Source organism: Dermacentor andersoni, chromosome 2 (assembly GCF_023375885.2).
Source record: "Dermacentor andersoni chromosome 2, qqDerAnde1_hic_scaffold, whole genome shotgun sequence".
NCBI classification, from domain to species: Eukaryota; Metazoa; Arthropoda; class Arachnida; order Ixodida; family Ixodidae; genus Dermacentor; species Dermacentor andersoni.
In genome coordinates, this window is record NC_092815.1 from 158668691 (window position 1) to 158812869 (window position 144179).

A 144179-nucleotide genomic window follows, 5' to 3' on the forward strand; every position below is an offset into this window, starting at 1 on the left:
TCAACAATCGTGCTATTCACAGTCATCGCTCACTGTCCCCACGACATCATCCTCGGCTTAGACTTCCTCTCTGCACATTCTGCTCTCATCGATTGCTCCGCCAGTACTCTCCGCCTCGACCTGCCTGTTCTGGATCCCGCTGAACAACACCCTACTCGCCTCAGTTCCGTCGACTTCGTTCGCTAGCCACCTTCGGCACTGACTTATGTTGACTTCTTGTCATCCCCGCCAGTCCCTGACGGTCACTACATCGCGGCTCCTATACAAGACGTCCTCCTTACACACGGGATCACAGTACCTCATACAGTTTTATCTATTACGGCGAATTGCGTCTGCCTGCCAGTGGTCAATTTTGGCTTGACGACACAAGTGCTGCCACGCGGGATGTCTCTGGCCCAACTTTGCTCATTCGAGGATCACTCTGTAGCATCGATTTCAGTAGACGACAATTCAGCCGATCCTCCTCTACCGTCGCAGTCGGCCACTTGTACCATCGCCAACTTGCAGAAAATGATTGCACCCGACATGCCTTCCGAGCACGCTCGTGCGCTCTACCGCATTCTGATTTCCTACCAAGATATTTTTGACTTTAACCTTCGTCCTTTGGCCCAAACAACAGCTGTTAAACATCGCATTAATAGCGGTGATGCCCCTCCTATTCATTGCCACCCGTATCGAGTATCACCGGCTGAGCGTGAAGTTATTCACACCGAAGTTCGCAAAATGCTTACCAAGAACATTATTGAACCTTCATGTAGTCCATGGGCGTCACCTGTTGTGCTGGTAAAAAAAGAAGGATGGCTCATGGCGCTTTTGCGTGGATTATTGGCACCTTAACAGGGTTACCAAAAAGGACGTGTATCCCCTACCTCGGATTGATGACGCCCTTGACTGCCTCCACGGTGCTCGCTATTTCTCCTCTATTGACCTTCGCTCCGGCTATTGACAGATTGCCGTGGACGATCTCGACCGCGAGAAGACTGCCTTTGCAACACCCGACGGTCTTTATCAATTCAAAGTGATGCCGTTCGGTCTATGTAACGCTCCTGCCACTTTTGAACGCATGATGGACTCGCTTCTTCACGGTTTCAAATGGTCCGCGTGCCTGTGCTACTTGGACGATGTTATAGTATTCTCCCCAACACTCGCTACGCACCTCGAGCGCCTCTCAGCAGTCCTGGACGTTTTTCGGCGAGCCGGTCTGCAACTCAACGCATCGAAGTGCCAATTCGGCCGTCGCCAGATTACCGTCCTTGGACATCTCGTTGACGCGAACGGAGTGAAACCGGACCCAGGCAAGATCCATGCTGTTACTCACTTCCCTGTTCCAAAGTGTGTCAAGGATGTGCGCAGCTTCATCGGCCTTTGCTCGTACTTCCGCCGTTTCGTGAAAAATTTCGCGGCCATAGCACGACCACTAACCGAGCTTTTAAAGAAAGACGCCCCTTTCCAGTGGGGCGATGACGAGGCCTCTGCATTCTCGCTTCTAATCGACCTTCTCACAACGCCTCCCGTTCTGGCCCATTTCGATCCTTCTGCGCCTACCGAAGTCCGTACTGATGCCAGCGGTCACGGAACTGGCGCAGTACTGGCACAACGCCAGCGTGGCCACGACCGTGTTATCGCTTACGCCAGCAGGCTCCTCTCACCCGCGGAGCGCAACTATTCCATCACTGAGCGTGAGTGTCTGGTCCTAGTTTGGGCGGTTGCGAAGTTCCGCCCATACTTATATGGCCGACCATTTTCCGTTGTCACAGACCACCACGCGCTTTGCTGGTTATGCTCATTGAAAGACCCTACAGGAAGACTTGGTCGCTGGGCCTTACGCCTCCAAGAATATTCGTTCTCTGTCAACTACAAATCTGGCCGACTACCCAAGGACGCTGACTGCCTGTCTCGCTACCTGGTAGACGAGCCTGACGACGCCGACAGTAGTACCGCCGACGGCATTTTCTCTGTGTCTGCCTTCGCTAACATCGCCGATGAGCAGTACCGAGACCTTTCGCTGCGAGTACTCATGGAGCGTCTGCGCTCTACACCTACCGACGCATCCGTTCGCCGATATGTCCTCCAGGGCGACATTCTGTACCGAAGGAACTTCCTCCCTGATGGCCCTGATCTTCTTCTTGTCGTGCCAAAACATCTACGACAGACTGTGCTCTTTGAGATGCATGACGCACCCACTGCAGGACATCTTGGGGTAACCCGCACGTACGACCGCGTCCGCCGCCGCTTCTATTGGCCTGGTCTCGCTCGCTCAGTCCGACGCTATGTTGCTGCCTGTGATCCCTGCCAGCGTCGGAAAACACCTCAGGTGCTACCTTCCGGTGATCTCCAGCCGATCACCGTCCCTGTGGAACCGTTCTTTCGTGTTGGATTAAACCTCCTCGGTCCCTTTCCCCACGTCATCCTCTGGGAACAAATGGGCAGCCGTCGCAACTGATTACGCCACCCGATACGCTATCACGCGGGCTCTCCCTACCAGTTGCGCCACTGACGTCGCGGACTTTCTCTTGCGTGACATTATCTTAGTGCATGGCGCCCCGCGACAGCTGCTTACTGACCGTGGTCGTAACTTCCTCTCGAAAGTTATCGCCGACATTGTGCGTTCCTGCTCTATTCAACACAAGCTGACTATACCTCATACCATCCTCAAACCAATGGCCTGACAGAGCGGTTAAACCGTACTCTTACCGACATGCTGTCCAAGTACGTTTCGAAGGACCACCACGACTGGGACGTTGCCCTTCCTTACGTCACATTTGCTTATAATTCTTCCCGGCACGACACCACCGAATTTTCTCCATTTTATCTAATCTACGGTCGCGAACCGACCTTGCCCCTTGACAATATCACTAAAAATATAAAGGAGATTTTGTAAGGAGTCTGGCTATATTATTTATAAATGAGCCAGGATCAACACACCATTGGAGATACCAAAAGTAATTAATAACAAGGTGATTATTTACCTAATTACTTGATTATTTAGTTAATATGAATAATGCACATCAGCAGTACACTTAGCTATAATATGTCTGTCAAATAATTGAAAATTTAGTTATTAGACCTTTGCTTGTGTATTTATTTGATTACTCAATTAACAAAAATAAATTCGTTACGACATGACTAAATTATTTATTAATCATTTATTTATCAATGACTAACTGTAAGTGCCAATTACGCCAATTATTTAAGAGTTGGATAATTAAAAGTAATTCAATACTTCATATTGTATGGAGATCTTTATTTTGCGGCGACAACCGGTGCGTGTAATTAAAACTGGAATACCTCAGGAAAAAGCAAGCCTTTATTTTAAACGAACGCGTCGTGTGAACTACGTAAACTAAAAAGAAAGTATCGCTATCAACACAAAGTTCGACGCACACGCTGCCGGCGCGCAACCAGGACAACTGACAACAGCAGGAATGAGCGACGTGAAACCCTACGCCACGGATGTTAGCGGTGGCGCTGCTGTCGCATGGGGTGGCATCCAGGTATAGGACCTTTACACACTTTCACGTCAATGCATGGCGCGTGTCGCCCCTGAACACACTACCCCCATCTAGTACACTGCAGAGCGGTGAAAGGATCGGGTTAGTGCGCATCTTCCAGTAACGGCTTAGTGCGGTCGCGTGCGTCCTCTCTTAGAGGCAATCATATCCGGCTTTTCTGGACACGTGCGCCCCAAGCGGCTGCGGCGCGAAGCTAGAACGTTTTCAAAGGAACGAACGGGGCTTTCGCAAATAATCAAAAGCACAGGTCGACTACTGAAAAAGGCAGGCGACAGAGAGGTTCAGAATACAAGCCGCACGAGACAAATGCAGTGATTGTGCTGTGGAAGTCCAGAATTTTGTTCTCAGACCGGTGGAAGGTTCAGCAAAGGAAGCCTACAGAAGCGACGAAAATTTGTACTCAAGTTTCGAGTGGATAACGGTCACCGTGATGTAACTACGCCGGCTATCGTTATAGCCGGTTCATTGTATGTAGTCCGAAGACTCAGCTTTCGAATGGTGCCTATCTTGGCTCTCTGCACGTGGCGTGACACTGTTCCTAAAAGCTGCAGGAGAAGATGGAATAACAGTCGATTTAATCAAAGATGGAGGAGAAATCATGCTTGAAAAGCTTGCGGATCTTTATTCGAAATGTCTCACGACTTCAAGGGTCCCAATGAACTGGAAGAATGCCAGCTTTATGCTAATCCACAAAAAGGGAGACGTTAAAGAATTGAAAACATATAGACCGATTAGCTTACTTCGAGTATTGTATAAGATATTCACCAAGATAACCACCAATAGAATAAGGGAAACACCGGACTTCAGTCAACCAAGGGAATAGGAAGGTTTCACGAAGGGATACTCTACAATGGATAACATCCATGTCATTAATCAGGTAATCGAGAAATCCGGAGAGTACAATCAGCCTCTATATATGGCTTTCATAGGTTACCAAAATGCATTTGATTCCGTAGAGATACCAGCAGTCATAGAGGCATTAAGGCAAGAGGCAAGGAGTCCAGGCCGCTTACGTAAATATCTTGGAAAATATCTAGAGATTCTACAGGTACCTTAATTATCCACGAGAAAAGTAGGGAGATACCGATAAAGAAAGGGGTCAGACAAGGAGACACAATCTCTCCAATGCTCTTCACTACGTGCTTAGAAGAAGTATTCAAGCTGTTAAACTGGGAAGCTTTAGGAGTAAGGATCAACGGCAAATATCTCAGGAACCTTCGGTTTGCAGATGACATTATCCTGTTCAGCAACACTGGGGATAAGTTGCAACAAATGATTGAGGACTTTAACAGAGAGAATGTAACAGTAGGGTTGAATATTATATGCAGAAGACAAAGATAATGATGAATAGCCTGTCAAGAGGACGTGAGTTCAGGATGGCCAGTCAGCCTCTACAGTCTGCGAAGGAATACGTTTACCTAGGCTAATTAGTAACATGGCACCCTGATCATGAGAAGGAAATTAACAGAATAATAAAAATGATAAGAGCGCATACGGTAGACATTATCAGATCGTGACTGGAAGGTCACCATGATCAGTAAAAAGAAAGGTGTACAATCAGTGCATTCTACCGGTGCTAACATATGCGGCAGACACTTGGAGGCTGGCAAAGAAGCTTGAGAACAAAGGACGCACAAAGAAGGATGAAACGGAGAGTTTCAGACGTAACGATCAGGAAGGGAGTGGCGTGAATCAGAGAGCAAATGGTTATAGCCGATATTCTAATTGACATTAAAAGAAACAAGTGGAGCTGGGCAGATCATGCAATGCGTAGGTTAGGGGCCGTATAACGTAAAACTATTCCAATATGTTTTTATTCCAATCTCCTGACGTCAAATTTGCGTAACCGTGACGCAAGCATCGGGAGGTCACCCGCAGAGTTGTCAGAACAAACCAATCAAATACTCCCCTCGTTCATAGAAGGTCACTTTTGTTTGCTTGAAAAACGAATAACATCACCTGCACTGAGCGGCTTGTCTTATCTAATTGGCTCACAAGAGGCGAGGAGCATGCTCAAGTGGAGAAGAATTCGATGGGGCCGAGCCATGGCACTGAATATCGATAAATGGATGAAAAGGGTGGTGTCGGCGTCTGCGATTTGTCCGCTTTCTCTTATTTAGCTTGCGGTTTCTCGTCGACAATCGCGGCGGCATGCAACGGAAGCTTAAGAATGCCGCTAAAACGGATACTCAGCAAAGAAGAGGTGGCAGAACGAGGTCGTAAACGTGCCGAAAGTTCTCGAAAACGTTGCAAGGCCAGGCAAAAAGCTTTATTACACGCAAATAAACTCATGCTCTCCGGCAGGGCCGAGTAGCCAGTGCCGGAGCGATCCGCGGCAGCCATCTTTTATTCGTTTCGGAACGGGGCAGCCTGGGGCTATTCAGAAGAAAATTCAGTTTTGTTTGTCATATTAATGCATCTTTAACGGGTACGCGTCACTTTGACGCGGTAAGTTTGTGCGGTTTTGTGACCTCGCGTGAGAGGCAGTTAAGTGGGTGCAACCCGAAAGCTTTTGACCAATAGCCGAGGGCTAATGGCAAAAAGGCGTCGAATCAGAAATAGCTAATTTTGTTTTGTTCGGTCAAATTATGCATAATCAGTGTGTACGCATTATACCAGATGGCGAGCTATCGCGGTTTTCGTGACGTCGCGTGACAGACACGTCAAGTGGGGGTGGTACAAAAAAGTTGTTGACCGGTCGCGGTGGGCTGATGGCAGAATTGGAATAGAAAAGTTTGGAATAGTTTTTTTACGTTATGGCGCCCTAGATAACTGGGGATGCGTTAGAGTCACAGATTGGGTGCCAAGAGAAGGGAAGCGCAGTGGAGGACGTCGGAAGACTAGGTGGGATGATGAAATTAGGAAATTCGCACGCGCCCGTTGGGATCGGTTGGCGCAAGACAGGGGTAATTGAAGATCGCGGGGAGAGGCCTTCGTCCTGCAGTGGATATGGAATAGGCTGATTATGATGATCACAATTGCAGAATTAAAAAAAATTTTTCATACAACTGATAAAAAAGCCGGCAGATCCCATGTCCTGTGGGAATCGATGTTATGCGTAGCAGTGTGCGGGGAGGCTATCAAGTTAACGAAACGACCATGGGATCATCAAGACGTAGGCGGCTTTCTCATGACCTACATAACATACATGTGATGACACTCATGTTATCACCTATCATTTACGTTTGTCATACAGTTGTGTCATACTGTGCCAATTTTGGTACATACCAAGACGTACGCGGCTGTTTCATGACCTACATGACACGCATGTCATGACATTTATGTTATGACCTATACTTTATCTTCGTCATACACTCATGTCATACTGTACCAATTTTGGTACATACGAGGACGTAGGCGGCTGTTTCATTACCTACATGACATTCATATCATGACGTTCATGTCATGACCTATCATTTATGTTCGTCATATACTCTTGTTATACTATCAGAATTGTGGTACATACCAAGTGAACTAAACGACCATGAGAGCACCAAGACGTAGGCAGCTAGATAGATAGATAGATAGATAGATAGATAGATAGATAGATAGATAGATAGATAGATAGATAGATAGATAGATTGACAGTTAGATAGATAGATAGATAGATAGATAGATAGATAGATAGATAGATAGATAGATAGATAGATAGATAGATAGATAGATAGATAGATAGATAGATAGATAGATAGATACTGTCAAAGTGGCAACTGTTCGATAAGAAATGCTTCGCATTTAAAAACGGCACCGAAATTTTTGTTTTAATCCTGCAAGGTTGTTCAACAAGCGTCTTTTCCTTTCTTTGCTGCGCATTGCAAGCCGCGGAATAAAAGGCACGCCTCGAGCTGAGCACGTGTAGATAACGACGGTGGTTCACCAAGCGCTTCAGACTGGGAAAACATCACTGGCTCCTTAATCTGCGACTTTGCGCTGTGCTTGCGTGGGATGGGCTTCGAGCTCAATTTGGGAAATGCTGTTCTAGTCCACTGGCCGTGTTACACGAAGCGTTTTCTTTTTTTTTGTTAAAGCGCAGCGCTTGGGATCCCGTTCCTAGGGCGAGCATCGGCGTTGCCGACGTAACCGAGCGATCGAGCACAGCGAAAGAAGAGAGTGAATGCGGCGGGTAGTGGGGGATAAGATAAACAGTGAGAAAGAAGAGGTGCGCGTAAGAAAGCGAAGAGGAGGGCGCAGGCAAAAATTTCTCACAAGGCAAAAATTTCTTTTCATATCATGGACTGCGACTGCGAAATTTTGGCCATAGATTTATGTCTCCCAGGATACTATCTATTTTCAATTATAGATGCTTATTTCCCCACCGGTGTGCAAAGTACACGTCAACTTGATAGGGCTGTGGCTGCCTGTAGAAAATAAATTTTGTTTGTAGGGGATTTTAATTCGCATCTCGTATCGTGGGGGCTAAAAACAGATTTTTGTGGTAAGCGACTATGGGAGTGGGCTATTGATAGCCACCTTTCATGTCAGAACACAGGACAAGTAACATTTGCTAGAGGACCCTTTCGTTCAGTGTTAGATTTAACATTTTGTAGCGCTGGCATCAAGGTTTTGTCGTGGGTAGCGGTTGACTCAGCAACCAACAATGATCATCTTCCTGTGTCATTTGAAATCAATTGTCCAATAACATCTTTGAATACCAGGCATGCACATTTGTGGACCATACGAAATTTAAGACTTTCTTGCGTTCTGCCGTTTCGAAACTTGCCAATGCCAATGATAAGAAAATCGCTTCAACCAGTTGCTCAATTCTAGAGGATTCCCGGAAGCATGCTGAATTTGTCCTCCCTTCGGCTAAAGGCACCGCGTGTCGTTGGTGGAATAATGAGTGTACGCGGGACTATAGAAAAAGAAGGGCCGCTTGGAAAATGCTTCTGCATAATCAGTGCCCGACAAATTGGAAAAATGATCAGTTTCACGCTGGTGTACTTAAGCGCAATATTAATCGAGCCAAAGAGGAATACGATATTAGACATTACGATTATCTATCTAATTCAAAAAATAAGCGTGCTTCGTTTGCATTCCTTTGTGCTAGGAAGGTGCTACCAACACCCTTAACATTAGACTCAATTGTTTTGACCCCGCAGGAACTGAGCGCCTCCCTAGAAGAGATTGCCGAAGGCTTGGAAAATTGATTTACGGCCAGGCTTCCGGCTATTCAATCTACATTAGATCCTTGGGATGGCTCTACTCCAATTTCGTTAGCTGAACTAAATGAGACTGCACTATGTTTACCGAATTCAGCCCCTGGCCCTGATGGTGTCACAAATGCAATGTTAAAAATATTGTTACAGGAATCGCCTAACGTTCTTTTAGACCTCTGAATTATTCAATTAAATATGTTTGTATTCCGTTGCACTGGAAGCTCGCCAAAGTAATAATGATATGCTTAAGAAACAAGAAGGAATGTATGTACTGGAGAACATTGCGCCCATTGCACTCACATCAAACGCAGTAAAATTCATTGAGAGGCTTCTTACATAAGCATCCGGGAACTTTCCTTCATCCCATTGTCAGCAAGGCTTCCGTAGGGAAGCCGAAACATCTTTTAGATTTATTCCTTTTTTAGTACTTCTTTCGGTCGCTGTCCGTCGCTTTATTGCTTCATATAGTTTACTTGCTCCTTTTTTCATGCATTATGTCCTTTTTCCTATGTTGAATTCAAGTATCGGCATGATTGCTTGTAGTGTATGTTTGTAGGAGCGTAATTGTATGCTGTAATTGTAAATAAATAATAAATAAAAATTTTTATTTCGTACAGTTTTTCCTGTAGCTTGTACATAAAGTGCCACTTAGCTGTCGCTGTGTGGCAAATCTATATATAGAGGTTACGTGCCACTCGTCGAGGGCAGAAGGGCAAAAGCAACTTTCCATAGTTCACAACCACGGTCACCATATCGCCATCGCTATTTCTTCAATAGATGGTGCGCACGCGGGCACGCAGCACTCCGTTCACGCGATGTCTAGAACGTTTGCGTTGAAGATCGTCCTTTCAGAGTCGACACTACGATATTAACAGCAGAGCCTCTAGTAGCAGCGAACGCAGGTGGGGTTTATGACACCACGGAGAGAGCACGGTAGAGGCGCGCCGTTGCCAGCGCCGGAGGACCACCGTGTGCGGCGACCTGACCACGCAGCGTTCGTGGGCGCCGTGGGTCTGATCGCGGCTGCCGTGTGCGTCGCCGTGCCGATCGGGTTGCGCCTGAGCCTGGTACGCTGCAAGGGCAGCGAGTGCCTGTCGCTAGAGCGGGACATGAAGCGCGCCATGGATCCCGGTGCAGACCCGTGCAGCAACTTCTACCAGCACGTCTGTGGCCGATGGGTCAGTGGAAAGACGGACTTCGCATATGTCACCTACAAGTACAGGAACTCCCGGGACAAGGATCTGATGCACGAACTGGTGACGGGCGTCTCGCTGACTCCGAATCGCCATCAGACCACCCGTGATAAGCTGGCCCTACTGTACCTCAGGTGAGGCGCGTCTGACGGGGCAACGGCCTTTCTCCTCTTGGCGCAAACAAGCTACCAGTCGGTTTGAGAATGTTCTCTCAATGTACAACTAACTGTAGACATTATTGGTTCCCTGTCACTAGAGAAGCTCGAGATTATCAAAGCTGGTAAATTGGGACCGCATTGTAGATGTGTGGTAGATTGCCATGTTTTATAGCGATAGTATATAGACAGACTCTCGAGGCACGTTTTCGCCATCGCTGTAGTCGCCACGGTGCTGTAATCTCGATGCGCGGCTTACGTATGACTGGCTCAACCACAAGGAAAAAATTTTCAACGAATTTTCGGCGTTGGCGCTATGATGTAGTATGGCAGAGGTACGTGTTGAGTGAGCGTTGGCCTCAACGTCGTATTATTCATGACGGCCGAAAGTCCATCGCCAAATTGTTCCTTGTGGTTAGTGCTTTAGGTTCCAGAAAGCGGACAGACGCGCAGTGCGTTTGGCTTCAAAAACGACGATGCCAATGAGAAGCATCGTTCCGTTCTGCTCTAGCGGCAGTGCAGTTGAGTAACGGCAGCGTTCCGCCTTCTGCTGCTTCGACAAATGTTGTGGGCACAAACACAAGCGTTCGTGCTGTGCACCTGTCCGCACTGATCCGTCTCAGCGGTGTAGACTGTAAAGTTTAAGCAGGGTCCTTCGTTCAAGCTGCAAGTAGTGACTGCTTTTTTTTCTGTCTATACTTACGGACAACTATGTGGGGCAGTGAATGAAAAGCTACGGAGGCAAAGCGCGCACAAGTCAGAGCGCTTCTGAAATTATTCCGGCGTTTTAACCTCCGTTAGTTTAGGCTGTGGAAGACAAAATATAAACACCTTTTATTAACAATTGAATAAGACAGAACACACGTCCTAGTGAAATAATTTAATTATTTTGGGGCTTTTCCCTTCCGCGTCTGTGCAAACGCGATACCGTTGCACGTGGTAGCTGCGTCGATCCAGAGTCTGTTACGAGCAACTAAAAGCACTGTCAACGCTGCCGGACTACTTGCCGCCGTAACACATGTGCAGCAGCCACGCGTCCTTAGCTTTCCGTTCATTCCCACAGAAAGTTTTCCACGAGTATAGTCTTGCAACATGTTCACCACCAAGATGGGACGCCTGCGACGCCGCTGGCGGCACTTCTGGTTATGCCAGCGTTGAGACGACTGATTTAGCTCGCACGCTGCGTCACGGGAAGATGTCGCCACGGCGTATTGTTAGAGCACCGTTAAAAGCGGTTCAGAGCAACGCCTAACCTGGCCATCACTTTTATTGCGTCGCCTTTAATGTGAAACTCGCCATATTTTTTTGCTTAGGAGGTGAGTGAAAAATAGGATAGGGCATTTCCGTTATCCTTGTGAATTTCTCATTCATGTTCTATCGAGTAAACCGCAAGCAATAAAACGCTGATTTTTATGTAATGTGAAATCTCCAAAGTATCACCCCGACACTCAAATCTAGTGCATTGAACGAGCTCTCGAAACATCCGTCTCGAAATTTCGCGGTGGGAATTCGTCATTGAAGTCAACCGTAAATTTGTTCGGTTCGTTAAGAGTATTGGGGCAGTATTGAGATCTCAACCAGCGTGGCCTGTAGTGCACTTAACTGCAAAGTGTTTCCGCAAATTAGACGCCAAGAACTGTGTTATGTGCCTGCATAATTGCTGCTGCAATGCGTTTCATGCATGGATGGTACGTGCCATCTCGAAGTAGTGCTGTCACGCAGAGGCTGTCGCCAAGACAGCGTCTGTGGGAAGTTGAAGAGCGTAATTCTTCTCCCTAAAATAACAATTGCGAAACTCTGCGAGCGAAACCTGCAAAATGCTAGAGAGCGCAGAAACAATGCCAAACTAGGCGTGGACAATAACGAGGCTGTTAAGCTTGCCAGTATATGGGTCAACCGACAGCGCGGAACAGCTGCTGAATTCTTTAAAACTGGAGGTCGCGCTAAAAAGGACGAACACACGGTGAAAAGACGACACAACGACGAGGAAACGCTACTGACACCTGGTTTATTTTTTGAAAAGGGTTCAGTATTTAAGAGAATCACAACACATGCGCACAACCGAACTGCGCCAGCCTTCTTTATCGCAATATCGCAAACAGTTACGGGAAGTGAAGATAGAACACCTAAGCAGCAAGAAGTGAGCACATGACCAATTGAAGAAAAACCATATGTTACGATTTTTCAAATCTCTCCAGAAGTGTGCGCTCAGCCGAGTACAAATTTATTGAATCATCGCTGATGCACAGACCCGCCTTTTTTTGTATGTGGAAAGCTTCCAGCAAAACTCTAGCTTTCGCGCTTGCACTTCTGCCCAGAACCTTTGCTTCTTTGAACCGGGGCACGCACTTGCAAACCATCACATGCGAAACTGAATTCGCAAGTTTGTCTTGCTTTGTTAAGTTTTGAGAGTGTTCCCTTAAGCGGTCATTGAGGCAATGCCCCGTCTGCCCTTTCTTAAGGAGGGCACTTTCCACAGGACAGGGGAATAAAGTGAACCACTCCTAGGGCACACCTGACGAAGACATCTTCATGCTGCTTTTTGCAACAGCGCTGACCTTCACCGCAGATGCGGGGGCACAGCTTCGCCGACTTGTTTGGCGCAGAAAAAACAAGTGGCATGCTGGCCACTTTTTTGAGGTTGTGTGAAACCTTGTGAATGTAAGGCGTCACCTCAGGTTTGGTCTTCACGCGTTCAGGTGCAGCCTTCATTCGTCGGGGACCAAATTTCTTGAGGAGGGTTTCAGCGACTGCTACAAGGACCGAGCAAGAGAAGCCTACGGCCAAAAGCCTGCGAAACTGATTGTCAAATCTAAAAAGCATTTCGTGCGGGCACGACTTTTGAAGCGCCGATTCCATGCAGAGCGATGCAATTGCTCTTTTCACGGTCTTTGAATGAGACGCTTCATAGGGCAAACGCTCTTTCTTTGCACGTGGGAAATACGCCCAACAGGTGCGTCCCTTAGTTATCCTCAGCCTGAGGTCTTGAAAACGTATCTCGCCATTTTGCGGCAGTTCATGGGTAAAAGCTAGGCCTTTACGATGGTCGTTAAAGTACTTAAGACCTGTCGTACAGAGTCTTCAAAAGAAATGTCATTACTAGCTTTTAAAAAGATAAAAAAATCGTCGACATATCTAAAAACCTTTAAAACCGGGCCTCCAATAAAATATCGATCCAAAAGGCGATCAACATGAGCTAAAACGATTTCGCACAAGATAGATGCAACACAGGACCCTATACAAATGCCATGGCGCTGCAGAAAAGGCTGCCTGTCAAAAAGAATAAAAGTGAAACTCAGATAAAATTCTAAAAGCTTTAAAAAATCATCAAGAGACACTCCTGCTGTAGCCTGAAAAGAGAGTTCGCCTGAATTTTCGACAGACTCCTTCACAGTAACTAAAAGTTGAGGTTCAGGGACGGAATAAAATAAATCCTCCACATCCACACAGAAAGCATAACCGACACGGCGGTTATTCTGGAGAAAGATTGTAAGTTCTTGAGATTTTTTTGTTATGAAAGAATCGTTCACTTTTATCGACTTAATCTTACATAGTAGAAAGCGACTGACACATTGCTGCCAGGTTCCATTCTCACTAATAATGGTGCTAAAAGGGATGTCAGGTTTGTGAGTTTTAGCTTTGAAGAAAGCATTCATGGAGTTACCTCTGCAATTGGAGATATCATTGGCTAATTTTGTCAGGTCCAACTCTTTACAGAAGTTCATGAACCTCGTTTTTACACGCACATCGCTTTTCTTCACTCGCACAAAGTTCTTCTCAACTGCTTGCAAGGCTTTTTCCTTGTAAATGCCCGCATGCATGACGACGAAGCCTCCCTGTTTGTCCGCTTGTAAAAGAGATAGCTTGTGTTCCTTGAAATACGCGACAATGCCGTCTAACACACGTCTCGAGGTACGACGGGCCGTGTTGGGAACAATCTTAGCGATGCTCTCTACTCCCTCAAGAAGGCACCTCTCACCGTCTTCTTCTTTGACCTTCTGGACAATGTTTCCATTGGTGGCGAGCAGATCGTGAGCTGGCACAAATGTATCAACAGCGTGTTTTGGCCCCTTTTGCAAAACTTGCTGGACCTTCTCAGGGATCGTGACATCCCCTACAACCACAACTGCCTTCTTCGGTGCCCGCTCATTCTTTGCAACATCACTGAGAAGGTGCTTAAGTAAGAAGGATCAAGTTACCTCTGTGATTTTAGCAGCCTGGGACTTGAAGGTGCGATACATCCGTGCAGCGAGCCACTCTGGGTATTGGGTATTGCAGGCCAGGTGTAGCCAGTCCTGGAAGAGCCTTACTTGGCACCAGATCTCTCCTCTGAGAATCTTGCACAGTCTTTTAACATGGCCCCAGGAAGGCTTGACAGGGCGGAAGAGCGCGACAACTTCATCTCGAATCCAGCCTTTCCTAAGGCAGAAGGCTAGGCGTCGAGCGCGGCAAGTGGCATTGACGATGTGACACAGAAGAAGGTTGATGAACGAGGGTGACTTCACGTGAGACGCCGAAGGAGAAAACACACAAAAAGATGGGCCCACTGTACTAGAAATATGCTTCAATAAAACTTGGTGCTGGGCTAGTTGGTGATGCCTTCTTCAAAAATTGAAGTTCGGTGATTGTTCAGTTGTTCAGTTCAATTGTTCAGTTTAAAACTGAACAATTCAGATTTAAAGAATGCATCACTAACTAGCCCAGCACCAAGTTTTATTGAAGCTGCTGAATGGAAGCTACATCCTTCCTTACACCACAGAAGACTCACTTAGCTTGGTGCAGCACTTCTCGGAAAGTCTTCGGATCGTTGTTGAGTAGTACATAGTTTTTTAAGGGAACGACGGATTCGTCTCAAAATAACATGGAAGCGTAAGCTCATCGATGAGTCGGGGTTTTCCAACTGCTGTTTGCCATAAGTGAGTCAAACAAAATAGTCCGTGTGCGCCCTTTGATTGGAGTTGCCACGTACTCGAATTCACGTGCTATCAGTGCATGCGTACTTGGTTTTCCCCAGGAGCCTTTTCTAAAAAATATATTCTGGAGTGCAAATGATGCCCTGAAATTGAAGGCACACCGCCGCCATCCAAGGAGGGGCACAATAAAAGTCCAACCTGTAGTGAAGTAGCCGTAGCGCTCTCCTCACACTCCCCACGAGATAAAGAAGCCTAATTTTGACGTAGAAATTCTGGTAGTTGTGTATCTTAGTGTTACTTGTTTAAGGATTGAGCCTGGACGTCCTTGCAAGTTTTATTTGAGATTGGTCCCTCAACACTCAGCCCAGCATAATACTTTCGAAGAACGGCAGATTGGGCGAATTGGTGGTTTTCCATAATGTTTAAAAACGGCACAAGGAGTTACACCGGACAAGAGAATAGAGGATGGGACACACACGGCGCTGTCTTACAACTGCGCTCATAGGAAAAAACCACGATGGCCTTTTGAAGCCTTACTTCAAGCGAGCGCGCATGCTCCATGTGAATTAAAACACTGGTCATTCGCAAAACATTGCCTCGTGGAAGCGGGGGAGATTAACACCGTTGTTCAACCCTGTTTAGCAAGCCCATTACCTTTTCTCATTATGTGGTACGCTTCCACCACTTCCCTTGTAACGCTGTCACAACGCTTTTACGGCATGTATTCTTTCTTATTCCTTCTCTCTTTCTTCGGACAGCTGCTCCCACCTTACCAACTTTATTAGGAGCTGAAACCAAACTTTGACACCATATCGGGCACCTACTTTTTTAAACCTGTGTGAGAGAGAATGAACGTATGGCATTACCGTTACTTTTTTACTCCTTTCAACCGGGCTTCTACGCTGCTCCAAGTCGCGTTTGGAGGAATTTAACTTCCTGAGGATTTTGCCTGCACATGAAAGAAGGACCCAGTCCTTGAAACCGGCCTCCCTGCATCGATGTACCTTTGCCTCGAGACTACTGCTCCACTTATTATGACAAGACTTCTTGACTGCCATACCCTTACGGCCGGCTACTATCCCACTTTTTACAAGTTTTGAGTGGCATGACCTGTAGTTCAACAGGAGCTCTTCGCTTCTAGGGGAGTACTGCCAACACAGGTGATCTTGTTGGAAGGTTAGCTTTAAATATAAGTAATGCAGTATGCTATGTTTGGGACTTCATGCGTGAATTTGAGTCCAGAATCGTTTTGTTTAAAAACATCAAGAACACCTGGCACACTTTCAGGTTCGAGGGATTCGACAAGCACAAAAAGATCATCTACGTACCTAAAATACGTATAAAATCATTGGCCGAATGTTTCTCCACTTTTTCCTCAACACGGTTAAGAGAAATATTACTTATGCCTGAGGCTACTTAGGCAACTATACACACACACCAGACTTTTGCATATATGCTTGGCATTCCCAAACAACGTACGTATTGTTGAGGTAGAGAGACAGGAGTTCTAGAAAGGATTCAGTCTCATTCCTCATTCACTTAGAAATACGCGCTCATAATTTCCCTCCTCAATGTATTCCTGGACGTGCTGCAGGAGCGTGTTATGTGGACGGAAAAAAACAAATCTTCTGCGTCCACGCTTAAACGGGAAAATGATCTTGGGTTATTCTTCATTAGGAACTTTACGATCTCTTCTGAATGAGGAACCAGGAACGGGTCTGCCACAGTAAGCGTCGACAAATGTTTAAGCACGTAGAAACAACTATCTGCCAGGTGTGGTGTTAGGACACAATTGCCCTGAAAGGGACTTCGGGTTTTTGCGTATTCGCCGCAAAGAAAATTTCAAGAACGGGTAGCTCAGCGTTGTTCACCTTCTTTGCTCACGCTTCTAGATTGAACAATAACAGCAAAGCTACTGCATTCTGTTTGCAACGAGTCGGGTTGTTTTTAACATGCCGAAAATTCTCGGCAACTGTGTTGCGGGCCTTTTTCACAAGTGCTTTTATTCACATCGAGCATGCGCGCACGTTTGACGTAAGGCTTCAAATAACCACCGTGTTATTTACAATAAACGCACTTCTAAGTCAACGCCGGGTGTGTCCCATTCTCTGTTCTCTTGTGCGATGCACGCCTTTTCGCTGTTTTTAAACGTAATACTTTCATTGGAAAAAAATCTAGGATAAATTTTTTTAATCAGCCTCGAACTAAGCTACTTGACGTGTGAGCCCATTCAAGTAGCCAAGGCTCCATTTCAGAGGTGAAGTAGGCCACGCGCTGGCTTCATCTCGGCTGTTGAGAAGCTGCGGGAACTTCGACTCCAGGTTGCAGCATGGTGAGATCGATCTCGAAAATGTGCGCGCGTTTAGGCAATATGAATGATCGTGAAAGACAGGCGGTTAGTCACCGCAATCTCTCTAGCAGGGCGAGCGAGTCACCACAGGCTTGAGGTTGCCTCAAGTAAAGTACGTTGAAAAAGGCAAGTTCACAACATGTTTTGTTGATAAGAAGTGTTGAAACGTATTCCTCATAATCTCGTTTTTGGAATCCGCCGTTGAAGTGAATAGTGATTTGTGTTTTATGCACTCGGCGAAAATGTCCGTGTAAAAACGAGTATGTGCGATTGACTTTATTTTCGAGCGAATGAGAATACGGCCAACACTGTTCTGTGCACTGAAAGTGGGTTTATTAACCTTGAACGGCAGGCGGAAGGACCGCACGAAGGGCACAGCAAAGAAACTCTCAGCCGGCGTCAGCAGTTCGCGATGTGCATTCGCACCTACTGCCCAGACAGTGTCCCACTGCTGCACGCGTTCATTCATCCGCACTACAATACCATTTTTCTCCCATGTAAGGCGAGCTTAAAACCTATATTGTTACGGTGCATTTCTACAGGACTGTGGGCGCAACAGAGACGAAGAGGAAGTGGTAAATTGTAGCTTGGAGCTGTGACCTTTGTACCAGCCTGCGCGATTACCACTAACTTTTTCCCTATGTAGACAGTTTTATATTCATTTGTGCATCGACCAGGCACCTACCCAGGATTTTTTTTCGGGGGGCGGGAGCAACCCAGGGTAACATTTCTATGCAAATGAGGGGGGGTACCTTTATTAGTACATATGTGACTAACGTCCACCATTCGCCATAAATACGCGTAAACCGACAAAAGATAAATGAAATAAGGTGTATTTTACAGGTACGCCTGTGCGATACACCTCTCCTTTACTTGGCAAACAAAGAACAACGTCAAATGGACTCGCGCAGGAAATAAGCGCAGAGAGAACACTGCGAAGGACAAGTAAAGAAGCGAAAGTGCAAAATAAATATTACTTTAGTAGAATAGAACTTAAAAAAAATACAGCAGTTGGCAACAAAGGAAAGCTTACCGCGCGGAGTTAGGCTACTCCATCAGCCAATCACAGAAGCATACAAAATCGTCGTCATGCGGCCTTTTCAAAATGGCGTCGTACTTGATACCTTCGGAGCATCTGCTGTTCTTGAAGAGTCTTTTCATCGGAGGAAGGAATGAGCTGTGCAATAGACATGGACAAAATGTATGGAGTCTTCAAAAGTCTGCGGTGCAGTTCATTTCACTGCTGCAACCATTTTAGTCATGAAACCTCACTGCCCAACTGAAGTGAAACTTCACAACAAATAGTTGTAACAAAGCAAGGATGTTATTTCAGTTCAATAAGGAATTAGGCATTCCCCATTCCACTATAATAGGCGAGAGAAAAGGCATAAAATTATGAGCTAATAATTTTATTTTTGTAGTTACCGCCTTATTTGGGTAACAGAAAAAGTTTGAAGCACGAATTATTTGAAGTCTCGCGGAGGAACAGTGGCTGGCGGTTATGAGGGCGTGGGCAGGGCTTCATTGCAGACTTGTTGTATACGACTATAGTAGTGCATTTTTGAATTAGTTCTGGAAGAATTATACAGAAATATATATTTGCGGAACAATCTCAGTTCTTTTGGATCTCTCGTTTACCGCTCTACCAAGTTCAGTGCCACAACCGACTCGTATTGCTTTTCCTTCCTATTTGGCTGTTGCCTTCGCTCTCTCCCTTAGTCGATCGCTTAATTTCTCAAATCCTTGCGACTCTAGTTTCCAGTTGGCAATTTTGCACGAAAAGAGCTGTACAATTAGGGAAAAACCTGAAAAGTTACGGGTGACAGTCATAGTGCCTATGACTTTAAGGGTTATTGCAGGGTGTGACGATGGACGCTGTCTCGCAATATTTTACACCTTATCTAACCCATATCACGGGTATATCACGGGTTCCGAGGAACTGTCAGCGTCGCGGCGCGCAGTCACTCGAGGAAATAATGAAACAAAAAGAAAAGTTAAACGCAAACGGCATTTTCTCTGGCCGCAACTCGTTCCACGTGCACACAGACCAGCTGACCACTCACTGAATCCCTTTCCTGGTCTCTGGATCAGTTTAAACGAAGAAGTTTGAACTAACGGAGCAACAACGATGTGTGCGACCGTTGAATAGACGATGACAACTGAATGCATCTCGAGTTAATCGCGCGGGCACCGAATTGATGAGGAAACCGGCCTTCACATCCCAGGAGACGCCGATAACTACCTCCATCCAAAAGGAGGGAAAAAAGCGCAAAATGTTGACCGCGGAATAGCTGTCAAATCTCAACATTGATTTGGCGGCGCTTTAGGAATGTGTGTGTGAAGTGGTGGCGTGGGCGGGGAGGGGGTGGGGGTATGCGTCTTAATTTTGTTTTCGGGGGGGGGGGGGGCGAGCCCCCCTTGTGTACGTGCCTGGCATTAATCGTCCTCTTCGTGACATTTGGAGGTGCGGTGTAACGACTCAACGGAGTTTCGCAGTGGCAGTCGCTTCAGCTATTTACCGATGTCGTAGGAGACGGTGCTCAATTCGGCAACGCTTGCGTCGACTGTGTCGACTGCCGTACTCACGCATCCGCGTGATCCAGGAGCCTTCCGCGGTACTGATGGCGCCGACTTCAACGACTGTCTGGAGATGTATGAGTGGTTGAGCAGCCACAAAATTTGGGATCCCACAGTTATGCTGACGAACCTAATTTTTCACTTCGCGGGAAATGCGCAAGTGTGGTTTAAAAACCCCGAACACCGTGACTGCGATACTTGCAAGCAGAAGGTGCGAAATCTTTTCGGAAAACAAGTGGGTCAGGAGGTCGTCACCAAGAAAGAGTTGGCATCTCTAATTCAGACGTCCACCGAAGGCTACGTCACCTATATACAAGACTTGCTGGTACTCTGTTGCAAGGGCGACGCGGAAATGCCGGAATATGAAATACTAGGGCATGTCTTAAAAGGTATAGAAGATGACGCCTTCAGTTTACTCATTTGTAAGAACTGTACTTCGGTTATTGACATCATCACGGAGTGCAAGCGTTTCGAACAGGTGAACAGCCGTCGTATCTGTCAATCATTTGCGCGGCTTCCCAATACGGTTGCAACGTCGTCTTGCGAAGACCGACAGGACTCTCCTTCGCGGCAGAGCAGCTTCAGAGCAGCTGACGAAGATTGATCGCCATGAGCTGGAAGCCATGTGTCCCGCGGCTGTGTACCCAGTTTTCAATAATACATGCGCCCCGGTTCCCCTTGTTCGGGCTATTGTGCGCCAAGAACTCGCCAATGTCGGCTTGCGGTCAGTTTGCACCGCGGTCAGTTCCCGGCCAACCGAACTTACTTCGCTCGTGCTTACTCAAAATCAATGAGTCCATCGAGGTTCTCGCAACATGACAGAGTGGCGAACACCGGATGACCGACCTATATGCTTCAGCTGTCGCCGCGTTGGTCACGTCGCCCGACGCTGTCGCAACTGCTGGTCCTCGATGCCGTTCTCGAACAGACGACGGTTTTCGCCATATCCAGCCCCAAGCCCAGCCGAAGCTGCACGCACAGCTGATCCCACCGCATGGTGCCATCAATCACTGTCCGATCACCGTGTGCATGCGTTTCTGCATCGGGCTTCCTCTTTGTAACAATATTTATATCGCGAGAAGCCACAATAGCGATTGAGCTTGTTACTGTGACAAACAAACTTTTGAGATACTGCACAACATGATAAAATAAATACTGTGCATATTGTACGGAATTTGACTGGCTTGAATATTTACACTCTGTTTGATACTTACGCAAGTTTAATAAATATACTCATAGTCGCGCCCTAAACCTTCGGTAAAATTTACTCTTCGTCATGTAGTTTTATGGACTGCGAAAAAAAGTATTTTTTTATTTTGTAATGCACAGATCTGTCGTGTGATTTTCAAACAACTACTTTCAATTTTAGTTAGCTTCGTGACGTTTGTGTGTCCTTATGCTGACATGTTTTTATAATGAAAATATGCAAGTTAGCTCCAGGGCAACTTTACTTTTCCCTTAACTACCGGTTGACCCCAAACTTTGCAAATAATAAGACCAGATTGCGGCGAATCAGACCCAGTTTCTCATTACTACCTCACGTGTCAGCTTTGCCTAAGTTGACGGTTGTATTTGAAACCCGCTATTTAAAGAAAAATCGTATTTCTGAACCGTTTCCTGCGCAGCTGCCACGCAGAAGTTAACAACGAGGAGTCCATTGGCGATTTCCTACGTGTCCTTGGACTCACCTGGCCGAAGCGCTCTCACTCAAGTGCCTTCGAGGTATGACGAACGATTAGTCAGCGCTGCGCATGTCTGCCTCTTTGTCACTTACTCGCGCGATCATCCGGGAAATATAGGAAAGACTTCTGGTGTCGGAATTGCGACCATGGCACATGAAGGCTTTCGTGGACTCATCAAACTGTACATCCATGCCGGCGATGTACATTGGAATAGTGTTTGTGACACTCGAGAGCTCGACTCACTATGATAAATAGATAATAAATTCACTATGGATCATTATGATACGACATGGGTTCGAAGAATGCCTTCCAGGTAAAAATTAAAGAGCAGCGAAGCTAAAACGCGTGGTCCTGATGTTTATCACTGGGTAATTCCCAACAGTTCATTAAAAGACGGCTGGGTAGGCTGCCGGTTCATCGGTACGCAGTTGCTGCTCGTACCGGCTGCACTAGCCTGTTCTTTGCCCGGGCTGCAGCATCGGCACGGCGTCGACGAGCCCGTTCCCGGTTCTGCTAGGGGCGTTGCTGTTGGAAAGCTGCCTTCTGTTCAGGAGTACGCATGACACTTGGCGTATACACATTTCGGAACCGGAGAGAAACTACTACTCGCGTGCTCCGCTGCTACGGAGACCAACAGCGTCACTACTTGCGCAGCCAGTCGCGCGCCGTTCTCTCTCTCTTTTTTTTTTTGCGCGCATGTACACGGGTTTGCGTCGGAGGAGTTTTCGGCGTGCAGGCGACAGATGGACGGACGAATCGCGTAGACAAATACAGCTTCGCTGCAAAAAAAAAAAAAAAAAAAAAAGCGCTGTTTCGAAGTACTGGTTTTGCTTTCTCCATTTACAGCGGAGTGTTTATTGCGACTACATGCTGCCGGGCGCGATGCTTTGTTGTGTAAGACTTTTCGCTTCGGGCCATGAGGTTGCGGGTTCGATACCCGGGCTCGGCTGTCCCGTTCTTATGGAGACTGAGTAATTCCCTACGAAAGGGGCCTGTTGAGGTTCGACGTCACAAAGCAATACGGGGACCGAGTTTGTCGCTCAGCTATCTTTTCTCTTCTTCCTGCGACACTCGGGTGACAGCTGGATCTTAGAGATTGCATAACACTTCTGGCTTACACGTAACCAAAATACGTGCTCTAACGCAAGTTTAATATATGCCCCCGTAGGAATGTTATGTTTTGATACTTACCATACCTTCCTGCACAAATGCCCTGACTGATCGCAGTTTAGTAGAACTGTCAACGGCGGATGCATACCACTTAAGAACACCTCAGACGTGAACAGTTTACGAGTTGTGTCATGTGAACATCAAAATAAACATGCACAGGTAACTGTGAGCAAAAACAAATCGTCGACGGGCTCACCGAAAAAAAAAAATTGAATCTAGTCTTGATTCGGACACACAAACTGTAATTGCCGTGCATCGCAAAGCTCGCAGTGCCGAGTTTGGACTGCAGTCCTCAATTTAAAGTTACATTCGTGAAATGAAAAAAAAAAGTTCATCCACCCGATTGCGACATGGAGTTACAAAGGAAAGCTGGACCAGGACTAATTTTTCCTTAACTGCGAAGTATTCTTGCTGAGAAGCCCAAAGTGCTTTCCTTTGTAGCTTCGTACTGCATTAGGGTCGATGACCATTTCTCCCTTTCACGATGCTTCCACTAGCTTGTGCGATTCAACAGCCCTAGAGTGCCAGCCAGGTCCGAATACTTTTTCTCCGGGGCATGCGTAAGCCTGTAAGAGGCAATAAAAAAGATATGTTACTGCACATGCCCTTCTACGGTGATTCTTGCGCCGAGTGAATCGCTAAATGTTCGCAAAGCCACAAGCAACGCTTACACAGGAGGCAGGTGTAATGCAATAACGCTCGTCATACACTCAGTTGACCTTTATGAAGTCGAAGGAGTTCAAAATCATGCAGAGGACTCCATTTCGTCGTCGCTAATATCCTATACGTATGATTATACAGTTAAAGCTGAACGTTGAATAAAGTTTAGGTGAAGTTAGTAGGTCAAGCTGAATAGAGCAGTGATCGAGCGCACAGGTTGGATCCGGATGCCAGATTAATCTCAACAATAAGTGACGCTGGATAATTACAACAAAATGTGTCATATCTTACAAGCCCTGTCCACCGTGGGGACTTGGTAAATGTGGTCCCCCGCACAGGCGGCGTTCCGAAGGGATGGGGTGGAATGCATGAAAAACCTCGAGTACACTCTTTGGGTACAGCCTGAAGATCTCCCGTGGTGGAAATAATCCGCAGCCCACAAATAGGACGCCCCGCATAGCCACGTACTCGCAGCCCACCCGGCCTTTGCTTGGCGTAGACGCCGCCACCACCATCGTCCTGCCGAACAGCTAGAACACAGAACAGCACTCGCATAACATGTCAGCTTATGCGTTGGCACATCTGTACTATGTGTTTGGGTAGCCGGATCTGTTCTCTACGGCATTAGTCAATGAAGCAACAACTGTTACTTAAATATTCTGACTGCAACAAACACAGACATTGAAGCGCTTAGCTCCCTTGTTAAGTGACGCCTTTTAGGCCTCCGTTCGCGTGGTTTGGCTAGTATGCCGGTTTCTCGCCTCTTAAAGTGGGCCGATCCAACAGACAGCGAAATAATGAAATGAGCCAACCCCGGAGACAATGTCATAGTAATATAGGGAGATCCTCAAGACAGTGTAATGAACGTTCGCGTGAGTCAAGTGAGGAGGATTCCCGCGTCTTCCCGTCTTGTCGGCAGGCACAATCGCTAGGCTTCGAAACGACGTGCAGAATATGACCAGTTGTATAGCGTTTATTTCACCCCTCCAGGAAAACTTTTGGCCTTATATATTCAAGGATGGCAGGTGGATACGCACGTTTTTTCCAGTGCCGGATTCGGCTCCACAGATTATTTCAAATATTTGAGCTGTGGTGAACGGTCCGCGCGAGCGTCCTCATCGATGGGAATTTTTGGTCTCTACTTCAGGTTCTGGACATTATGGCGGTGGCGTCTCTGGATTACGGCTTCTCGCTTGTCTGGACATTCGCGATAGGCCGACACCCACGCAGGCGCCGACAGAGCGTGATTTATGTGATGCACGACTCAGGCTTGTTCGTATGGAACGCGATAACCTCTGATCTGGCGAACGAAGACAAGCTTCCGGACTTTCTGCGCCTCTGTGCTGAACGCGTCGGTGCCACCGGGCAGTCCTACGACTCTATGATCCACGACGTCGTCAGCACGCACGAGTAAGCTTGTGTAGCTCCGTATTTCTTCTTCTCATATGGTAGATTTAAAAAACCATTGAGTGTTCCTCAGGCAGGACCTTCCAAACGGTGTAGAATATGCCCAGTTATAGGGGCTCAATTAGCAACTCTATTCGATGCTGTCACCACCAGCTGCGCGTACATGCCGAAAAAATTTTGTGAAATACAGGCGCACATCGCAGTTTTACGTCCTGGTAATCGTTTTTATCTTTATTCGTTGCGCGACCAGCTGACAACCTCGGCACAAGTTCCTTCAGCAAGCATTCAGCTTTAGCAATATTCAGCTTGCTGAAGGTACCTTCGCGGGAACGAAAAATCCCGCTGAGGGTCTTCCTTTGCAGTAAAATAATTTGCACCCTTAAAAGATAATGAGGGTGTCAATTTGTCTAACTGACACCCATATAGCCTTTTCGATGTATGGTGTGAGATCAAGATCGATTTACAATCGTTTTCACACTTACTACAGAAACAGTACTTGCATGAGGCTGTTGACTTCCTGCTGGTGGTTCTAGCATCACTAGGCGCTAACCAGAGGGGCTTGATTTTGCTAAGCCCATGCCCTTTCACCCGGCATGAAAATCATGCTGTGCACCTGTAACGCACTATGTATCGGGAAGACGAAACACGCAGCTCTAGTTCATAACTTAAGCGCGCGCCATAGGGGCGGTTTAATGGGCTTGCGAGGCCAACAGTTATGAGCTAAGACTGTGCTAAGACTAAGCTAAGTCTGTTTGGCGCTTTAGTACTTCAGTAACATGCACCAACTAGCCCAACAAAAAGTTCTGCTGGAATGAGCTTAGAAAGTTTCTGGAACTTGCATTTCCATCTAGTTGCAACGATCTCTTATTGAGCTTAACCTCTGCAGTGGATACAGATCAGCAACAGAAAGTTTAGCTGACTGCTTCTGACTGCCCCGAAGCTCAGCATACTAGGTTGAACGCCTCCATCAGCTCAGCATTGTTCTTTGTTGCATCTTATCTGCATCAAACGGCACGCTGTGCTATGAAGACTCAAGCAAAGCAAAGCCATTGAAGTAATCTTAAACTGCGAACAGCCGTGTCGACGTATCTTTCAGTTAGTCTGCAACAGTTCGACGTGGCTCATGACATCGGCTCCGCGCGCGGTTAGGATTCTTAGCAGTGCATTCCAGAAGCACCCGGTTTGCGTATTCTCCAACCAGTCATAAAAATCAACTTCGGTATAGCCTCGAAACAAATATGTCACAAAAATGACAATAACACTGCAGTAATGATGTGTCATTATTAATCGGTCTGCAGCCACTCGACTTCCCAGTCACCTTAGCAGGAAAGTTCTGCGTCAGGCCCAATAGTGAAGCACCGGAAAAAACGCATGTGCTGTACAACCCAAAAAAGAATTTGACAGTACTCCTCCTAAATCTACTACGCATATTGCTCCTCCCGCTGCAGAGGCACATGTGTAGTAGCCTTAGTGGGAGTCATCTCGTTGTATTCTTCATCTTTATCTCTCCGAACCCACTTATCTGCTATTCCTTTTCAGGGAGGTTGCCTGTACAGTACTGTTGAGGCCTTCTCTCTGCACTATGCTTAACTTGTGGCTGGCATAAGAAAACTGAGTGCTCCTCCAGTATTTACCTTACTGGGAACCACTCCGTTCCCTCTTTTCCAGTGTAATTGGGCCCAACAAACCCCTAAAACATAATCCTTATTCTCATCTTGGGGGCGTGTGAGTCAATAGGATCGCGCTGCGAGCACTTGGGCTGGTTCCACTTGTATTTCGGTTGAATCCATGGATACACTGCCAAAATTTGCTATAACTCTGCATGCGAACTTTTTCTGTTCAAACACTTTATAACAGTTATTAACGTTTCCCTTGTTTTGTCCATGCTGGACATGCGCTGAAGGTACAACACGAATAGACTACTACAATTACTCACCTAAGACTGACTTTCAAACATTGCTTTTACTTCTAACTACTTCAATGCGCTTACCTCAGGAAAAGGAGAACGTTGCCGCAATTAACTTCATACGGTTTGCGAAGTAACGTTTTGATTTTTCTAGTCTTTTCTGAACACGCCTTAAAAGTCAACTCCTACGATTTTGCGAGGTCAGGGGATATAAATGAAATTTCCTTAGAGTATTCTTCTGCATGCTCCCGTCATTTCTTTAGAATATCAGGTTTGAGGGTTGCGCAGATTTTTAAAAATGAATTTCTTTCATTCCCTCTCCGACCTTGCCTGCTACTCAGCTATACTGGCCACATTGCGTTATGTCGTAAAAGGAGGTACACGCAGAGCATGCTGGGAATGAATGGCAGCTGACAGGGCTGATGAGTGAGCTTGTGATAGTGAAGTAGTGTTTGCAGTGATAAGCTACCGTTGCGAAAACTTGCATGGTCCAGGCGACACTTCAGTGTCGTCTGGACCATGCAAGTTTCTGTGCCCGCCGCGGCAGCTTTGCGGCTATGGCATTGCTAGCGGCCACGGATTTGATCTCAACCGCGGCAGCCGCATTTTGACGTGGGCGAAATAAATGGACGTGAACTTGGATTTTGGGACACGTTAAGGAACATCTTGGTGACAAAATTATACCGAAGTCTACCCCTACGGCGTGCCTCCTAATCCGATTGTGCTTTTGGCACGTACAGCCCCATTTTCACATACAATACTTCTGCCACGGTGGGATGTGCCATGTGAAGTAATGACAATTGCCCACCTTCTCAGAGGTTGTGAAATATGGCGATCAACAACGCCTCAAGCAAACATTCTCCCTGTGTGTTCTGTGTACTACGCAGACAAACAGCAGTGATGCACGCAATGTAACGTTTAACATGGACTCGCCCCTCTCGTGTTAGACTAAATGTTGAAAAAATTAAGCTGTAGTCGTCAACATCACCCCTAATTATCGTCAATCAAAGCATCCAGCGCGGAAAGCTTTGCTTACATCGATTCCAAGAGTGCGTGGGATCTGCATAATTTTATCTGCGGTTATCGACGATCTACCTTGCTCTTGTGACACCATCAAACACACGGTAACGACAGCATACCCCCCCCCCCCTCCCCCTTGTCGGAACGGCCTCAATGAATGCCTGAAACGAACTTACAGATATGCTCTCGATGTATGTCTAAGATCTTCGTGACTTGGACGCCGCCCTACCATTTGTGACGTGCGCGTACAACTCTTGACGTCACGATACCGCTCTTTACTCCCACTTCTATCTCCTTTTTGGATGTGACCCGACATTGCCTTTCGTCCCGCTTCTGCCAAATGGTCTCGCGACGCCATAGCTACATCCGCCAAGGCACGCCGGATTGTCTACGGTCGCCGTTCTGAGTCGCAGGCAATAAAGAAGTTTATGACAACCGTCATCGTGGTGTCCAGTTGTCTGCCGGCGACGTCGTCCTTCTTTGGGTTCCCTCACGGCGTGTAGACCTCTCGGAACACTGCTGTTCCAGTACTCTGGCCTTTACTGTGTCGTCTACAACTCAGTGTTGTCACCTATGAAATAGCTCCAGCGGATACTTCCATGTCGTCCACGTCATGGGAGCTCGTCCACGTGGGTCGTCTCAAGCCCTACCATGGGGTCACTAGATAGCAGGCTCCGGGTCTGCGCTTTGTCCGCCGGCGATTATGTCACGGTGCCACGAGAGCGACAAAGAAGACGATCACCAACAACACGAGGAAAACGACGTAGTGGGACTAGCCTAAGGTTCCGCCTTGCTGGTTGCACTGGCCATACCTTCTGCAGAGCAAACACGGTCCCATTTAACCTTATATCTCTGCCCGCTTCAATGTGTACCGTAATTTCGCTCCAACGTTATCTTTGCTTTGGCGCAGTTGACGTTTTGAAATATTCAAGAAGTATTCGCATTTAAGAATAATGACTATTGTGTTAGAAGACCGAATCGAATTAGATACTGTTCGGTTTGTTATTCGAGAGTTTCCAATATTTTCACGCCCCTAGTTAGGTCCCTGGGACACAGGAAATGATTGGCAAGCATAAAACATATTGCACAGGGACATGTACTACCGGCGAGCGCTTTGGTATCATGTGCAGAAAGCATTTGATGAGCTCTTCCAGATAGCCATAGTGGTTCTTCTAAAATACCACAAAGAATTTGTTATCTCAAGCGCTGCAAAGCAGTGTCTGCCTATTTGGCTGCTGCCGTGCACTTTAGTCTGACGCTTGCGCTTCCTTGTAGGGAATTAACATATTTTCCACTACGGTGACCGTTTAAGTACCGCCTGAACACTCCTGGAGATTTTTTTTTCTTCCAGTAGAACCAACAAATGGCTGCAAGTGTCGTTCTCCACATTATATTTCCAGGACATGAACTCTCAAATGAAGGTAGTAGAAACACCAACACATCTATCGTGTAATTTCAGCGGTCCACAACTAATTCGTTACAAGGGTACAAATTGAAATGTAGGTCCCGAGGACTCTGATACAAGCACCAAACAAGCAGGTTGCAGTGATCGCAGGCACTGCGGTGGTCTAACATGTATGGGCAAGTTTTACGTAAAACAGCTCTCAGGCTATTTGTTTCGTGAAAACTTTACGAAATGTGGAGTGTAGCATGTTATGGTTAGAAACCTATTGCTAGTACCATTCTAGTATGTTTGCAGTGCGTAGCACCAAATGCAGAGAAAGAAATGTTCCGACATTTATTAGGGGCATCAATTATATTTCTCGCACAGTCAATCGAACGACCGGTCGTCAAATGAGTTATTGCAGGGGCGAAAGGGGGCCATATGCGAAACATTATGCCATATGGCAAGTATAATCAAGCGAGGTTTTTAACCTTCGTACGTGTCAAACGTCACTTTCTCCTCCTCCACTTTGAAGTTATGCTCACCTTCGAGGTGCTGCCACAAGTTGAGAAGTGTTGCAAAAAGCTTGGGACACAAATCACTTGCGAGAGTTCTTTTTTTACTGGGTATATTTGCCTCCTCCTGTACTGCATTCTGCAAAGCTGCTTCTACGTGTAGATTTCTTATGTGCTTTCTTTTTTAATTAATAACATTACAAAAAGTCTTTTCACAAAATTTTCAACAATGGGTCCCGACGCCCGAAGTAGACAAAGCGATGTTAGGCGTAGCGCTTTCACAGTGGTCCACACACCCAAAAAGTTTGCCCCCCCCCCCCCCTTTCTTTTTGGGGCTTATATCTTGCCCCAAAACGATTATCGTCATCCAATTTGCCCGATTCTTTTCTTGAACAGTGCGAGACCAGAACTTCTAGATCACAAACGCCATGCGCGTTATTGTCGTGACACAGCATTCTCGACAGGAAAGTAGCGAGCGCACATTTTTCAAGAAAGGAAACGCAAGCAAGCCAGATGACCATATCGTTGTGGGACAAGACAAGCCCCAAAGTGTGTAAACTTTTTTAAAGAATGCATTTGCGTGCACATGGCAAGAGCGAGTCGGCGGCGCAAGTGGGCGACAGCATGCGAAGCTCCAGGTACAGCGTACCTTAGGGCAGCTTCATTTTCCCGGTTCCTTGAAGCGTAGAATTAAAATGGCGTTCTGGGGATGCTTTCAACCGACTCCGGGCTATATAAGCTGGACATGTGCTCTGAGATTCCATGCGTGGTCAAATCTCAGCAGCCATCCATTATGAATGCTTGCTTGCTTCTTTGCTCATTAGATGGCACCACAACATTTCACGACGGTGCACGGGGCGCATTTGTTCCTATTTGCCGGCGCTCGTGGTTTGCTTCGGAAACATTGGAAACCATGCAGCGCTGATATGAAATACCGATGAAATACTACAATACATAGATATTGCACATAAAATCAGCGTCGCGTCACACAGATACTGTGTATGAGTCGCAGTGCTTCGCAAACTGCTCTGACTGCTGATTTTAGTAGCAGGTTCATGCTTGCAGTGTTCCTCGCCACTTCCCGCCTCTTATGTGCTGACTGCATGCAGTCAGAGTGGTCCTATGAACACTAGTGAGGTACACTGAACTGGGGAAACCGAAATCAGCCTCCTGTCGGCATAGCTTGACCGGGCCGTTAGCTCAGGCCGGCAGGTATTGGAAGTATGTGCACGAACCCCTGGGCTGCACGTATGATCTCCGCTGAACAAAACCGGCAGCGGCTCTAGCTCGACCAAGGACTGACGATTATGCATGTTTCGATTAATTCTGAGAGCGATTAAGTGCATATAACTCCACAGCTGCTGCGGAAATCGCGTTGTCATTGCGATGTTTTCGCTCTGCGGCCGACTTCACGAAGAGTGAATGAGCGACAGTCTGCAGGCAGGTTTTGTCTGTGACGACGTCACGAAATCCTGTCACACTGCGACTACTCGTTGTCGTCTGTCGCGTCGGCGGCGTTGTCGGCCTTATGTGACAGAGTGTCTCTTAATGCTCCATAGTCGACCAATTATCGACGTCATTATCATGTCGTTCTCTTCTCGTCGTCGGTGTCGAGTCGGCATAGTGTAAATGCGCCTTTAGGTCTCTTGGCTATGGAGACGTCAGGCTCAAATACTTAGACCTCACATCTCCAGGCCAACATCCTGTGCCCAGATCGATGCCGCGGCACGCTCTTTGCAATATTAGAGTTTACTTGCGATGCGAGCATCGATCTTGGCATGTGATGCTCTATCCTATAAGCACGTGTTTCCCTAGTTCAGCAGAAAATCCGTCTACTCTTACCAAATCAGAAAACTTAATCTATTGGTGATACACTCGCTGCAGAAAATCCAGTGTGTGGGTGCAGCCGCACGGTCGGTACGAGACCTCCTTCTTTGCTGAAGAAGAGCTACTCCACATGAGACGTACTGTCATGTATCTCCTCTGAAGATAGCTTGTGTGTTTGAGTCGTATGCGGGCCACTAACGTACCGCATCCGATGAATTCTAGAGCTCACTGAACGACATTATCTCCGCCAGGAAGACAGTATATCGTAGTCCTCAAATATAACTGCAGCCCCATCTTCTCTTATTGCAGGGCAATAATGCACATTATGAGGAACGAATACGCGGTCACCTACATACCCGAGTACATGAACTACAGCAACGCAGACCTGAGAAGGGCCGTAAATCGCCACCTGCCTGACCGATCACAGGAATGGTCACCGGACATTTTGGTGTGCCTGCAGCTCGAGCAGTTCTCCCACTTCCTCGACGAGCTACGCAGTCCGGAGAAAGCCGCTAGCTTAAAGCTTTACCTAGGCGCGTACCTGGTCTTTAAGATGATGACCTTTGCGTCGCGACGCTTAACGCACGCTATGATGAAAGAAAAAGGCAAGCTTTCCCAAATGGACCGGTACGTGAGGGCGCAGTGCACGGACCTGATCGACACTGCCTTGCCCCTGTCTGCCCGGAAGTTCCAGCAGGACAAGATTGACAGCGCATCGCGACTTGCCATCTTCAACATCTACGCCCACGTGCTCCGAGCGCTCGTGGACGTCGTCGCCGGCCACGACACCGATATCGCCTCCAGTATAGACGAATATGCGCACACGCTATCCCTCGGTGCCTTCAACTTGACCATCAGGCAAGAGCAGCTAGAGGCGCTCTACGCGTTCGTACCTCAGCTAAAAATCGAAAAACTGCGGTCATTTCTGGACCTGTACACCACGGCGATGGACTCTACACTAACGGTGCTTAAGGATTCCACGAACGTCCACAGGGGGAACCTCGCGCATGTTCCACACTTGGCAACCAATCCCGTCTACCGCCTTCTAGTGGCACGCGAGATAGCGATCCCGCCGTATGCGTTATTGTGGCCTGTGTTCCACCGCGAATATCCCGCAGCAGTGAACATGGGGTTGCTTGGAACTTTCATCGCTCGAGGTCTGGTGGACATGGTGTTTTACATGTTCTTCCAGGTGAGTAAATTGCCTTGTATTTCGTTTTAACTAGACAACTTAGCAACACCTGAAATGTACGCGCTCGGTGTACGGACGTTAAAGGGGCCCTGAACCACCCCTCGGGCTCGGTGAAATAACACAGCCCGCCAGTCGCATACGATGCTGTGAACTCAGCCAACTGTTGCTGTCGTACGCGGTGCGTGGAACTTGCGAGCGGAGCCAGAAGTCACCTTTCTCTCAAACGCTCTCTTTTCAGGGAGCAGCTTGCTCCTCACTCTCTTCTGGACGCTTCATTTCGTAATAAAGCAGATTCCCATACGCGGCTGCTATTGGTAGCTGCGGTAGGCTACGCAGCGTAGGTACCATGGGCGCCGTGGGATGCCGCCACTAGTCCACTGGCTACGCGCACTGCGGCTCGCCTAGGACAACCGTGTTTAGCTTAGGTTTAGCGCGTCTTAGGCACCGAAATCGGAAGTGGTCGTGCCTACTTTAACAAACAAATTGAAATTCGAATTGCGCGCCACGGTGACCTTTAGAAGGCGCAGAGTTGTGGGCACGCCGCACTTCGCCGTAGATCTCGCATTGCAAGGCATAGGAGAAGGAACGGGAACACCGCGGGAGCCGTGTTTGACTGTCAATAACTCCGCTTCTGCTGAACGCATTGAAGCATTTTTTTGCCCCAAAGTATTTATGAAATAGCCAATTTTCACTTCAAATGGGTTTCCCCTCTTCTACTGAAAGTGGTTGAGGGCCCCTTTAAATAGACCATCGCGGTTTAACGATGGCTTCTCAGGCAATTATGGCAATATTATCTTGGGCGTACGCATAAATGTGGCAACATATTTCTTTACCAATAGGTAGCCACATCTGCAGCAAGGCGAGGAGTGGATGCCGGTTTCTTGAAGTTAATTTTCTGTGAAGGTTTCTTTTTTTAGCTCCAGCAACGCAGAAAATTTCACACTAGTTAGATTGAATATATTGGTAAATCATGATTGACGTAACCCCTGACTTCACTGCAATGAACGCATTTGAAGTGAGCGCTTGCACAATTCTGTGTCCTCCTGTAATAGCAGATATTGTTCAACAGCTGCAGCCATGGAGGTACAGCTTTTTTTGTTCATGCTTCAATAGTAATATGAGTTACGGTTGGGTCGAGTTATTTTCTTTCGATGAGCGATATTTCCTGATATTCAGATCGAGCAAATGCGTGTTCTTTACAGCTTGTAACCTTTATGCTTATAAATGCATGTTTGGCTCCTTTATGCGTGTTTAATTTAGTACGACTGCACAGTAATACAAAAAATACAAAGGTTCGCGGGCGTTAACGTGCACAATGATGTCTGTAGTGTATTCCACGTTTCCGCCGTTCTCATGAAAGCAAAACGTTGTACTTTCGAACACGAACTGAGACAATGCTTGCAACGGATTTTATACAATTCTTTTCACGCACGGAAGCTCTGTGTTCAGGATTCACTGCAAGGCCCCGTAGGTAGAACTTGAAAAGTGGACCTTCTCAGAACGTTCTCAAGAAATGCGCATCCTTGGCGTAAAACCAAGGTGGCTTCACGGAGTACTATTTCGGGCAGTGTACGCTTTGGCGATGTCGCGGAATTCCACCGCGTTGGCTTATTCAGCCAATCAGAGAGGCCCTAGCAGCCGTAAGAGCCAACCACGTCTGACAGGATGGCGAATTGAAAAGATGGTGAAATTTATAACATCTGATTAACCACTTCATGAAAACTTCGGTTCACATAGATTCCAAAGTGTGCGTCGGATTTGAGTAGTTTTTATGGAGAACTATTATTTTTACTCAATTCGCGCATAGGGATAATAATGGGCCGCCGTTCCTGCGACCCGGTCGACCGAGTGGAAAGGGGGGGTAAGCGTTATAGTGCCCTGGTCGTTCGAACGCTTAGGGCCCGAAAGCGTTAGGTTCACCCAAATAGATGCTAAATAATGGTTTGGCTTGGCTCCGTATATTATTTTTAAATAGGTGGCGCTAAAGTGATGAACGCGACGAGAGCCCTGAATCGGTGCTTCCGTTCTGCCCGTGCGGTATGGTGCGGTCTTCGCTTGTGTCCGTGGCTGTGGAGAAGCGATTTTAGCTGTTGGATGTCGTTAAATGTGAGAGCTTGTGGCGAAGTCATTGAGTATGGCCGTAGTAGTTCTGCCCATGTAGTGTTTTGCGGACTTCACCTGTGCCTGTGACTGATCGTGTTGCCCAATCGCTTTGTGGAAAGCGACGTGGTTTGTGTGGATGTCATCGCAGCGTTTGCCAGCTCCTGGGTGGCCCCTGTGCCAGTTGTTGATGGCGTTGCGCAGTAGCTTTGTGGAAGTTGATGTACCTTGTGTGGATTTCATTGGCGCTTATGACTGCCTTAATTATAGGTGGTCACGCTGCCTTTTGAAGCGCGTCCGAGCGCGAGAAACTTCACCGAATTTTTTGTAAACAACGTGGACGTCTCGAAATGTTAGCTAGAAATCAACCAGCAGCAACAAAGTCTGTATTTTGTGGTTTTTCGAGCTTATGCTCATGCAAGCAGCAGAAGAACAAGAGATCCGTTACATAATGTCAGTTCCATAAAAGCAGCTTTGCCGCAATACAGTCATGTTATGCGGTGAAGCATACGTAATGTATTGCGGTAAAGTGTATGAAAAACTAGGCAGCGACCACTGCGTTACTGAGGCGATTTTCTTGTATTATGATCATGGCCGTGCGCAAACAAGGAAGAATCACAGTCGAAACGCATGGCACAAACCTTGCCAATGCTTCAATTGGAAAAAAAAAAGAAAACGAATTGGAGTGGGTGATTCCAAAAACAAAGCCTTGACTTTTGTATTATCAAAGCAGTTCCGAGAATAGTCAATCATATTCCAAGCTCCTGCATTATTTATGATTGTTTAAAGTATATGCATATATTGTGCACCAGCCTTAGCACCAATTCTAATGTACTTTAATGATGTAAATTTAATAACACGTGGCAAATATATAATTTGTGCTGTTTATAAGCTGCTGCTTTCATGTGGTAATGTGTACATTGGCTGGAAGAGTTGATGCATCCTCCTTATAGAACTCATTGAAAGGTGAACCACCTGTCAAGCCATCATTGTTCTTGCAGTTGTACACCAGATTTCACAAACATGGGGATAGTTATATAGAAAGAGTAGCTGAGGCTTAACATATCCACTGCATGCACAGGAGTGCGGGAGTCGACCATCTATCTCTCTAACTCAGGTTGAATGTGCATACTTGAGTAACATGTAACACTTGTTGGGTGTCAGGTTTCTTTTATTGTTAGCCTAGTTTGTGTTTTTTCTCTCATTTGTAGGTTTTAGTGTGTGTTGCTGTGTATGTATATAATTGCTTTCAGAGTGGCTTTCTTGTTGCTAATAAATTTAGAGAAGGCAGCGCTCTTCATTTTGTGCATCAGACAGCAAGTGAGCATGTTTCAAAGGATGTTGGATTTTGTTGCCATAAGCAACAAAAAGGCATAAGCATATAGACTGCTTGCTAGAGGTACTCTTTATAGCATTAAGGATATTATCATGCTGATAACTCTGTGCACAATAACTAGAAAGATCACATCATGTCTGACATGTCTTCTTGCCACCATGAAATCTTGTCAGATGCATAACACGGGACATTCACCACAGATCTTGGCCAGCCATTCTCATTTGTGGTCTCGACCTCCTACCACTGAGCAGACTGGTCCAAGAGACAAAACATGCAACTTTTATCTGATTAAATGTAGTGCAAGTTGCACAAAATTAGATGTCAGGTGTTATTGTTGACACAGATACATATCTGTGAGCCTCATAAACTAATGTCAAAAGAAAGAGAGTAATACCCATGAAACGCACTCTTGGTAGGATGGCAGGACCATTCTCTTGCAGAGTTAAATAACAACCATGCAGCAGTATCATGATATCAAGCTGAACAATAATTCACTCCAAGAATAGGTTTCTTCATGCAACATTGCACTGATAGTCTTGAAATACAATACCCATTGCTAACAGAAGGCCTTCCAAATTATGCATGACAGGAGGGCATATTTTAGGAAGCAAGAATGAAAATGGAGCCGATTAACTATGAAAGTTGTGAATGCAACTCTTCAGAAGTTAGAAAAATGAACCAAATGGAATAGTTTAAAAGTAAGTGGTTTAGAGACAAAAGGCCGTTTTATTCCATGCCAGAAAAGCAAGCATAGGTTGAAATGCTTTCCACATACATACCTTCAAGGTGCATGTACAGGGTCTGTCCTGAGAGTAGTGTCACTAAGGCGATTAAAAATAATTTATTGAATTTGTTGTTACAAAAAGTTTAAAAATCTTCAAAATACTCTCCTTTTGCGTCAATACATCGGCTCCAGCGAGACTTGCAGCTCTCGAATGCGTTGCGGTAGTCCTCCTTCAGAATGGCCTTTAATGCTGTGGTGCTAGCTGCTTTGATCACGTCCGCTGTCCCAAAATGATTGCCTTTCAGGGGTGTTTTGAGCCATGGAAACAGAAAAAGGTCGGGGGGGGAGCCAAGCCCGGGCTGTACGGGGGCTGGGGGATCGTTGGCACCCCTGCTTTAACCAGGTAGTCGGTGACGATGAAGGCACTGTGGGCCAGCACATTATCGTGGTGCAACTTTCAGTTGTGTGCAATGTCCGGCCGGATGTTTTGAACCCTGCGTTTCAGTCTTTCGAGGACATCCACATAAAATTTGGAGTTCACAGTGGTTCCAGGTTCTTCAAACTCATGATGAACCAGTCCGTGGATGTAAAAAAACAACGATGAGCATGATCTTGATCTTTGATTTGCTCATCCTGGCTTTCTTCTGGGGAGGGGACGAGTGTATGTGCCACTCAGATGATTGCCTTTTGGTCTCCAGGTCATATTCAAATACCCAAGTCTCGTCTTCTGTAATGACGTCCAAAAATTTTCGCTCACGTTTGCACATGTTGAGATTTTCTTGGCACGTTTCAACTCGGCGTGACTTTTCGTTTTCAATTAGCACTTTTGGAACCATTTTTGTGCACGCCTTCTGCCTGCCAATATCGTTTGTAACAATTTCATGAACTTGAGTTTTCGGAACGTTTGACATGTCGGCCATTAAACGAACACTTAATCATTGGTCTGAGTTCAACAATTCCCTCGCTCGTGTCACATTGTCAGTCGTAGTGGTCGTGGATGGCCATCCAGCGCAGTCCTTGTCGTCGCCCCCTTCCCGGCCTTCCAAAAGGCCTTGTGCCACCGAAACACTTGCCGATCTGACAGGGCATGTTCTTTATAAGCAGTCTTGAGCATAGTAACAGTTTCCGCAGTGGTATTGCCAAGTTTCACACAAAACTTGATCGCAAATCTTTGTTCTAATGAGCGCTGCATTTTCACTTGCACAAGAATAAAAAACAGCTCTCACGGACAGGCCCGTCCAACACTCTCCGATGTTCGGAGCACAGTGAGTGACGGACCGCTGTGTGATGTGTGGTGCGCGACATGGTGCTTAGATGGATTCTGTCACTACTAGTTTCAACCAGTTAGACCGCTCTGACATACAGTCACATCACAATAAATTTACTGACATTACTTTCAGGACAGACCCTGTATGTGGTGATAGACAAGTTTTTAGATATAAATGTTGGGAACCTGGATGGAGGTGAGGGACATGTACAGTAAAAACAAGATGTATAAGGTCAAAAATTAATTCTTTTAGTCAGAAATTGGTCAGTGGTGTCTGGCTTCTCTTGTTCCCTGGCCCTGGATGGTGAATACAAAGTATATATATATATATATATATATATATATATATATATATATATATATATAATTGTGTACGATCAAGCATAGAATCATTGCCTTCTACCTGTGCTAACGTATGGGGCAGAAACTTGGAGGTTTCTTGGAGACAAAACAGGGCATTGTGTTGTCATGTTGGAAAGCACTTTTTCGGAGGAGGGTGTGTCAGCCACTGACATAAATTTTAATGAAATTTATACCAATATAGCTGACAAAATGTTGAGCTGTCACAAAGTTGAATCAGTTTAGTTTGACAACAGTCTCAAATGATCTTAAGGTAGAAAAAGGTTTTCTTTTATGCGCCTTCTTCAGTGCAAAACACACAAGCTTAGGGAATCCGTTTCAGAACCATTTTGTCGGAATATAAATCACGGCTTCATGTTTCAGAATTTCTGCAGACACACCTTGACAGGCTGGGAATCAACGACCAATTTCTTGCTGCCAGCTCTCAGACTGTTGTACACTTCCTGCAGGAGCATAATCTGGGAAAATGGACAGGCTTTAGTATAGGTGCAGAAGATCTATACAATTCTTTGCCGCAGGTGCATCTCTTGCAGTTTGTTAAGGATTGCATACACAATCAAACAGGTTAGCTGGAATTTGCTGAAAGGTGTAAAATTCTTGTTGCAAACTTTCTGGAGCTTCTTGATTTCTATTTAAGGTCAATTTTGGTCTGGTGGGAAGGTAAAATATGTGTCCAGAATGCTGGCATCTGCATAGGTTCCGGTGTTGCACCAGTGCTCAGTAATATTTTAAGTTATGTTGACCAGAAAATAATCAAAACCTGAGTGGGCTTACTCTTAAAATTTTCCAATACGTGGATGATTATTTGTTTTTCATGAGCAAATGATAACTTTCGCAGAGCTGTCATCGAAGTACTGAAGCTATTTAGAGAACAATAGCAAAGTTTCAACTTCACTTTAGAAGTTCCAGAAAAAAAATGTGCTGCAACTTCTTATATCAGGCTTACTTTTATGTGGGATCACGTATGCTGGGGATATCAGTCGAGAACTTCTAAGCCCCTTCTTGATTATAGGTCTAGCCATTCAAAACTTATGAAGTACAGTATTGCCACTCACACAATTAGAGATGCCCCAACCAAGAGCTATCCTCACCTTATCCTTGAAAGTGTAAGGAATTTGGTGACAAGGCTTAATGAGGCAGGTTATTCAGTTTCAGTGGTTTTTTTATCTTGAAACACGTTAATTAAGGAATTTAAGGTGAAACCAGTGTGGAAGAAGCTTAAGGAGCAAGAGTGGATCAAAGTTGCCATTATCCCCTCTATTAATTGTCGCACAGGCAGAAAAAGGTGGCTTCCAAGTTCCAGGAGAGGATTTGGTTTTCATTTAAAGATAAGCTGAAGGGAATATGTGAAGCAATAAACAAGCACATTCTTCACAACGGGTGTCTGAGCAGGGAGGACTGCAAAGTGAAATATAGCATACAGTTTGTCTCTTGCACACGAAATGTTGTTTATTCGATTCCTTTTTCTTGAAGCCTACAAAATATATATCAGTCAGACTGGAAGGTGCTTAAACATTCAACTAAGGAAGTACCATAGTTTTTTTAAGGGTTTTTGCGCATCCACACCTTTCTGTGCATTGTTGCAGCATTGGGCATCATGCAGTTTTTGAAAGTACTATTCTGCTGTTCACACACTGTGAAAAGCTCTCACATGATATAATGGAGGCTTATCACATTAGAAAGAAAGGCTCACTATGTGTTATTTAACAGGGATAAGCGGGCTAGTTGGTGGTCGTTAATGGAATGCATCATGTAACCGCACTGAAAAACAAGGGACAAGGAAGGAACACACAAGACAGGCGCGGACTATGTGTTAGCCAGCCATCCATCTCGCTGCAAGATAGCAAGGTTGCCGTGTTAGATCTTAAGTAAAGCCACTGAGTTGCATTGTGCCTTAGTAATTGTTTTTTTACGTTGATTAATCAGCCGTGACATGTGTGTTGCCGTCAAAACATGTGCATTTGGTGATGTGAAGGTTGTTTTGGTATGTTTCTGCATATGCTAGGGGGCCGGGTGTTGGTCACGTGATGTGTGTTATATATTGGTTGTTTTCTTTCAATAAACTTCATTTGATAGTGCTGTATCCTATCCCGTTCTATTACTTTTGTCGGCATCTGTCATGCAGTAGCTGCCATGAAGCTTCAACAACTTGCCCAATTTTCTATTGTATTTTCTATCGTATGGACCATTAGAGTTACGGAATGGATGCCATGGTGTGTGCGTGTGCGTGTGTGTGTGTGTGCGTGTGTGTGTGTGTGTGTGTGTGTGTGTGTAAAGGTAAAATGGTGGTAAGGTAGGGTGGTAAAAGTAAAATGAAGAGATTTTCACATCATGACTAGTCCTTTTAACACATTTACCTACAAAATTAAACACCCTGCTCTTATTAAGCACCTTGTACATAGGTATTCATATTACTAATAATCTTTCAATGCAAATGCATATCAACTTTTTGAGTAATGCTAATAACTGAACACATGGCTTTTTGTGCTGCAAGTTTTCTTGGACTCCTGCTTCCCTTAAACTTATACTGTATAATATGCTTGTAAGATCAAAACTGGAGTATGCTTCATCAATCCGGGATATACCTACAAAAGATACAACTCTCATATTTAGTTGAAGCCATACAAAACCAACCTGTACATTTTATTGTAGCTGCTTATTTCCATACCGCAAGCATATTAACAATTAAAGGTTGCCTTGATTGGCTAGGCAACAAGAAAACTTACCTGTTTATTTCACAAATTCTAAATTGAAACATGTTTTTATTATCTCCTTGTAGCTCATTGATATATACGTGTGTGCGTGTGTGTGTTCTGTGGCTGCCTTTTACAGGAATATTAAAGATTGGTTTGGCAAGTTGGCACCTGTACCTTGAGGTTGTAGTTCATTCTCAATGAGATACAAGGAGGTAATAACATATGTTTCAATTGAGAATTTGTGAAATAAATGGGTAAGTTTTTTTGTTGACAAGCCTGGCCAATCAAGGCAAGTTTTAATTGTTGATATGCTTGTGGTATGGAAATAAGCAGCTACAATGAAATTTACAGGTTGGTTTTGTATGGCTTCAACTAAATAAGAGAGTTGTGTTTTTTGTCGGTGTATCCCGGATTGATGAAGCATACTCCAGTTTTGATCTTACAAGCATATTATACAGTAACCCGCCGTGGTTGCTCAGTGGCTATGGTGTTGGGCTGCTGAGCACGAGGTCGCGGGATCAAATCCCGGCCACGGCGGCCGCATTTCGATGGGGGCGAAATGCGAAAACACCCGTGTACTTAGATTTAGGTGCACGTTAAAGAACCCCAGGTGCTCGAAATTTCCGGAGTCCTCCACTACGGCGTGCCACATAATCAGAAAGTGGTTTTGGCACGTAAAACTTCATAATTTAATTTTTTTAATATTATACAGTATAAGTTTAAGGGAAGCAGGAGTCCAAGAAAACTTGCAGCACAAAAAGCCATGTGTTCAGTTATTAGCATTAGTCAAAAAGTTGATATGCATTTACACTGAAAGATCACTAGCAAAAAATCTGATAGGGCAACCTAATAAAAATTATATCAGTTTTTTTTCTATTGCATTATGAAACGATACAACTGATACACTGATAAAATTACTTTTAGTTCTATTCTGGACGTATTTGTGCTATTCTGCTTGTACCAGTCTACTAGTGTATTTTTTTTATTAGTGTAATAATGTATTCATATTAGTTTGCCAGATCTATAGTCTATCAGTATCTATATGTGTTGTATAGGTGTAATGTGCTTCAAGGAGAAGCAAGCTTCCTCATTTGCCCAAAAAATGAGTCAGAAATAATGCATTTATATTATCACAAAAGACAATACATACAAATCAAATATGAAGCCCAGGATTCAGAAAGGAAAGATTGTTGGAACAACTATACACCATACAACAGCTTAAAAAGAATAAAAATGTGATCACATTTAAAAGAGAAAAGATGTTTACATTGGTTCACAACAAAGTTTAGCCTCTTTAAACAGGAGGTTATTGGCAGTCAAGCCACCGAATTGGTTCACACGTACACCACGAAGATTATCAGACTTCACAATCTGGAAAGCTAGTGAATGGAAGTGGTGGGTTCTTCATTATTCATTACCATGCCTTCATGGCTTTTTGCCGGATAAGTACGTCAGACATTCCAGTTTGCTTGTGGAGGGTGTCTATATACTTCTACTGGACACCGTCACTTCAGATGACCATAATGAGATCATCTGATCTTCTCTCGGAGTTTGTTGTGAGAGCACAGTCTTTGTATGGATTGGGTGCAATGACATATAATGTACACCAAATCCTGCATCTTCTTAAAAGTGCGGCTAAACTATAGACCTCATTGGTCGCATTCTTCATTTGTATTTGAAGGCGGAAATGAACTTCTTGTGAAATTGGTACGCGGAGCTAATGATGTTCCTTTACAAATATTGGAATGTTATGTACTTGCTCAAAAGTTACAGGCAGCTAAAGCTAGTTTAAATCTTTCACCAGAAGCAGTGAGTTTTTTTTGGTGTACAGGAGAGGAGAGCTGGTCAGCAGACAGTTTTGTTAGGCACTGGAAAGCTGTTCTTGAACATGGATGAAAGTGAAAAACAGGCTGTAGTCCACAACCGTGGCGGTGACTCAACAAGTGTCACTGAATATTACCGAATGGTCATCAACCAACAAACATTCCACTCTCTCCAGTACACTTGAACTATAAAGACTAAAAACAGTGCATTTGTCAGCTTCTCAGGTGCGTTTTCTCTCATTTGTAGAATTCTTACTGGAGCGAATTCTTGTATAATTCTTAAATGCAAGAAACTATTTCCTGTTGAAATTCTCCATGCAAAGCACCTTTCAGTCTGCGTCAGAAGAGAGGAGTTACCAGTTTACGTAACACCCAGCGAAGTTATGCGCCTTTATATGTTTTTAGAAATAGACAACAATATTTTTAAATGAAAAATATTCCCGTGCTCAAGCCATGGCAACGATGAACAGTATGTCTTCAGCCATGGTACATGAATGTCTGGTAATAACAGGTTATAGCTTTAAAAAAACAACAGTTGGTAACACTGCACCACGCTTTATGGCGTTCTGTAATAATCAGCTTTTTGATGTTTGAATATATTACACAAGCCAGAGCCATCAAAATTCTAGAGTGTTTATTTTTTCTTGCGATAGCTTCTTGTTTTCCTAATGAACCAGCTAGCCCAATTTGCCACTGTTCATTATTGTACTCTTGTTGATTAAGTGCTTGGGGAATTGCATGGTCTGCATGTTGCCAGTAGTGATGCAGCTGCTGATGAACAGTTGCAGTAGCCAAAACATGACAATATTTTACAGGACTTATGCACAGTTTCGGGTCGGTGTCCTTACATGTAGCGAAGGGCCCTCCTTAATCACGTGACTGCCTTGAGTGGGTGATCACAGTGAACAAACAGTGCTTCACTAGCAGATGGTGAAGAGGTAAAGCTTCTCAGTCTGTATGCAGAGGCATAGAAAGCAGCTGAATGTTAAGTGAGCAGTTATGCTACTTGATACAACAGCAACATTTTCACACCATGCATCTGTCTTCCTCACTTTATTTTCTCCTTTGACTCAATGTAGCTGGTGCAAGTTAATCCGTTAACTGTGGCGGCATGACTAAGACACTATCTTTTTTCTGAATGAAGCAAGCAAACTCTGAAATTTTATTTTAACAGTGTATTGCGGTTTGAATCAAAGACTCCAAACACTATATATGAAGCCTGTTCTGATAGTCTTCTTTGCTGTCGCGTGCGGAAAGCTACACAGGTTAAACTACTTTTACACATTTCGACGTGCGGTGGTTGAACTAGCACCCAGTGAAGAATTGTGTCTTGTGATTTTGCAATATGTGCACTGATGTTTAGCTGTTTTTGTTCATGAATATGTGGTTTTAAAAATGGTAAATCCATGTTCTTACTTGAATAAATTCTCAGATCTGTACTCACTTTTGCTTAAATAATATTGCTGTATTGTCATGTTCTGATATATTGCTGTAGATCTTGTACCAATAGCGATGCTTGTCCTGTTTCCTTGCTTCCTGTCAGTGTGCCATGCCAGTTTGTTCTTTTTGCACAAGCTCACTTGTGTTCTGTCACATATCACAACACTTTTGGGATGAATGCAAAAGTGCATAGTTTAAAGAAAATAGCTTCATATGAAGTTGTAATATGATAAAAGCATGTGCCAATTAGACCTGGCGTTCTATCCAGCATCTGTGAGCACAAATGGGCATGGTGAAGTTGGTACTTCAGTCTGTGTTCTTCCTCTTATGTGCTTGTTTAAATGTGGCTAAAGTTGCTTGCTTATTCTTTAGATAATGGAGTGTAAAATAAACCCTAGTCATGTTTGTAGTCATGTTGCTTGTGTCTTGTCCTTGTTCCTTTGTGGATGGATGCATTAGCGTTGTCATAATTTTCAAATCAAGTATGCACCAACTAGCCCAGAAAGTAGCTTTAATGAAATCACGTTGGTAGTGTCTAATTTATGGCATTCACAAACTCAGCCTGACATGTTAGAGCTACAGTTAGTATCCACAGTCTAGAAAGTGCTTTGTTTTGCTTTTGTAAATAAACTTTATTACAACAGTAGGAAGATACCTATGAAGAAAGCAGTCAGACAAGTAGACACAATCTCTGCAATGCTATTCACTGCGTGCTTGGAAGAAGTATTCAAGCTATTAAACTGGGAAGGTTTAGGAGTAGGGATCGACGGCGAACACCTTAGCAACATTCGGTTTGCCGATGACATTGTTCTATTCAGCAACACTGTGGACGAGTTACAACAAATGATTGAGGACCTTAACAGGGAGAGTGTAAGAGTGGGGCTGAAGATTAATATGCAGAAGACAAAGATAAGGATAAATAACCAGGCAAAGGAACAAGAGTTCCAGATCGCTAGTCAGCCTCTAGAGTCTGTGAAGGTGTACGTCTACCCAGGTCAACTAATCACAGGAAACCCTGACCATGAGAAGGAAATTCACAGAAGAATAAAAATGGGCTGGATCGCATACGGCAGACATTGTGAGCTCCTGACTGGGAGCTTACCATTATCATTGAAAAGGAAAGTATACAATCAGTGCATTTTACGGGTGCTGACATATGGCGCAGAGATTTGGAGACTGACAAAGAAGCTTGAGAACAAGTTAAGGACCATGCAAAGAGTGATGGAACGAAGAATGCTAAGTATAACTTTAAGAGACAGGAAGAGAGCAGTTTGGACAACAGAGCAAACGGGTATAGATGATATTCTAATAGACATTAAGAGAAAAAAATGGCGCTGGGCAGGTCATGTAATGCGCAGATTAGATAACAGTTGGACCATTAAGGTGACAGAATGGGTACCAAGAGAAGGGAAGTGCAGTAGAGGATGGCAGAAGTCTAGATGGTGCGCCAAAAATAGGAAATTTGCGGGTGCTAGTTGGAATCGGTTGGCGCAGGACAGAGGTAATTAGAGATCGAAGGGAGAGGCGTTCGTCCTGCAGTGGACATAAATATGATGATGATGATGATGACAATAATCCTGTTTTGGATATGCATTAAATGTTGCACATCCGTCTCGCAAAATTTGTAAATGTAATTTTGTATTAAAAGAACTGGAGCACACCTGCTACAAAGATGGACTGATACTTTTCTCATGCAACTTCCCCAATGTAGTTTCACAGGCTAAGTAACGCTGCTGTGCTTTGAAAACGTGTGCTTTAATTTATGTTGAAACATGTTTACGATAATATATGTGCATACAAGCTCTAAAAAGTTTTGATAATTGCACAGTTTACACGCTTCATTTTTATTTGATACTCTAATATCCCAACTGTGTTTGTTAATCTGTTCACGTGGCAGGCAATGCATTCAGGGTTGTATATTCAGTTCATTTTAAAAACGTCTCTTCAGGCGTGTGGGCACCGGCATGTGTGCTATTTCTAACATGCTTTATCAGTGCCTCAATCAGATTCCTGTATGTCATATGATGATCTCTATCTGGGTTTAAAAGACTGATACATCATGCTATTTGGTCTTGTAGGCAGCACAGTGAGATCTATCTGCTGCCTGCCAGTCTGGTAAAGAGTTCTATGGGTCAGGTAGGAATATATATCACTCTTAGAAGGACCCATACAACCTATACATATTCCTAAGAGACTTGTAGAAAGTTCTATCAGTTTTTTTTGCTAGGGTACTGATATTAGGTTTTAAACTAGTGATGGCACTCCGAAGAGACATTAGTGGAGACATTGCCCCACTGGGCACGTGCAGCAGCTAAGCCCAGTGGGAGGGGGGGATATGGACTGGGCGCCGGCTTGCGAGAGCAAGGATGACGTGGCATTGCGGCGGCGCCCTCTCCCCTCACGCAACACCTGGCGCACTAGAGTGATGGCAGATGTACCCTTTCACCCGCTCTGCTCTGTAGAGGCACGCTCGCAATGTGGTCACAACCAATGGGATTTGAGGTTCCATTTCGCTGAGACGACAGACGCTGGCTTTTTTACTCAGTGGGCCATTTGTTTAGTCTGTTTGAACAGAAACGGACCTGCCAGAGTTTGGTTGTTTCACGACAAAATACACAGTCATCAACAGAAAGTTTAGTTTTCTACGTTAAGTTCTTTGCGAGATCTAAGATGAGAAAAATCAAGGGCCTAAACACTCAGCATTGTGGCATGCCAGAAGTGACAAAAGACAGATTTGTGAATTGGAGCTGTTAACATACAAATTGTGTTTAGTCATGAAGAAAGCATTCAGTGAATTTTAGTAATTGCATATGGATCAATATTAAGTTACCTTATTCAGGAGAAGGAGGCAGTGGCACAAAGTAGCAGAATTTAAAACGCTAGAAGCATCCATTCAACGCAAGAACTAAGTTCAATGGAGGAGATCAAGTTAGTGAACATGACAATATAGTTAAGTTTTTCATGCGAGACAAGGTCTTATGGCAACCATGTTGACATTTGTTGTAGAAGTTTTGTGACACAATTTAGGATTATTATGGAGATTGAAATAAATGATGTTAGGGAGGCTTGGCAATTGTTCCGCCCAAGTGTCTCTCATAATATTACTGCGGCAGATCACCACGTGCATTCTGTTCTAGAAGCTGAAAAGGTAATGCTAATCTGTGTAATGCATCTGTCGAATGCCGACAACAGTATGATGCTGATGCAGTGACAACGATGGCATGATCGACGATGGGATGACAATTCTAGAGTCATCACGATTGAGGCATAACGACTTTGGGATGATGAGTGCATGCATGGCAATGACTGCGTATCTACAACACAGCGTGAAGGCGGCAGCATCCAACGGCGTGATATTACAACTAATTTGAAATGACAATGCAATGATGACGACAGATTGAAGACTGTGAATGGTGAACAATGATGCGTCCACTTGGCAACTAAAGAAAAACATATGAGGACAGCTAAGCATGTCTTATCTCAGTTGTGATTGCGAAAGCATTAATGCCCAATTGAACGCCACTGAGCAGTCCTTCGAGTTTTACGCTGCAAGTGATGCACCCTAGAGCTACATTGGGCCCGAGATAGCAAGCAGCAGCAGCCTGCGGTGCCAACACCGCATGCCACCGACGTGCTGCACGACCAAAGACCAGGAAACAGCAGTGGCCACCAAGGCCGGCAGGTACGCGCAGCAGCTAAGCCCAGTGGAGGGGGGAGATACGGACCGGGCGGTGGCTTGCGAGAGCAAGGATGACGTGGCATCGCGGCGATGCCCTCTCCCCTCACGCAACACCTGGTGCACTATAGCGACAGCAGGTGTACCCTTTCACCCGCTCGTTTCGTCGAGGCGCACTCGTGACGTGGTAGCAGCCAATGGGATTTGAGGCGCTGTTTCGCTGAGACGACAGACGCCGGCTTTTTTGCTCAATGGGCCATTTGACGCTTTCGCATAAATAATCGCTACAGAATAATGACGACGTGGTTATGTTGAGCTCGCGTTCACGCTTCATTTGCACGGACCGCCCTACCTGTGTACTTTTGGTACTGGGGCCAATTCGGTACCATGCAATACACTCAGCCATGGAGCACCCGCAACGATGATGCGATAGGCAAAAAACGCTGTGCTTTAAACATGCACACATAGAGTGCCCCAATATTGCAACCAGCCGATCCGCGCATAGTGAAGCGTCCGCATGGCCGCGTTTGCCACGTGGCCGTGCTATGCGAGTGTGTGGCTGATATATTAATTGAGTAATCGAAAGTCTGGTTCCGAATGCATTTACTAACCAATTTTAGTCCACGGCACTTTTATGTGCTGCTTTGAATAACTGCGTGTGGTGCCGCGGTTCCCACAGTTGCCCAATGCATGTGGCGCATACTTTAGCAGCAGCGCTCGGCGTGTTTCGACTAAAGCAATTTCATTTCAATTCTGCTCGCCACTCATGGCGGTTGTAGCTGCTTATAGTTATACAGTACTTTGGTTATAAAGTACAGTAAGTCTAGTTAATAAATGTTATTGGGATGTGAGGTTTTATTATGTTAAATCGAGAACTTCGTCAAATTGAAACCACTTGATTAGATCACGCAACATGCCATAAAATTGATGCAAGGGCCAAAAATGTCGTTTTTGCCTACGTTCACACTTATTGTAGCAGTTGAGCATGTACTCTGCCTTAACGGAAGAAACGATTAAACATTCTTAAAAGCTATATGTCAGTGATACTAAAATCCCCAGAACTCAATTAGACCTACTATACCCACATTTTTCTTTTTAATTATGACAAATCAGGCAAGATATTAGTTGATTCTAGGTTTTCAGTGCTCATGAATGTGACAGTGAAAGTATTGAATGTCATGTAGTGTAATGCAACGAAAACAAGGACACAAGAAAAAGGAAAACACAGACATAATTAGGCGCTTGTGTCTGTGTTTCATTTCTTATTGTGTTCTTGTTTTTGTTGCGCTACACTACATGCCGTTCCATGATGATCAACGAACAAGCCCTCATTGCCACCCCCGTGTAGAGAACAGGAAATTTCTTTATACACTTAAACCTTCATAAAAAAGTAGGTAAAATCGGCAATTCGCTTCGTTATATAGAAATTTCCTTGTATTGAAATTCGATCTGTTATGCAAATGTCAGTACAGTCGCCGATCGTTTTTGTTGCACAGAAAGGGGCCATCCAATTTTCCGAATTATTGGGCAATAAAAAAAGCAAGTTTGAATAAGAAAACATTTTATTTTGACGAATATAGGAGTCAGCGACGAATGATACGGTTTCATGCCACGTTGATATCTTTACATCAGCGGTACGAATTGAGTGACGTCATGCTTTCGCGTGCACTCCGCCCCCAAAGCGTCGCCCGGTCGCACTGCGACGACGCTATCATGCAAAGCGCCGGCAGCTGGGAGCGAATGCTTTGTCTGCTTCTCGTTCCAACGGGTCATCAAAACTCGAGATTGCGCAACCTTCAATACTAAACGTGCGGGAAAACAGCTTACATGGTGCCACGCTGTCTTGACATGCCCGCTCTTTCCACACGCAGCAGATTACCTCTGGAGCAGGGTGCGCGGCTGCGTATGCACTCAGCCGCGTCTCGGCCAGTCATGGCCGAGACGCGCGCCAACTTACCCCCCCCCCCCCCCCACTCCGCCCCCTCGCGCGCGCTTGATCGCGTTACCGCGAGCTCGCTTTCCTTCGCCACTTTGCCATTGCTCGCGTGGGAAGGCCGCACGTATGAAGCCACCATCTTTCTTGTCTCACCCTCGCACACTTTCACTCGCACCTAAAGCAGTAGTGCGCGGGGCGCGATAGGATCTGATCGCACTTGGACTTAATTTATACGGAACATGATGCGGCTCCAAGCTGTTGTCCTTGTCGCGCTGCGCGCAGTTTGAGAGGTGCGTTTGCAAGGAGCCGCTTGTAATTCAGTCATTTGACTATCTGCGTCTGCGGAAGTTACCATTGATTGTCTCAATTGGCACTCCTCTGCGGCAGAAGCGAAATTTCGTTATATTGAAATTGCACACAAACACACTTCTTTATATTGAGGCTCTAAATGCATGGTGTTCTATGGAGAAGAGGTTATGGAAAGTTAAATTCTTCGTTATATCGAGAATTTCGTTATACTGAGGTTTAACTGTATAGAGATTTGAATTTATATACCTTGTTGTGCAGCTCCTTGGGTCATGGTTTCGATGACTATGACTCATATGACTCTGTATCTGTTGCGTACGAAACCTCTCTCACCCCGTTTCCCTATGGTTCTCCTTTTGGAGGAGGCCCCCTTTTGATGCTATCCTTGTTCCACTCTTGGCCCACATCATTTCATATTCGAGGCATCTAAGGCCACAGTTCCTTATGCTATGCAGCTCTGACATCATGCGTACCATACAGAATTGTACATGAGCCTGAGCCCATGCATAACCATTCTTCTGATCAAATGTTAATTTTTAGACTGACGTCCTTTCCTCTTGCATGACAGTTATCTCTGCTGTATTGTTGCTGCTCTCTCATGTACGTATACCAATGAATTATCTTAGTCAATTTCTTCTTGAACATTGAGTCCAATCTTTGCCAACTTAAGTGTGTGTTGAATGTTAATTTTTTAAGACCTGTCTTCACAATCTGCCTCCACCTCATCCATTTTAGCATCCTCAATTCAGTCACTTCTCCATCCTGACTTCTAGGTGACTTTATTAAACTTGTTTAGGTTCCATGCAGTATTGCTGGTCATGTATTGTCTTATAAGTTTATTAGACAGTGAAAATCTTCAACTTGACTGGAACCTGTGTAACATAAATATCATAATGCATCTTTTCAGTAACTATGCCAATTCTGCTGATTCTGTGGGCTGTCCAAATTTTCCATGTTGGTGTTTTCAGTTATCATTGAACCAAGGTATCCGTCTTCTCTATGGTTTACCCTCAAGGCTTCCCTTTCATCTACTCTGAGAAATTGGCATGCGGCTACCAGATGTGGGCAGCTTGCCTCACAACACATGCACATGCTCAGCTACTTTCGCCAACCTTTGTGCTAGATGTCAATCAGCATGAGCGAAGCAGTGAGAATGGGGAATTATGAAATTAAGGCAGAGGTTCGAGCATTAAGGGAAGTCATACTTATGAGGTGAGTACATGTGAAGAAAAGTATTCAGAAATGTTGGGAATTTGCAGTTTCCTGTTTATTGGTCTATTAAACTCTCCCTAGCTATTTCAGTTATTTCATCATGTGTTGCAATTTTTAGTTGCAATATGTTTTTCTTAAGCGCTGCCACACTTACTACTAGAAGTTTGAGAGCCTATATTTCTTATTCACTTGGTTCATTCATACCTACAAGCAGCAGTCTTTTCACTTTACATCAGCTATTGAATGCAATGCCCAGATATGTTCTCAGTCTACTTCAGTGGGAGTCACTAACACAGTGAATGATCATGAAGCATGTGTGTTCTTAGAAAGCGCCTTCACGTGATGCAGCTGTAAGTTAAGGTAGGGGATGCTTTGGAAAGCATGTTATGTGGCTTACATGATAATTATCTTATGCCAGAAAGCACACAAATATTCGTGTTTATTTCTGGTGTTGTTCTTCCTTAATTACCTTCTTGATTCAGCGCATATATATGAAGCAAGAGATCCTGGCTTGTTCTTTCTTTACATTAGCAAATTACATTAATCATATAATAGCACACTTTACATAATTGAGCACACTAAAAGTCACTTGGCGAGCAAAACATGTACTTGTCTTTTTGAATATCCCAGCTTAATGTTTTAGTGTGTGCAGTTTGGACGTGATTCTTCAGAAGCACTACATCTGCTTCAAGTATATGAGGTATAATTACTTTTGCTTAAAAATAATCCTAATCTTCCTTGATAGCTGTCCTTTTTTTACTAGACAATATAAGCATGGTGCTTAATTCCAAGATAAATATGCCTGCTGTAACTGTATGCATCAGTGTTTGACTATTCGTTACCTACTATTCCTATTAGAAAAATGTATTTGCCAACCTCCAATTATTTGCATTGAAGTAGTGAAGAGTTTGATGGCAGCCTGTCTAGTTTGGTCAAAAGAGGCACGGTAAGTAGTTTAAAATTAGATGCCAACCATAAAAATGAAAAATAAGAACTGGTTCAACTGGAGCTTTGTTCACAATCTTTGTGAACAAGGCTTTCAAGTGGGAGCCGAAACATCTATCTTGTATGCCAAATCTTCATTTGCTTATTATTATTATTTGAATTCATCTAGCCCTAAAGAGGTGGCAATTTATTTCGAATACTACTCTTTGCATTTTGTTTCCATTGCTGAGTTGTTGTTTTTTAAAGTAACTTCATGCACCACACAAGTACAACTCAAACATTTTCATTCTTTCAAGGACGTCACAACTAGTGGAAGGTATTCTGCACTAACATAATTATTTTGAGATTTCCAGTAAATATGTAGTCCTCATAAAAAGTATCTAAATAATTTTGGCCTAAGTGGTTATACATTAACCATGTAGGCTTCATCAACTTCTGATATCACTTGGTCTTGGCAAACTTGTGAGCTGACAAGTTTGAGCATGCAGTCACTTCCCTCCATATTTGTTTCGATGAAGGCTTGCCCTTTGGTGCTACTCTGGATCCACTCCCGTTTCCTGTGATTACCACTACGAGCTTCAAGGCACACACCCTCATGAAAACTTTTCATGCACAAACCTGGTTCTTTCACACTTTTACTAAGACAGACATTGAAAGCAAGGATGGCATAGCAGGCATGTTGGTTACAGAAGTACTTTATTAAATAGCTTTGTAAGTATTCATCTAGTGGACATGTCCATATCCTCTTCTGCTGAAGTGCAAAGTAGCTGGGGGAGCATGTCTCCTTCTCATGCATACGCCAGCCCAGCCAATCAGAACCTCAGGAGCGGATGAAATGGACATTTCCACTAGGTGGACACAGAATACATCCCCTGTTCTCTGTCTTATCTTTCCACCCTTCTCCATGTATTTTACTCAGTAAACTACTGGTTCAGCATGTTGGTCACCTTAATCAATCTTCCAGTAGCTCAGCACTTAAGAGGTATACAATACAAATAAGGCACTGTAAACCCAAGCAGTTAGGCTGGCGATTGCTGCTGTTATGCACCATACAGGCTGAAGCAATGGCTTCACCGTAGCTTTCTAAGTTAACTTTACTGAACTTTGAATTTAGAGAAAACAGAATATAAAAACACACTAGCATTTCTTTTATGTGCTTCACCACTCTGCTTTTTTGTGTTACTAAAATAAGTATATTGAACCTAAATGAAGTAAAAAGACAAGAAAATTGTGTCACTAATTTCATTTCACTGTCTTTTTAAAAGTATAGCAAGATTTTTTTAATTGCATTACGAGTTGTTACTTATGTTTCGATCTTAATGTTCATTTCTCATGCTCCAAATAGGGCTACAACTGTTCCCTCATCCACAGCTATCAAGGCCTTATGGCAACTTTGGAAGCTCTCTGAACTGAGTAAATACTATGCATTGCATAATTTCATAATACATTTCCATGGCTGCCTTTAACCTCTATAGTTCCTCATTAAAGCCAGCATCTCTCTTGTGGCCACCTTTAAAGACCTTGTAGTAATGTATGCCTAACAAGAAAGATGGGTGCTTTGTAGTGCTAGTATGCTCTAAGTAAATCGTTTTATGCAAAAATTGCTGACATATTTGTCTGACAAATACTGCATCATGTTTGCTATTTTGCCTTCTGTTTCAATTTCACTGCATCTATACATTTTACCAGTGCATGAGCAGGGTTCAAGGCTGTTCTTTAAAATGCTCATGAGCACTTATCATGATCAGTTCCCCATGTAAGTGGTTTTGCTGAAGAGAATACAGGAATATGAGCAAAATTGACATGGAACCAACATATAGATAACGTCTGCATAACTGCCTATCAGAAGTTATATTTTCTTAGAAAAAAAAACTGGAACGTGCATCGCGTAATGTAAAACTTATTGCATACACTGCCTTCATTAGGATGATACTAGAATATTCAGCGTTGTTTGGAGTCCCCATCAAGTGACGCTTAAGAGGAAGTTGGAAAGAGTCTGGCGGCGCGTTTTATTTGTTCGACATACCGAAGGAAGGAATCGGTCACGCTTATGTTACAGCGTTGCTGCTTCGATCTTCTTGAGGTACGTAGGAAAAAATATAGGCTGAAGGTGCTTTATCAAATAATGCAGGATCAACTTAAGATTGATAAGCTCAAATATCTACATGCTCCAGGCAAAAGATACCCGCGAACTAACCACGACTACGTCATAAAGCCGGACCATACCAACAATGATACATATCGATACTCATTTTTCCTGGATGCGATAGAAATGTGGAACCAATTGCCAAACGCTATTGTTAGCCTAAAAGATGTCACCGACTTTGAAAATGCTGCTGAGGCATATTTATGGGAGTTTTCGATTTAGTTTTGAAGTGCCAAGTGATATGTGCGACTTGATATTCATTGTACATATTTTGATAAATGTCAGAAGTGTGCTGAACAGCATTCAAGTGAACATCTTATTAACTGTGAATTGACAAGTGTTAAGCAACTTTACGTACATTGACATTGTCCATATTTGATTTATGTAATTGTATTGTCCTCTCTGTTATGACCCTCTATGAGAGTTGACAGTATTAATAAATAAATAAATAGACGAGGAATGTGGGTAAGAACACTTTATTTTCAGCACACATGTTTCTTTAATGAACTGCTGTCATACTGCTAAAATCTGCACATTTAATAAAAGTACACTGCTCTGCTTCATCACTCCATGCTAAGTGCAAGTATCCTGTACCAGTAAGTCAAACCAAGACGTGGGATGTTCAGTCTGTGAAAATAAAAACGAGTTTGAAACATTAACGTGCAAAAACTAAAGCACACTCAAGAAAATAAACACAGCACAAGAACATATCCATTGAATCAGAATTACCTTTGAGAGCAAACATATAGTTTCTATGGCACAGTGAAGAAACCTTATTCCTCCGGCTTTTTTTGTGCGCGAGAAAATATGAAAGTGCATGCGTTCTCCCCATATTGTGTATCTGTCACCTTTTCACACACAACAAAGATGTTGTCTCAATGTGCCCAACTGTCTTTGCATATCCATTTCTCTGCTCTCATACCATGATACCTACAGTTAAAGGCTGTAGCAATGCTTAGCTTGAATGAACCAACACAAGCTACATGCACTGTGCTGTTGAACATGGCATTGTAAGTTAGATTCATGCACAGCACATTCATGTGACATAAACATTTGATTGTGACTGTAGGCGAGATAAATAAAAAGAAGGTATGTAAATAAGAATATTCCCTAATAAGCTGTGCAGAAGTGCTCTCCCGTTTGGACAGAAGCCGAGCACAGCTGCAGTGAACAAGAAGCCAATTTATACAGCATTTAAAATCTAGGTTCTAAATGTGCTACAGATTTTTCTGAATTCATGGTCGAAAATCTAGGTGTTAAAGGTGACAAACATTTAAACAGGTCTCTATTCGGACTGGTAATGCTATGTGTCCCCTAGTTTGATAAAATATGCCATATCACTGGTCTCCCAAGCTACGGCTGCTGTCCAGTTGCAAGTGCAAATCACTCAATTATGTCTAGGGCACGTTTGAGCAAAAGGCAGCCAAGATTACTGTGCCATTGAGATCTATTTCCTGACATCTGATTTCTTCTCAGAAAGCTACCTCTAAAAAAAAACCTTCACAACAACATAACCCAAACCTTTCTTGAGTAAAGCCATCACACTGGTCCTTAAACACTAATTACACAGTGGCTCTTTGTGATGTAATGTTATGTACGTCAGCACCTAACGAAGTACAGGAAAATTTAATAATGGCAGCGTGACAGGTACATAAAAAAGTAAAGGGATAAAACATCACACAGGCTGCCATCAGTGTTCATATCTCCATTTCAATGTGGATGTTTTTAGCAGTGAATACATGTTCTCATTAAACTGAGTCATATTATTACAAAAGCGAAGGGCAAGGGTCTTTACATTCTAAACTGACAAATGTGCTTTATTACGATTCACCGCAATACAGGAGGCGTTTTGCAGTGAACCATCACATAAGGTTTTGGCTAACTACGGGGGGCGTGTCCTGCAGCGGGGCCTCTTGTGTATTGCGGTAAAGCGTGTTATTGTGACAAGAGCTAACCTGGCACGTAAGGCTTTAGCCAACAAAAGTTCTCAAGACATCATGCATCCTGCCACGAAAATCTGCTTTGATGAGAGTAGAACATTAGGTTAGTCGCTGACAGAAACCATACATTCCAGATTCACTTAAATCTTTCCCAATATCGGCATGCTTCACCGCAACACACAATTATGTTGCGGTGATAACGGTGGTCGAACAGGCTGGTGCAAATGTTTCGACAGGGGAGCGTGCCTTCATCAGGGCAACTGCTTTCCTTGGCAGTTTTCATATACGTGAGTCCCCCCAACTGCCAACAGGGGAGATTTACCTGGACCTTTGCCAAGAGACGTACCGACAAGCGTTTGGTAGTGGCTGGTAGAGATGCAGGAGTCTAAAAAGCGTTGCGAAATTCGGTTCCGTAAGGTTTGCTTCACCGCAATACAAATATGTTAAGCGGGTAGACATACAAAATATGTTGCGGTGAATCATAGCAAGGGTACCCGGCCTTTGATGCAAAGCAACTTCCCAAGAGGCACGGTAATCCCGTGGCTAGTTATGCAGTTCCCCGCATGCGAGTGAGTTCCCTGCGTTCGGCGGTTTCCCAGTGACATACAAAATTACATTGATTGACTGTGTTGTAAATGGGCGACGGCACTATATGCTGATGCAAAAGCGTCGTTTCGCTTTCGAAAACTGCGCTCGGCTAAAGAGAACAACCTTGACTCGCATATGACCAAAGCAGTTGAACAGGAAACTACGAAATTACGTGGCTATTATGGAAGAAATCAACAGCTCAGAAAAAAATGGCCGTGTAAACATTAACTGGCTTACGAGGTCGACAAACCAACGGTTCAAAGCATCACAACCACGTCCGAAATAGCGCTGAAGGCCGGCCAGTACACTTAGGCGCCTCGGCGCGCGTAATGTAACAGGAGACGGCAGGTGCACGCGTACATCATTAAGGAACACATATTATTTATGTCGGTGAAAGCGGTCACTCTTCAGTTCTGACATGCTTCAGCGCGTAACACTAGTATACTGCGGCGAAGCTGACTTCAGGACGCCGATTTCTTCAACTCATCTAGCGAGGCAGGTCCGTTTATCACGCTTAGCAACGTTTGACATTTTCTGCCTTAATTTCGTTTGTTCTTTTTAATTTTCTTATCACAGTGACCCTGTATCACGCAGTAGCAGAGCTAGTGCCGCGTCTTAACTGCGTTAGGAAAGGTAAGCGTGTATGCAGCAGGCACGGCAGCATTGGCTCTTGTTTGGAAACTTCAAGAGACGCTCTTCCGCGCAGCGATGTCATTTGTATTATTAAAAGAATGCAGGTGATGATTAAATGAGCCGCAGCAAAGCTGTAAAAAAGCAGTAGTAATGCTGTTCTAAGATCCTCTCGCTCGAGCGAGATGGTCTTAAAAGAAAGCGCGATGTAACGCGATCTGACGGAACAGCTCGTCATGCCAGTGTTTTCTTACGTCCTCGTTCTTTCGCGCATCCTCCCCTGGACCAGACTACTGAATTGTTCTGTGCACGCACTGACGATCCTGACGGAGGCAATACCACTCACATGAGCAGCTCCATATAAGATGCCACGGCCCATTCCACATGCCGGCTGCAATTTGACGCGGCCAGGAGGCAAAATATGCGCACAAGGTACCTAATGGTAACGCATCAAACTGCTCACAGCCCCTATCCTTTATTACACGCATATAGCGTGGAAAGATGAATTACTCACGCTCTAAGTGGGCACGGAATACGGACCGTTTCGCAGCGCAGCCGGCTCCGCAAGACGGCCGCCATGGAAATAATTGGATGTGACATCATGGGTTATAGCGGACGTGACGTCATGGGTGAACGTAGACATTTCGGGCACCTTTCGTCTGCTGTGCCCCGGGCACAGCAGACACGGCCATAATAATGAGCAAAACCAGAACGAGGTGAAAGCTGTAGCCAATGTTTCTGCAAGTGGGCTTTTCTTCAAGGCGACATATGCTTTCCTCGCCACAGTACATATGTAATAAGTGGATAAGGATAATAAGTGGTTTAGAACGCGAAGAGGGAACTTTCCTATATAGAATTTTGCGGCAGACGTCAGACGTCTGCTCAGTCAGACGTCACGGATTTCAAGAAATTGTCTCATATTAACGTTTTCTTGAGTGGGAAACGCTTTAGAAACCTGCTGATTGTTTAGCTCTTCTGGAATATCACGTAGTCATGTTTTACCGATAAGCGGTTAAATATACTAGGCCCCCGTCAGGGCAAACATGTATTTCTTGTATTGAAGATGCATACTTTGTGAAGCGACTGCCTTAAGATTTATTTTTAGCGTCAGTTTAAAAGTAGAATTGGAGCCGTTCACTCGCGGTGGGAATGAATTCACGGTGGACCACAGAAGAACATTTAGCTTCTCTCGGCGGCACTTCGCCGTCTTTTGTGCTGCTCTGTGCCACGATAATTTGCTACAATGTTTAAGAATACCGTAACAAATTGGTTGCTGCTTTGCAGGATAAGGACTTCCAGCCCCTGCCTCGGGCCCAGGTGAAGTTTCCACCTGCGCTGCTGGACTTTATCGAACGCCTTAGGCGAAGTCTTAAATACAGCCTGAAGAGCTTAAAAAATGGGACAACGTCGAGGAGGGACATCGAGGAGCTGATAAAGCAAGTCATCGCCGGACACCTGGTGAGCAGAGCTCTTGCCACAGTGTCGTCGCCGAAGCCCACCGCGTACTTCTCAGCGCTGCCCGCAGAACGGCTCTTGTACATGGCCACCTGCTTCAGATACTGCCAAATGACACCGAAATTGAGAAGCTTCGCCGCCTGCAACGTGGTTGTGCCGCACCTTCCCGGGTTTGCGCGGGCGTTCGGTTGCAACGTTACGTCGGGCTCCGCGTACTCCTTGGGTGACATTCCTGAAGCAGCGCCGAAGGACGAGGACGTTGCACGCGGCACTACTGAATATGTAACGGTTTAATACCCCTATCCGAAGGCCACATGGAACAGGAGTTGATCCTTTTATTTATACGTTTTGTTGTTCAATCCACCTCTCTATTTAGTTGGTTTTAGTCTTCCTGAGGTATTTATTTGTTTATTCCACAATTTTACTTGTCGATACAGCACTTTCATAAATTTCCAGCTAGCCTGCGTATGACCAAATTGGTAAAGTCTTTCCGTATATTGCTACTAAGAAAGAACGGTAATTTTAATACTTTTACTACTTATAATAATCTATCGGATGAGTGAGTACACATATCAAGACCATACAGTGCGCGATGGGGGAACATGGAAGTCGCATGAGAGAAAGTAACAAGGTTCTTAGCTGGCGTAAATATGTCTATTGTGCAAAGAAAAGGTCTCAGAAGTGTTGAGTGGACTCATACAAGTACTTATTTTCGCGACTCGTGCATAAAATAATATCGTAGCGACAATGACATTACCCCGAAGGACATTAGCCGTGGGCAACGATCACGTTTGTGTATGTGTTTCAGTGCGTACGCATTCGTGCGTGTGCTTGTGTGCATATATGTGTTCCCATGCGTGTGCGTCGATGCAGTGTTCTTGCGCGTGAGTGCACAAGATTTGGCTAAGGGTGTGCTGTACTCACGATTTGTGCTTGGCTGCACTATGTACACCTTGTGTCCATATTATACCTCCACCTATTGGCGGCAGTGGCTTGCTGCTCCAGGCACGTTGCTCGTATTCGCGGGCCTCTTTTACACTCGGAAAAACACTTGTATGTAGCACGTATTGAGAAACTGGAAGCTGTATCGCGGAGTGTTTATTTTTTATGTTGCTCTGAAACTTTCTTATTGACAATGTTCATCTAATTAGAATATTTGAGAAGATTGATAATATATTATTTGGGAAGCTTATTAAGACTAATTATGTAATTAGGCGAAATGCGATATATAATGTCGGTATCTCCAAGCGACGGCAAACATTACCTCGGTTCTGTCCAGCTTCGTGTCATTTGCGTACTTTTAAATCTTGGTGAGTGATATGCCGATGCATTCTAAGACGACGCGACCAAATGCCTGTTGCTTACTATTTATTTATTCACTTATTTATTTATTTATTTGTGATACCAAGGTACAATTTGTACATTGCAGAGGGGAGGGGCGAGAATACATTCCAAGAGTTAAAATAAAATACTGGATTAGTTCAAGGAATTTCCAAGGAACAAAAGCAATATGAAAAAAGTAGTAATGCATTCATAACAAATAACAAATAACTTACATAACATGAAAAATACAGAAAGAATACACTTTAGCAAGCAGACAATGTTCACGAATAAGTACATAATTATGCCATTTGCCACCATAGATTATTTTATGTTGATTAGTGCATTCTTAAAACGAGTGGGGTCACTGATGCTTACTATTGATGTAGGTAGATCATTCCAGTCGGCTGAAGTGGTAGGAAGGAATGATTGTGAGCACGCGACGGTGTTATGACGGGGTCCGTTAACTTTACGTAAGTGGTCACGACGAGCCGAATAGTAAGGCGCAGGTTGGATCCAAAGAGGGCGAAGAGATGCGTTGTGGTAGTAGATTTTATGAAAAAGGGAAATGCGTGATTCTTTTCTGCGAAGAGATAATGGAATTTGAAGGGTACTCTTCATTAATGTAACGCTAGCAGTGCGATGGTAGTTAGCTAAGATGAAACGAACAGAGCGATTTTGCACTGATTCAATTTCGTTAATTATTGTGTTCTGATGAGGATCCCAAACGGATGAGGCATATTCTAATTGGGGGTGGACGTATGTCGTGTACAACAGCCGTTTTAATAAAACTGGCGCAAGCGAAAAATTTCTCTTCAAATATTCTAAGGATCGGTTAGCTTTAGATATTACGTACTGTACATGCTGCTTCCAAGAAAGATCGCTAGTTATATGAATGCCAAGATAACGGTAGCATGTAACGGATTCGAGGGGGCAGTCATTAAGGGCGTAGGTAGGGCAGATTGTGTTAGAACGAGAAATTCGCATAGATTTGCATTTATTAATGTTGAGTTCCATGCACCAAGTGAGGCACCAGTTAGATATGTTATTTAAATCGGATTGAAGGGTAGCTATATCAGACGCATTAGTTACTTTTCGATATATAACACAGTCGTCAGCGAATAAACAAATTTGTGAGGAAATGTTATCAGGTAAATCGTTAATATATATTGAAAATAAAAAGACCATGAACAGACCCTTGTGGAACACCGGATTCAACTGGAGCGGCGTGGGATGAGGAGTCATTAGTTACAACAAATTGGGAACGAGACGAAAGGAACGATTGGATCCAGCTGAGTATTCCCGGGTAAATGCTGAGTACGCTAAGTTTGTGTAGTAGCAGTACATGTTTCACGTTGTCAAAAGCTTTAGAAAAATCCAAAAATATGCAATCAGTCAGAAAACCGCTATCAAGATATACACGTGAGTCATTAGTGAAAATTACCAGCTGAGTCTCACAAGAAAAAAATTTGCGAAAGCCATGTGGACTGTTAGAGTAAAAATTATTTTCAAGAAAGTTGAGAAGGTTAGAAAATATGATGTGCTCCATAATTTTGCATGGTACTGAAGTAATCGATATGGGCCTGTAGTTAAAAGGATCTTGAGTTTCGCCAGATTTGTGGATAGGAATAATCTTTGCTGTTTTCCAGTCATGAGGCAAGGATGAAGACAGGTACGATTGTGAAAAAATGCTCTCTAAGATGATAGAGGAATACTCACTAGTATCTTTTTAGAAAATCCGTCGTGATTTCGTCTATTGCACAAGACGCAAGTTTGAGAGTGCCTATTATTTTTTTTATGCCAGTAGAGTTAAAAATTACGGGATCCATAGGAAAAAAATTGCAGCATGGTAGCCTCGGAAGGTCGTTATCATGAGCTGAAGGAGTGAAAGCTTCTATAAATACATTATTTAACATCGTAGCGCAGTGCTGCCGAGGTATAGGCTCACCGGAAGACGTACTAAGTGATATGATATTCGATGCACTAGGCCTTACTACATTCCAGAAGCTTCTTGGATTATTTATGAGCATGTTCGGAAGGGTATTATTGAAAAAAGAAAATTTTGTATTCTTTATCGCAGATGAGTAGGCCGAGGCAGCTTCTTTGTAAGCAGACCATTTAGCCTGGCTTTCCATCCTCTTAGCTGTGCGAAAAAGACGTTTTGTTCTGTTAATAGGCGTTTCAAAGATTTAATATACCCTGAAGCATTGTTATTGGAAAAAACGCGCCTCGTCGGAATGAACTTGTTAACAAGATCGTGAAATTTTTCTTTGAATATATTCCAGTTAGTATCCAGTGAGCGCTCAGCAACTTTAGGCAGGTAATTATCAAGGAAAAGAGCAAGTTCGTTGTTGATAGCGGTGAAGTTGCCGTTTTTATAATCACGAATGGTTTTCATACTGTTTGGGACGGTAGAATTGCCAGGTTAATTAAAAAATGCAAGACGTCGTGATCGCTCAAGCTGGGTGAGTGTGTAACCTTAGATATGATATCTGTTGATGTTATAACAAGATCTAAAAGAGATTATGTGGTGTTCGTTACACGTGTAGGGGAAGTAACTACCTGAACCAAGTTGAAATCAGCACATATCTCTACAAAATGCTTCGATTCTGCGGAAGTTGTATTTAATAAAGGACACATGCCTGACCAGGAAATGTTCGGGAAGTTAAAATTGCCCATAAGTAATATTGGTGCTCCGGGGAAGCGAACACTTATCTGGCACAAGCAATCGTACATGCTATCGCAAAAAGTCGGGGCTGATGGTGGTGGTCGGTAACAAACACCGATCAAAACCTTTTTGAAGTTTACAGAAATGCAGCACCATACACATTCAATGTTACATGATATGGCTACAGGGAAACAGTCAAAGTATTCATTTACAGTAGTTAAAACACCACCGCCTAGTGTGTTAGCGCGATCAGTACGGTAAATATTATACTTTTTATTACGGTAGAATAACTCAGAGTTTGTTACTTTACTCGTCAACCACGTTTCGGTTAATGCAATTATGTCTGCATCACAATCATTTATTAGGCTACAGAGATCATCTTTTTTAGGTAAGAAGCTACGAATATTAGTAAAAAGAACCGGTAGTCTTGATATTATAGGATCGAGGTCCCTACTCCTCGCGTTATCCTATGGGCGCGCTGTTAGAACATTGCGGCCTGATCTTAAGGACAGAACAGACGCCGTGGCATCATCTGAGGTACTACTTAACGGATTCAATTCACAGACCTTTTGCTCAGTGGCGTCGTATACATAGCATTTTCTACCAATTAGTAGCTTGTTATATCTTAATTTAAATGGTACATTCTGACTTTTTCCGTATTCGATAAGAGTTTTTCCGGCATGACGCGTAGCGGGACTGAAATCTTCACTAACAGAGATACTCATTTCTTTTAGCATGGGACGGTTCGATAATATTTCTTCCTTCGTTTTATAGGCAGCAAAATTTATTATCGATGGACGTGACTTCCCTGGACCGAATCTACCAATACGATGTGCGCGCGATATACTGTCACTAGTTATTCTGAGACTAGGAGTGTTAGTTAGAATGTCCAGTATCTTTTCCTCCGATTGAACAGCGGATTCGGCGGCGATGTCCGTTAAACCATAAAAAAGTAGATTATTCCTACGAGAGCGGTCTTCCGCATCATCCATACGGGAGCGTAGGAATGCAGCGTTCTTTCCTATATTCCAAACCGTTTCACGCACGTCACCGAGTTCATGCTGCCATTTTTTCAAAACTACCGGTCTGATTTTCAACCGTCGCAAGTCTTTCTTTAATTTCAGATATCGCTTCCGCCACCGTTTCCTGATGCGTTTTTAACTCTGTAATAGTGTCCAGCATTGCTTTTTGGTTATCCTCCATTCTTTTAGACCTTCGATTCAAATCGCGTAAGGTTTTCAGAACTTCGGATAATGTATCCGATTGTGGTTCTCTCGGAGGACCGGGGATTACTCTCAACGTCACCGCACAAAAGCAATAACAAAGAACAAAAAGGACCAAGCACTGCTTCTGGGCATGGAAGTACGATTATCGTCGGATTTTAGTCTTGATATGGAAAGGCAACTGACCTGTGGAATGAACAAAAAGATGTGTGAGGCCATCATTCCTGTTGTGCGTCCATGCCCACTGAAGATTTCGTTTAAGCTGACTCGCTATCGGCGCAGCCGAAGACGTTGAAGATGCGCAGTGCACATCAGGTGACAAGTGACCTGTGACGCAACCGCCCTGCCAGAGGAGGGCGGAAGCGCACGGAGACATGGAAGCTGGGAAAGCACGCGTCATGGCAGCTTCGTCGCAAGGGTCACCAACTGTACCGTTGCCGGTGAGGCACTGGTCGACAGGGAGCATCTCATTTGGTGGCAAGCAGCAGTCGCCAGGATAAGATTAGGCAGGTGAGGCACAGATGTCTTGAAAACTTGCTTCCGTGGTTAACGAACCGTTGTAGAGCGCTCCACCGTGGCGAGAGACAGCATCACATTCCCAGCCAAGGACCAGGGCACCGAATAACTGTGGAATGAACAAAAAGATGTGTAAGGCCATCAATCCTGTCGTGCGTCCATGCCCACTGCGGCATACTCCGTGTATGGAGTATGCCGCAGAATATTTTTGGATTCTGTTGAAGCAGTGGAGCAGTGAAGTTAGCCGAAAAATTCAAATTAGAAAGCTATTGGTCCGTTTGCAAAACATCCGATTAAACAGTTTCTGGCTTGCCATCTATTAAGTATGAGTAGTTTTTTGCTTATTGGAAATGTCCGCGAAATTGAAAAATTCTCACGTGACGCTCCCGTTTGCGCGTTGTAATTGCAGTGCTCCCAAACATTTCTCGTACAAACGAACATAGCACCTAGCAGGATGTGCTGCCCCTTAAGAGACGACAGGGCAGGGACGCAGGCGTTGCCTGTGCGATTTACGCCACCAGTGAGCTTCCCTCGGGGCGGTTCACGATTGAAATAAGCAGGCGCAGCGGCAGCACACCCAGCTAAATGCTATGTTCGTTTGCATGCGGAGCGTTTGGCAGCGCTGGAATCACGGACGGCGCGCAAGTGGACATGTCACGTGGTATTTTTTTAGCGGCGTTAGGCATTAGTGGAAAAAGGCTAATGCCTGATAGAAAGTTGGAAACTGTTTAATTGGATGTTTTGCTAAGCGCTCTACAACTTTCTCATTTGAATTTTTTGCTTATCTTTGTTGCTTCCGAAGTTGCTTAATTAATCTGAAGTTCAGCAGAATACAACTAGTGACTTATTCCATACAACAGTCAGCAACATCCATTTGGTTGCGTCGTCTCAGACTGCATAGGCATATTTTTAAACTCTGGATAAAGTTTGCTGGGACACCCTGTATATAGACGCCATGTGTCTGGCGATCATTGAAAACATCTGTATTCACGGCTTTGAATTGCAGGAATATCAAGCTAAAAATTCTGGCATATGTAGATGGTATCGCAGCTTGTATCAATAAAGTGTTGCAGCTGCTACCGCAGCAGTGAAGGGTTTCGGCAAGGCTACTGGAAGCCTGGGGAACTGGAGAAAGTGCCCGAGATTTTGGCCCAGCGAGTGGTCATCAATCCCGGTCACTTATGCCAACGTTCAGTGAATGAGCGCACCCGTTAAATGCATAGGCGTTACCATGGAATATTACGAAATAGCCATGACTTTTGACCAGAACAAGCATGAGAAACACAATCGAAAGCGAATAGGTGTGAAGATATTATCTGTCCGTGTTTGCAAGAACTACGGTCTGCAATCTACTGTTTGCTTAAAACCGTGAAATGCATCTAATTCTTCAAAGATAAATTACAGAAGCTGCACCGAGTCTTCGCCGTATGTGTGTGGGCCTCGAATCTGGAACGGTGCAGCCGCACGAATATGTTCTGACGCATTAAGGGCGGAGGTTAGCAAATGGCGCACCTCTCTAAACGACAAGTCATACAGAGATTATCAATTTTTCCGCGAATTAAGCAATCATTTTTTGCACACAATGTGCCAGTTGAAGTATAGCAGCAAGTTGTTTGGTTATGTTGTTACTACTGTCATGATTGGCCAGGAATTCAGCGTCGATCCAGCTCTCTCTCTTTTGTCGAGCTGATTGCAGCTCTCTACGAGAAAACGCCGTCACTTTTGTCTCTAGTCACTCCCTGAGGTGACTCGGGCGACTAAAGTAAGCAATTAAGGGCAGGAGGCCACTGACGTCACAAGTCGACAAGAGCACCGAAAGTAGCGGCGAACATTTCCGGCACTGGCACCGCCATGGGCGCACACACAGCCCCTCCCTGAGGCGCCTGAGGCAGCAAGAGTAAACCACGAGGGAAAACGACCGTTCCCTTTGAGATCTCCCCTTCCTCTTTCCAGGATTGCTCTTCTCTTGGAGGGTCTTCCTTTTTAGTTGACGATGGATCTCTTCCTCGGAGATCTCTCCGCTCTCCTGGACACGGAAAGCGGCGAGATCTGGATAAGAGCGACATGCACAAGTTCCTTGCTCATTTGGAAAAGGTGACTGATGCTATGCTGGTTTCTTGGAAACACTTCACTCTTGACGACTACTTACCCACGAGTAGGGGATTGCTTTCTTTTTATGCATTCTAAATATTATGTGGGCGTTGGAAATCGCGGAGTGTACCTGGTTTAGGCAGGTGCTTTAATTCGTTATGTACGCTTAAGCTTCATTTGGCTTGGTTAGTTTAGTTTTTAGACCCAACATTAGTGTTTTAATGCCTTAAGCAGCAGGATTATCATCCCTAAAGTTCTGTCCGCAGGCACCGGTAGCAGAAAAGATGACTAGCTTGGAAGGTCTGAAGTTGATCGTGACACATGTCTCGCCGCAAGGTAACATAGTTTTGATACCACGCTTGTTTCTCGGTGTGAGCAGAATATTGTTTCGTTATTTAACACGGTGAGTTATCAGTTCACTTGCTCGCAAGAACTGCAAACAGTGTTCATGCCAGCTTTGGAGCATGCGACCTGCGCACAACTCCGTCACTTTGCTTTTATTGCGATAGCAATTATATGGACACTCCAGGCGCATTTCTGCCGTCGCCATCAAGTTCCTTATGAAGTCTAAAGGCGATAAAATCGTGGCCGCGCAACATATTCTGTGTGTACGAGTGTATGTACGAGCTGTATGTGCGATGGTGGCTGAATCTCGTGCACGCAAGGGAGAGAAGCGGGTAGGAAGCACGCTGTCTTCCGTCGCGCTAGCCTTCGGGGGGAAGGTAGGGTTTGGGGCGCGAATTCTACTCCGGGCGGTCCGGGGCCGCGCGCCCCAGCACGCGCCGCTGTATCTTGATGGTAATCTGCGATGCGTACAGAGTCCGCCGCTCGATACGTTTTTGCGGCTTAGTTCGCGTCAATGCGCGACGCAGCATGAAGGTCATCATCATCATAAAAGCTTTATTGTATAGACTGAGCAGTTTGGAGCACGCAGGCTCCCGCGACTCCGAACGACCCCACTGCACTCAAGCGTTTATATTGCTTCGGTCCTTAACGCTGGCAGCCGGTTCACTAGGTCACATCGCTCGCTGCTGCTGCCACGCTTCCTCCCGCCAGCGTTTTGACAGCCAATTTCGCGGTGATCGAGTGAGATGGGTTCATTTTTGCTCGTGCGCGCGTGACACTATGCTTGTTTGTTTATTTACAAGTTTATATGGCCGATAAAGCTACAATCCTTGCTTGGTATACCTGTCCCCTTATTTGCTATTGCAATCGACGCTTCTGCTTTCGGGTGAAACGGCGAATTTTTAACACTCTGCATGCATCTAAATACTGTTGCGATTAGTTTAATTCGTTTCCAAGTCACACATTTGCAACACTACAAACTAACTTGCTCAAAATAAACCATCGCAATATTTCGGTAACCTGCGGGAAGAAGCGTAACTTTATTGGATTGGTTGCTTTTGCGTCTCAAGTTCTCGCGCTTCACCGAGATTTGAGACTTCATGCGCCTACTGGCGACGGGTGTCTGCTCTGTTTCCAAGCTTGGGCCGTACTTCGAACACTCCGTATCGTGAACACGAACTAGTGCTAGTCATCGGACGCGGACGGCCTCATCACATGCACCGAAACAAGAATAACATGCTAACAGGAAAGGTACGCACCAGCTCATAAATGCAACTCTCATTTAGTTTTACTTCAAAATACACCGACTAGGTAACGTTAGCTTTAGCCTCGTTCTATCAGTGCACAATATGTGTATTTAGCTCCTGAATGTACATCATCATCATCATCATCATCATCATCATTTATTATTCCCTTAAGGGTCTCTTCAGAGACATCTTATAAGGGGGGGAGACAGCGATGGGAAAGTGCCATACATCAGCTCAAAAAAAAAAAAGAAAAGAAAGAAAATGCAAACAAAGGTAACAGAAAAATAAATAATAAACTGTAGAAAACATCAGGTATAGCAGAACAATGAAAATACCTCAAACTGAGTAGCAATAAATAAAAAAAAGTGTACACGTAGATGTGAAACACGCTAAACATAAGTGGCAAGAAAGAAGAGAAGGAAAAATAGGCGATGACACAAGCAAGTCGGATTACTGGGAGAGGGAACGTGAGGGAAAGTGACTATTGTGGGTGGAAATGGTCTGATTGTAACTGTCTAAATTTGGAGGGATTTGACTCTAAAACCACGGCTTCGGGAAGATGGTTCCATTCTTTTATGGCGATGGGGAGGAAGGAATTGTTGAAGGCGTTGGAAGAACCATGAGAACGCTGTATGCTAAGGAGAAGAAAAAGGGTTAACCGAGGGGCCCGATTTTGATATGCTAAGGGAGTTATACAAACGGTGATATGAGCGTAACGGAGCATGTAATAAGTTCTCGCGCAGTGCAGGAAAGGTAAAGAATAATTTATGAAAAAGACAGAGCATTGCAAGTTTCCGGAGGAGTGCTAGGGGTTCGAGTCCAAGAGACAATTTAATGTCAGTAACGCTGAAGCGGGCTGCCCGGTTCTGAATGGCTTCGAGCGACTGAATCAAGTAAACCTGGTGAGGGTTCCATATGGCAGAGGCATACTCCATTTTAGAGCGGACGTATGTTTCGTATGCTTGTTGCCTGATGGATGGAGGGGACATAGCTAGCGATCTTCGGATGAAACCAATGTTCTGCAAGTGTTAGCACAAAGTTTCGTGATATGGTCCGCCCAAGTTAGCTTGTTAGTTATTTCGACTCCCAGGTACCTGTATGAGTTTGTTACTGATAACGCCGTGGAGTTCAGCGAGTACGGGAGAAGGGTTGTGGAACGTTTACGTGAAATGTGCATGCATGTACATTTTGAAATATTAAGCTGCATAAGCCAGTCAGAACACCATTTCTGGATTTTGTATAGGTCGTCTTGTAATGATTCCTGGTCGGTATTATCGGAGATGCGGCGATAAATGACGCAATCGTCCACAAATAGACGGACGGATGAGGAAATCCCAGGTGGCAGGTCGTTGATGAAAATTAGGAAAAGTGAAGCAAGAACGGAACCCTGGGGAACTCCAGAGATAACGTCAGTAGTTTCAGACGCATGGCTGGCGATGACGGTGAACTGTGAGCGGTTGGTTAAAAAGCAGCGAATCCAGGATAAGATAAGAGGGTCGAAAGATAAGCATGCAAGTTTACACAATAGACATTGGTGAGGAACGCGGTCAAATGCTTTTGAAAAATCTAAGTAGACGACGTCTGTTTGGAATGAAGAATCTAAATTAAGGTGAACATCGGTTGTAAATTTGAAAAGTTGAGTTTCGCACGCGAAGCCTGCCCTGAAACCATGCTGTTTGGGAAAGAAGAAAGAATTGTGATCGAGGTGATTCGCAATATGGGAGTAGAGTATATGTTCGAAGAGCTTGCATGAGATGCATGTTAATGAAATGGGACGATAATTAGAGGGGTCCAGCACGGTCACCACTTGCTTGACTTCCAGTCATCCGGAACTTGACTGGTATTGAGGGACTGGGCGAAGATGAGTTGGAGGATTTGGCTTGTGGAATGTTTCGTGCCTTTAAGTATTTTAGCAGGAAAGTTATCAGGTCCGGCTGAGGCGGACGGCTTGAGGTTATCGATCATCTTTGAAATTCCCTCAGATGTGATGGTTACGGGTGGCATTGGAAGAAAATTTAGGCTCGGTAAAGTAATGCTCTTATCCGCTGGCTCGTGGGTGAAAACTGAGGTGAAGTAGGAATTCATCGCGTCTGGTCGCTCGTAAAGCGGATCGTCTATGCCCTCTTGTCTTTTTAAGGATATTTTATAGGAGCTGTTCTGGTTGGGCTGTAGCAAATTCCAAAATTTCGTGGGGTTAACACGCAATATTTCTAGAAGGTCATGACTGTAGAATTTTCTTTTAGGTGACCGCAATAATCTAGTGTATTCGCGAAGGATGCCGAATTATTTTTTCCATTTTACAGGTCCACGTACCCGAGCACACGAGGGTTGGACCCTCCCGCGTGTAACCGTGCGCGGCTTAGCTGTGTCCGGGGAAAGGGGGAACATGGAGGTTGAGCCGATGCTGGGTGTTCGGACCTATAAGGCCCCCCGGCGGAGGCAACACACCTCTTTGGCCTCTGCTTCACGTAGACGGCACCCCCGGACTGACCCACCCGGGGGAAATCGGTAGTCGCCTCTTCCTATCTCTCTCTCCTCAAACCTTCGTCTTTATCTCTCACTTTTTTATCTTTCCTGTCTTCTTCTCTCTTCCATTTACTTCCTTTCTCCACGGCGGCAAGGGTTAACCTTGTGTGGATATCCTACCTTGGGTACACCATATTTGGTTATAGTGACGGCGTACGGCTGGCGTCGTGCAGGCTTGGACACAAGCCCTGCCGCGTCCCCTCGTTGGGCTCCGTGGTGGGCGGTCGGCGCTGTTGCCGAACACACACACTTTCCTGTGGCAGCTCAAATCTCTGTTGTCCATGATCGGCGTCTCAAAAGATGCCGCACCGAAGTACCATTTCAATTCTCCTTTCGAAGCAACGCTCCATCTTTCCCCAAATACTATGTAGTCCACAGTGAAAGTAACACGCCTATTAGAAAGCTTTCTCCATTCCTGGTCGCCAAATGCCTGAAAGATAAAATCGGACAGACATACAAAGCCTCCAAATTGTCTAGCGGGGACCTCCTCCTAGAATTGAATAGTAAAGATCAAGCAGATAAGCTGTCTGAACTTACCAGTATTGGCGAGGCGACAGTGACTGTTTCAGCCCACAGAACACTCAATACAAGCAGGGGAGTAATATCTGAAGATTTTATTGGATTAAGCGACGAGGAACTGCTGGAAGGTTTCCAGGAACAAAATGTTACCAAAGTACAGAGAATAGTAATCCGCAGAAACGATCAAGAAATCCCCACCAAACACGTTATACTCACCTTCGGAACAAGCGTAATGCCTACCTCGCTCGATGCAGGTTATGTTAAAGTCAATGTAAGACCATATATTCCAAACCCCAGACGATGTTTCAAGTGCCAAAGGTTTGGACACGCTTCACATGCATGCTGAGGACAAACAACTTGTGCTAAATGCAGCTCCAACGAACACCAATCTGAGAATTGCACCTCTTCCCCACATTGTGTTAACTGCAAGGGAGATCACCCAGCTTATTCACGGTCCTGCCCTTGCTGGAAAAAAGAAAAAGAAGTCATTGCTCTAACTGTAAAAGAAAAAATTTCGTTCTTTGAAGCCCGAAAGCGGCTATCGTATCTTCCGCGAAGAAGTTATGCCGAAGTGACGCAGGCGGGGGCAGCGTCACAGAGGCCTCCGGAGTCCTCCGAGCCCACGCGAGTGGTGCCGCAGTGACTCCTCCCGCCCCCGTGGTGGAAGCAGTCAGTACTGCTCCACCCTCTTGGACGGCCCTGCAGACACCAGTCCCGCAGGGCCCTAAGATTAAGCGAACCCCAAGGCCCGAGACGCGTGTCTCGGCGCCTAACTCTCGATCCTCCAGCGCCTCAGAGAGAGCGATGGAGGTCGACGCAAAAACCCCGGTGTCATTGACACCGAAGGACAAGCGCTCCCTTAAGCGCGGTAAGAGGGACAAAATCCCAATAACCACTCAGAATAAGAAAGCGATAACCTAAAGGTTATCGCTCATTTATATAAGCCATTTAAAATTCATGTCACCTAACATCTCACCTCTTATTCTTTCCGGAGTGCCATTTCTTACCTTTCAATTTTAACATGGCTTTTATTATCCATTGGAATTGTAGAGGTCTCATACACAATCTAGGTGACATTAAAGACATCATCAACAGCTTTTCACCGGTTGCAGTATGTCTCCAGGAAACAAACCTCGGTCCAAAAAATAATCAAATTCTCAAAGGTTTCACCGTTGTCCGAAGGGACCGCGAATGTTCCAGCCGATTGTCAGGTGGAGTGGCTATAGTCGTTAAGGGCGGCACTCCTACCCGAAATGTCCAATTGAAAACATCTTTAGAGGCCGTAGCTGTTACCATTCTATCTTTCAAAACCATCACCATTTGTTCACTGTATATTCCACTTCACACACATTTTACTACTAAAGACTTAGAAAATCTAACAGATCAGTTACCGGAGCCATTTGTCTTAGTACGTGATTTTAATGCTCATTGTACTCTTTGGGGCAGTGTCAAAACTGACCAAAGGGGGCAACTCGTTGAATATTTTATCCTGTCAAATAATATTTGTCTTTTAAACTCAGGTGCGCCAACTTACTTCTCACCGACTTCCAGCACATTTAGTTGTTTAGATTGAGCTTTTTGTTCGCCCTCTCTTTTTACTGATTTTAAATGGGTAGCTCTCGACACCTCATATGGTAGCGATCACTTACCCGCACTCATCAAACTCCTACCATCACCACAAACCTTAGTAACTAGACCACGCCGATGGAAAATACAGCTCGCTGACTGGCAGGTTTTTATGGAAAATGCGAAAGTGGAAAATGTCTTTTCGTCAGAACTCAGTATTGATGAACTTAATAAGAAAATCAGTGAAGTCATAATCACAGCGGCAGAAAAGGCAATACCGCAGTCATCCGGTATTGTGCGCAAAAAACTAAATCCTTGGTGGACAAACGAATGTACTGAAGCCAAGAAAGAACAAAATAATGCCTGGGGAATCCTACGGAGGTACCCCACTTATAACAATCTTCTAAATTTCTAACAGGCCAAAGCGAAAGCACGATTTATTCGAAGAAATGCAGAGAAATTATCATGGCAAAAATACATATCTTCCATCAATAGTACAGTCACATCAAAACGAATGTGGAACCAGGTGAGGAAATTTAGAGGAGAATACTCATCATACACAATACCGCTGCTTACATCTCCAGAAAAACAAACAACACTACAGGATCAGGCCAACTTATTAGGTCAACCCTTTCATAACATATCCAGCTCAGCAAACTATTCAAATTCATTTTTAATATATAAAGAATCGGCTGAGAAAGAGAGACTACCTACCACTGGGGCTTCAGCTGAAATTTACAATAACCCCCTCACAATACATGAATTGAACAGAGTTCTCTCTGCCGGTAAAAAAACGGCAACAGGTCTTGACCGTGTGCACTACACAATGCTGGCACACCTATCCCAAGCATCGGTAGGGGCACTTCTTAAATTTTTCAATAAGGTATGGGAGTCTGGGGTAATGCCCACAGATTGGAAAAAAGCGGTAGTAGTGCCTTTTCTAAAACCTAGTAAACCCGCAACATCCCCTAGCAGCTATAGACCCATTGCACTAACAAGTTGTCTAGCAAAATCCTATGAGAGCATTATCAAGATAAGACTCACATTCATCCTTGAAACAAGAAGCCTAATAGACAAACACCAGTGCGGATACAAAAAGGGCTGCTCCACCACTGACCATCTCGTGCGACTAGAGCATGAAATACGTGATGCGTTTCTTCACAAGCAATACTGCCGTGCTGTTTTCTTTGATTTTGAAAAGGCGCATGATACCACATGGCGATATGGAATTTTGAGAGACCTGGCTGACATGGGAATTCGCGGAAGAATGCTAAATTGTCTATGCGATTTCATGTCAAATCGAACATTTCAAGTACGTCTTGGCACAATACTCTCGCGTACATTCACACAAGAAAATGGCGTTCCACAAGGTTGCATTCTTAGCACGACGCTCTTCATAGTCAAAATGAATTCTGTAAATAAGGTCATCCCACCATCAGTTATGCACTCAATATATGTCGACGATTTGCAAATAGCTTGCCGCGCCTCAAACCTACCCACCTGCGAACGACAACTACAAATAACAATAAATAATCTTACACAATGGGCTGATAAAAATGGTTTCCGGTTCTCAACACACAAAACTGTTACAGTTCTCTTTTCGCAGAAGCGAGGGTTACACTGCACTCCAGGTCTCACTTTACATGGTCCAACGCTGCCAGTCAAAGAACACTATAAATTTCTAGGCGTAACGTTTGACACTAAACTGAACTTCCTGTCCCACATTAACGCAACTAAAATTAAAGCAAATAAAGCGCTAAATATCCTCAAGGTTTTATCACGTAAGCACTGGGGATCTGACCGAACATGTCTACTACGTATATACCGGTCCCTTGTACGTAGCATCCTCGACTACGGTAGTGTAGTTTATGGTGCAGCTAGGCAGTCCTACATTAAGCGACTTGATCCAGTTCACAATCTTGGCCTATGACTGGCGAGCGGTGCCTACAGGACATCGCCTGTACAAAGTTTATACGTTGACGCTAATGAGCCTTCATTACAGCACCGCAGAGCACAACTTACACTCTGCTATGTACTAAAAATTCGGTCATCACCACAACATATATGCTACAACATCGTAACACAGTGCCAATCACGAATACACTACACAAATAAACCAAACATGATTCGGCCACTCATCTTAAGACACGAACAATATTGCCAGACCTATGATGTTCCTCCCGAAGCCCTGCAGGTTGCCGAAAGGCCACCAAGATTGCCCCCGTGGTGCAATTTTACACAGCTGTGTGACTGGACGTTAACACACATAAAGAAAAAAGACGTTCCACAAGAGCATATAATACAAGAGTTCCGAGCTATCCAAGAAAAATATAAAAATTACACAGCATTTTACACTGACGGCTCTAAAACACAAGAATACGTAGGTGTCGGGATCGTAACAAAAAATTGGGAAAATAGCATTCGCATAAATAATTTTTCTTCAGTCTTTACCGCCGAAGTTTATGCGATATGGATGGCAGTTAAGAAAATTACTTCCGACAAGCAGAAGAATGCAATTATTTATACCGACTCGTTAAGTGCCCTAAGAGCCCTTAACTTAAACTCCGCGTCTGAACCCCTGATTGGCGATATCTTAAACATAGTGTTTAACAAGAAATACGAAGGAACCATACGATTCTGCTGGGTCCCAAGCCATGTTGGGATAGCAGGGAATGAAGCTGCAGATAGACGCGCATCCATGGCAGCGCACAAAAGCATCACACACATCACACTTCCATACAAAGACAGCATCAGAGCGGTTCGTAAGGCCCTAGCATCAAGATGGCAACAAGAATGGAACTCGTGCGTAAATAACAAGTTACATATAACTAAACCCCTGCTTCGCGAGTGGAAATCATGCACTCACCAAGAACGGTTCTATGAGGTAATGTTATGTCGACTTCGAATTGGACACACGCATCTAACACACAATTTTTTACTTCGAACGAAAGTCCACCAACATGCCAGAAATGTCACGAAGCGCTCACAGTAACCCACATCATTATATCATGCCCACACACTGAAACACAGAGACGGAAACATTTCAGAAATTTGTGTCACTTACATATACCTCTGCACCTGGCTTTAATATTGGGCGATGACCCACTAGTGCCATTCACTAACCTGTTCCAGTTTTTAGGTGAAACCAATTATTTACATCGACTTTAAGGTAACACAGCTATAACTACCTTAACATTAGATCTTATACTGTCCTGTGACTGGCGCAGCATGGCCTTAGTCGCTATTGCGCCATTAAACCCGAATTAACTAACTAACATTTTACAGGTGATCCGGAGTTCCTGGAATTACGGAAGAGTCGCTTCTTTTTTCGGGATAGCTTACGCAGCGAGTTAGAATACCATGGCTTTTGGGCATCCCCGCGGATGCAGATGAGTGGGATGTAGGCGTCTATGAGCGACAAGATTTTGTGCTTAAAAAGACACCAATTTTCGTTCACAGATCTTGTAGCCATGGACGCATGAAAGGTGGTGAAAAAGTGTTCGAGGTCGGAGTTTATGCTCGCGAAGTCAGCTTTACTGTAATCACGGATGTATTTGATGGACGGTTGACGGGGGGAGACTTCAATCACCAGGTTAAAGAGCAAGAGATTGTGATCACTCAGCCCACTGTAACATGAAAAGGATTGGATTACCTCGGGACTGGAAACAAGAATGAGGTCAAGAATATTTGAGCCTCGTGTTGGCTTGTTTACTGCTTGCAAAAGGTTTGAAGGGAGGACCATTTCAAGGAAATCTTTAGATGGCGAGATGACGCAGTAAGAACCTCCCAGTCGAAGTCCGGGTGGTTAAAATCACCGCAAAGTATTAGATTGACATGAGGAAATCGCGATTGCAATTCTTCAACTACAGAGTGAAGGACCGTAATAACAGAATGATCCGTGTCAGGTGCTCGATAACATACAATTAGTATATTGGTACAAGAGGGAAAGCAAATTTTCAGACACATTATTTCGCTGTGGCTGTTTATCTTGAGTAAAGTGGATCAAAAAGTTGAATTCACAAGAGCAAGAATGCCGCCTCCCCGGCGATCTACTCGATCTCGCTTGTAGATATGAAAGGTCCCGTTGCTGTGGAGCAATTCTGAATCGTTAATGTCAGGTGTTAGCCAAGATTCAGTAAATAAAGCGATGTCAGTTCTATGGTCTTCGAGGACGGCCTCAACTATTTCATTTTTTGGCAGGTAGCTTCGTATATTTGTCAGTAGGACAGAAATTTTGTTAGCTTTAGCTGTGCGCAGGCATTCTGACAGCTGGACCTGCGGCAGGGAAGTGACGCACGGCGCTTGCGTTAACCGCTATGAATGAAGTTCCACAACGGAATCTGTTTCGGCGTTGTAAGTGAAAAGTTTTCTGCCGATAACGAACTTATCAAAGCGGATCTTAAATGAGGCGTTGGTTTGTTGGCCATAAGAAAAAAGCTTCTTTCGGGCTCGACGAACTTTAGCTGAGTAATCCTCGCGAACTGAGAATGGGGTTTCTTTGAATTTCTGTCCTGCAACAAGAATTCTTGATTTATCTTTAAAGTGTGCAAGCTTAACTATGATTGGGCGGATTTTACCTGACTAGAAACGACCTAGTCGGTGTGCACGTTCAATATCTTGGCAACCAATTGTAATAGATAGGTGTTCGGAGCAGAAGGAAGTAATGTGGGCCTCAGACTGGTCCCAGCTTTCGCCGAGTTCATCCTGAAGTCCGAAGAACAATAGGTTTGTGCGTCGAAAGTGGTTTTAAGCGTCGGCGCACTTGTTTGTCAGTGCTTTAACGTCTGAAGCAAGCTGGACCAAGTCGGTGTTTCTTTCGGATGCAGCTACTTTTTATGGGCTTGTTTCGATAGTTTTTTTCGAGTATATTGACGCGCGCTGAAAGACAATGCACCGAGTCTTCAATGTTCGTTTGAGTGGACCGGATCAAGGCAAGCTCGGCAAGTACGGTGCTTTGAGCGGATTCAATGCAAGATATGGCTTGGTAAATTGTTTCCAAAGACGGCGGAGCACGTTTCCGTTCGGGCCTGGGTTTAGTTCGACATCCCCAGATAAAACGAGGAGAAGAGAAATAAGGTGGCCGTTGAGCCAGTGGAAGCAAGCAATACACAGCATCCTTTGACAACACTCGATGGCGTCTTTGGGGCACAACTCCGCTACCAAAAATGGGTTGCTAGAGCAACAGTAGGTGGCATAGGGACGATAACAAACCTGCAGCAGATGAAAGAAGGGCGTCTGCATGACGAGTTGCGATGCGGTGGCATGCCCCAAATGACTCCAGTGCGGTTATATCGTGCATATTACTCAGTACGACAGCAATTGAGGCATTACTCATTCTCTGCCTTTATTCCATCCTCTTTTTCCTCCCCCTTGGGCGGCTCCAAGCACGCGCCTTCTCATGGCGCTGCGGTAAGCAGCGACACCTTATATAAAATATCCCCTCGTGAAAAAAAAATGGTTGTCCGTTACTTCCTCATTTAGTCATGCAGCTTCGTTGGTGTCTTCTTGTTGCGGGCTCTTCTCCTCACGCGCTCTTCGCATCTTCGCATCTTGTGCAGGGCTCAGGGGTGCATTATCTGCGCTTTATGTGTCCGGTTGTGTCGGATGGCTTACAGCCGCACTAGTTGAGTGATCGGATGCCGGTGACCAGTTCATGAAGCAGTGGTACCTAATTTCATTCTGCTGATAGCTTCAGATTGAACGTCTGCTAATTTGGAAGCATTCCACACCCGCCCATCTTCCAAGAGGTAAGAGGCGGGTCCATGCTTTCAAATAATTTTCTTGGGTGCAGAAAACTGTGAAGATAACTTCCCATGAACTGCAGGTAATTTAACCCGCACGTAGTCACCAATGGCGAAGTTGGGTTCCTTGGCACCATGTTTTTGATCGGCGTAGCGCTTCGACGTCATTCGCTTGTTCTTGATGCGCTCTCTCAACTGCTGTAGTGCCTTTGAAGGGTCATTGGTGAAATATTTGTCAGGCAATCCCACAATGTCAAGTCTGGTGCGAGGTTGGCGTCCATGAAGAACAGCGGGTGCAACACCAGTAGTCGCATGAGGCGTACAGCGATATGTTTGCAGGTAATCAAACATCGCTGTTCTTATCTCACCACGTTCTAACAGAGCTAATTGAATATACGACTAATACCCTGTTAAATCTTTCCACTAAATCGTTAGCTTGCGGGTAATGCACAGAAGAGTAGTAATGCATGATTCCGCGTTCTGTGAGAAAATCTTCAAAATTCGCTGAAGAAAATTGTGGTCTATGATCGGATACGATACCACGTGGATATCCTTCTCTTGCGAAAAGTTCAAGTAGGAATTTGGTCACTGCAGACGTGGTCGCATCACGTACGAAAGTCACCTCTGGCCACTTGCTGTAACAATCAATAAGTGTAATGGCAAATCGACAGTCAGCTGGAGGTTGCGTGAAAGGTCCCACAATGTCGATAGCAATTTTGTCCCAGGCTTTCTCGGGAGGAGTGACGGGTTGCATAGGGGCTGCAGATGTACGTGCTGATTTGTCACATGACTGGCAGGCTACACATGTGCGTACAAGTTCTTCAATGTGATTATCCATGCACGACCACCAATATGACTCCCTAAGACGAGCTTTGGTACGACTAATTCCTGGGTGTGACTCATGAGCCAGATCCTTGAAACGGCGGATCAAAGCTGAAGGCACGACAATCCTGTCACCCCGGCAAAGAATGTCGCTAATAACAGAGTTCAGATCGCACCTGAAAGTGAGGTAGCAGCTCTTTTGACAAGGATTTCTTGTCAGGCCAAGAAGTAGTGTTAAACTGCTTAACTTGAGAGATAGCCTGGTCGGCGGCACTTGCTTCTTGAAGCTCTTGCATGGTAACTACTGGTGACAAGAGACGTATAAATTCTTCAGGTGCATCACGGATGAAACTTTGTACGGGCAGCCGGGAAAGTGCGTCAGCCACGACGTTTTCGCTACCCTTCCTGCATTCCACGATGTAGTTGTAGCACAGCAACCGTGATGACCAGCGCGCAATCCTTAACGTACGGTGACCTGTGCCTTTCGTTGAGAGGAGCGTAACAAAAGCAGCATTGTCTGTCCGCAAGCTGAAAGGTCGGCCCCACAGGTAAACTTGCCAGTGCTCGCAGGCCCAGACGCAGGCAAGGGCCTCACGTTCACCGACGGAGTACTTCCGTTCATGCGGTTGAAGAGTGCGTGAGGCGAACGCGACAGTTTGCAGTGATGTTCCGTTATCCTGCTGCAGTACAGCACCTAATCCATATCCCGTGGCATCAGTGGTAACGTACACAGGTAACTGAGGGTCAAAAAGGTGAAGAACTTCGCAAGATGTTATCAACGTTTTCAGCTGCTCCAAGCCGCTTTGGGCTGCCGCAGTCCAAGCGAAAGGCGCGTTTCCTCGAAGCAAAGCACGCATTGGCTCCACAACATCAGAAAAAGGCGGGATGAACTTGGAGTAGAAGCCGGCGAGTCCCAGCAGCGAGCGAAGTTCATTGATATTTGTAGGTGATGGTGCCTTGGTTATCGCCTCGATAGATGACATAAGTGGGAACAACGCTTTGGCGCTGACAGCCTGGCCTAGGAAAGTCAACTCTGCCACGTCAAAAACACATTTATAGTTGAGCCGGCGGCCAGCGTCAGGGAGCCGTTTCGAAACAGTGTGCAAATTGGCCAAGTTATCCTCTCTGGAGCGTCCATACACGATTATGTCGTCAATGTAAAACAAGACGCATTTGCATCCTTGCAGGATCATATGCATCATCTTCCGAAACGCTGACGGTGCCGATGCCAGTCCGAAGCAAACCCTCTTAAAGCGAAATAGTCCGTCGTGAGTTATGAACGTCGTAAGATCACGCCTCTCTGGAGTTAGTGGTAACTGATGGTATGCAGAAGCTAAAGCTAGCTTGGAGAATCGCTGTGCACCAGCCAAGCTGTTCAAAAGTTCCTCAGTTTATGGCAGGGGAACACTGTCCACTACTATAGCTTTGTTTGGCTCTCGTAGGTCTACACACATGCGAATCGAGCCATCCTTTTTTCTGGCTACGACAATTGGTGAGACCCACTCTGAAGCATCGACGCGCTCAACGATGTCCTGAGCTTCTAATTTTTGTACTTCTGCCGAGACTTGCTCACGAATGACGAGTGGTAGTCGTCTCAGTTTGCTGGTCACTGGTTGAACAGATGCGCGAACTCTGACCTTGTGAGTGAAACCTTTGACAGTTCCTAGCTGCTTTTCAAACAAGTGCTTGAACTCGGAACGTAATTCAGGAGGGAGCACAGGAGTTTCTTGCTTCATTAGCAGACACCTGAGAGGTCACCCTTGAATCTTCATATCAGAGCCGCGATACCATCTAAACCAAGAATGGTTGTTCCTCCCGACACAAAGTACAGGACAGAAGTGCATCGGCCATGAAATGAAACTGGAGCAATGAAACATCCTTTTATAGGAATTGCTGACTTAGAATAATTGAGGAGCTGGACGGATGTTGATGTCAGAGGAAATAGAAATGACGTCGGTAAAGTTCTTCAGCTAGAATTGAAACCGATGATCCAGTGTCAATCAGAAACGACACGGAAATTCCTTCAACTTCCAACACTGCATAAGTTCCCTTCTTACGGCTCCAGATGTGACAAACACTTATGTGATCGTCCGTATCAGCTGTATCAGTGTCGTCTTCTGTGACATGCTGAATTTTTTTGTCAGGCTTTCGGAGACTTGCACACCCTTTCCAGATGGCCAGTCTTGCCACATATGCGACACTCATGTGTCTTAGCTTTACAGTGAGGACCATTCGCCAGATGGTCCAAAGAGCCGCAACGATAACATTCTTGCTCTTTCAGAGCTCGACGACTTTCAGTTGGTGTCGTATAGGATGTGCACGTGCCACAGTGCTTTTGTCTCATATTTGAAATGTTTGTGTTTTTAACGTGATGCACTTGTGCTTCATGTCGTGCAAGTTCTCTCGCTTCTCTAGTCGCCTAATCATGCTGTCTCGCAATGGTAAGGGCCCGGGAAAGCGTAAGAGACTCTTCCAGTAAAAGACGTTCACGCAAGTATTCGCTAGTATGTTTTTTTTTATAAGCTGGTCGCGCATCATGTCGTCCGCCAAGTCACCGAAGTTGCACGCTCCTACGAGACCTCGTAGCGCGGTGACGTAATCGACCGCAGTCTCACCTGGGGCTAGTGCACGTCGACGGAAACGATGACGCGCTGCGGTGACATTGATAGAGCTCTTGTAGTGACCTTCAAGCGTCGCAATAGCGCAGTCGAACTCATCTGGGGCAGGAGTTGTCAACGTTCCTCCGGTGGCGCTCGAAGCCAAAAAGCACGGGTCGTCCTCCGACGTGAGAGTCTGGAAGATGCGTTGTCCTTCCAAGCCCAAGCAGTTGAGCAGAATCGCCTTCCGACGCCTGGCAGGTAGATCAGAGGCGCCCGACGCCACCATTTAGTTCTTGAACGCTTGAATACATTGCTCCCATGGGACGACCGGTTGTCCAGGTGACGACAGGAATGGGGGTGGCGGTTGTAGCCCCGAGATATTCATCGTAGGGGATGGTATGCAGTAATCGACTGCACAGATGAAGGGCAAGCCGGTAGCACATGGGTTGTTAGGTCCTCGTCGCCAAATATGTTATATCGTGTATATTACTCAGTATGACAGCAATTGAGGCATTACTAATTCTCTGCCTTTATTCCATCCTCTTTTTCCTCCCCCTTGGGCGGCTCCAAGCGCGCGTCTTCTCATGGCGCTGCGGTAGGCAGCGACGCCTTATATAACAAGTGGTACAGCGGCTTATGTAGGCGTGCGTCTATTTGTCGTACAAAAATCCCTCACGTGACCTGATCCTAGGTGCCTAGGGACAGCATCATTTAGGGATTTTTGAGAAGGCACGATATGGCACGATGCTGGCGCCGAGCGACGCCGTGGCGTGTTCGTCCTCGGCGTGATCGTTTTCTGGACCGCGCGTTGTTCAACATTGCTCATGTAATCGTGCGTGCGTTGCTTATGTGTTGGTTGTAGGTTCTGTGTTACTTGGTGGAAAGCCGTGAGTAGTGGCGGTGCGGCAATGCGGCTTTGGCCTCGATGAGCTCTGGCACTACAGAATCTGCGTTGTGTGACCCGTGCTTTCTTGAGAACCCGGCGGTTGTGACAATTGAAATATCGAAGTGGATTAGCGCCTCGGCAGCGAAGTTCTGCGAACCGCGATGTGGCGTCGCCGTGTCCGACTTTGCTTAACGGACATCAAGGGATGTGCTGCTCGCTGCAAGTCATGTAAATGCAACTGCGTCGACCGCCCGCTGTTCAGCGCTGAATGTGTGTTTGGTGTGCTGTGCTTGAAACGAGTGGCGCAGCCGTGCAGCGGGGGTGTTTGGAGGAGCAGAGTGGCTTAGGGTTTGCGCGTTCAAAGACATGTGCTCCCGTCTTGGTCTCATTAGCGGCTGTCGCGGGATTGTGGTGTGCTAGCTCCTTGCCTAGTATGAAGTTTACGACGCTAATACACAGCATGTTCACGTTTTTCCGCGCTATATGTCATTTGCATGACGGCCGAGTTGAAAACGAGACATGTAGTGTTCTTTGCGTTTGTGTGTTGTAAATTACTTTCTATTGTGGAAGTTCTGGGAGTCTTATTACGCAAGGAGTGCGAACGTAAACATAAACACATGTGTGTCTGAAATTTTGAATTACCCATAATACCCTTTACGACTAATGAGTTGGCCACACGGCCTGTGTGAATCAGCTACCGTATGTTGCGACGTTCTTCCGTGTGGTAGACCGATGCATGGTGCACGTTTATTTCTGTACTGTTGTAAAAACCATTTGTTTATTCACTCAATACAAATGTACGGCTTCTTCGCCGCAGTACAGCTTAGTTACGCGGTGAAGCATACTAAATGTGGGAGGGGGGGCCGCTATCAGCCAGCATAGTATGTCCACTTAGGTGACCTGAGAGGCGGCGGGTGCGCGGGTGTATAATTAAAGAAGTCTTATTATGTCCAGTGACAGTGGGCCCTTTTCACTTTTAGTATGCTTCACCGCAGTACATTGCTTAGGCTTCGCCGCGACATAATAGTGTATTGCGAGAAAGATAATCGTAAAAGGCCTAATTATGCAACGTTTCTTTTGTAGCTTGCTACACCGCAATACAGGGTTGTAAATAAGAATCGTGCAGTAAAGCGTACTAAGAGTGGAAAGGGCACATAGGTTTACACTGTGCTCATTACTTTCAATTGTGACATAATTTGCAAGTGCATCTGTGCTCGTGGTAAGCTTCATTGACAATTCTTTGTACATTACAAATTAATATTGCAATGAAGCTTACTAAAGCACATTTGCCATTAGGTACGTGTTATTCACCTTCAATGCAGGAGCACAATGCGGATTCTTGCCCCTGCTTTTGGCTGGACTGCACATGCTCTTTGAGAATTGATTCATTGTTCATAAGTGCACTGGTACTTTACTCTAAACTGGAGGGCTCAAGTTGATATGAAAGCACAATTTTTATTAAGGGGACAAGATGTTGCCAAGATGGTTGCAGCACAGCTTCTTTTTTCTACCAGGCACCTTTTCTACTTGAAGCTTCCATTGCAGTGTTTCGAACATCATTGAACCAGCACATAGTGCATATAAATATTGGACACTGATTGGGAACATCACCTAAGTTCATGCCCATATATAGTAAAAAGATGTAGCACGACCAGACAAAATAAAAGAAAGGGGTGGGCAGTAGCAATACTAAGTGTTAAATGGTGCTTTATCCTTTCCCTTGAGTTTTCTGTTTTTGTGCTTTTTATGAATCCTCCGCAGTAACCATGCGAGTGCTGAGCTTGAGCTTGTTGGTTTCAAGTCTCATGGTTGTTGCTAACAGAACAGTGTGATAAACGAACAAGGGCTTCGAGGCATCCATTCACCTTGCTTGCCTCATGGTGCTGCTTCATAAGCACCGTGAGCATCCAGGCCAACTAGGAAGGGAGGTTTGTTGCAATTGCTTCTGAACTTTATTGCCACCAAACCAACAGTGCTCTCAATGACAGCTTTTGGACAGTAGAATGCTTGCACCCAGCAAAGTCTTAAGAAGGAGGAATTCAGGATGTGCAAAATAGGCTTTTGAAGCTGGCAGCATTACTGAAGGGGCTTTGCCCATCTGCCCTCTTTATGGATTCACAAAGATGATTTCCTCTTTAAGAGGGATTGTTTCAGAGGTCGTTACATGGCAACAGTGTTGGGTGTTTAGTAGCTTGTCTTTGCCCACTGTTAATAACCTGTTCCTTCTCCAGTGCCCCTGTGAAGTGCCTACTTTTTGGACACAATGTGCTCTCCGTGCATTCATGCATTTTTAGCTTGTAAAGACGTCTATTACCCCTTGCCTCAAGCTGGTCTTTGCTGATGTCACCCAAGAAGGCATTGGGGAGTATGGCAATGTACGCTTACAAAACACTGTCGATACCAGTGAAACTAAATTAATGGAGCTGCTGTTCTTTTTTTGTCCACTCCATCCTTGTTAGTTACAATGAGCAATGTCCGAACAGAAGGCATATGTAGTTGGTCGTGCATAGCCTGCGCACTAAGACTTGTTGGCATGTTATGACCTCAGCACAGTGTTAATATGTAAAAACCTTCTGATGTGTTGATGACTTCCTTCTCTTTATCATGCTTTGCCTGGTGGAGCCAGCAAGTGGGTCAACCAGATGTTCAACAGGCTTCCCACTAGTTTTCCCAGAGTCTCCTTACCAGGGTGCTGCTCATAGATATCTGTTTTCTTGACCTTGCACTGCACTTCAACCATGGCCACACCTGCTAAACCTATAGCATGCGATCAAAAAAGTGCTATACATCATGTTGCTCCAAACTCGTAACATGTGCTACAAGGCCTTGAGGAACACCCGCATTTATTTACGCCCTCATCATAATGTATGAAGCTTCGCATGATAAGTGCGACAATTAACATCTGCTGGTTTCTCAGTGTTATTCCTGTCCAGCTTACTGAAAGCTATCCTGAGTGTTTCAAAAAGCAAACGACCGCTGCTAGACAAGAAGTGCTTAAAGCAAGGGTCGCTATAACCACATATGTCACACGAAATGAAGGCCACTGAGTATACAGGCGGTTTACTTCATATCCGACAAGCTTGGTTCTCCCTTTGCTAGTGAGTGAACTCAACTTGCCCCGAATACATGGCCTGTGACAAACTATGTGCCAGATGCTGTGTCCCCTGCAAAGCTGAAGATGTGTATGAGATCCTGACACCCTGCAGCGGCTTCTACACTGGGCAAACAGGCTACTATAAAAACGACTGCCTTTACTAATATGCTAATAACATGAAAACGGGCAGAAATTTGGCTATTCGTTGGACCCAACTGCAGGTGCAAGCCACCCTTCCACCAGATGTGTGTTGTTCACAGAAACTGGAGCTATACAAATGCAGATAAAAACAATGATGTTTGAAAGTAGTAGAGCTGCACTATATTCTGCACAAGCAGTGCTATCTGCAGCACTGGTTCTCTATAGCCACAAATTCATGGCTGCACCACCATGCAAAGGCACTATTCTTGAATTATTAACTTCTATTATATTTATGGTGGCCATATATTGCAATTACATATCATCCACATTGTGTGCAATATGGTTAAATGTCAATTATGATAGCCATTCCTAATCTGAAATGCAACAAAAGAGCAAATATAGGCAACAAATTGCAATTCAAAGAGACAAAAGGCAACCAGTTCACAGGATAAGTGACAGACTTCCTTTTATTGAAAAAGAAACGTGACGTGTCATGCCACCACCAGTGGGTAGCAATCTTTCAAGCTTGGGTGACAGAGGCAAATCTTAGCAAAATGCTACATTCACACTGTAAAACGGCCTTGGACACAAAAAACCGACATCATATTGTACAGAATGAAAGGGCAAGACTTCATCTAAGAACAGTCTATGGCACCACATGCTTGAAATGGTGTGAAAAATGTTGACATGCCCTACCTATAAAGAAAAAGCAACAAACACAGAAAACACGCCTTAAAATGCAATGTGCAGAGTCTGAAACCAAGAAAAAACAACCCGAAAAAGGTTTCGCTAAGTCTTTCAATGATTAGAATTGTCAAACTGTATCATCACTTCTTAATGAACCTGCACAGCTGAAAAGGAAGGAAGGAAAGCGCAATAGCAGGGCTGCAGAAAATGTCACCGAATAAATATACTTTGCTTACCAACAATACCTGTGGTTTAGTTGTGGTCTGTGTATAAACTAATTGTGTATAAACATTTCTTGTTTAGAATGGCTGAGCGGATAGGGAAAAAATGACCATAAGAGCACCAGGTGTATGCATAGTCTACGCACAAAAAGCCACTGCTTTCTTAGTTTTTTTTCTCTGTATTACTATTCATGAGTATTTAGGTGCCTTATTAGCACTGCTAACATCCCACTGCAAAACACAAAATTGGGCAAGTTGCGGCATAAAGAAAATTGCAGTTTCACTCATAATGTGAAACAATGATGCAGTAGCTGGTGAAATATGCACAGGAAGCTTACTTCATGCAGTGTTTGCTGAAGTGAACACTTGCCAATGCAAGTCGGTAATCTCCTTAAAAAGTAAAATAAGTAAGAGTCCTATTTATTTGTGGGAGTTGTGCCTCAGTGTTGAAGTGGAAAGACTCGGCTTTTCTGCCTCCTCTTTCATATCCGGACTTAGCCACTGATCTACACCGAAACAACCCTTTAGCTTCTTACTGCTGCATTCGTTTTGGTTTTCTCAAATCTATATTTGGGCTACGCATTAGTATGTCTCGCGCTTTGCTTGAGGAAAACAAGACACCAACAGCTCCATCTAGTAAATCTGAGAAGCCAAGCACTAGAAGAAGATTAATGAAGCAGATGCACCCAATCATTGTCATCACATGCAAGAAGAAAACTTAACATAGGACTGCCTTCACAAGTGGGAAGGTGATGTGCAAGAACTTGAAGGTGTGGATGCCAGCTCTATATACAGTATGCAGACATTGAGCAGGTGTTAGCCAATCTAGGCACCTGTTGGCTAGATCACGCTCTCCGGGATCAGTATTCACCACAACTGTACCTTCAGCAGAGTGGCTGAAATGTAGAATTGTGGACTGCCACTCTTTTGATCGTATGTTTGAATCCTTGCAGCACAATGAGAACTTTATTTGCAATATTCTAGCAAGAAATTCGGGAATTCCAGTGACAACACCAGTAGACATCAGAACAACCAGGGGAGTTAGCCCATAGCAGCTATTGCTGTAAAAAATAAGACTGGCATAAGCACAAGAATTGAGATGTGCATACTACATGCCTTTATTCTGGTAGTGGTCCACTACTTTGGTGCTACAGTTAATGATCTCCACTGTCACTGGACATCATAAGAGTTCTTTTATTATACACTCGCGCACCCGCCGCCTCTCAGGTCACCTATGTGGACATACTATGCTGGCTGATAGCGGCCCCCTCCCACTTCTAGTATGCTTCACCGCGTATTTTCTGCAAGATGCCCTCTTATCGTTTTGTGAGGACGACGTAAATGCGTTGTGGGCGAGGTTTAAATACCTCTGCGATTACTGCATACGAAACTTTGTACCGGAAAAAGTAAAGAAACTAGGGAGAACAAACCCTTGGTTAACCCGAGAACTAATACAATTAAAACGGAAGATCAAGCGTTGCAGGAAGAAAAAGAATAAAAATGCGTCACTAATTACAGAATTAAGCACCTCCCTCAAGCATAAACTGCAAAAAGCAAGAGACAGGTATTTTTCGGAGACACTTGGTCGTTTTGCAACGGAAAATCCTCGAAAATTCTGGCAGTACCTTTCGAATAAGGACAATAAAAAGTTAGACCAAGTAACGGTTGACGGGGAAGTTGTCACGGACAAAAAGCAAATGGCAGACAGGTTCAACCTCCATTTTCAAAGCGTATTTTCCAGTGCTGATGCAAGGATTGATAACACGTCAGTTAGTGATGGCGCAAGCACCACTACCATCTCTTTGGAAGGTGTTACCGAACTTCTATTGCGATTGGATCCAAAAAAATTAGCCGGCCCTGATAACATTCCCGCAGCATTCTTAAAAAGGTATGCAGAAATTCTGGCCAGATTTCTCATCGTAATCTTTCAAAAACCTGTAGAGTCAGGCCTCATACCCCATGACTGGCGTGTTGCACCCGTATTAAAGAAAGGAAATCCATCGGAAATCAATCATTACCGCCCTATATCTCTCACCTCTATTCCTTGCAAACTAATAGAGCATATTATACTCAAATACCTTAACAGCTTTTTAGACACGAATAAAATAATTAGCAACAGGCAACATGGCTTCTGGCAACGTTTTTCCACTACTACACAACTAATTGATACCGTACATAATCTAACAAAAACTCTCGACAGTGGTGGTCAGGTAGATATAATTTTTATGGATTTCTCCAAGGCGTTTCATAGAGTTCCTCACTCCGAATTAATAACCAAAATGAAAGAAATGGGTATCCCTTCCTGTATCATCGCTTGGGTTATGTCATATTTACAAAATAGAAAACAATATGTGGAAATTGATGGCAACTGCTCCCGCTTCTTAGATGTTCACTCTGGTGTTCCTCAGGGCTCAGTCTTGGGGCCTGTTTTATTTAATATATATATTAACGACCTGTTAGGTATTCTGGAACTAAGCACGTCGGCCAGGTTATTCGCCAATGACTGCATTATCTTCAAAAGCATTCATTCTGTATCTGATCAACTTGTCCTAAATTCGAACTTACAGCTCCTTGCAGACTGGTGTAACAAGTGGGATATGACAATTAATTATGATAAAACCGTTTTTATGTGCTACAAATAAGATCAACAAAATGAAATTTACGTATGGCATTGGGGACAACATAATTAGTCAAGTGGAAGAATACAGATACCTGGGCGTGACTTTAACATCTGATCTTAAATGGTCATCCCATATCTCCAACATCTGCTCCTCTGCAAGAAAAAAGCTAGGTCTCAAAATATAAATTAGGCAATTCTTCAAGCGTACTTAGACTTCAAGCTTACAAATCAATTGTTAGACCTACTCTTGAATACGCCAGCATAGTATGGGACCCACACACCACAATCAACATAGATAAACTAGAAAAAATCCAGAGATTAGCAGTAAGGTTTATATATAACCGCTATAAGAGAAGGGACTCTCCGTCCGCCATGTTACATCAGGCAGCCCTTGAGCCATTGGCTGAAAGAAGAAAGGCTGCCCGGCTGCGCTTTTTTCACTCCTTGTATTTTCAAAAACTAGGCATTCAGCCACAGGATTACTTTGAAAGGGACACAACCAGGCCCTCACGACATAAAAATAGCCATAGCATCACGCCAATATTTGCCCGCACGAATTTCTTCAAACATTCATTTTTCCCTAAAACAATATCCGACTGGAATTCCCTGCCTCATGACTCACCTCTCCTTTCTTCAACTTCTTGAGAGCCTGTATATAAGTATCTATATGCATGGTTAGAAATTATGATTACTTATTAACTGTGCGTAGTGTGCTTTTTTGTCTATGTACCTGTGTTTGGGGCATGTACTCTAACAAATTGTATTTGCTTTGTAACCTTGTTTAGTTTTGTTATATTTTCTGGATGTAAATTATAACTTCCCCATTGTTGCTGATCCTAAGGCATAGTGCTTACTAACAAATGTATGTACCCTCTCCTGCTTGGACCGATCTGGTCTGCAGTATTTTGTAAATAAATAATAAATAAGTAACTAAGCTGTACTGCGGCGAAGAAGCCGTACATTTGTATTGAGTGACTAAACAAATGGTTTTTACAACAGTACAGAAATAAACGCGCACCATGCATCATTCTACCACACGAAAGAGCGTCGCAACATACGGTAGCTGATTCACACAGGCCGTGTAGCCCACTTATCAGTCGTAAAGGGTATTATGGGTAATTCAAAATTTCAGACACACATATGTGTTTATGTTTACGTTCGCACTCCTTGCGTAATAAGACTCCCAGAACTTCCACAATAGAAAGTAATTTACAACACACAAACGCAAAGAACACTACATGTCTCGTTTTCAACTCGGCCGTCATGCAAATGACATATAGCGCGGAAAAACTTGAACATGCTGTGTATTAGCGTCGTAAACTTCATACTAGGCAAGGAGGTAGCACACCACAATCCCGCGACAGCCGCTAATGAGACCAAGACGGGAGCACATGTCTTTGAACGCGCAAACCCTAAGCCACTCTGCTCCTCCAAACACCCCCGCTGCACGGCTGCACCACTCGTTTCAAGCACAGCACACCAAACACACATTCAGCGCTGAACAGCGGGCGGTCGACGCAGTTGCATTTACATGACTTGCAGCGAGCAGCACATCCCTTGATGTCCGTTAAGCAAAGTCGGACACGGCGACGCCACATCGCGGTTCGCAGAACTTCGCTGCCGAGGCGCTAATCCACTTCGATATTTCAATTGTCACAACCGCCGGGTTCTCAAGAAAGCACGGGTCACACAACGCAGATTCTGTAGTGCCAGAGCTCATCGAGGCCAAAGCCGCATTGCCGCACCGCCACTACTCACGGCTTTCCACCAAGTAACACAGAACCTACAACCAACACATAAGCAACGCACGCACGATTACATGAGCAATGTTGAATAACGCGCGGTCCAGAAAACGATCACGCCGAGGACGAACACGCCACGGCGTCGCTCGGCGCCAGCATCGTGCCATATCGTGCCTTCTCAAAAATCCCTAAATGATGCTGTCCCTAGGCACCTAGGATCAGGTCACGTGAGGGATTTTTGTACGACAAATAGACGCACGCCTTATGTAGGTGCCGGATTCCCGCGCTTGTGCCAGGTTGCCAGATGACAGACTGGTCCACCGCTGGAAGCAGCGGATACAGGTCGATGTGGTCGTTGTCGATGTAGTCGTCGCCAGCTGGCAGCCAAGCGATTTCGTTGACGTCGTGTGGCCCACAAAACCCTGAGCTTTCGGCGTTGGAGCGTGAAGTGGCGGGGCCCCATATCAAGATTGCCTGCAGCAGATGAAAAAAGGGCGTCTGCATGACGAGCTGCGATGCGGTGGCGTACGAGATAAGTTTACTACCTATACATTGTGGAATGCTATACGATATACTGCCACGCGAATCGCAGCGAGGAGCTGCCTATATGAAGATAGAAAACAAAGAATTATCTTGCCTGTAGCGCTGGTGCAATGCCGCGCACAAGTGATTGCACCTTTCGGAGAGGGCCACTACGCATGAAGTCTCCTCCTTCAACCTCCAGATCCCTTGAAAGGCATTGTCTTTAATATATGTATATATATATAATGTGGCTCGGAGCAGGAGCCGGACGTTTGCACGTACAGCGTTATTTCCGTGGTTTCGTCGCTGAAATCCTTGCGACCAACCAAAATATGGTGATCGGCAGCAAGGACCGTTTCGACTTCGACGAAACGCCTCGATTCGATACCAGAATTAAGAAACATGAACACAGCACAGACGGAAGTTGCCGCCATAATTATCATAGCCATCTTTGTTTATTTGGACAGTATTGTCAACAGAAGCAAGATTCTGGTGTTTCGAACACCGGAGGCAAATCTCCGGCCATTTTGGAGTCGCCGGTGTGACGTATCCGACTTCGCCGGCCGCTGTCTCGAACGCTGGAAACACAAAACGACAATTTGCCCCCGAGGGATTCGCAAGGGCAACACCCCGCCGCGTCGGAAGGGCGCTGTCGGCGCTGAAGCGAGGAAGCGCAAGCACACCCACCTTGCGCGTGTTGGACGGTCCAATAAGAGTGCCTACGCGGGTTAAGCGTGCGCTAATAGCGCCAGGAAAACGGCCGAAATTCGTGAGACCATCATCGTCATTATATCTTATGTCCACTGCAGGATGAATGCCTCTACCGTCATTCTCCAATTACCCCTCTCCTGCTCCAAACGAATTCAACTTGCGCCTGCGAATTTCCTCATTTCATCACACCACCTATCTCTGCCGTCCCCCCCTGCGCTTCCCTTCTCTCGGCACCCATTCTGTAACTCTAATGGTCCACCGGTTGTCTATACTACGTAATACATGGCCTGCCCAGCTCCTTATTTTTCTCTCAATGTCAATTACAATATAGGCTATTCCCGTTTGCTCTCTGATCCACAGCGCTCTCTCCCTGTCCCTTAACGTTACATCCAACATTCCTCGTTCCGTCGCTCTTAGGCCTGTGCTTAACTTATTCTCGAGCTTCCTCGTGAACGTCGAAGCTAGCACAGGTCGAATGCATTGATTGTACACCTTTCTTTTCAACGATAGTGGTAAGCTTCCAGTCAGGATCTGGCGATGACTGCCTTATGCACAGCAACCCATTTTTATGCTGTAACTTTCCTTCTCGCGATCAGGGTCCCCTGTGAGTAATTGACCTAGCCAAACCTACGCGTTCACAGACTCTAGAGGCTGAATGGCGATCCTAAACTCTTGTTTCCTTGCCAGGCTGTCAAGCATTGTCTTTGTCTTCGCAAGACCTGTCCCATCGAAATGCGTAATTCGTATCGTGTCCGCCGGAACCACAGGACGGCGAGCAGCGTTTGGGGGCCCTAGTGGAAGAGCGTCATCCAACACAGATACGCGGCTGCCGAGACCAACGCCTCCTCTGCCGAACTGATGAAAAATAGAGTGAGCGCCTGCTACGTTGCAGTAAGGCCAAGGAGACCCGATGGACATCGTCGTAATTGCGCGTGAAATAAAATACAATTAAGGTAGGAATTCAGTAAATAATGATCACGAAAAAGAGACACTATAAAGAGACACAATCGATATTTACCCGCCGTGGTTGCTTAGTGTCTATGCTGTTGGCCTGCTGAGCAGGAGGTCGCGGGATCGAATCCCGGCCACTGCGGCCGCATTTCGATGGGGGTGAAATGCGAATGCACCCGTGTACTTATATTTAAGTGAACGTTACTGAACCCCAGGTGACTCAAATTTCCGGAGTACCGCACTACGGAGTGCCTCATAATCAGAAAGTTGTTTTGGCACGTAATACCGCATAATTTTATTTAATAAACAATATTCAATCATGAAATCATTTAAAGAAACATGTGTATGTCGGCCTGACCTTCTTTGGCGTCAACACTTGGATGGCTGAATGTAAGCTATAGACTGATGTTTTCTCCGCTGTTCGTTTCTTCTTTTTTCGGCACGGCAGACACTAGACGGTCTAATACCTGCCGCAATGCACTGGAAAATTAACTAAGATCGGTTAAGGAACCACTCATTTCCCAGATTTATAGCCAACATTGCGATGGTAGTATTGGAGGACGACGCCGGAGAAAGCAAATGCTATTTACGATGTTCCGAAACTGTTGACGTATTCGTCGACGAAACATCGCGTTTCGTCGCTACGATCTCGAAAGTGGGCGCGCGAACAGCGCTGGAAGTCCTTCCCATGTTGTTCTGGACGTTGTAGTGACGTAGAGAAGCTTGTTGCAATTTGCCTGCTGAATCTGTCGTCGCGCCTTGTAGCTCAAGCGACGGTAGGTCGCCGAGGCATCATCTTCACAAGATAATGAAAGGCGTGCGCAGGCGGTCAACGCGTTGACGTAAAAAAAAAAAAGCCGGCGAGCACCACGTGGGCAGTTATTCGGGCGCTCTTCTGTGGCCGAAGAACCATGTTTCACCATGTTTTCACCATGTGCCGCTTGCGTTCGTTGTCTCAGTATATACGTATGCATCTGCCGCCGTGGTTACAACGAAGGGAATAGGCCGTGCTGTACCGTCATTGGCTAGACGTTGCGTTTAAGAATTCAAATCACTTTCTTATTGGAATGGCCAACAGCCCCACATGCGGCACATGCAACAGCGACGAGACGCCCCCACACATTATTTGTGTTTGCCCGCAATACAGCGCTCAGAGAAAAGTGGTGTGCATAGTGCTGGACCAGTTGTACAATCGTCCACTGTCAGAAGTAAAAGCTTTAGGTCAATGCTCCCAAAGAAAATCCGCGCGGAAGGCCTTATTCGCGCTACTAAGGTTCCTGCGGTGTACGGTCCTTCACGATAGACATTAAGAACGCCGTCCCCTACCGCTCTATTTTTTACGCGGTTTGTTTATGCTCGCCTCTTTCTGCTTCTATATTCACCTTCAACTCTTTTTCTCTTTTTATCCCCCTGCTCCTTCCCCCCGTGCAGGGTAGCCAACCGGAACAACCACTGATTAACCTCCTTGCCTTTCGTTGCATCCTTTTCTCTCTTTCTTCTGCGCCCAGCTTCGGTATAAGAGTGACAAAACTCAAAGATTTGACGACGAATATCTCAACAACTGATGGCGTTTTAAAAGTAGCGCAATTTGCTTTTGCCTCCTGTAGCGCCCTGCTACAATATTACCTTTGGAACCTCGGCGTTAAAACCTACAATTAAAGGTATCCAGGGTGTCCCACCTAACTTTAGCCAGAGCTTAAAAATATGTCGATGCACTCTAAGACGATGAGACCAAATGCATGTTGCTGACTATTGTATGTGGTAAGTCACACTGTTTATTGCATTCTGCTGAATTGCATAATTAGTCAATATTATTTACCTACTTCTGAAGCAACGAAGTTAGGCAGAAATTCAAATTAAGAAGTCGTAGAGCGGTTTGCAAAACATCGGATTAAAGTTTCTAACTTTCTATCTATTAAGCATTAGTTTTTTTGCGCTTACTGCAAATGCCCGCGAAATAAAAACAAAATACCACGTGACATGCCCAGGTGTATGCCGTGATTGCAGTGCTTCGAAACGTTCCGCGTACAAACGAACATATCATTTAGCCAGGTGCGCTGCCGTTTAAAAGGCGACAGGGTAACCGTTATCGCAGCGCAAGCGATAACGATTGCTGGTGTCAATCGCACAGCCAACGCCTGTGTCTGTGTCCTGTCGCGACAGCACACCCTGCTAAGTGCTGTGTTGGTTGGTAGGCAGAACGTTTTGGAGCACTGCAATTAATAGCTAATATTAACTTGAATGTGGCATTAAAACCGCCTTCTTGGCCAACGCCCACATTGGGTAAGTGTTATTGCTTTGCAACAAGAACAAGAATGGCTTGTTTACGTCAGGCAGACCGTACCACACCAAGGCTGGATCCGCTGAACGGCAATATTCTGGTCTTATTCAACATTCAGTATGACAATGATGAAGCAACATTTACTGGGCCCGAAATAAATCAGTGGTGCACGCAGGCACCAGATGAGGTGGTTCCCCAGTTACCGGGCCCATATGTTCCCAGCAGCTCCTGGCCTCTGTCCGTCAGTGCGAGCTGAATCGGTAGAGCGGGGCTGGATAACAAGATATCCCATCGCTCAAGGGGTTGGGAATTGGGGGTGTTGGTGGGAAGGGGAGGAGGGGGGGTCTTGAGTTCTGTGCACTCTGCCAAGACGTGCGGCAGGGTGCCCTTTTCTCTTCTGCAAAAAGGACAGAGCATATCGTGTTCCGCAGGGCACATGCGGTTCATCAGTACCGGAAGCGCAAGCATTCCCGCCTGCGCTCGACGCAGGATCGTCTGTTGTTGCCTGGTGAGTTTGGGGTGCGGTTCTGGCAGTCTGTACCTTTCCTCTCGGTACATCCATGTAATGTCCTGAAAGCTGATAACCGGGTGCGGTAGCTCTTCCGGCTCGCACTCGGCCCGGATTTACATTTCTCGGGCATGGTAGTCGGCGATGGTGTTGCCTGCTACCTGCGAGTGAGCCGGGACCCACACGAGCTCTATGGCTCTTCCCGGAGGCTTGCGCTTGGATAGAATGGCTCGGGCCGCGGAGGAGATTACCCCCCTGCGGAAGCTTCCGTAGGCTGTCTTTGTGTCGGTGACTACGGTGTCCACGCTCGGCTGTGCCAGTGCGAGGGCCACGGCCGCTTCTTCAGCAATTGCGGGGACTATTGTCTCCAGGAACGCGCTTTCGATCAGCCTGTCTTTGACGTAACCACCACCGCTGCCCTGTCACTGTGTTTTCGGAGCGAGGCGTCCGCGTAGAGGACCCTGGGGTTCTCTTCCAGCTACCGGGCTATGGCTTTGGACCGCGCGGTGCGCCTCTCGTCGTCCTTGCCCGGCGTCATGTTCCGGGGAAGGGGCTTGGCCTGAATGGTCGCCTTGCAGTCTTCCGGAAGGGCCGCCTTGATGTTTACTGGCTCGATCTGCCATCGTAACTTGCGTAGGATGGCTCGTTCATGTTCCGTGTGACTGAGCCGGATTCTCTGATTAGAGAGGTGGGCTTCGATGAGCTCCTCCACCGTGTTGTGGGTGCCCATGTCTAGCAGTGTTTGCATGGACGAGTGTATGGGCATTCCCACTGCTTGCTTCATTGCCTGACGAAGCATCGTGTTTAAGGTGTCCCTATTCGCCTTCGTCAGCTGGAGAGACTGGGCGGAGTAGGTAACCCGCGACACGACGAACGCGCGTACCAGGCGCATGGCATCGTCCTCTTTAGGGCCTCGGTTTCTGTTAGATACCTTCCGAATCATACCAAGTATCTGTTCGGTTGTAGTCTTGATCTTTGTGATGGCGGCGTGTCCCTTCCCGTCGCTTTGAAGTAGTAGGCCGAGAATCCTAATCTGCTGTGTTGGCTTGATGGTCATTCCGTCGATGGTGATGATCGCGTTCGGCGGCAGCTTCTTCTTGGATTTTCCCGGTTGGATCATGAGCAGCTCTGATTTCAGGGGAGCGCAGCTCAGTCCGCACGAGTTTTCGTACTCGTGCATGGTCGTTGCCGCCCGCTGCAAGACTTCCTCCGACCAGGCATCGGACGCGGCTCGAGCAGTCCACATAATATCGTCAGCGCAGAGCGCGTGGTTCACGCCTTTGATTTTCTTGAGTAGATCGGGCAGGGGTAGGAGAGCCAGATTGAAGAGCAGGGGCGACGAGACCGATCCCTGAGGGATGCCCCTATCGCCGAGCTCGACAGGGTGCGACTTCTCCTCCCCTATCCTGATGGTTGCTGTTCGGTTTGACAGAAAATCTTTTATGTAGCCGAATTTCATTCCGCCACACCTGGTCTTGTTCAGGTTTTGCAACACGCTCGCGTGGGACACCTTGTCAAACGCTCCCTTCAGATCGAGGGCGAGTATCCCGCGCGGTGCGTGCCTGGTTGCCCGCTTGACGACTAGTTCGTGGAGTTGGATCGTCACGTCTTGGTTGCAAAGATGTTGCATTAAGCCGTACATCGTCTCCGGCATCTGATCAGTTTCTTCAAGGTGCTTCTGCAGCCGGCGAAGGACCATGCGCTCCATCACCTTCCCCACGTAGGACGTGAGGGAGATGGGCCGCATGTTGTCTATCGTGAGGGCCTTGCCGGGCTTTGGAATGAAGCGGACCTCGGCGTCCTTCCATTCCTTCGGAAACTGCGAGCTCTCCCAGGCTTCCTTGATGTGCTCTAGGTGGCCGCGAAGCCGCTGTACCGCTCATGTTACTGAGTAATCTGTAAGTTATGAAATCCCTGCCGGGTGCACTTCTCTTGTTACTGGGATCTATCGCTGTCCACAGTTCCGTCATGGTAAACGGCCGGTCCAATTCTTCGTTCTCGGGTCCTTCGTACCTCTCAGGCACTGAATACTGGCCCTTCTCTGTCTTTAGGTACTTCACCTTCAGGTCTTCCAGGAGCCTGCGGCCGTCTCCCTTGTACGTGTTCAATACTTTGGTGAGGTTGCGATTGGTCGAAGTTTTGATACTCAGCGGGTCGATCAGATGCCTCAAGAAACACCACGTCTTCCACGTCGAGAGCTTGCCCTGCAGGCCGTCGCAGGTCTTCAGGGCAAGCTCTCGACATGGCCAACCTTCACAATTTCTTGTTTATCGTAATACACCTGACACTACTACGAAAGAAGCGCCGGCCAATGTTCGGTCGCCGTCTTCGTTCCAAAGTGGACATTCTCAAAGCGGTGGTAGGCGAAACAATACAGCACCTGTAATTTATTCAGTATAGCCAACGCAACTCCACGGCTCGACAGTTTTCTGTGGGAGACGATGTCCTTGTTCGAAATTACAGGGAACCACCTAGATGGCTTCCGGGTATTGAAGTACGGCGAAAAGGACCTGTTTCTTGTGCCATCAAGTTACACACGCCACGGGGCTTCGTAGATGGCATAATCACGAAGATCAGCTTCTCCTGGGTACAACTAACGTCTCCAAGGCCGAAGAGAACAAAGACACGCTGTGAGAGTTCTTCGACACACCTGCGGATACCACTATGGCAACGCACGCAGCTTGGGAGACTGCGCTACCTGTACGAAGATATCCCGCACGCAATCCACGACCACCAGATCCTACACGTCATTTTAGTTTTGTATAACGGTAACTCCCCACATGTTAAGCGGGAGGAAATGTGGTGTATGTGATAGCGCCACGGAGCTGTCGATAACGACAGCAAATCAAGTTTCCATTTAGTCACATGACCCGATCGCGATTGCTTGTAAGGCTGGCATGTTTCTCTTCTGGACACTCTCATTTATACTTACGTTCTTGCTGCACGATGTAGCAATTAACTGTTTTGCTACTGTTCTACGTTCGTCTCCGAATCCCTGCGACACAACCCTAATCTGCGACAGTGCTTTTTTCTGTGTCAAGCGGCTCCATGTTACTCCCAACTTCAAGGTTGCGCGCTGTGAGTGAGTGAGTGAGTGAAGAAACTTTGTTATGAATGCCTGCACAGCGGTTAGCCTGCTCCTGTTAAGGAGGCGCCACCGTGACGCGGCCATGACCTCTTCGCGGCGTGTGGCGCCTCTACTTCGGCCACGGCCGCACTACTCCCTTTGGTCAAGCGCGTCTGCCCCTCTTTTAGGGTGGCAGCCTCTCTCCGGTTTCGCTCGGTCGTTGTCTTTCGAGGGCCGCCGAGATCTGCTCGACGGCCTGGGCTTGGACATCTTGATCATAGCACCTCGCTGCGGCCTCGAGCCGCGGCGGGATCGTTGTTATCGTTGCAGCTTCGCGCGGATTCTTAGCACAGTCCCAAAGGATGTGAGCTGCAGTGGCTCTTTCCTTTTGGCACACACAACACAGGTCACTTACATAAACACTTGGACACACGGGCCTCATCAGCACCGGGGTGAATAACGACCCCGTTTGAAGCTGTCGATATAGAACCTCTTCCTTACGGGTCAAGCCCGGATGAGGTGGCGGCATAGTGCTTCGCTCTAGTCTGTACCATTTCACAAGTTCGTTGTAGGAAGTCATTTTGTCCTTGGTTTCCCACCACCATGACGGGTCGACCGCAGTAGCAGTGGCACGGTTGGTTAGTCCTCGCGCCGCCGCGTTCCCCGTTTTGTTGTGGTTTGCGTTGCCGCGATCCGACACATCACTGCCCATGTGGGCCGGAAACCACTTTATCACTACACACCGATTTTCACTCGCGAGATCGACCACACGCAACACACGCGCGGCTTCAGCATACACCCTTGCTCTGGCGTAATTTCGCACTGCCGTCCTAGAATCACAGAGCACAGACGTGCACTCGGGGTCGGCGATGGCGAGGGCAATGGCCATCTCCTCGGCTGGATGCGCCCCTCGAGTCCGCACACTCGTCGCTGTTCTCGTTGCACCGGTTGATGCCCCGACGACTGCAGCGGCGAATGTCTTTCTGTCATGTGGATACTCTGCCGCGTCCACACACACGGCATCCGTGTCTTTGGCAAGGAGATCAATTAGCGACTTGGCCCTCGCGGCCCGCCGCTCTTTGTGGAACTCAGGGTTCATGTTTCTTGGCACCGGACATACCCGTAGCCGTCTGCGAATTGCGTCCGTTACAGACACTTCTGTATTTTCGGGTCCCCTTTCCTTTGGCGCCAGGCCTAGGTCACGCAGCACTTGTCTGCCCGTTCTTGTTTCCGATAGCCGCGCGAGCTGAGCAGTCCTCTGCGCCTCGGCGATTTCTTCCAGGGTGTTATGCACTCCCAGGGCCAGGAACTTGTCGGTGCTTGTGCAGTCGAGAAGTCTGAGTGCTGCCTTGTACGCTTTGCGCATGAGCGCAGTGATTTATTTTGCTCGCACTGCCTCCAGTTGTGGAAAGCAGCAACGTATGTAATGTGGCTTATAACGAAGGATTCCACTAGCCGGGCGAGGCTTTCTTCCTTCATGCATGCAGTTCTGTGTGACACACTCTTGATGAGGCGGATGGCCATGGTGACTTTGGCCGCGAGACGGTTGACCGTCTCGCCATTGACTCGTCTGCGCTCAATCAGCATCCCCAGTAGTCGGGTCTTCTCGACAACCGGGATCGTGTGACCGCCGCTCGTCTTGATCTTTATTGTCTCTTGCTCTCTCGCAGGTTCGTTGCCTTTCGCCTTCCTAGCTGCTCTTTTCGGAAGAATCACCAACAGCGCAGACTTGCTTGGGGAGCAGACGACCCGTCCAGCTGCTCCTCGATAGCGTCAACCGCCTTTTGCAATGTACTGTCGATGTGTCCGTCGCTTCCTCCTGGGACCCAGAGCGTTATGTCGTTGGCATATATGGTGTGTTGGACCCGCGCGACTTGCGAGAGGCGCTCGACAAGGCTGAAGGTTACAAGGCTGAAGGTTACAAGGCTGAAGGTTACAAGGCTGAAGGTTACAAGGCTGAAGGTTGCAAGGCTGAAGGTTGCAAGGCTGAAGGTTGCAAGGCTGAAGGTTGCAAGTCTGAAGGTTGCAAGGCTGAAGGTTGCAAGGCTGAAGGTTGCAAGGCTGAAGGTTGCAAGGCTGAAGGTTGCAAGGCTGAAGGTTGCAAGGTTGAAGGTTACAAGGTTGAAGGTTACAAGGTTACAAGGTTGAAGGTTACAAGGTTACAAGTTTGAAGGAAAAGTAATGGCGAGATGACCGAGCCCTGGGGGGTCCCGACACTGCTGAGCTTCTTCTTTTGGAGCCTCAGGTGAAATATTCACCAATTTTGAACAGCTGGACAGCCCATCGGAACTGAGTGACGTCCAAGAAATTTACCATGTGCTTGATATGGCATTGACGTGATGAGTTTCTTGAGAGCACTAGCCGAATTTAGACACAAGCGTTCGTCTGGGCATGGCTTTCGAGATTTGCGCGCGCTGGCAGTTTTTGCTACGTGCCGGAGAAAATCTGCCTCTCTCGAGGGGAGGGAGCGCAAATTCAGTGGTGGGCATGGTCCGATCCTCCTCTCCACCGCGGTGCTCGCACCCGAGGCCGTTTCATGCATCGAGGAGGTTTTCGCACGCTCCGGTACTTTTTCTGCGTCATGGATGAGGCGAGGAAAATGATTTCGCGTTGCTACGTGAAACCTTACTGATTGGGGAAATGGCGGCTTAAGGCGTGCGTGGGGCACAGCGCGGGCCGCTGGCTATTTGTTCTCAAGTTGCTTAATTTTGTCTGCACACATACTTTAACTACATTCACGCGGGTATGCAGAAATGGCACACTTCTGCAAGGGTTTGTCATGAGACGGGCAGAAAGTATCAACAGCCACCAACTCGCCCGTTTCATCAGCCCTTTGGACTACGTATCTGGTGTTGACTTTGTTAACGAACGAACAAACATAATTCGCGGGATTAAGTGCGCCAGACCAAAGGGAAACATTCAAGGTGAACTGTCTGCGTGCCATTGACGGCTGCGAGCCGCAGTTTCAAGGCTTCGTGGAGTGAGGAATTGTGCGCGGATCGTGAAATGTTAATTATGGTATTTACTTTTTTGTTAGCATAGTATAGCTGCCACCCAAGAACGCATTATTGTAGTTAACGGTGTGATTTCCAATGTTCATTACACCGAACACAAAAATACTAGTCGCTCTTCCGCGGGTCTGCTTACGGCATGTTTATTTTATTTATATTACGAAAATATATTTCTTTCTCGAATATCTTGCAGGCCTTCAGGAAGGCATTGGGTAAGGGGAAAACTACGCGTATCTCAACGCAGAACAAGCATTACTCAAAAGCAAAAAAAGACTGAACGTAACAAAAGCTGTGTTTGTGTAACGTGTAATAATAATAATAATAATAATAATAATAATAATAATAATAATAATAATAATAATAATAATAATAATAATAATAACAACAATAATAATAATAATGGCGTGCAACTTCAATTTACAGCTAATACAAAAAGTGCAATAGAAATTGAAAATCTAAACACAGTAAGAAATATGCACGGTAAGCAAAATAATAGAATAGATAATAACAGATAATGCAAAATAAAAAGAAGAAAGTAAAATAAAGCAAAACAATTACCCCTTGCCAATCTACGGTAAGCTACAAGTTCAGAGACAATGGATAGTGTGTGAACCTAGACATGACTTGTTCAGAATAATCAAATTACTAAACATAAGTGCTACAATATCAAGGGACATGAATATAGAAAAGCACTGGAAAAAATTGAACGACGCTCAAGCTTCGCCTTTAAGACTGGAATGCGATGGAATTCAAAGATCCCTGACTGACTTCTCACGCTTCGCGGCAACTGCAGCTTATGTAACCGTAATGTTTCCCGGGAAATGCTGGCGGCGAGTGCTATGCACGAAGGCGAGCTTTCTGGTAGAAACGCGGTCTCTTGCGCGGGCCGATCCCGGATGTTGTGCGCAGCCGCGCCCCAAAAAATTGCACCAATTTCAGGTTCCTGTAATTGTTTCGAGCTTTTAATACTTCAATCCGAGACGATCTAACGTAAAATGCACGCGCTGTCAGTGTTTTGTTTCATAATTGTTTGTGGGCAGTCATTCTTAAAATTCCGAGGATAACTTTGTCTAGAATCTAAGACAAGGTATGAGCAACTTTAGTGGTAGAATGGCGTGGCAATACAACCCGCATGTGCCAAATGTCATATAGCAAGGCGTGGCATTTACATATACCTAAATATACACGGCAATTTGCTCTCACGGGTACGCCGGCTCCGGACGCCGTTACCAAATTTTCTGCGAACACTAGACCACTAGATGGTGGAGACGGCACAATGTTCGAGGCAGAGCTGAAAAATTGCGTGGTATGAATCCTGTGCAAATCTTCCGCCACACATGAAAGATCGGCAATGGGCAAATTGAGATCAAGCCCCTTCGCGTGCGCAGGAGCCCACGGCGCTTTTTTTGTGTTAGTTTTTGCTTGGGAGCGCGCCGAATGGGACGGTCAGAGCAAAACGTGCCAGTGCGCCCGATCTCGGAGGCCAGGAATTCGTCCACTAACTCGGTTCCTGCAATGAAACGGCAAAACGGACACACAGGTGCAGAAGCTTGCATAAAATAGACAACTTACGCAGCGAAGGTCCAGTGCGCAACGAGTGTCGTGGAAACAGCTGAGCGACAGGCGCATGCTTCTTCATCGCCTACGTGTGTTGCTAATGTTGACTTGATTTCGGAGCTTTAGCTCGGAGGTTACTGTGTCAATTACACAGGAAAGGAGAAATAATATTTCCCAGCAACCACTGCGCTGAATTTGATGAAGTTTGTCGCATTGGAAAGAAAAAAGTTAAAAATGTAGTGACCGTTGCAATTAGATATTTATTTAGGCGGTCAATTATTTAATTAGCAGTTGCTTAAAATCCCATATTTTACGGAAACGAAACTATCAAGTTGAGAACTCTGTAACTTAACATTAAACAATCATTATCACAATTCCATGTATTGAGTCTAATAATATGTCTAAAGCGGACAAAATTGGTCTGTTATACATGGTTCTCAATTACAGCAAGTATCTGTGAGCAGGACTTTTGCAAAACCTTCGTAACCATTGTAAAAAAATCACGTGAGATATCAAATAGTGTATCAAATGTCTCCTCTTTGAATGTTATGACGTGTGCAATTGACTGAACTGCGATATCTGACTTTGGTTGCGCAGTTAAGAATTTATGAACTCTGTGGTTGTATTTTTTTGAACCTCACCGATTTTTCACATTTCTTGTAAAAAAAAATTCAGGCCCTAAATGAAAATTACACGTCCAATAGTCACTATAATTTACCTTTTTCTGTTAAATGCAACATTTTTCAATAAAGTAAACCCAGTAGTTACCTCAAAAGCATTTCGGCGTTTCACATGTATTTGAATAAGCGGCGTCTTAGTTGGGCCTGAGCTAAAGTTTCCTGTTAATATGCTCCATATCGAAGGTAAGTATCATAAGAAGCCAACGAACACTGAGACCAAGGACAGCATAGGGGAAATTAGTTGTGCTTAATAAATGAAATTTGTTAAGGACAAGTAATTTTCACTATGTTGTCCTTGGTGTCAGTGTTTGTTGGCTTCTTATGATATGACTAATAAAAATCGGGCTCCTCGGTTAACCCCTTTTCTTATCGTTTATATCGAAGGTAAGGGATTTTAACCTCCAGTGTCAGTTCTTGAAGTGAAACTTTCTCTGGTTATTCCTCCAACTTTGCGCAAACAGCGGTATGGCCGAGTTAAATGGGCCAATCCAGACGATAATCTGGTCAAAATCCATAACGTAATCAATGGTGGTGACTCGGTGGGCGGATCCTGGTAACCAGCGCACGGTACGTCTGCGCCAGGGGACATTAACGTGGTTCGGAACGCGGTCAAATCCTGGAGTCGGCGCGTCGCATAACCTACGTGACTGACATAGTGTTGACGAATAGAGCTAACCAATAAGAGTTCCCAACAGCGGGTTTCGTGTCGACCAGGAAGCTATTGATTGACTTTGACAATCATGCCCCGACGATTTCTGCCCATTTTGTATAGATTTCGACAACACATGTTACCGCATGTTTGTCGTTGCACTAGAAGTGAAGGCAAAAAAAAAAATCATTTCACGTTGAATGGCAACGTTAATGTGATTAGCATTGAAGTAATGTATCGATATACCGTAGTGCCGCCGCAGAGACGTGTCCTGTACGAGGCGTGCATATACAGCTGGATTCATATCTAGCGATTCCCATGAACACGGTGCATCATTAAAGCGATGCTACCGCGAACTCCGCGCGTGGGCGCTTGTGTGAATGTACACCAAGACAAATGCTTCTGAATGCATATGACGCGCGTTTGATTGCCCCCAAGCAGCGGAGAAATGTTAAACGATTTTTAATTGTCATTGAAGAGCGACACAATCTAAATGGCACATATACTTACCCTAGTTGGCGTCGAAAAGGTTCAGTTAGGTGCGGCACATACCCAGAGGTACATACCCCGTGACTCACGTTTGCATCAAATGGAACAGATTCACTGATCGGATCGGATCGGAAAACATTTATTGGGCTCTAGAAAAGAGATCTTCGCGGCTTCAGACGGCCTCTTCCATCTTCTGATGGATTCTTCTGTCTGCAATCACAGGGTTGGTGCCCTAGTCCAAGGCTCCACTGAGTATGGCCAACCCGCGAGCTCACTCTACTAGGCGCTTTTGGCCGTTCAAGCTTACACTGGAAAGCATACTCTCCCACTGTTCCGCACTCGGGTTTTTAATTTTATAGATAGTTGGGGACTCAATATTTTGACAGGCCCATGACATGTGGTACAGATCTGGTTTCTCTCCGCAGCATGGGCACTTAGCCTCATATTGTGTAGGGAAAATGTTATTCAGAAGGTTTAGATTCGGGAAAGTACCCGTCTGCAGTTGTCGCCATGCAACAGCATCCTCTCTGCTTAGATCCTTATCCGGGGGTGGGTACTTCAGTCTGACCCCTTTATAATAATTTAGGATATCTGAGTAGCCCATGGGTACTGACTCGGATTCCTCAAGGCTGGATGTGTCGGACGCCCGGTTGGTATGCCCTCGAGCTATCCTATCCGCCTTTTGGTTCCCTGTTATGCCAGTGTGCCCTGGTACCCAGATTATGGTATGCTGAACTTTGTTTCCCAGGTCGCATGAGCAGAGTATGTGGCGTGCTCTGCGCCCAATTCTGCCGTTTGTATAATTACGGCATGCTGCTTGAGAGTCTGTTATTATTGTTAGGGACCTGCCAGATCGATAGCCCTCCAGTGCTGCCAGAGCCACAGCTGCCTCTTTGGCCTCGACTACCGTGCAGTCCTGTACTGATGGGCTGGTGATCTCCTTGAGGTCCGAATTAACCAGCGACGCCACTGCTCTGCTGTTGTGTCTTCCGTCTTTGACGAACGTTGCCGCGTCCGTATACCTTGTGTTGTCCTTGTTCGCCAAGGTTCTCTGCACGTACTCCGCTCTTGCTTCTCTACGCGCCTTGTGCAGGTTCCGGTCCATATTCTTGGGTATCGGTGTGACTCGCAGTGTACTGCGATACTTGTCCGGAATGGCCTCGGTACGTTCGATCTCTTGGATCATGTTGCCGCCGCCATATCTTCGCAGGAGCACCCTTCCCGTGGGGGTCTGTATCAACCTACGTGCCTGAGAGCATAGTAGTGCTTCTCTTAGTTCATTGAAGGTATTGTGCAGTGCCAGGGCCAGCAGTTTCTCGGTCGATGTGCGCTGCGGCAGGTGAAGCGCAGTTTTGCACGCCTTTCGCAGTATGGCGTCCGCTTGTTCTTCTTCTTGCTTGATGCATTTGTGGTAGGGAAGGCTATACACCACTCTGCTAACCACGAGGCTCGTGACTAGCTTAAGTGTGTCGCTCTCCTTCATACCGTGTCTCTTGCTAGATACTCTGTTGATCATACGGGCTACCTGCATGGTGGCAGTCTTCAGCAGTGTCAGAGTATGACTGCACCGTTGATTGGACTGAAGCCACATCCCCAGGATCCGAATGGTGGTCTTCTCCGGAATGCGTTGTCCCGCGAGGTATACGTTGAGGCTGAGCTCATCGCTTGTAGGGACCGTTCGATTTTGTTTGCCTCGCCACATCCTTAGGAGCTCGGACTTCTCCGTCGAGCAGGTGAGGCCCCTGGCCCTAACGTAGGTTTCTACGCAGGTGGCCGCTTTTTGCAGGCACTCTTCTTTTTCGCTGAGCCATCCCCGGTTCACCCATACCGTGATGTCGTCAGCGTAAATGGCGTGCCGTATGCCTTCAAGTTGTTCGAGTTGTCTTGCTAGCCCGATCATTTCGACGTTGAAGAGGATGAGGGAGATGACCGACCCTTGAGGAGTTCCCTTGTTTGGGGTGCGAAACTTCTCTGATCTGACTGCTCCCAGGCCGATTGTTGCTGTCCGGTTAGAGAGGAAGGCCTTGACGTAGGCATGAATCCTTCTGCCACAGTTCAGGCTATCCATTCCTGTGAGTATGGCTTCGTGGCTGACATTGTCGAAGGCTCTTTTAATGTCCAGTGCCATGATGACGTGTTCGCTGTTTCGTGGGACGTTGCTGAGCACCTCCTCCTTGAGCTGGAGGAGCACGTCTTGCGTCGATAATTTAGCGCGGAATCCAAACATGCTGGGGGGGTACAGCTCGTTGTCCTCCATAAAATTTTGTAGCCTCATTGTAACCACCCGCTCGTACAGCTTGCCTAAGCATGACGTGAGAGAGATTGGTCCAAGATTTTCTACTTGCAGTTTTTTGCCAGGTTTTGGAATCATTACTACCTCCGAATGCTTCCACTCCTCGGCTACTGTCTCCTCCGCCCTGTGCTTGTTGAGATAGTCAGTAAGTTCGACTACCAGCTCATCACTGAGGTTGCGAATCAGCGCGTTTTTTATCTTGTCTGCGCCTGCAGCCGTATTCCTAGTGGTATTTCTTATTGCTGCGTATACTTCCTCTTTGGTTATAGGCCTGTCCAGATCAGAATTTTCTTTCCCCTTGTAGCACTCCGTGTAGGCTGCTGGGTCACCGTTCCCGAAGCACTTGTGCCTTACTTTTTCTATGAGCTCATACTCTGAGCCCTGAAACTGGTGAACCAGCCTCTGTATGGCCTTGTTGTTCTCCGACTTGGTTTTAGTCGGGTCCAGGAGTGCTTTGAGTATGCTCCACGTTCGGGCGGTACTCAGGGTTCCGCTTAAGGAATTGCTAAATTGCTGCCAATTTGCTCTCGCCAATTGTTCCGCATACTCTTCTCTCTTTTGCGTAATTTCCGCAATCTTCAACTTTAGCTTCCTGTTAAACTTCTGTCTCCTCCACCTTTTGGTCAGGCTCTGTCTTGCCTCCCATAGCCGAAGCAGTCTAGAGTCAACCTCCGGTATTTGCTCTGTGCGGTCAATCTCCTTGGTGTACTCGCTTTGCCTTTCCTTCAGCATATTCGCCCATTCCTCGATTGACAGTATCGCGCCCAGCGGATGTCCATCACAGGCTTGTCTAAAGGCATCCCAATCCGTTATTTTTGCTGTACCTATCCGACGCTTTACGTGAGCCATTCCGATTTGCGTCTTCATGATGTAATGATCACTACCCAGGCTTTCCAGCATATTTTCCCAGACCGCCTGTCTCGCTCTTCTTACGAAGGTGAGGTCAGGGCTGATGTCCTCCTGGACGCTGTTTCCCATCCTGGTGGGGACCTCTGGGTCCGTTAAGAGTTGGCAGTTTATGTTGTCAGCCGCCTCCTTGACTGTCGTACCCTTTTTATCGGTGGTCTTGTATCCCCAGCTAGGATCCTTGGCGTTGAAGTCTCCAACGATTACGAGCGTGTTGTTTTTAGCCAACCTGCTCACACCGTGGAAGAGGTGCGTGAATTGGCCCTTCTGCTTTGGAGGACTGTATACGTTTACAATAAAAGTACTTCCCCCGTTCTTCTTTTTCGGTATAATTTCGGTAATCTCATGATCTATGTCTGTGTCAGCAATCTTGTCGTGTGCTATGGCGGCAAGGGTGTTGCTGATCAGAATGGCTGTTCGACCAGTGACCTCGTTTGCTTGGCATGTATACCCCTGTAATTTTGGCGTGAAGCCCCAGGTCTCTTGCTGAGCAATGACATCGGGCGGAATTAGCTGCTTGTTGATGTACTGTTGTAATTGTCCTTGTTTTCTTCGGTAGCCTCTGCAATTCCACTGCCAGATTTCAAGTTTTTCGTTTTTGCCTTTTCCTTTATTGGGTATGGCGATGATTAGTTATCTGAATACAGGCCTAATGTTGGACGTCGCTGGTCAAATTTGTCTTTGAACCCTTGTGTTCTTTCTTGTTTACGCATGTTGCGTATGTCTGTGTTTTGCATCTCTATTCGTTGCTCTATTATGTTGAATTTCTGTCTCATCTCTGCCATGAACTTGACAAAGTATTCGTGTACTTCTGATGCCTGTTCTTGTGGATGCGATGCCCTGTGAGGGGCTCCCGATTGGAGGTCCCTAACTGCTCTCATTAGCTCTTCAATCTTTTTATCCTGCTCCTCTACCTTCTGTCTGAGGACCTTATTTTCTTTTTCTAATTGAGTCTTGTGTGTACTGATGTTATTTCGACTATTGTTACCCGAGTGCGGAACAAGCGATTTGGGAGGGCCGGCATCCCAGCTCACTTTGCCGTTGTTAATGTTGTTGTTGGGCTTTTGCTTCTTCTGGTGCCGCTGCTGCTGCGGCTGTTTCTTGCCTCCCTTGACGACTTGGGACGACTGGGGAGCGTTGGTCCGTGATCGGCTTCGTGAACTGTTCCGTGAACGGCTCCGCGAACTCCCCTCCGCTCCTGGCTCTGGTTCCGGGATTGGCTCTGGTCGCCCTCTGAGCTGAGCCATCTCTTCCGATGCTGCTGCTGCCCGCTCCGGCTCCTTTGGCGGCTTTGCCGCCCGCCATAGGCCGGCCCGCGAAGCTCCTTGAACTGCTTCAGGCGCTCCTTGCAGTCCCTGGACCCGGTGGCATGGTCGCCTCCACATACCAGGCACTTTGGCTGGCATTGATGTCCTTCCGGCGGGTTCCGTGCTCCGCACTGCCTGCAGGCCTTGGCATCCGGCGTCGGACATACGTCAGATCTGTGGCCTAGCTGTCCGCAGTTGTAGCACACTTGCCTCGTCGGTCGGCATGGGTGGCATTTGTATTCGCCTCCCCACCAGTTGACCATCCTGGGAATGAAGGGTCCGTCGAAGGTAATGAGGGCTGTCTTCGACTTCCCCAGCATTCTGGCCCCCAGTATGGTTACACCCTGGGTGCGCAGTGTCAGGTTTTCCATCAATTTTTCTTCCGTGGTCCCGGCGTCTATCCCGTGGATCACGGCACGCTTGCAATCTTCAGGTGTCGCTACGTAGGTGTTGACTTGAAAAGAGCGTCCTCCGAAACTCAAGCTGGTGATTCCTCGAATTATCTTCGCGGTCTCGTCGCTTGGTGTACTCGCTATTATGATGTTGGAGCCTAGTCGCAATCTGATGATAAAGTCCTTGCCGCCTCTAATCTTGTTTCCGCAGGACGCACCGATGGCTTTCGCTACATCGGCTCCTTGTAGTGCCTTCACCGGCAATCCATCCTTCGGTCTAATAATAATGTTCGCGTCATTTTTCGGGAGCGGTGGCGCCCTTTGCCTAGGCCGCTGCGTTGCTCTCCCTCCGATTGAGTTTGGCGCGCTCGCGCTTTCCGCGCAGGCAGCTGTGTCGCTCGTTGTGACGGCACACGCCGGCGCCATCTTACCATTGTTTGCCCCTACCTGGGGTTCTCCGTTCTTCAAAATGGCGGCGTTCCGTAAACCGCGTTTTTGGGCCTTAATTTGGCGCTTGGTCAGGAAGAGTGTCCAATCGTACTCACTCTTCGGATGATTTGTTGGGTCCGCTGCTTCATGAAGCATAAAGGCGCCTTCGTAGTCCTCGGCTTCCGCTGCCTCTAGGTCGGAGGTGGCCTCGAGGTGGTCGGCTTCCATTTCTTGAGCTTCGAGCGGATTTTCGGCGACTCCGCTCAGTGTTGATTCAGAATTCGGCAAATTCGTGTGGCGGAGACCGATTTCAGGCTGCGTCGATGCCATGGTGTCGGTCTTGCTGCCCGCAAGCGCCGTCAAAGCGCTGGACCTAACATCAGGCCCAGCGCCTGCGCTCCGCTCGACCACGCGGGAGGCCTCAAAAGTCCAATAAAAACCCAAACAACGGGCCTATCGGCTTGAAACCGGTATCCAGGTGGTCGGAAACTTGAGCGGTATCAGACACAACCAGTGGTTGATGGCTCGTTGATGGGTAGCGGTCCGAATTGGTCGAAAAATGCGGAGCCCATCTGATTCACTGAAGAGCGGCACTCAGCTACTGGCACATACCGAGTGCTCCAAGTCGGCGCCAACGAAATTCATTGAACAGCGGTGCCTACCCAATGCCACGTCCCCAGTCCCGAATCCCGTTAAGAGCGGCCTGTTTGACGAACGATTTGTGTCACGCCACCAAAGGCACGGTGAAAGCCCGGATGTTTCGAATACGCCGAGCCGCCCGTAACCATTGAAAACAGTTGCAGTTTCGCCTATAAGGCGAAGCATCGATTGTGATAGTGAATTAGCAGGCAGCTATACGAAGTAAGTCGAGTAGTTTTAACTTGTAACATTAGCTTACCAACTAAATTAACAGGCATGGCGGCACGCGCGCACAAGCAAACATGAGCACATCGCCCTCGATGAGCGCGGACACTCGCTTCAAAGCATCGTAGTCAGGAAGCGCGGCAGCAGCAGTGAGAGAATTGCACTGGCATATTATAAATTTCCGGGGAAGCTTACAATAAGGGTGGGCCAACTGAAGCAGCGAGAGAATTGCAGTTACATATTGTAAATGCATGGGGAATATTATAGTAGGGGTGGGTCAACTTGAAATTTAGGGGTGAGCCAACATAAATTTGGGGGCGGGCCAACTGAAATTTGGGCGTGGGCCATCCTGAAATTTGGACATGGGCCAAATTAAATTTAGGGGCGGGCTGACTTGTAATTTGTGCGAGGGCCGACGTAAATCTAGGGGTAGGCTGACAGAAATTTGGGAGCGAGTTAACTTGAAATGTGGCGGTGGGCCAACATGAACTTGGGGGCGGGCTAAATGAAATTAAGCACAAGTAATCTCCCCTATGTTGTCCTTGGTGTCAGTGTTTGTTGGCTTCTTACGATATGACTAATAAAAATCGGGCCCCTCGGTTAAAGCATTTTCTTCTCGTTTATTTGCTGTTAATAGCAACTCACTCGAATGAATTGCACTCATCGATATGAACATATCTGAAGGACGCCTATTCAGTTCGCTGGATGTTATAACTTGTGCACGGAGGTATGCCCATCGCAACAAAAGAAACCTTTCTGAGATTTTTTCCCCCGGATGACCTGACATCGTGGTGCATGCAGTGTAAGAAAAACTATTCTTAGTGCATTCTTATTACCAGTCGCGTTCCAGTAAGCTGTCGTTACCACACATATGCCGTGCTCACCAATAATACGCAAGCTTGCGTGTGCCCTATAGAATCTAAGCCATAAGTTTGGCGCAAAACATGTAAAGGGTAAAGCGGAAAGCCCAAATGTCACGTGTTTGGACCTCTCCAGACACAAACAAATCGACCTCTCTAGAAGAACGTCTGGTACTTTATTTTCTTCTAATTTGTTGGGAATCTTATAGGCTGCCAGCTTATTAGAGGAGCCTGATCATTTCCTAAAATTGCGGTGCAGTAGCCACATTTCTTGTGCTATATTGCAAATTATTGCGCCCACCTTGTGATTAGGAATCGCTTTACCATTCACTTGTATATTAACGCCCATAACTGTGTGGGTAGGGCATAAAAATAAACCTGCGCCGCAAGAAGCACTCGTACATGTGGAGGTTGGCAACGAGCAAACGTATTAGCTCGTTGTCATCAATGAAATGATTTTCCCTATAATTACCGCAATTAAAAGGCGGCCGCAGCGATGCGCCGCTTCATTGTCGGCACACGCATATAGCTCTCTTTGTGGGAACGCGCTCCACATATACGCGGATTACAAAGTGGTCGACAGCTTCACGGCTGGTTCCTCCTCCAGCGAGACTTCCGCAGTTGGCGCTGCCGTCGTCGGAAACTTCGTCCCGCAGGAGGCGCCCTCTGACGTTTTCAGCAGTCGTAACGTTGTCAGCCACTTCTTCGGCGGTCGTTGCTGCTAGCGTAGAAGTATCTACGGTCACCTCCTCCTCTAACGACACGTTAGCCACGGGCTCCAGCGCGCTCGCCGTCGGCTCTGTTGCCGGCGATTCACTAGCCGGCATTTCTCTCGTTTCGCCGAAGGAGGGCGGCACGGAATTCGGCTCCAAGTCCGTATGTGGAGTCGAACCTGAGGTGACCTGAGAGTCATCCTCACTGTAAGGCGTATCGGACGTGTCCGCGACCTCGTGGGTCGGCCAGGTTTTCGGCGTCCTGTGCGCCTCGAATTTCGGCACCATGATGACGCTGTAGTTGGCGGGAACGGCGATCTCGGTGACGGCGGGTTCCGAGGCGCTGTAGTGCGGCCTGTTCAGGTACACGAGCAACATGACCATGCTCGCGCACAGTGAGAAGAGAAAAAGAAATCCTAGCTAAACTAGGTCATGACACCACAGTAATGGAGGATCTATATCAAAGCGTTCCGACGGACACACGCAACTCCTACACGGTTCGCCCACTGCCGCGGAACATGAACCCCGCGCACCATCAACCCAGAAGGCTGGCGCGCGGATCGTTCATCTTGCGCCAAATGCGTGATAAGATCCTAGCTCGTTTCGTAGACGCGGCACAGTACCCGACCAGGAAGGCCTTCGTTGCCACAACGATCAATAAGCAAAGTCAAGTCAAGTCACAAACGCTCTCACAGTCAAGACCCACAAGTCCGATATAGCAGAACAGGTCGCCATCGCACTCGCGCTCACAGACCCGACCACCACCCACGACTACAGCAATTCATGCTCGGCCGTAAAAGCCTTTCAGAAAAGAGCAGCTGCAAGCCAAGCACTACAAATAATCAATAGATCCGCACCGCTGCAGCCTCGCACCATCTGCTGATTACCGGCACACCTCGGAGAGATCGAGGACGCCCCTCGCAATCTGAATGAGATGACTCACAGGAGCGCGCGAGACCTAACCCTCCGCGACGCCACCTATTCTGGTCGTGACCATCCCAGCGAGAATCGGGACCCTCCCTCCACATATAACGAGATCACAAAGCACTTATCTAGACCGCAGAATATACAGCACACCTCACAATAAGCTCACCAGGCCTGAAGCCCTCACGTTCAGAATCCTTCAAACAAACACGTACCCCACGCAGAACAGACTACATCACTACATGCCTGACCTATACAAAACATCATATTGCGAAAATTGCCATAGCACACTAGACGTACATCGCTTGCTCTGGCCGTGTGGTCGGACCAACGCAAACAAGGATCAAGACTCCGCCAGGCTACAAGAAGCATTACGCAGCACGGACCTGGCGGAGCAGCTCTGGGCCGTCCAGCGAATCCACGATGCGGCCAAGGAGTTGCAACTCCCGGTCCAATCGTGGGAGTAGCCCGCTCTATGGGACCTTGCGCCCCGTAGCTCGCAGGACCTTTCATTAAAGTTATTCCATCCATCCATATACTCTTGAAGGTGCACTTGAAACAATCACGCAATTTAGTGTTTTTAGGTCGTCGCATCGAATCACACAAGTTAAATTTCAATACTACCGATACTACTTCAGTTATCGTGAACACATTCGACGGAATGGACATGGAAAATGCCTGAACGGCTGAATTTAATTGCCGCGTGTGCACGACTTCCGAACAGGCTCACCTTCACAAAGACTGCGTGACTAACTGCGCATGAACAAAAAAAAAAAACTTGGAGGCGATGGGGGCTAGCGAAAATGAAATTCGCAACTGGGTTGATTGGACGGGTACTTAATTATTTGTAGCTAAAGAAGACACTTGAGCCAATGCCTCGTACAACAGTGAATGCAGGTATCCCAGCACACGTGTTCAAATCAACGCAACAATACGGGATAAACCACGGACATAATAGTGAAAATCAACAAATTCCGACCAGCGCATCAAAGTATTTGAGCAGCGGGAGCCGCTACTGAACGCAAAAAGTGAAAGTGCCATGGATTTGGCTGTTACAATCCGTAAAAAAAGAAAGAAGACATCTCCGCATAAACAATTGTGCAAAGCGCACTTCGTCTTGCAGCAGCACAATATCACGCCAGTAACGGCGAACATGTGGCATCTGCGCGTAACACTGATATGTGTAAGAACGTGTCTTTCTACAATTTCCCGGCACTGTCATGTGACTAAGGGTCTAGCACAGGTGTTTGGCTGCTTCAAATTTGTGCTTCTAGTTTCATTTCGCGGTCGTCGTTATCACATCAGGGGATAAAACTTGCCACACACCTCCGAGTGGACCGGCAGCCTGGATACCTCCATCATATTTTCATGTCAATTTAACGCGATAGCGCTAAAGGCCCCAACCCGTGTCCCGCGTCTAGCTTCGACCGTGTTGATAGCGAAAAGTCATTCCGAACCGCGCATACCCAACCACGCAGGCACTCTGTGCATAGCGCAAAGACGTTACTGAACTAATTGAATTTCTCGTGGCAATATGCGTCAGAAGAAATCGTAAAGTACGACTTTCGCACAACCTACATGCACGATAGCGTCGGATTGTAATTTGAATATGCAAGAAAACATAATTCTGTGACGCGGAAACTCCAACACAAACCCCTTTTCCAGCGTTTCTACCATTCACAGAGCGACGCGCCCGGTTCCTTGCAACACCATCCAGATGGCGCTCGCCTCGGCGCATCCGCGGCCCACGCAGGAGGGCGCGTTTCTGCCAGAAATTATTAGCTGGGGTTGAAATTAAAATGTATAAAATAACGAAGAAGAGGAAAATGAAAGTGGACGAATGTATAACTTGCCGCCGGTGTGAGCCGAGCCCACAAAACCTCCGCATTAGGTTTTCGTTGCACTACCAACTGTGCTACGGTGACGGCTAGCAGTCGGTCCACTAACCTGGGTATGTATGTATACTAGTAAAACTCTTGCTTGGGCTAGTTGGTTCATGCTTGAAGTAGGTAAAGGCAAGGCGCAGAAGACCAGGACTTAGGAAGGAGAACACAAACGACAAGACGGGCGCCACTCGAGACTGGCAAGCTGAGACGGCGATCAAGTTGACGCACAAAATGGCAGGATCGGTGCGAAAGCTTTGATGAAAGAAAGGGCCCAATGTAGAAGAAATATGCTCAAGTAAAACTCCGATCCTGCCATTTTGTGCGTCAACTTGATCGCCGTCTCAGCTTGCCAGTCTCGAGTGGCGCCCGTCTTGTCGTTTGTGTTCTCCTTCCTAAGTCCTGGTCTTCTGCGCCTTGCCTTTACCTACTTCAAGCATGAACCAACTAGCCCAAGCAAGAGTTTTACTTGAGCATATTTCTTCTACATTGGGCCCTTTCTTTCATCAAAGCTTTCGCACCGATCCTGCCATTTTGTGCGTCAACTTGATCGCCGTCTCAGCTTGCCAGTCTCGAGTGGCGCCCGTCTTGTCGTTTGTGTTCTCCTTCCTAAGTCCTGGTCTTCTGCGCCTTGCCTTTACCTACTTCAAGCATGAACCAACTAGCCCAAGCAAGAGTTTTACTTGAGCATATTTCTTCTACATTGGGCCCTTTCTTTCATCAAAGCTTTCGCACCGATCCTGCCATTTTGTGCGTCAACTTGATCGCCGTCTCAGCTTGCCAGTCTCGAGTGGCGCCCGTCTTGTCGTTTGTGTTCTCCTTCCTAAGTCCTGGTCTTCTGCGCCTTGCCTTTACCTACTTCAAGTATGTATACTAGATCTGGTCCTGGGAGTGTTAGCGAGCGCGACTCAGAGCCATGGTGGGCGGACGCCCTAGTTAGGGAAGTTAGTGGACAAATTCATGGCCTCCGAGATTCCACGCACTGGCAGGCTGTGCTCTGGCCGTCCCATTCAGCGTGCGCCCAAGAAAAAAAATAAGAAAGAAAGAAATAAGAAAAAACAAGGGCTCTGGCACACGCAAAGGTGGCCGTAGATGGCAGACCACGCGAGATCTCAGTGTGCGTAACCCATCTTTGACGTGTTGCGAAAGATTTTCACAAGATATATCCCAGCCAATTTTTCAGCTCTGCCTCGAACGTTTTAACGTCTCAGCCACCTAGTTCGCTAGCACGTTTATTTTTTTTCGCACTACTTTTCTGTATTCTTATCCAGTGCCAGTACTTAGCTTAATAATCTATTTTTCTAAAGAAAATATGTGTGGGTTCACGCACCATTCTCTTACTCTGAACTTGTAGCTTATGGTAGATAGCAGAGTTTAATTATTGTTTCCTTGTTTTTTTTTCTCTTTTCCTTTTCTTTGAGAAGCGCACCAAATGGAAGGGCTGCAGCAAAACCTGCCTGCGCGCAATCTCAGGGGCCATGGATCCCTCCGCTAACTTGGGTGTCCTCCCACCAGTGTTCTGAGTGGCGCTGGCTAACACTCCCAGGGATAGATCTAGTCACGGCTGCTGGATAAAAAAGAAAACATAAAAAAAGAAAGGTGCGGCCTGTCCCGTGCATCAAAAACGCTGTCATCCGCCGTGGCGTCACCAGATGGGGACTGTTGTCCGGGATCGGCGTAGAAAATGCGTCAGCAACGCGCTTTGAACGCTGTCGTCCGTGGGAACCATCGAGTTTCATATTGCTATAACTAGAGAGAAATGTGGCGCTGCGATCGTTCAACCATCATAGGAATCATAAATAGTTTCACATAGTTTTTTACAGTAATTACTAGATGAATCTCTGGCGCTGCAGTCGTTGTACCACCATGGGGATGATGGGAAGTGCATGGATTTGTCTGATCTTCGTGCTTATGGATTCAGACGTTGTTGTGGCTTTGCATATTACGCTCTATAAATCCTAATGACGTAAAATTCAGCGCAATATACACTCTTCTAAGTGCAGAAGACGCCGCCAACATGCTCAATTGCTACTAATTGCAACGATTGAGCTTGTAGAGAAGGCCAAATCGAAAGGCGGGGGGCCAAGCGTCTGAAGGCACTGGCATGCTCGCGATAAATTCAGAAGGGCGTTTCACATCGCTTGTCGTTACATGCGTCCGTGGCTTAATTGTTTCAATATCAGGCTTCTGTTCTGGAGTTCCTGTGCTCGAATCCTGCCGTCGGACAATTTTAATGTTGTTTATTAAATTATTTATGACGCAGTATATTGTTGAAAATGACCAGTTTGGAAAGTCACAAAGCCGTTCAACGCCAAAATGATGAACAAAGTTTAGGCAAATCAGTGTACTTGACATGCTGGTACAACCGTTCTTGTTGCAGCTCCCGTGGACACTAGCGCCAGAGTTCCCTCTAGTAATTATTGCATGAAACTTTATTAGAGGGAACTTTGGTGCTAGTGTCTACGGGAGCTACAGGGTAAGCGGTGGTACCAGCATCGGAATTATGGGAAGTACATGGATTTGCCTAAACTTCGTCTTCTCGGCTTCCAACGACTTTGTAAACTGGTCAACTGGTGGGCATAAACCAATGGAGTCAACATGTTTTGGCGCAGAAATAATTTTACGCGATCGAAGAAATTTGATTAAGGTTTTCTTGTTGCCAGTCTTTGAAAGATAGCTGAAACGTTCTTCATCGTAGTCCTCTTTTGCTGCCGAACTTGTCCCAGCTGAATGTGCTGGTAGCAAATTTGTAGTCGTTCCAATAATAATAATAATAATAATAATAATAATAATAGTAATAATAGTAATAGTAATAGTAATAATAATAATATTGGAAATAATAGTAATTATTATTATTATTATTATTATTATTATTATTACTGAAAGGTTTGTTGCGACACCACGTACCCGAGCACACGAAGGTTGGACCCTCCCGCGTGTAGCCGTGCGCGGCTTCGCCGTGTCTGGGGAAAAGGGGATCCTGGGGGTTGAGCCGATGCTGGGTGTTTGGACCTTTAAGGCCCCCCGGCGGAGGCAACACACCTCTTCGGCCTCGGCTTCACATAGACGGCACCTCCAGACTGACCCACCTGGAGGAAATCGGCAGTCGCCTTTTCCTGTTTCTCTCTTCCTACAACCTTCGTCTTTCCCTCACTTTCCACCTTTCCTGTTTCCTTCTCTCTTCTGTTTACTTCCTTCTCCTTGGCGGCAAGGGTTAACCTGGTGTATGTATCCAACCTTGGGTATTTTATATTGGGTTATAGTGGCTACGTACAGCTGGCGTCTGCGTTTCCTCCCGGACTCGTGGCGTCCCCTTGTTGGGCTCGGTGGTGGGCGGCTGGCGTAGCTGCCGAAATTAAATTATTCTGCATGGCTAAGACGTCATTCCCCCCCTTTCCGATCGTCCTCTTTCAAAAAGAGGACGCACCGAAGAAACTTTTCAGCTATTCAGCCAGCGCAAAGAAACTTTCCCCCGCTTTCATGTGATACACAGTCAAGATCCCGAAAAGACAGTTAGAACTCTCTCACCTTTCATCGTAGCTAAATGCCTTACCGACACACTAGGTGCTGGCTACAAAGTAACGAAAATGAGCAGTGGCGACCTTCTTCTTGAGGTCCGCGACACTCAACAGCATGGCAAACTCTCTAATCTCCTAGCATTCCGTAATGTGGCAATCACCGTTACTCCCCACCGATCATTGAACACGTGCAAAGGAGGCATCTCTGACGAAGATCTATTGAGCCTGAGCGAGGAAGAGCTCCTGGAGGGCTGGAAAGAACACAATGTTATCCAAGTTCAAAGAATAAAGATCAAGCGAGAGAACCAAGATATTCCTACTAAGCATCTCATCCTTACCTTTGCATCGAGCGTGCTACCAGAAACCCTAGAAACGGTATATACCAAAATTAGAGTCAGGCCTTACATCCCAAACCCCCGAAGATGCTTCAAGTGTCAGAGATATGGCCATGGTTCGCAAAGCTGCTGTGGCCGACTAACCTGTGCAAAGTGTGGCGAACACGAACACGAATCAAACAACTGTAATGGCACACTCCGCTGTCCCAACTGTGATGGTGGACACCCAGCATACTCAAGAACTTGCCCTACATGGAAGAAGAAAAAGACATAATCACAATGAAAATCAAAGAAAATATCTCATTTCAAGAAGCGCGGAAACGTGTTTCCTTTTTCCATACCTCAGGGTATGCTGGTGCGGCGCGCAAGGGGGCAACGTCGCAGCAGACTCCGGGTCCGGCCCAGCCCACAACGAGTGTGGTTGCGGCCTTGCCACCAGCCCCCCTGCCGTCAGCAGCCAGCGCTGCTGCGCCGTCCCTGAAGGAGGGCCCATTGACCTCTGGGTCGGTGGCCTCCAAGGCCCTGCTTTTCGAGGCAAGGCCTACGCTGAAAACTCCCCGCTCGTGTGAGCGGAAGTCCAGCGGGTCCCAAGAGTCGATGGACACAACCCCGAGCCAAAAGGCGCATCTAGCGCCTCGGGAGCGGCGCGAGTCTCGCGACCGCTCCAAGAAAGACAAAACCCGTACCATAATCACGGGGCCTGAAAAGGCTCCGTAAGTCATTTCTCTAACCTGACTCCTCTTGTCACACAGCATAAAAACACGAACAATATGGCTACACAAATAATACACTGGAACATTAGAGGTCTTATCCACAACCTCGATGACATTAAAGAACTCTTACACAAACATAACCCAAAGGTGCTGTGTGTTCAGGAGACACATCTTAAATGCACACAAACAAACTTTCTTTGTCAGCACGCCATCTACCATAAAGACCGCAACGAGGCGAATACCTTGTATGGCGGTGTAGCAATCGTTGTAGACAAGTCCGTAGCTTGTCACCAGGTCGCCCTTCAGACGCCCCTTGAGGCAGTGTCAATTCGGGCAATTCTTTTTAATAAATTGATCACTGTATGTTGCATATACATACCGCCTAACTTTCATCTGGAAAAAAGTGATTTTTATAAACTAATTGACCAGCTTCCGCACCCATACATACTCACAGGCGATTTTAATGCACACCACACCATGTGGGGGGACTCGCGATGTGACGCGAGAGGTCGTTTCATTGAAAATTTTCTTGTGAACTCCGGTGCATGCCTCTTCAACAAGAAGGAGCCAACTTATTATAATATTCATAATAATTCATATTCATCAATAGACTTGTCTATTGGCTCGGCTTCAATTTACCCGGACTTGCAATGGCACGTAATGAAAAATCCCTATGGAAGTGACCACTTCCCTGTAATGTTAAAGTCAATGCCTCAATATGAATGCCCCCTACATACACCCCGATGGAAACTAGCCTCCGCGGAATGGAATGATTTTAAGGAAGCAACTTACTTATCACGAGATTTTATCACTGATTTAGCTTAGACGATGCAGTAGCATATTTTACTTGTTTTATAATCGACGCAGCTGAAAAGTTCATTCCCCAAACACAAGGTTTCTCTTGTAAAAGACGGGTACCCTGGTGGAATGAACAGTGTAGACTGGCACGAAAGAAACAAAACAAAGCGTGGGGTTTGCTGCGCCGCTCCCCGACAGCAGAAAACCTCATAGAATTTAAGCTCGCAAAGTCACAAGGAAGGCGCACACGGAGACAGGCAAGGAGGGCTAGCTGGGAGAGGTTTCTCTCGGGCATCACTTCCTACACCCAAGAGTCCAAAGTATGGAATGGCGTACGAAAGATAAAGGGGCAACAAATCCACCCTCTGCCCTTAGTGGACGACCAAGGGACTACCTTAGAGGACCAGGCGAACGCTCTGGGCGAACACTTCGAACAAGTATCAAGCTCCACACATTACACAAAATCATTCCTCAAATATAAACAATTAGCTGAACTTAAGACACTTGATCGTAAATGCCGTCCAGATGAACCATATAACTGTCCTTTTAATATTGCCGAGCTTAAAGCTGCATTGAGCACATGTAGAAGCTCTGCACCGGGAGCTGACAGAATCATCTATGACATGATTAAAAACTTGCATGAAGACACACAAATGACACTACTGGCACTTTTCAACTCTATCTGGGCTGCCGGATACCTCCCATCCTCATGGAAGGAAGCTATTGTAATTCCCGTCTTGAAGCTGGGTAAAGACCCTTCCTTGGCGGCAAGTTATCGCCCGATAGCTATAACAAGTTGTCTTTGTAAGCTATTCGAAAAGATGATTAATCGTAGAATAATACATTTCCTTGAACTAAATGATATGCTTGACCCCTATCAGTGTGGCTTTAGAGAAGGGCGGTCCACAACTGATCATCTTGTACGCATTGAAGCAAATATCCGCGATGCATTTTTACATAAACAGTTCTTCTTATCGATATTCCTCGACATGGAGAAGGCGTACGACACGACGTGGCGATACGGGATCTTGCGAGACTTGTCGGGGATGGGCATCCGTGGAAATATGCTAAACTTAATAGAAAGCTATCTGTCCAAACGTGCCTTCCACGGGAAAATCGGCAATGTACTGTCGCGACCTTTCATACAAGAAAATGGTGTACCTCAAGGAGGTGTGCTTAGTTGCACACTCTTTATCGTGAAAATGAACAGCCTTCGTGCTTCATTACCGCCAGCCATTTCTTATTCTGTTTACGTAGATGATATACAAATAGGCTTCAAATCCTGCAACCTTGCAGTGTGTGAGAGGCAAGTACAACAGGGCTTGAACAAAGTATCTAAATGGGCAGACGAAAACGGATTTAAAGTGAACCCGAACAAAAGTGCTTGTGTGCTTTTCACAAGAAAGAGAGGCCTCGTTGCAGATCCCAATATTGAAATGTATGGCCAGCAAATCCCTGTGAACAAAGAGCACAAGTTCTTAGGTATCATACTTGACTCTAAACTAACATTTATTCCACACATAAAGTACCTCAAGGTGAAATGCTTAAAAACAATGAACTTACTGGAAATTTTATCCTGTACAACATGGGGCAGCGACAGAAAATGTTTGATGAATCTTCACAAAAGCCTCATTCGATCACGATTGGACTACGGTGCCGTGATTTATCATTCTGCAGCCCCGAGCGCGGTAAAGATGCTAGATCCGGTTCACCATTTAGGAATTCGACTGGCCACTGGCGCTTTTAGAACAAGTCCCATTGAAAGTTTGTATGTCGAATCAAATGAGTGGTCACTCCATCTCCAGAGAACATACATCAGCCAAACATATTTCCTGAAAGTCCACTCTAACCCTGAACATCCGTGTTTTAATACCCTTAACGATATGACATATGATACACTCTTTCGTAATCGTTCCTCTGTAAGACAGCCCTTCTCACTTCGTGTGAGGGAGCTTAGTGTTGAAATGGATGTCGCAATCCTCAAACATCGCCTAAGGCCTCCAGCTAAGCTGCTGCCTCCTTGGGAGTGGCAGATGATAGAATGCGACATATCTTTCATGCAAGTTACAAAACACGCTCCAGAGATTGAAATACAAATGCATTTCCGGGAACTCCAATACAAACACTCCTGCACGGAGTTCTACACAGAGGCATCGAAGTCACTCGAGGGGGTGTCCTATGCAGCCGTCGGCCCATCCTTTTCGGAATCCGATGTACTGCATCCGGAAGCAAGCATCTTTACGGCTGAGGCCTACGCACTACTGTCGACTGTAAAGCATATAAGGAGAACAAAACTCAAAAAATCTGTTATATATACGGACTTCCTAAGCGCTGTGAAGGCTTTGATGTCATTTTGCAAGCACAAAAATCCAGTAATCAATGAACTATATTCCGTCCTATGTAAATCATATATATGTAACCAGCATGTCATCATATGCTGGGTGCCGGGTCATAGGGGCATCGAAGGTAACGTTCTGGCGGACCAGATGGCCACATCAATTGCATCGTATTCTGCTCATCCTACTGCTGCAGTCCCTGTCACAGATCTGAGGCCCTTCTTGCGCAGGAAACTGCGAAACTACTGGCAACGCTTGTGGGACAGGGAAACAAATAATAAGCTGCACGTAATAAAGCCACAATTAGGGTTCTGGCCTTCTGCAATAAAATCACGGCGCACAGATGTCCTATTCTGTCGTCTTAGAATAGGACACACAATTGGCACCCATAACTTTTTACTCACCGGAAATGACCCTCCAACATGTGGCAGATGCGGGGAGAGGCTCACCGTGCTCCACGTTCTCCTGGAGTGTCGGAAAGCCGAATCTGAGAGAAGGAGACATTTTTCCTTAGCATACCGTCAACACATTCCTCTTCATCCTGTAATGTTTCTCGGTCCAGAACCGCTTTTTAATACAAACACTGTCCTAGGTTTCCTCAGAGATGTTGTCCTACACGTTATTAGTCCCATACATTCCTAGCGCTTCCTCTCTTGAGAGGATGCCGCTGTGAAAGTCATACTGTATAGCACATGCCTCCAGGCCCTTGTGTTTCAAGGGCTCTGGCGAGGCAGTAGTGCTCCAGGTAATTTTACCATCTCACAGATCTTTTATAATGCATCATTCTCTCACGATGGACTTTATTTCTCATTGAACATGTCATTATCATCGACATAATCTTATAACACATAGATTTTACGCACTCTAGAGCGACTATATTTAAGGCCCCTTTACAGCCACGTCACATCAAGCTCATTGAACTCATAACTACATTGCGAATTCATCAACATTGGCTTGGCGCTCTTTGGCCATTACTGGCCCTTGCGCCAATAAAAACCAAACATTCATTCATTCATTCATTACTGAAAGGTTACCTCTATACTCGAAAAGGAAAAAAAATTAATATCACTGCACTCTACTGGTGGGAGAAACTTTGAGGGTAACAAGGAAGTTGAGATTAAGATTTACTTGAGGGCCAACTAGGCAACGAGGGGGAAACAATGTTAGCTCTAACTTTAACAAGCTGGAAGACAGTGTTGTGGATTGAAATGCAAACGGGGATATTCGACGCAATGCGTAGGGCCGATAAATGGCGATGGTATAGAGCGGATGCCATCAGAATGAAAGCGTAGTCGAGGATGGGAACGAAGTGGTGTGATGAAATTAGGACAATATGCAGGTATAAAATGGCGTCAGCTGGCGCAAGACAGAGGTAATTGGAGATCGTTGAGAGGCGCCCTCGTCCTGCAGCAGACAGAAAGAAGCCGATGGTGGTGAAAATTAGCAAAGCGCGCGGTGAATTGGATGACTGTGCCCGTAGACGATAGCTGTAAAGGTTAAGAAACAGACGGTTTGAGCCTCTTGCCGGAAGACCATTAGGAACGCCAGAATTCAACCATTCGCTTTTCTCATGATACATTCAACGGTGTCTCCCGTGTAAATTGGAAAGCTCCTTTACAAAATTGCGCTGCCGTATTCATCGTTACTTTTATTGGTGCGGGTTCGGTCTGGTACCCTCACTACATGTCATACCTGTCAGGAACGTGAAGACATTGACAATTTTTACTGAGCTGCCACCGATTTTCAAATAGAAAAAAAAAAACCATTTCGAACTTTCCAGCCTACAATTAGGTTCTCTACAAAATATTCTGTCTATTGGGATTTAGCCAAAAGAACGTCTGTTTGGTCACTTGCGAAAACTGATGCGACCGCAAGGAAGATACTATCTAAATTCTTCCAAATCAATAATTTGACAATGCACCTAATTGCCGATCCTGTATTCGAAATTATTCTAATACCGCAAAAATTTCTGTTTATGTATAATAATTTTAGTTTCTTTATTTAAATGTGTCACAAGTTTGTCTGTTCGAAGTTTCTGTGTTTCCTAATTATTTATTTTCTCCCACTTCTATTTTAACCACCGGCTTCGTGGCTAATCCCTAGTAGCAGGTAGACTCAATGGAATGATGAGGGAACAAACATCACTTGGAGAACTTCACTTGGAGAAAGCATATGACACCACATGGCGCTTCAGTATAATCGGATACCTTTCCGCTATAGGTGTCCGCGGAAATATGTTGAGTACTACAGAAAATTACCTTTCTAAGCGCACCTATCCTGTCATGGTGGATCATGCATTGTCGAGGTATTTCACCCAGGAAACTGGTGTTCCGCATGGTGCACGGCGTGCTAAGCTGCACACTGTTTAATGCGAAAATGAATTCTTTGCGCATGGCTATGACAAGAGCAATGTTCTACTCTGTATTTGCGTATGATGTGCAGATCGGATTGAAATCGTGCAACCTTGCTCCCTGTGAACGACATGTCCAGCACGCCTTAAATAATGTGGCAAAATGGGCTGATGAAAGCGCTTTTAGGTTGTGCCCAGAGAAAAATACATGCGTTCTTTCACGAATGAGAGTAGAATAGTATCAGACCCTGCTATTGAGCATTCTCACATTCATCCCGCATATCAAATACTTGAAGGCTAAGTGCTGTTGCGACACCGTTTCTCGAACCTCGACCGGCGTTACTATTTGGTAGCGTGGCGTTGTTGGCAGGCTGCAGGCTTTCGGTAGGCCATGGCGACCAGGCAAGGACGAGACGATATCTAGTGTGAAACTTGTACTGTTTATTCAATGGTCGGTGAATGATGTAGAAATCGACAATGAATGAAAAAGTACATTGTGGGACCCCTTAAATAGACCCACTAAAATCGTAGGCGGGGTCTTGCTCACGTCAACGTCACGTGGCATGCACTGAGTCCCCGTCGTTGCTTTGCGGCTGCTCCTTTTCTCCTGGGCGATGTTGCACCTGCTTGCCTCCTCTGGCGGCAATCCGCGGAGACTCGTCGGGGATTGGTGGCTGATCCTTTCTCCAGAGTCGAACAGTTCGCGGAGAGTTCTCCCCTTGGCCGCAGAGTTTGTGAAAAGGGTTCTCCCTCAGAGTCGCACACACACAAAGGAGCCTGTCATCACTGCAGGGTGCCTGTCAGACCGGCAACCACTCGAGACACTTATAGCAAATTAGGAATCCATCCTCCCTTTCGATTAGGCATGGTCTTTGAGCATCCTTTTTGCCCGGGGTGTTACACGCCAACCGTAACAGTGCCTGAAAACAGTGAACATATTTCAGCTTCTATCAAGTAGAACATTTGGCAGTGACAAGAAATGTATTTGTACTTGTATGCTTTGCACTTTTGAACGGGTCGGCTCACGTCTTGACTACGGCGTGATATTATATCAATCTGTGGCACCAAGTGTCTTAAAGATGTTGGATCCTGCCCGTCCACCATTTAGGAATCTACCTCGCGACCGGAGCCTTCAGGACAAGCCCCGTAGAAAGCCTTTATGAGAAGCAAACATCCGTTCGCTCCATCTTCATAGAACATATACCAGTTTTACACATTTCCTGAAAATAAACTCAAACCGTGAAAATCCGTCTCATTCAACCATAAACTTTATGGCCACTGCCACACTCTTCCATAACCAACCTGCAGCGAGAATGCCGTTGTCTCTGCGGAAATGGGTGTTCCTGTGCTTGGACATTTTCGTATGGCTACAGTGAAACTATTACCGCTATGGGAGTGGCAGCCGATATAGTGAGACGTACAGATAGGTTGTGGAGGTCACTAAACACTTTGAACGCATTTCCTAGAATTCCAGTGAAAGTACTCGAGGTCAGAGTCCCACCAGACTCTTCTAAGTCGCAACCCGGAGTGTCTTATGCAGCCGTTGGTCAATCCTTCTCGGAATATGGCGAACTGCACTTGGAAACAAGCATATTTATGGCTGAGGCCTATATGTTACTGTCGTCTGTGAAGCATATAACCAAATGATAACTTCAAAAATCAAATATATATACAGACACCCTAAGCATTGTAAAATCCTTGAAGTCATTCTGTAAGCACAAAAACCTTGTACTTACTGAGCTCTGTTCCGTTCTCTGTAGAGCGTACATTTCTAACCAGCATGTCATCTCTAGATGCTGGGTACCTGGCGTTGCAGCCTAGGGTGGCGTTCGGGCAAGGAATCCACCGTGCCGATCGACGGCTACGTCAGCTTATAGGAATGGAGGAAAATGGATTTATTGCTTAGTTACATTGCTCCAGTATGGAAACCCACTCCATGCAGGAGCAAGTGAAACGTCCGAGTTCACATCAGGACCCTCTGTCTTACTGCTCCAAAAGCACCCGCTTCTAATACCGTCGTCTTCCCTGGGCGAGTTGACTAGGGAATGTGAGGACTGTCCAGCAGCAAATAACAATCGTAGAATCCGTTGCGATACCACGCACAGCTCGGAACACTTCGCAGTAACCCCGCCTCCGATGCCCGATGCTATGGAATAAGCGGCAGGATTGCAACCTGCGAATCCAAGGTCGCCGTTGTTGTTCGGTAGCATTGGATGACCCCCCACCCCGCCCCCTTCATCCTTAGTTCAGACTGTCAGGTATGGTGGAGTGGTGGCCTTTTGTGGTGTTGGGACGTAACACTGGCCACAGAGGCATCGAGGGTAATGTGTTAGCAGACCAAATGACCACATCACTTACATCGCAAGTTATTATTCATACCACTGCTGTCCTTGCTGCAGACCTAGAGCCTTTATTACGAAAAAGAAAGCTGCGAAGCCACTGGCGACGCTTGTGGGGTGCGCAAACAAAGAATAAGCTTAACTTGATTAAGCCCCAGTTAGATATCTGACTCTCCAAAACGAAAACACGACAAACTTATGCCCTATTCTGTCGACTCAGGATAGGACACACCTATGCCACCAATAATTCTTTACTGACTAGAAATGAGCCTCCAACCTGTGGTAGATGTGGTGAGAGGCTGACCGTCCTCCACGTCATCCTGGAGTGTCGGGATGACGTGGAGAGAGCTGAGAGAACAAAACATATTCCTCTAGCATACCGCCAGCACACCCCTCTTCATCCTTTAATGTTTCTTGGCCCAGAACCGTTCTTTAACACCAATGCAGTTCTAGGATTCTTGAATGATGTCGCCTTGCATATGTTTAGCCCCATAAGTCCTTAGCGCATCCTCTTTTCAGAGGATAGTGCTGTGATATCACTTTTGTATAGCACATGCCTCCAGGCCCTTGCATTTCAAGGGCTCTGTTAAGGCGGTAGTGCTTCGTTCTAATGTTTACCTGTGACATATCTTACTACGTCATCATTATTTCACAATGTATCTTACGTCTCCATATGACACCTTATTACCCATTGGCATAATTGTATTACATATAGGTTTACGCACTTTACCACTACTGTTTTTGAGGCCCCTTTACCGCCACGTAATATCTACCTCTCGTAATTCGTATCTCCACTGCGAACTAATTTACATCGGGCTGGCGCTTTGGCCATATTTGGCCCATATGCCTCAATATGCCACATTCATCAGCTTTTTATCATAAATCTGCTTTAAACTGTTTGCAGGACGTCGATATTTTGCGCGTTATAAGCCCACGAAATTCGAAGCACATGCTCTCACGAGAGGCTGATGCTGCGGTAGTAGCCACTTGTATGGCTTGTATGACCTGTAGCAACATATTTTAGTACATCACCTCTTCGTAATTCGACTGGGACAAATTTCGCAAAATTAGGGAAGAGCGAACGGAGAGTGAGGACAAGCCTAGCCTCGAATAATGGGTTGTACAGGTTAGACACAACATCAAAGCTACCACCAACGAGGTTTGTACCGACCTCCCAGTGGAAAAGATGGACAGCCGTCTGGCTCACCTGTTGATGGCCAAGCAGTCCCTCCTCGCCAGGTGGAAAGGACAACGGCTCAACCGCAGGTTTAGAAAAAAGATATCGGAAATCAACAGAACTATAGAGCAACACTGCAGAGCCCTCTCTAAACAGCAATGGGACGAGGTGTGTAACTCGATCGACGGGCAGATGCGCACCCGGGGCACCAGGAACCTCCTAAAGCATCTCCTCGACGAGACGAACACTAAAAACAACCAACGCAACACACTGGGGCGCACCTTACACACAGCCAAGAGAGAATATTCGAGCAAGAAAATTTTATACGAACTCGTGAAGAAGTACCTATCAGTCGCATCGGGCCCTACACCACCTTCCCCTAACTACGAAGGCTCCGAGAACCCTGAGCTCGACGCAGAATTCGGGATTGAGGAGACCAGGCAGGCGCTCCACGTCCTCAACGGCAGATCGGCTCCGGGTCCGGAAAAGCTCACAAAGCTCTACGGAACCTGGACGAGAAGTCCATCGAATACCTAACGGACATCATTAACCAAGCATGGAGCAATAGTAAAGTCCCGTAAATGTGGACATCGGCCAACACCATTCTCATCCCCAAGCCAAGCAAGCCGCCCAGCCTAGATAACCTCCGCCCGATTTCGCTCACATCGTGCGTGGTGAAGGTTGCTGAGCACGCAATCCTAAACAGGCTTTCACGCTACTTGGAGGACCACGACATTTACCCACACAACATGATCGGCTTCAGGGTCGGACTCTCGGCGCAGGACGCAATGAAGCTCATCAAGCATCACATTATTGACTGTAATACGCGGGACACGAGAGCCATACTAGGTCTAGATGTGGAAAAGGCCATTGATACTATTCATCACTCGTTCGTTTTAAACAATCTCGAGCCTTAACCTGGGGAAGCACTTTCATTCCTACAGGAGATATTTCCTGTCAGACAGAGAAGCCACCCTTAAGATCGGGGACCTGACTTCAGACATGATCAAGCTGGTGTCTAAGGGGACGCCACAAGGGGCAGTCATATCCCCAACCCTCTTTAACCTCGTCATGATTGGTCTATCCAGGACACTCTCTGCTATCGACGGTATCAGTCATACCATATACCATACCTTGAGTCCACGGGCCTTCGGTGCTCTCCGCACAAGTCGGAACTGCTACTTTATCGACCCAAGCGCAGAGGCCCGAAACCAAAGGGATAGAAGCCACTCGCCGAATGCGACATAAAAGTGCGCACAAACGACGGAGGCTATATTCCGAGGGTGGATGCTATCCGGATTATCGGCATGATGGTAGAGTCAAGTGGTTCAAAGAACCAGACAGTGCTGCGACTCACTAAGAAGACGGACAATGCCATCAGGCTAATCAGAAGAGTGGCCAACCGGCAGCAACGCCTCGGAGAAGATAAGCTCGTGAGATTGGTACATGCGTTCGTAATGTGTCATTTCACTTACGTCGCGGCCGTGCACAACTGGCAAATATCGGAGAGGGATAAGCTCAATGCATTAATCAGGAAGGCAATCAAGAGAGCTCTCGGCCAGCCCATATACACTCACACGGAACGCTTACTTCAACTTGGCATGCATAACACGCTAGAGGAAATAGCGGAAGCACAGGAGAGGGCCCAGTTCGTCAGGCTATCTACCACACAAGCTGGAAGACACATCTTACAGGAGCTGGGCGTTCCCCCCACACACAGTAATCAAAACAAAGTTCTGCAGCATCCCTCGAGAGCAGCGGGACCACATCACTGTCGCCCCGATCCCACAAAATGTCCATCCAGAACACAACGTGGGAAGACGTCGGGTGTACGCGAAGGCTCTCCTGGAAGAGGCTCGTGAACGGACTCCGGAGAACAGTTTCGTAGACGCAGTGCGCTACGCCGACGGACAGGCCTTCACTGTAGTTAGCGTAGATCATGAAAGGCAAATAACGAACGCAATCTCGATTCGGACGACGTACTCTGAGATCGCAGAGCAGGCTGCAATAGCGATGGCCTTATTGGACGACAAGAGGACATCAATCTACAGTGACTCGACATCAGCTGTTAGGGCATTTGCCAAAGGAACCATATCCGAGCTGGGCCTAGGGATACTAGGAAGCAAGGCGATCAAGACACGCAGATTGATCTGGTTTCCAGCCCACATGGGACAGATCGAGGGTGCCCCGCCCAACTTCAATGAGTCGGCACACGGAGCTGCGCGAGGGATCAACCGCGTAGCTACCGGGCAGCGTGACGCTGGGGGTACTGACAATCGGGACTTTCCTTCCACGTACACCGAAATTACTAAGCACTTTTACTTGGCTCGGAGGATCTACCCCTTCGCACACTGCAAACCCAATAGACCTCAGGCTTTGACACTAAGGCTTCTACAGACGGGGGCATACCCACACCCCCTACTTCTTCACAAGATGTACCCCGAAATTCAGACAACAAATGCATGTGCACTATGCACTGATTTAGCGAACTTACCTCACATGCTCTGGCGACGTCCCGCGTTACGCGGCGATGAAAGCAACACTTCTTCACGCTGGGATGCTGTCCTACACAGCCCCAAGCTCGACGAACAGTTACGGGCTGTCCAACGGGCCCGCGACGCGGCGGAGAGGCTCGGCCTCCGTCCCGACGTCGGAGCGGCCCGCTGCGTGCTAGTGCGCGCCCTTAAGAACCCTAATAAAGTTTTCCATCCATCCATCCATCCATCCAACCTCTTAGTAGTACATCATTTTTCTATACAGTATGCCATGTATCATTGTCTGGTTTTGTTACGAATATATTTACGCAAATTCCAACGAATATCTTTAGGCCTCTATACAGCCGTGTTTCACGCACGTCTCAATGATCATTATTCATTTCCCAATGGCAGCCTATTATCATAGTTTTGGCGCTCTTTGACCACTTCCGGCCCTTGCGCCAATAAGCTGCAATCATCATCATCATGTACATACGGTGCTACGTAGTTGTCGCTGTGTAGGTGCCGCTACGTAGTTGCCGCTGTAGAGGTTATGTGCCACTGATCGAGAGCACATAACAGGGCAGAAGGGCAAAAGCAACTTTCCATATTTCACACCCACGGTCACCATATCGCCATCGCAATTTCTTCAATAGATCGTGCGCTCGTGGGCACGCAGCACTCCATTCTCGCGCTGGCTAGAACGTTCGCGTTGAAGATCGTCCTTTCTGAGTCGACATTACGAGATTAACAACAGTGAAGAAAGTAGCAAGGAACGGTGGTGTGGTTTATGACACCACAGAGAGAGCACAGTAGAGGTGCGCCGTCGCCTCCGCCGGAGGGCCCCCGTGTGCGGCGACCTGACCACGCAGCGTTCGTGGGCGCCGTGGGTCTGATCGCGGCTGCCGTGTGCGTCGCCGTGCCCATCGGTTTGCGCCTGAGCCTGATACGTTGCAAGGGCAGCGAGTGCCTGTCGCTAGAGCGGGACATGAAGCTCGCCATGGATCCCAGCGCGGAGCCTTGCAGCAACTTCTACCAGCACGTCTGTGGCCGATGGACCCGTGGAAAGATGAGTTACGGGTACGCAACCTACAAGTACAGGAACTCCCGGGACGAGGAACTGATGCACGAACTGGTGACGGGCGTCTCCCTAACTCCGAATCGCCATCAGACCAGCCGCGACAAGTTAGCCCTACTGTACCTCAGGTGAGGCGCGCTTGACAGGGTCACGACCCCGCTCCTTCGTGCGTGAATCATCCACCAGTCGGTTTTAGAATGTGCTCTCCCTCTAACTCTGTTATTTGGCATTTGTGCTTCTGTGGCCCTAGAGGACTTAGATTGTTCATTATCGACTACTATCTTTTATATCGATAGTAACGATAGGGATCCTTGAGGCGCGTTACCGCCGGGCTGTCACTTAATGCGCCGCTCCCTCATAAGAGGCCCAACCACGTGGACCATTTCCGACGGATTTTCTGCATCGCCGACGACCAATTCTGGCGTCGGTGCTGTGATCGGCGCTTTGTAACTGTTCGCATCGATTCGTCTGAGTGGTGTAGGCTATAAAGTTTAAGCTGGGTCCTTCGTTCAACAACAAACGACGACGGGTCTTCTGTCTGGTGTCGTGCACTGCCGTGACAGGACGCGTACTGTTAGCGCACAGTGGAAAGAGCTTCAGAGTGATGCTTGGCCTTGCTGTGGCATTTATTGCTTCGTCCTTTGTGCGCAAGTGCCGAATTATATCAAACGCGAAACATGTATTTGCCAACATCGCCGGGTTTCGTGGTCGAGCCTATGGCCTGTCTGTCTCTTGCCGAGTAGGTCAACCAATCACAGCGGTATACGCGCACCGCGCGCACCGCTGGGTTCCTTGCAGCACCATCAAATGGCGCTCGCTTCCGCACATTTGTGGCAGCGGCGGCACTAGCTGTGTGAAGGAAAGAAAAAAAAAAGGACCAGAAAGCTCACTTTTGCGCATCCGGTGCAGCATGGTAATGAAGAATGGAACGCTTTTTAAAGCGAAGCTTTCTTTGACTTTCCCACTGCTACTGCTGCTGCTACTGCTGCTGCTATGGTCTGCTGTGGTTGCTGCTGTCTTGTACACCGCGTCGAAGGGTGGTTCAGTGCGGGTGTATAGATGACAGGCACGACTCATAGAGGAAAGGCGAGAGGAGAAACGTTTTCACCCCACCGCGCCGAATGTGCACAATGCCCTCTGGAGCTCCCTGGCCGTCGCCACATTAGCCGCTGGACAGCTGTAAATATCCTTGACCCCTCAGAAGCATTGCGCAAGCTACAGCGCTTCCCTTTCTACTAACGTGCGAGGCCAGAGGGGACGCAGATAGTACTGTAGAGAGGGGAAGAGAAGGAGGAGGGGGAGGCGAAGAGGCAGTTCCCATACGATACGGGGAAGCAGGTGACGTGAGAAGGCAAGGAAATCCCACTACTATACGACAGTGATGTCGGGGAAACAGCATAAGCTTAAGTTCAATATACGGTACAGTGCGTTGCTGTTATTTCTGAAAATTAAACGCCATGCAAGTACGTCAAGAGGGTAACTTACGCAAGGCGAACAGATGCAGAGCCACATTAATTAAAGCGCACCACAGGGTCCAGAAGACACTACCGAAGGGGTCGAACGTGAAATCAACACTTCTGTGCCCACTGCTTTAGCATTGCAGCTATGGCATTGCTAGAGCTCGTGAATTTCATCCCAATCGCGGCTGTGCTGTGCCGCTTACGTTTGGGCGTCGCATTCACCAATGCATATGCATTTTTGATTGGAATGGCTGATAGTGCCGAGTGCAATGCCTGTGGTGTCGAGGAAACCATAGAACACCTACTGTGCTACTGCACATCTTTTGAATATGAAAGGCAAGACCTCTGCACAGCTCTCAATCAGCTAGATGGAAAGCCGTTCACCTTGAACAAGATCTTGGGACCATGGCCTCGCATATCGCAGCTACAAAAGGCCACAAAAGCGCTGCTGCGATATTTGAAAGATACCGGATTGAGTCAGCGTCTGTGATCCGGACTGAGTGACCGACTGATATTCCCAGTGGACTTTCTCTTCTTTTAATCTTTCCGTCCCCCTTTCCCTTTCCCCAGTGTAGGGTAGCCAACCGGGCTCAGTCCTGGTTAACCTCCCTCATCATCATCATCATCATCATCATCATCATCATCATCCTGGTTCCCCCTGCAGGGCAAAGGCCTCTCCCATACTTCTCCAACTACCCCGGTCATGTACTAATTGTGGCCATGTTGTCCCTCCAAACTTCCTAATCTCATCTGCCCACCTAACTTTCTGTCGCCCCCTGCTACGCTTCCCTTCCCTTGGAATCCAGTCCGTAACCCTTAATGACCATCGGTTATCTTCCCTCCTCGTTACATGTCCTGCCCATGCCCATTTCTCCTATATGAACCTCCCTACCTTTCATTTATCATTTTTTTCTCTCTCTCGATGGGGACGAAATAGAAAACGCACGTGCACTTAGATTTGGAACTCGTTAAAGAACACCAGGGTGTCAAAATTAATCCGGAGTATGCCTTTATGGCGTGCCTCATAATCCGAGTGTAGTTATGGCACGTACAGCCCCATAATCCAATTCAAGTGTAATACTTCTGCCGCAATGCGATGTGCATTTGAGTCAATGATAACGCTCAACCCTCTCACTGGTTATAAAATATGGCGCACAGGAACGCCCCAAGCAAACACCTCTCCCTCTGTGTTCTGTGTACGACGCAGACAAACAGCAGTGGTGCCCGCAAGGTAACGTTTAACATATCAACTCACCACTCTCGTGTTAGCCTAAACGTTGAAGAAATCAAGCTTTAGCCGCCAACATCACCGATAAGTATCGTCAATCAAAGCATCCAGCACGGAAAGCTTCGCTTACATCGATTCCCACAGTGCGTGGCATATGCATACTATTAGGGATAGAATGTAATCGAATTGCACTAATTAAGTGCATGTTACCTCTGAAACTGTGATGCATTGGATTCGAACTGCGCTACGTACGCATACGCGTGCTGCCTCTGAAAACATTATGGGTTCAATGCGTTCGCCGTACTCCCAAGTAGTCCGCAACTCCGCATAACAAAAGGCTCGGTATAATTTGTGTGTGTGTGTGTGTGTGTGTGTGTGTGTGCGTGTGCGTGTGCGTGTGTGTGTGTGTGTGTGTTTCGACTCTACGCACGCACACAAAGCTTCGCTGTATATAGATTCCATCTCGTTAGATCGGCTGGAATTTTTACGCGCAGGCGTAGATGCCCCGTCTGCGAAATCTGCTGAAGCGTCTTTGTCGCGACGAGGGAAGTGAGCGCCGGAGGAGCAAGGCGCCTGGAGGTGGAGAAGAGAATCGGTGCGTTCGCGCCCTCTCCGTTTGTGCTTCGGCGCCGCTGTGCCCGCTGTGCGTGTTCGCGGAGTCGATACGCTTGCGCGCAATCCGCCTACACGAAGTGAAACTTCACTTTAACTTTTTATGCAGGAAGCGAGTGAGAAATCTGGTAGTGCATTCCCAGTACCCTTGTGAACTTCTCTTATATTGTTTCATGAAAGTGAGGACAATAAAACGTTGACTTTCATGGATAAAATTGCAAGTTGTCCAATGTGCCAAACTCTCGAAATATCCTTTTCGAATTGTCGCAGTGAGAATCCGTCATTTAGGTCCAGGGTAAATTTGTTCTATTTCATGGGTAGACTGCAGCAGTGGTCAGGTCTCAACCAGCGGGGACTGTGTAGCCCACTTTACTGCAAAATGTTTAGGCTGACTAAGCCTCTAAATTTTGTGACCGGACCGCTGCCGCTGCAATGCGTTTCATGCTTGGATGGCAGGGCCGTACCGTCTTGGAGTGCTTCTTCCACGCAGAGGCTGTCTACAAGACAGCGTCTGTGGGCGTTTGAAAAGCGTAATTTTTCTCCCTATAATAGCACTTGCGAAACTCTGCGAGCTAGACCTTCAATATCCTAGAGAGAGCAGAAACAGGGACTAACTAGGCGTGGGCAATAACGAGGGTGTTAGGATTTCCAGTATATGGTTCTGCTAACAGCGCGAAACAGCTGCTGAATGCAATCTACATTCTTCTTCACACTGTAGAAGAATCACTTAGCGTCACATAGAGTTTTTCGAGGGAAAGAAGGGTTTGTGTCAAAAGCACATGGTCACAGCTGATCAATGAGTCGGGGTTTCGCAAATGCTGTTAGCAATAATTGAGTTGAGGTAGTGAATAAGCGCACTTTGGGATAGGCGTTGCCACGTGCTCCATTTCATGCGCTATGAGTGGATGCGTACTTTGTTTTCCTCAAGGATAGTTTTTTTTAAATTCTAGATTGGGAACGATGCACTGAAAGGAAAGCCGCGCTATCGCCGTCTAAGGAAGGGCACAATAAAAGACTAACGTGTGGTGAAGAAACAGAAACGTCTTCCCCACACTCCCCACTAGTTTAACAAAGCTAATATTGACGTACAAATACTGGTAGACGTGTATCTGAGTGTTACTCTTTTTAGGGTGAAACCTGGACGTCCTGGCAAATTTTATTGGAGATCGTCCTCAATACTCAAACGAAGGCAATACATTGAAAAAAAAAAGAATCAGCAGTAATGAGAGAAGTAGGCAATCAGCTGTCCGCTAAAACACTTGGGCTTACTTCTCCTTCGTCGTCTACCCCTCGCGCTCGCATGACTGGCCCTCGATATGCATTGAGGAATGCGGTCTATAGGAAGATCTGGGCCGCATGGGGAGGGCTTTAAAATTGGTGACCTCGGACCCGCTCCAGACTTCAGCAATGGGGATCGCAGCCATGTTGATCTGCCTGGTTCCCTCCAGCGAGATGTCGCTAGGCGAGGGATGAACGTCTCCGTAATCGGCCAATGACTGTTGTGAAGTACGGTGTGGGTCCGACTGGTCCGTACGTATGTCGTTCTTAGGATCCGCGGATATATCGGTGGGGTCCAGAAGTGCTAGCTCTCCATCATCGATGCTTGATGACACGTTGTGTGCAGTTGAGCTGTTCAAGTTTGAGGCCGGGATACTAGGTGGTTCTGGCGGAAGCCGGATACTGGCGGAAGCGGTGATTTCCCCGGCATTTGCCACTAATTCGGATTGAGCCAATGGCGTCACCCGTAGAGACGGCCGGTTCCTGTGCCCATCTGATGGCGAGCCTGGAGGCCGCGTCACCGACTGCTGTGGATGGCAAGAGGTTTTGGCCTCTGGTAACGAATGTGTGGGGTCAGTTACCGACGCAGAATTGGAGACCCGCATCGGCAAAAGCAGGCTTCGCAGGGGGTCTGCGGTGGGCCTCTCTGTCTACGGGCTGCAAGGCACACTTGCCACAGCATCGAAGCTGTGGCTCCCAGGAGCGCCGTTCGCACAGTCGCGCTGGTCGGACTCACCGCAGGCCACGGTGACAGAAAAAGAAGTGCCGCTGGCATAAGGTAGCCGGCCGAAAGCAACTATCAGAGCTGCACTTCATTCAGGCGAGGACCGCTGCTTGACGCCTTCGTACTTGTCCCACGCGGAAACTCGAACACAAACTCCTTTTAACGCGATAGCGTTTTCCAGCTGCCGTTTGAGGTTTCTCTTAGTAAGAGTGGCACGGCCCCCTCGGTTCCTTGCACAGCATCAAAAAAAAAAAAAAGAACCTCAAAGGTCACCTTCGTGCATAGCGTTCGCCTCCAGTGTTTACCGACGAACATTACGGTTATATAAGCTTCGGCTGCCGGGAAGCGTGAAAAGCACTCAGGCGTGTTTGAATGCTGTCGCGTTCCACTCTCAAAGACTAATCTTAAGCCTTCTCAAATTCTTTCTAGTCAGTCTAGAATTTACATTACCCGAGCAAAGACACTGATCTGTGAGCGCACTCAAGCCGACAAGGCTCTATTTCAGAGATTGAGTAAGGCAAGCCCTGGCTTCACCTCTGCTGGCGAGAAGCTGCGGGAGCTTCGACTCCGGGTTGCACAATGGTGGGATACATGTCGAAAATATGGGCGCGTTTAGGCATATCGAATGGTGGTGAAAGAGAAGCGGTCAGTGACCGCGACCTTTTGAGCAAGGATACCCAAGCAGCAACCGCTTGCGGTCGCACGCTGCATAGTTAGTCAAAAAGGGCAAGTTGGCATCATGTCTGGCCCATAAAAAGTGCATTTTTAGTGGTATATTCAAAATGTCATTCTGGGAATGCGTCGTTGATGTCAAGAGCGAATTCTGTTCTGTGCTATGGCCAAAAATGTCCATGTAGAAACGAGTTTATGCGACTGACTTGTTTATGCAATGAATAAGAATACTGGCAGGGCTGTTCATTATACAATTTATCTGTCATGTAATGGTAGCTTAAAATATATATTTATATTTTGAGATGCCAGAATACCAATTGAGCTTCCTGCTGGAAGAAACAAACTTTTGAGATACAGCACATCACGATGAAATAAATATTGTGCAGATTGTAGGCAATTCCACAGGCTTGAATGTTTACACTCAGTCCGGCACCGATGCAAGGTTATGTAATGTTTTTTTCAAAAACGTGCCCTAAATGTTTCGTAAAAGAGGGCTCTTGCCTTGAGCAATTTTTATGGGCAGCGACACAAAAAAACCTTCCTAAATTTTAGCTTGCGCGGCCCTGTCGTCTGATTTTCAAACAACCGAATTTCATTTTAGTTCGCTTCATGACGTTTGTGTCTCCTTGTGCTAAATACAGACATTTATAATGTAAATATTGACGTTAGCTCCGCATCAACTTTGCTTGTTCTTTAGCTACCAGTTCACCAGAAATTTTCCAAATCTCAAGACCGCACTGCAGCGAATGACGGCCATTTTATCATTACTGCCTGAAGTGCCAGTATGTGCTAAGTTAACAGTTGCATTTCTAACCCGCGATATCACTTAAAGGTACCAGAAAACTCTTCGTGAAAAGGACATTTCTAGCTTTCATGAATATTCCACCTCGTTGCAGATTTAAAAAAAGAGCGCATTTTTGAACTTCTCCTGTGCAGCTGCCACGCAGAAGTTAACAACGAGGACTCCATTGGCGATTTCCTACGTGTCCTTGGACTCACCTGGCCGAAGCGGTCTCGCTCAAGCGCCTTCGAGGTATGACGAATGATTAGTCAGAACTGGGAATGTCCGTCTCTCTGTCGCTTACCGCACTATCGTGCCGCGAAATATAAAGATCACATTGCCTGGTGCCGGAATGTCGGCCGCGGTAAGCAGTCTTTCGTGGTCTCCTTAAACTCTACAACCCCGCCGATGAGTTTCAGTGGCATGGCGTTCGTGACACATGAGAGCTCTATTAAATATGCTACATGGATATTTTATTCACTATGGCTCACTATGATCCAATCTCGCTTCGAAATACGCCTTCTTGATAAAAATTAAAAAGTGCTGTTTCGAAGCACTGGTTTTCCTTTGTCCATTTACAGCGGAGTGTTTATTGCGACACCATGCTGCTCGCCGCGGTGCTTTTTTGTCAGCAACTTTTCGCTTCGGGGCATGAGGTCACGGCTCCGACACCCGGCCGTGGCTGTCGCATTCATGTGGAGACTGAATGCTTCCATGCGAATGGAGCGGAGCGTCTGACGACGCAAAGTACTACAGAGGCCTAGTTTGTCGCTCCGCTATTTTTTACCTGTCATTCTAGATCACCGGGGTGACACCTGGCTCGTAGAAAGTGCGTACTGACGTACACGTGACCGAAACACGTGGCCTAATGCAAGTCTCATATACCCCCGTCGGGATGTGATGTTTCGCTACTTATGGTACCTTCCTGCACCAGTGTCCTGACTGATCACAGTCTTGTAGAACTCACATTGGCAGATGCATTCCACTTAAGAACATTTCAGACGTTAGCAGGGCACGATTTGTGGCACGCGAATATCAAAACAAGCAAGCAAATGCACCCGTGAGCAAAACAATATGAACTACTAGCGGGCCAAAAAATTGAATGTATTCTTCAATCAGATGCAGATTGAATCTGCTTAGTTCACTGAATAGCTCGCAATGCCATGTTTGGAGTGCAGTCCTAAATTTAAGGTTAATCTTTCTCGGAGGCATGCCTATGCTTGTGAGAGGAAACATGATGCTGCTTCTCAGGCCTTCTACATGTTCTTAAAGCTCCAAGAAACGTCCGCATTGGAGATGGGTGGAACGAGAATATGCTGGTCATGCACTGAATGAACGTTTATAAAGTCTAAGTAGCTCAACGTTATGCGGAGCACCTCATTTCGTCGTGGCTAATATCCTACGTGTAAGATTTATCATTTACATTTAACATTGAACGCTACATAAGGTTTATGTGAAGTTAGTAGATCAAACCGAACAGTGGAGTGAGCGGACTGGTAGCATCCGGGCGCCGCATTAAGCTCAACAGTAAGTGATGCCGGATCATCACAACAAAACACGTCATACCTTACGAGCCCTATCCGCCGTGGGGACTCGGTAGTTGAGGTGTCCCGCAGAGGCCGCGTTACTGAAGGATCGGGCGGAATCCATAATGCACTCACGTACCGTGCTCTGGGTACATACGCTAGGTGATGTAAGTTAATCCGGAGCCCACCAATACAGCGTCCGTCATAGCCACGTGCTCATAGCCAAGCCGGTCTTTCCTTGCCGTGACAGTCACCAACGCCGCCGTATTGCCAAACTCCTAAAACAAGACAGCCCTAGCATACCACATCGTCCTATGCGTATCCACATGTGAGTACCCCTGCATATGCGGCGGTAGCCATCTCAATTCTCGACAGGATTAAGCACTCAAACAGCCTTCTAAGCCTTCTTAGCCATGGCTTGGTGCATGTTGATTCTAGCCTCGGAAAGATGGTCGATACAGCAGACAGCGAAGCAATAAAGAAAGTAGACCTTGGTTAAAATGTCAATAAAGTAAGGGGATCTTCAAGACAGTGTAATCCGCGGTCGCGTGGGTCAAGGGAGGAGGATCTCCGCGTTTTTCCCTCTTGTAGGCAAACGAGAAGTGAAAGTGAAAGTTTATTTTCTTTTCAACGAAAAGAGGGCGCCAAGACAAAAGGAAAGGGCCTGACAAGGTCCCGATAAGCCGTAAGACAGCTGGCATTGTGCACGAGCACTTCACAACGAATTCACAATGAATTTCTCAAGCATTGTAAAAGCATGAAGCAGTAAGTTAACATGCATAAAATTTGTACTAGAAAAGAATAAATCGAATACACAACTTATCGTATGAGCGGTAAAAAGATACACATTTTTTTTACACAGTTTAGGATATCAGTCCTAAAATACAGAAACAATATCTCAAAGCTCACAACACGTGCGTTATAGAAAAAACATTTGAAAAGTAGTAAAATAAATACAAATAAATACAAAGTCTGTCGAATAAATAAGTATCTCATTCCGTTTGTTCCAATAGGTAATTTTTAGTGTAGATTTAAAACGTTTTTCTGGAAGATAATATTCAATTTCAAAGGGAAGTTGATTTACTACCGTGGGAATTTCGTAGCTTAGCGTTTGCTTGCCATAATTGGTGCTTGTGATTGGAACATGCTTACATTTCGTCCGAAAAGCATAACAGCTGCTGGAATTATCTGGTCAAGAAAAGAACAGTTTATGATGAAGGATGTACTTAAGTAGACAGAAATTATATACCTATTTTACTTTAAGAATGCCATGTTTCTGAAATAGCGGTGACGTAGGTAAATCTGAAGGTCTGCCATGAAACCACAACGCCTTTTCACTAAAGGAAACTAATACTTTCGAAAAGTTTGTAAAGCCTTGGATGACTCAGGAACTATGCAAAAGGATTAAAACGAAAAACCATTTCTATCACAAGTTTATCAAGAGCCGTGATGCCAATATCCTCATTGAATTTGAAAAATACAGAAATAAACTTTTTTTATGGGGTTTTACGTGCCAAAACCACTTTCTGATTATGAGGCACGCCGTAGTGGAGGACTCCGGAAATTTCGACCACCTGGGGATCTTTAACGTGCACCTAAATCTAAGTACACGGGTGTTTTCGCATTTCGCCCCCATAGAAATAAACTTAACCAGGATGTTAAAATAGCTAAATCTACTTACTTTATTGATCGGTTCACCGAAGTACATTGACAGTAGAAAAGCTTGGCGTGAAATTACCTTTTTAACTAATACATGTAATCCAGACCCGCCCCTTACTATTATGACAGTCAATGGTGAACTTACAGGCTCTGATCTCGCAACCACTTTCAATGATTTTTTATTAATGTAGCAGATTCTATATGTACGTCGGTGATCACATCAGTGCCAGACGCACTTTCTAATCTAATCTCTCCCTTATAAAATTCAATTGCGCTTATGCCAACTACTACTCATGAAATAGCTTCATTAATACATAAAATAAAAAATCATGTTTCACCAGGTGATGATG

The 144179-nt window shown here is 46.2% G+C and overlaps 1 protein-coding gene and 1 long non-coding RNA gene across 3 annotated transcripts; one reads left to right on the forward strand and one right to left on the reverse strand.

The window, feature by feature from the left end:
• Window positions 1-9456: 9456 nt before the first annotated feature.
• LOC129387276 (uncharacterized) lies at window positions 9457-60059 on the forward strand. 2 transcript variants are annotated; one of them, XM_055076103.2, is made up of 5 exons: window positions 9457-9995; window positions 21482-21578; window positions 24516-24778; window positions 31737-32619; window positions 59029-60059. In XM_055076103.2, the coding sequence occupies exons 1-5, from the start codon at window positions 9580-9582 to the stop codon at window positions 59491-59493; spliced, it is 2124 nt and encodes a 707-aa protein (XP_054932078.1). In that variant the 5' UTR covers window positions 9457-9579; the 3' UTR covers window positions 59494-60059. The 2 variants fall into 2 exon arrangements, with proteins under 2 accessions (XP_054932078.1, XP_054932079.1); XM_055076104.2 differs by lacking the exons at window positions 21482-21578; window positions 24516-24778.
• Window positions 55047-58054, reverse strand: LOC140216170 (uncharacterized). The gene is made up of 2 exons (XR_011892858.1): window positions 56849-58054; window positions 55047-55213 (listed from the first exon to the last, which is right to left on the reverse strand). It is a non-coding gene; the product is annotated as an uncharacterized lncRNA (long non-coding RNA).
• Window positions 60060-144179: the final 84120 nt, after the last annotated feature.

Bases quoted from the DNA above. Each gene is read 5' to 3' on its own strand.
- LOC129387276 (XM_055076103.2), top strand. From the start codon at position 9,580: ATGACACCACGGAGAGAGCACGGTAGAGGCGCGCCGTTGCCAGCGCCG. The intron at 9,996-21,481 runs GTGAGGCGCGTC...TTTCCTGCGCAG, and splicing joins CTGGCCCTACTGTACCTCAG to CTGCCACGCAGAAGTTAACA. The intron at 32,620-59,028 runs GTGAGTAAATTG...GCTGCTTTGCAG, and splicing joins TGTTTTACATGTTCTTCCAG to GATAAGGACTTCCAGCCCCT.